Below are 144,179 nucleotides of genomic sequence, written 5' to 3' on the forward strand. Positions count from 1 at the left end.
GGCTTCCTGAGAACTACACCTTCGCCCGCCCCCAGGCGTCCTGCTCCCAAAACACGACATGCGCATGCGTCGCGCAACCGAACCTGCTGATTGGGCACAGGGGCGGGACCGCCCCGCCCCATCGCGCCGTCCGCCTGAGCGCGCAATTGGCCGTTTCGCCGTGTCAATCAACCGGTCAAGCTGGGCTGAACGGGGGAGGCGCCGCCCCTTTTCCCTTCCCTAACGGTCATGGCGACGCTGGCGGCGGCGAGGAGCGTTTGCCGGCTCTGGAGCGGGGCGCTGCGCTCGGCCAAACACCTGCCGCCTTTACCTGAGGTGAGCAGAGCCGCCGCCGCCGAGCGCAGACAGTGGTATTCAGTCAGCAATCTGTCCGTCCACGAGAGGATCGAGAGGAAGCGTCAAAGGGCGATACTCGGAGGAGGTCAACATCGAATAGATGCTCAACACAAGAGGGTAAGTTTGAGGTGTTGTGCGATTTTTTTTTTGGGGGGGGTTGTGGGGTGTGTGGGGGGGGGGGTGGGGGGGGGGGTGTGAGGGGGTGTGGGTGGGGTGTGTGTGTGTGTGGGGGGGGGGTGTGGGGGGGGGTGGGGGTGGTGTGGGTTGTGGGGGGTGTGTGTGGGGGGGGGGGGGGGGTGGGGGGGGGTGTGTGGGGGGGTGTGTGTGTGGGTGTGTGTGGGGGGGGGGGGGGTGTGGGGTTGTGGGGGGTGTGTGTGGGGTTGTGGGGGGTGTGTGTGGGGGTGGGGGGGGTGTGTGGGGGTGTGTGTGTGTGGGTGGGGTTGTGGGGGGTGTGTGTGGGGTTGTGGGGGGTGTGTGTGGGGGTTGTGGGGGGTGTGTGTGGGTTGTGGGGGTGTGTGTGTGGGGTTGTGGGGGTGGTGGTGTGTGTGGGGTTGTGGGGGGTGTGTGTGGGGTGGGGGGTGTGTGGGGTTGTGGGGGTGTGTGGGGTTGTGGGGGGGTGTGTGGGGGGGGGGGGGTGTGTGGGGGTTGGGGGGGGGTCAGGTACTAACTGAGGTCACATCATTTGATCTTAAGACTCTCCTGTCCTCCCTCCTCCCTCCTCCCTGGTCAGTGGAGCTGTGGTGGTTGGCCAAGGTCTGTCTTGTCTTCTCCTCTGGTGTGTGTGGGGGGGGGAATGGGGGGAGTGGGGGATGGGGGCAGTGGGTGGTGGGGGGGATGGGGGGGGGTTCACACGGTGGCCAAGATTCCCAGATACAAACTGATCGCAGGCTTCAAGCATTGCGACCCTGATCTCCCTCCCACCTCGGGCTCATCAGTGGGTCGTCAATGTCACCCAAACCCCCCCATTCCCCATCCGTTTGTCACACACACATCACAACACATCACACACAACACATCACACACACACAATACACAACACCACACACACACAATACACACCACACAATACACAACACCACACAATACACAACACCACACACACACACAACACCACACACAACACCACACACAATACACAACACCACACACACACAATACACACCACACAATACACAACACCACACACACACAACACCACACACACACACCACACACACACAACACCACACACACACACACACAACACACAACACCACACACACACAACACACCACACACACACAACACACCACACCACACAATACACAACACCACACAATACACAACACCACACACACACAACACCACACACACACACAACACCACACACACACACAACACCACACACACACACAACACACACACACACACAACACCACACACACACACACAACACCACACACACACACAACACCACACACACACAACACCACACACACACAACACACAACACCACACAATACACAACACCACACACACACGACACCACACACACACAATACACACACCATACACACACACCACAACACACCATACACCACACACAATACACACCACACACACAACGCAACACACAACACCACACACAACAACAAAAAAGGTAACCAGGAGCATCTGATCAACAATGGCTACTGTGGGTGTCCACTGAAACTGCACCATATGGTGGTATTGAAAGTTATTTGTCATCTGTTCTTTTTTTTTTGGGGGGTGGGGGGGGAGGGGACAGTGAGTTCTCACGGCACAGATGGGCTTTGCCCTTCATGCCTCTGCTATGAAGGACATATTTGACATTCAGTGTGTGTGGGGGGGGGTGGGGGTGGAGAGAGAATTCGCAAATCCCCATCAGGTATTTTGTTGGCTCGTCCGAGATCTTTGCAATGATTTCCCCAGTGGACTTAAGCTACCCATTAATTATAGAAACTTCTTTGTGAATGTTCAAGGCTCACAGTCTTCTAGACCGATAAATTAATATGTCCATAACATTTTCGCAAGGCGTTGACTGGCTGCTGCTCTGCAGGGTCACTGGTGAAGCAGTTCAGTCATTTTAATTACATCTCTACAGGACGTTAAACCCAAAGTGTATCTATTATGACTCTGTGTGTACGAATTGGGTTGAGTTCTAACGTTTGCATTTATTTAAGAGTTTCGATCATTAAATTAAAAAGGAAAAATGTAATATTTGGTCGTGATGCTGCAGTCATTCTTGAAGTACTGTGCAGGCAGTTGTTCGGTATGGGGCTGTTTGCTTCTACTTGTTTAGTTTGAAGGATAAAGCAATTGGAAGCAAATGGTATGTATTATACATTTAAGACTGTTACTGCAGAAATAACAATGCTATTCTTCAATTGTAAAAGAATGGGTTGGATTGCATCCATGTTGGTATTGCTTTAACAAGTACATTTTGTTTACTAACACGTGAAAGGCACTATGGCACTATACTATCAACATTGTTACCCTTCCATAAGTGCTACCTCAGTCTGCTTGGATCCACAACAATAATAGGGAGAACATGTTCAGTTCAATAGGTTGTCTTTTTGTAATTCATTTTATTTTAAGTTCTTTTCCTACTGCATATCTACGCCACGTTAATCTCTCAAGCAGGAGGTCCCAGAACTGAATCAACGGTCCTGTATAACTGGCAACCAATTTAAAAAAAAAGAGCCTTTATGAATTCCAATGCACCAAATGGTTTCATCATTTCTGTGTGAAACAATTTTAAAAAATATTTTTAATGGTTATAGTAAAAGAAGCACTTTCAGATTGTTATTGTATTAGATTGAGTAATTCACCAAAATGGACCAGGTTCCTCCATTTCTAGGAAGAATCCTGATTATAGCGAGTGGCTTACAGTATGTATAGCAATGGCCAGCTAGTAATTTATGTTTGTGTTTACCCAGGGAAAGCTGACTGCCAGGGAACGTATCCAACTGCTTCTGGACACCGATTCTTTTGTGGAATATGACATGTTTGTGGAACACAGATGTTCAGATTTTGGAATGGCCACAGATGAAAATAAGGTAACAACATCTGGGGGGGGGGGGGGGGTTCTGATTCATCATCGAGCTTTTATTTACAAAACGTAGAGGACATTTGCTGTTGCAGGATTGTGAGTATCTGAATTCTGCTTGTTACTATTTGGAATGCAGGAGATTCGGCTTTGCATTTTGTAATAATAGATAAATCTCCTTCAGTTATCTGATGTGTTTGTGGAACGGTTTGACAAATTACTGTAGTAGGACCAATCCCTTCTGCACACTGCAGCAGCCACTTGCAGTACATGATGCAACTACGTTGAACGTATTTTTTGTTTACATTCTGCATTTGTGAGCATTCACATTCTCAGAAGCTATACACTCCAGGATACTTTCAAGTTTTTGATATTGTGTCTGTAATAACACTGAATAAAACGCACGTGGCAAGAATTAATTTGTAATCATTGCATTTAACTGAAAGCAGCCATTATCATGTTAATCTCCCAAGCAAAGGCTCCTCCCTGGATTCTGGTAAATAGAAAAATAGAAACATCCCTTGTAATTTTTTAAAATCATTTAGATTACAAATAAATTAATTCTATATTAAAGTGAGATTATTTTAGTGGATCATTTGACTTATTTGTTTTTAAGTAACTTAACATAAGAATGACAGTGGAGTTCACCACTCCTATTCAGTGTAGCTATGAATAAAGGACATTTTAAGTGTTATTCTCTCATTCTTAATCAAGTATGTCATCATCGATTAAATAGTACAACAACAACAACAACAAGATTCCATTTATAAAGCGCCTTTCACGTCAGGAGGACGTCCCAAGGCGCTGCACAGTTGGGTCATGACCCGAGCAGGGGGGAAATGGTCAGGGTGAGGGGAGGGAAGGGAGGGAGCGAGGAGGGGGGAAATGGTCAGGGTGAGGGGAGGGAAGGGAGGGAGCGAGGAGGGGGAAGAGAGTCGAGAGGGGAGCTGAAGGCTCGGTCAAAGAGTAAGGTTTTGAGACCGGCCTTGAAGGAGGAAAGGGAGGAAGCGGCGAAGGCACTGGGGGATGGAGTTCCAGAGCCTCGGGGCTGAGAGGCTGAAGGCCCGACCACCGATGGTAGGGCGGTTGGGGCGGGGGACGTGGAGCAGACCGGAGCCAGAGGAACGGAGGGTACGGGCAGGTAGGTAGGGGGATAGTAGGTCGGAGAGGTAGGAGGGAGCAAGGCCGTGAATGGCCTTGTAGGTGAGTATTTATCATTCTCATAGTAATTTATCATTTATCATAGTATTTATCATTCTAGAAGTTTATAAGAGTTGCCAAAATCCACATTTCTACTTATCATACTCTACGAATAACCATGAATGAAGCTTTGCACTTAGTTTGTACATTTAAAGGGGGGGAGCATTGTAACATAGCATGTTGTCCGGAGCTCAAATGTAACTGACACTGATTGGTGAAGCTTACTTAGCTGTCTCTGAATTATTACTGAATCAACAGTTTCACATAGCGGTGAGGATTGGGAGGAGGCAGAATTGATGGGGAAGAGTAAAGAAATCATTGTTTTGCATCTGGGAGTACATCTGCCCCGAGAGTACTTGATGGACACTTAAAATAACAGTTCCTCAGCACTCTACGTTTTTAATAGTTCTCCACTTTTTTTATGTTTTTGTCAATAATTTTATATTTTTCCTTCCCTTTGAGGAAATTGGTGTGATTGAATAGCCTTGTGTCATTCCTATGTAATGTTATTTTATATTATGAGAAATTACTTGGTTCTGTATTTGAATTCGCTTGGTTAACCCAATCTAACCTTGTTTTAGTTTACTGTTTACATTTTTCCATAGTTTCCCGGTGACAGTGTGGTGACTGGTCAGGGACGGATTAATGGCCGTCTAGTCTACATCTTCAGCCAGGTAATCAAATTTATTTTTCTTTGAAGCTCTTGTTAATAATTTTCTTTGAAAACCTGTTTAATTATTTGTGTTCTGGGTTGTGTAACGTTCATAAAAAATGCCCTTTTTTTCCTAAGCTATGACTTCCCTACTTTTCTAGTTCAAGTATAAATTCAAATCACAGCAGTGCACTTTCAAATGTACAATATTTTGCAAAGAAATAACTTATTTTTCCACCCCATTAGGGGAGATGCAAATATATATATATAGGAATTTTTTCTCGCGGTAGGTGAAGGAAAATAATCTGCAACAACCCCACGGGAGCTTTAGTGCATCTCCAAACCGCAGGCTGTAGAGTTACATTAGAAGAGGCAATGGAGCAGCTCTCGAGTTTAACAGTATGTAATTGAAAGTCATTTTTAGCTTAGAAAATACTGTACTACCCATTATTTAGATCTAATTTCTTATGAATTTGAGGTCTTCAAACTTTTTTTGTGGGCGGGGGGAGCTGTACTGTATTATTCATTAGGGGAGTTTAATTGAGTGTGTCAGTATCTATAATTGAATACCCAACCTGACTCTCTTTGTCTTTGTTTTATTTGTGTGGGAGTAATTGGAGTAGGTGAACGAGACAGCGTTTTGAGCGACACAACGAGTAGACTATATCTGGCCTCCTTCCCATGAGCTCAGTTGATAAAGGCATTGCTTGGTGTAGAACTAAGCCACAATGGCATGAGCAGTGCAAACAAATTTGAAGAATGACAATAATAATGGTAATTTCCAGTTTTTCCATTGTACCATTGGATTAGAGCAGTAAATGAAAATGTCTGGAGCAGTAAACCAAGGTTGGAACTGTAGGTTACTACTCAAATAGTGATATCTCCCTCAGTACTTTAGTTTGTTTTCCTTACAGCTCTGATTTATTCATAATGATATGATCTTTCTGACATCTTAGACCTTGGAGATTTAAAGAAGAAAAAAAATTGCTCTCTGAGGATTCATTAAATTTCCAAGCATTTTTTGGCAGCAAATCTTCATAGAGAAATAGGAGAGATCATACGAAAAACTTTGTGTGGGTTAAACATGTGAACATTTTTTTGAACTACAGGAAATATTTTGCAGACTGATTTGGTTAACTGATAATTTGGATAACATTAGATGGGAATTCTGCTGCTAGCTTCAAATTCCAGGTTCTATTTTAATTTGGAGAAATAAATGGGTGTATAAGGTGTGCAAATATTAAGTATTTGTAGTTAAACTACAAGAAATTAAGGTCCTTATATTATGTAGTAATTAATATGGTTAAAATTCACGTACCTTGTTTCTTGAGTGTACGTACATTGTGTGTGAAATGTTCCAGAAATCAGAACTTATTCTTGTCTGGTTCACACAGTGAAAGACAAAAAAACTCTACATTATCATTTCTTCTTCGGCAGGATTTTACAGTATTTGGGGGAAGTTTGTCAGGCGCTCATGCTCAGAAGATCTGCAAGGTAAGAGATAAGAAGATCAATGTGCCAAATGAAGAACAAACAACTGGACATTCAATGATGTCTATTACATTATTGAACCTTCATTGTCATCGTGATAATAAAATTATTCCCAGCATTTGATGTAGTGGCTGCTGTGTTTGCAATCTGTGAAGTGTTTTGAGACATTCTCCTAACATGAAAAGCGGTATACCAAATGTAAGGATTATTATTATTATACAGCCTTATCTTGCCCTCAAAATCTCAAAACACTTCACATGGTTTTGAGATTTTGAGGGCAAGATAAGGCTGTAAAGCGTAGTGACTGTACATTTGTAGGAAGATGATATGCCATGCTAAATCCAGTCACAGATTGGATAGTTCACAGAAATGGTGGGTAGTTTTTTTAAAGTAGGAAGTTGACTATTAGAAGAACCTAAAAATCTTTGTGATGTAGCAGAATAGCAGTCTTGCCAAGTTGCATGTAGTCGATTACATTACAGTGATAAACTTGGGCCTTTTTGGTCGACTAGTTTATAATTTTGTATGGTTTCAGTTTTCCAAGATACTGAACAAACTCAAGTAAATCTCTTTCTCATTTTTGTGCTCAAAGTGACTTTTCCCAAACTTTGGCCTAGTTCCCAGGCTGCTGTAAGATGCCAACTCTCATTACAGTGAATGTAGACACTTCACAACACATACATACTGCCTTTTTTTTGGTATCATAAGGTACCAATCAGTGGGCAAGGAGGGAAGGTAACTCATGTTAGATGACTTTTTGTAACAGGCAAGATATATAGTTATGACAGACATGGGTTGGGGAGTACTTTGAACAGAAAATCTTCCTACTCTTGACTTTTTTTCCTTTAATGATTATTTTCTGTGATCTGTTGCGTCCTGTGAAGTTTCTCTTTGTACTCCCAAGTTAATTGCTTTCTGCATGAGCACAATTTCGGAGTAGAAGAGGAAGGGAATATTTTAAGTGTAAATTTTAAATGCATTATTAATTGGTTTGGTGCTTTTCCAGATTATGGACCAGGCTCTGTTGGTTGGAGCTCCTGTTATTGGACTGAATGACTCTGGAGGAGCACGTATTCAGGAAGGAGTGGAATCTCTTGCTGGCTATGCTGACATTTTCTTGGTAAGATTGTAGTGCCTAAGAGAATTTAATAGATGCATTTATTTTAAATAACACATTCACATACACTGCAGCATTTCCACTGAACCCAATAATGATGAGGGTTTTGTTTTTATGTGTTGCAGAGAAATGTACTGGCTTCAGGAGTCATCCCACAGATCTCTCTTATAATGGGCCCGTGTGCTGGTGGTGCTGTCTATTCACCTGCCTTAACTGACTTTACATTCATGGTGAAGGTAATGGACAGAAATTTGTCGCTCAGGTAAACGGGAATTTGACCATTAGTGGTTTCCAGTGAAAAGTGAATAGTGAGTTGACCTCATTACTGAGGTGTCTAAGGCGAGAATCTATTGTATTCTGTATGTGAGCATTGTTTAGAATTTTCCTGAGTCGTGATGGAAAGCCTCAAAATGTCACTTGATGGAGATTAGAATAGATGATGTGGGGGTTGTAAGGCACTATACTGTTTCTCAGTAATTGATCACATTCACTTGCTTGATTTTATTACCAGCTGCTGTCATATTTGTATTGCCTTTTCACTATATATTTACAATGTTTTTTTAACTGCAGGACACTTCTTACCTGTTCATCACTGGCCCTGATGTGGTGAAATCTGTTACAAATGAAAACGTGACCCAAGAAGACCTTGGCGGTGCTAAGACCCACACTGCAGTCTCAGGTTAGCAGACAGTGTCCATTTACATTTAGAAAAGATTCTTTATTAAGTGCAGATTTGTACCCTGTATCACAGTAACATGATCGTGGGTAACCTGTATTTCTGATCAATTAGATTCTGGTTTACACTTTGAGGTTAGTGAAAATGGAAAGAGCCTTAGCAAATCTAACCAAATGTATAATTATTTGCAATGATACTATTTTAACAGAAACAGGTAATTGCTAAAATGTATGTAATAATAGATGCTCCTTCTTGCCCCTCCCCCATTGCGACGAGTAAAGAATGAACCGGCTGCTTATTTTCTTCATAAGGGATCGATTTTCTGATGATTGCAACCCGTGTTGTTTTTTTTTCCCCAGGTGTTGCACACCGAGCTTTTGAAAATGATGTTGATGCTTTATTGAACCTGAGAGAGTTCTTTAACTATATACCTCTTAATAACCGGGATCCAGCTCCGATCAGAGAATGTCATGACCCATTGTGAGTGAAAGCACTTCACATCTTCCAAGATCTCAGTGTCTTACTGAACCGTCCACAGTTTTGTGAGGTTGCTTTAACATGCTGATGTAAAGTTTTATATGTTACATTGATTTATCAAAGTATGTCACCCAGAAAACAAAATATAAACACCCCTCACTAAGTCTGCTGTAAGTTTGATCTATTACTATGTAAATACTCAGCAATGGTGAGCTAGATGTGAGATGCAGACTTTGAAAAAAAATCTACTTGTCCCAGTTTGCACAATATTATCTCTTAACAGACACAAAAGACAAGTTTATTAAGTCTGCTCTGAAATGTTCAGAGATGATAATAATCCCTCCAAAACAAAACAATAATAAATTGGTCATTTTCAATCCACGACTGTTTGTGGGACGCTGCTGTGCGCAATTGGCTGCCGCGTTTCGCCCACAAATATACAGTCAATTCACTTCACAGTGTATTCTGTGAAGCGCTTCGAGACGTCGAGAAGACGTGAAAAACTCTACATCAAATGCGAGGATTATTATTATGGTACTTCATGGTTCTTTGCAACAAGTAAGAATTGCGTGTAAACCTTTTTTTTTTACCATAGGTTGGTGTCTATACTCTGAGGTAAAAAAAAAACCTATCCGGATCATATCGGCCTTAACATTTTCCTTCCAATATAAAACGTTTTATGCGTTAAGTTTACCGGTAGAGGTTTTCAGCAAATGGATAGGTGCAGAGAAAGTCTGCCCTCCAGTGGCTGTTTAGAGAATCCCACCCCTGTTTGTGTCCTCTCGCTTCATTGCTGCAATGGACACGAGGCCCTCCAGTGGCCACATGGAGTTGTACATTCTGAAAAAAACATCAGTGATTGCGGTAGTCATTTTTTATAGAAGGGGAACTCACATTTAACTCGCATTCAAAAACAATATTTATCGTAAAAATGTAAAATATCAAATATTGTGTTGCAAATTGCCACCTTATTTTCAAATATCCATTTTATAGTATGGTTCCAGCCCTGATATATTTACACAAAACAGTTGACAAACTGTAAGAAAACTAACATTCAGCTTTGCCTTTATATCTGTAAAGCGACCGTTTGGTGCCTGGATTGGATACCATAGTTCCCTTAGAATCTACAAAGGCGTATGATATGTTGGATATTATTCGTGAAGTAAGTACGATTTTTTAATTGCTTTGTAAACATTGCTCTGAGACCAGCGTTAAAATTGCTTTAGAAAGAATGGTGTGAAATATCAGCACAGTTCTTCTTTCTGAAGTGCTGGCGTGAAGTATTCAAATATAAATACGATTGTTTGTTTCAATACAGTTCAATTTTCTAAAACCACCACCCAACTTGCCTGTGCTTTAGATTGTGGACGAAAGGGACTTTTTTGAAATCATGCCCAACTATGCAAAGAACATCATCGTGGGTTTTGCCAGGATGAATGGACGAACCGTGGGAATCATCGGTAACCAACCTAAAGTGGCTTCGGGTGAGTTGCTGAATTTTTTTGGTGTTACTGAAGCTTAAAAATCTGATTTGTAAAAAAAAAGCTGATTTGTGTTTGGATTTTTCAGGTTGTCTGGACATCAATTCTTCAGTAAAAGGAGCTCGATTTGTGCGATTCTGTGATGCCTTCAATATACCGATCATGACATTTGTGGACGTCCCTGGTTTTCTACCAGGTAACAATATTTACAGTTTGAATTCAACGACCACTTTTCTCTATTTCAATTGTTAAATTTAATCGGTGTAATCTCTGTGTCTATGTGTATGTCTGTACCTGTTCTGCTGCTCTTGATAGTGCACTATTGGCCAATTGAACACTTTTGACTTGATAACCACTTAGTTCAAATTACCCTGAATAAAAGCTAAAGACCATGTAATGGACAATTTGGAAGTAAGTTAGTGAGTATTATATTGCTTTTAATCACAGTGAAAGATATCGTTGTATTTAATGCACTGATTCCAGTCCTTAGCCCTGATTTTTATTATTTCAGTTACAAATTAAACACAAGTTTAAGTATGAATATTTTCATGTACTTACATGTTTTCTCTAATGGAGAGAGATTGTTCAAAAGCCTTTTTATTTGATGGCAATTTGTCTGCCTCAGAATTGCTGTCTCTGCTTACTCAGTCACACAATGGAGAACAGAAACCAATCATGGAGCCTGTGAACTAACTCACCAGTGGAATTCTATCACCTGAAAGTTTTTCATTAATCATTGAAAGATTGCTGTTTTGCAGGCACCAGCTGTTGCCAGTATACCTGAAAAGTGAGCCAGAGACCTCCAGTAAATAGTAACCCACTATTGTTCCGTTTTAGGAGATACCTGTGTACAGCCAATGTAACTTTGTATGTTACTGTTCTTTGTAATTTCTCAAAGTATTTTCTTGCACTTTCCTCTGCCCTACTCTTCAATCAATTTGTGTTTTCCTTCCAATTGATATATTCCACAATGTGTTTTAATTAATCAGGAACGAGCCAGGAGTATGGTGGAATCATCAGACATGGTGCGAAGTTATTGTATGCGTTTGCTGAGGCTACTGTGCCTAAGATTACAGTGATTACACGGAAGGTAGGAGCAGGCAGTGTAGTCTGATAGTCTTGAAATAAGATGATGCATTTGATAGTCTGTGGTGTTATCTGTAATACGTTTAAAAATTGTGATATGTCAGCCGCTGATCCCTAATAATGCATAATCTATTAATCAGATTCATTGCTTTGCTATCTGTTCCTACATTAGTGTGTTTTAGGTATGTATAAGGCAATAATGGAGTCCTGTAGCTCAGTGGTTAGAGCACTCGCTTTACAAGCGAAAGACCTGAGTTCAATTCCAGGCAGGTCAGGGCGAAACCTTGGGCAAGTTTCCTTACTCCACACAGAGCCTAATAATAATCCCTCCAAAACCAAAAACAATAATAAATTGGTCATTTTCAATCTACGACTGTTTGTGGGACATTGCTGTGCGCAATTGGCTGCCGCGTTCGCCCTCAAATATACAGTCAATTCACTTTACAGTATATTCTGTAAAGCGCTTTGGGATGTCCTCCCAACGTGAAAAGCGCTATATCAAATGCAAGGATTATTATTATTATTATAATAATAATCCAGTGGTGTATTGGTAACTGATGCAAGGGACTTCTGAATGGTGAAATCCAGTAAATTTTACACCTTGTTATTTTTCTAAAACAAATTGTTTCAATTCATAAACTGTGCTTGGCAGGCATACGGTGGTGCATACGACGTAATGAGCTCCAAGCACTTACGAGGTGATTTGAACTACGCTTGGCCTACAGCTGAAGTTGCGGTTATGGGAGCTAAAGTAAGTTATCGCTAAAGTAAGTTATCGCTGTAATTGTTACATTCTGATTGTGGGGTTTATTAGTTTGTTGGATTTAAGTTTCATTATACGAAGGCAAGATTGGTGTTGCTGAAAATGTGTGATGGGTTGTTTCAGGGCTTTAATGTCAAGAAAAAATAAACAGTGACTGCAATTGACAGTGCTTTATGTATGTGTACGGTTTGATTGATAGATGAGGTAGATGCAGTATAAATTGATGATTTACTCCGAGCCACGTGCATTCTTTCTGTGTTGCGGTTTGATGATTGAGTCTGATCCTGTGGGTTAAGGTTTTATTATGGATACATTTTTGACTTCATTTGTTTGGTTTATTTTGAACTTTTTCCCATTATGTTAGGGTGCTGTACAGATCATCTTTAAAGGAAACCACAGCAAAGAGGCGGCAGAGGCAGAATATGTGGAGACTTTTGCAAATCCATTCCCAGCAGCAATACGAGGCAAGTGGTTTACATGAACATCTTTTTCTCTTTACGTGGTTCAAAACTAGGTGGAAACCGTGTCACATAGTGCTCTTCAAACTTTAGGAACGCCCAGTCAGTCCACTATAGTCTCTGCTGATCTTGTGCAATATTGTTTCAGGGAAGATGTGTTGTGTTCTGTACGCTCTTAAAAAAGCTTTTTATACATTTCGTTAATAGTTTACCATTGAATATACTCGAGATGGATTACATTCCAGTAGGCTACATGAATCACTTTAAATCCCCCCCCCCCCCTGCTTCGGTGTGATCAATACGTCAAGGAATGTTATTCTTGGATTAGCTTGTGCATCCAGATGGATCGAAGTAACTGTCTGAGGCTTGTTCTAACTGATCACTTTTGTTCATTGACCCCACAGGTTTTGTCGATGACATAATTCAACCATCATCCACTCGAATGCGTATTTGCAGAGACCTGGAAATGTTGGCTAACAAGAAATTGAACAACCCCTGGAAAAAACATGGCAATATCCCCTTGTAATAAGTTTGAAAATAGGACTCCTAAAACAATGCAATTTTATTAGATTTCTTAACCTAAAAATGCCTGAATGCACCCATCATTCAAGAAAAAAACAGCTTTTTTTAAAACTATTTAGAATTGACTCAAATGCATCCTATGTTAATGAATGTCACTGAGCAATAAAAGGTGGGTAGCTGCCAGAAACACTTTGTTGAGAATGTTTGTCTATAGTGGTGTCCTCTGTACTACTTAAGGAGTTGATCCGAGTCAAAGTAAAACGTATGTTTAGGACCGAGAGTGCAAACAACATTATGGTTACATAAAAGAGATTGCGAAATGGATTTAAATATTAAATTTAATGGAGTCCAAGACTTAAAAACCATTTTTAACTCAATTGTATAGTAAAAATGTTAAGAGGATTTTTTTTCAACTAGTTTTTCACAGCCACATGTGACAGCTCAGCAACTCCCAAGAGGGTACGACAGCTAAGATCCAGTGTTTTATAAATTCCTTGTTATAGAGGGTCTGGGAAGATTTATTGTGTTGCACAAGGAGTTGGACACCTCATTCAAGGTGCTCTAAGTAAATGCGTTCAAAATTTAATACCAAAAGGACTCGACAGATTTTTTGAAACAGTTTATTAAAGGAAAGGTGAAGCATCAGCTTTAAAATGTACAAAAAGAAATTTTATACTGAAAATGTACAATTTACAGTATTACTAGTAAAACCAATCAAGGTAACACTCAAAATATAAAACGTATTAACTTCAAACTCAATTTCGAGCCCAGCATGGAGGTACCCAACATGAAACCACCGTTTCACATTCTGCTACAATACTGCCAAGACTTTAGGTTTAAATAGTTTACCGCACAGTGTAAGTTTCAATGCAGAGATGGTTCTAACCATGCAGTACCTAGCGATGCACCACTCAGTCCACAGAACTAGATCAGATCATTGACAGTTTAGTCTGAGAAGTACTGTACAAAACTAACCAATATCGCATATTTTCACGACTGCTTACTAACACTACCAAAAAGTCGACCTTTAAAATCAGATTTTCTGTTCATCTAAATTACTTAATGGTAGATTAGTAAATGACTCATATGACCTTAGAATTTAAAACCTAAAGTTACAACTACTTTTCAAAACGTGAGCAAAAGTTAAAATTTATTATGTAATATTCTTTCCATTTACTACAGTAGCTTTCAAATATTTTCAGCAAACAATTTCACTTGAGATTCTTTGATTAGTTTTTGTATTGTGAAATTTTGTGTCAAATAGTCAATTTCTATATAGGAGACTGCCCTTCCAGTTGAAATTGAGTGTTAAAAATGTAAAACCATAGTTCTCAAAATTAATTTCATTTCTGACACTAGCTGTAAGTATACAATTAGGTGGAAAAAAGTCATTAAAAGAAGAATTAAAATCTGAAGGTAAGCAATTTGACCAGAAGCAAGACAGATGGAACACACATTCTAGCACAGAAGGGTCAATCCTCCATTTAGTCGATTACTGAAATCTGTTTTGTATAAAATTAACATATCTGCAAAAGTACATTTAAACAATTTTGAAAGTCAAAAAGTGGGTATTGATCATGACTGTACACAAAGTCTGGAATCAAGGGCAACTGCTCATCAGAATTTAATTATGAAATGTGGTTTTGACCCAAATTTTACACCTTTAGGAGGGATACACTGATTTTTTTGGAACTGCTTTTTAAAAACAAGACATTGTGCCTTGATATGTTATCTGTTCATAAACACTTTGCAGCCAATTGTATTTCAGAAGACGATTTCCTAGCTCCCGAATTCCTGTCAAGTTCTGAGCATTAAAAGTAAAAGCAAAATGCACAGAGCTATTAAACATCTCAACTCTGCTGAAGTCGAACTTAAATCAGCTAATGAGTAGTCTTCACAGTAAATAAGGCAGCTTTTATTATGATAGGAAATAGCTTGCAGGAGCCATACAGATTTTAATAAGAAAAAACCTCTGGATTACTCGGTGTTACCAGTGATACGTGGCAGCAATGTCACATTTCTAACCCCGCCCCTCATTTATACATGTACTGTATAGAAGCTTTTCAATTGCTTTCCGTTTATCCTATCCCACCTTCTCAATAAAATTAATGCATACCACAAAGAAACCAAACTCCAGTGTGAGAAAATTGCCTTGCTCCTGACCTAATTTTTCAGCATTTTTTTTTGCCTTCTGAAAAATTTAAGCTTGAATTAAAAAACATAACATAAACTGCTGATCTCAAAACTTATCTTTTTATATTAAACTGTACAGCAGAAAAAAATTACAAAAACTCATAGGGAATTATTCTGTACGTTTGGTGTCAACTGCTGTATGTGCCACCCTATTTTTTTTTAAATATGCCTTCATGATTTCAATACAATTTATTCCTGGTTGATATATATAACTTTTTTTAAAATCCTACTGTTAGCACTCCCCAGCAGTGGTACAGTCTGTTTGTCAGATCATTTTGGGACGTAAGCCTTCCCAGGAAGATGCATTTTTTCGGTCCATAGGAACAGTCTGCATCAGCAACAGACCATTTATACTGCTTCCTCCTTCAGGTGTCCCCATTTATCATAATCAAATCTTCATCAAGTTTATCCTTTGATAAAAAATAAATCAGATCTTGAATATGTAAAATTTAGTTTAAAAGTTGCTGTCACAGTATTTTAGACCTTGGATTCTCTTTAGACGATGGAGTTCTTAAAAATATAAAACTTCCAGCAGCCTCTCAGAACATAGGCATTCCAAAACCCTGAGGGAAAGAAAATAAAAAGCACATGAGAAAATAATGTTCCCTTAGATTCACATGAAATATTCTGCATGACAAAAACTAAATTTACAAACCCACGTTACAAATGTACATTTCATTTAGAATTTCTTACATATATCAAAGCAGAGTAAGTACATTAGCTTCTGCAGCCAATAATTATTTTAAAAGAATAACAGAATTAACAGGTTTGCATTTACAAATAAGAGCTTTACATTTAGAAATTGTCACAATACAAAACGGGTAGCCTTGGTTTTTTTTTAAATTGGAGTGGGGAGTGGAAGATGAATTATCTCTCACTTCATCTCCTAACATCAGTATTAAAAACAGAATTTAAGAGTAGGTTTTTTAAGTGTCTAAAAAGGAAAATATGAAGACTGAAAGTACTTTTCAGCTCTACCAAAATAATTACACACTTTGACCTAAAACAATCCCATTAGACAATTAACAACAGGTGCTGATCAACTTTGGGGGAAGTGAGAAGAGGGAGAATTTTGACTTAATATGTTTGGATGGAATAAACAAATTACACTGAAGTACATTAACAATGCAACAGCAACTTGAATAATAATCCTTGCATTTGATATAGCGCTTTTTACGTCTTCTCGACGTCTCAAAGCGCTTCACAGAATAGACTGTAAAGTGAATTGACCGTATACTTTGTGGGCAAAATATTATGTTAACATTAAACGAGGGAGATAAGTAAAGGGATAAAGCTCAACTAAATATTAGACAACTGAGACTATAAGTATTTAATCCTTTGAGGACATGGATAGCAATTCTGAACCTAATTATTCTTTTAAAAATAAATCATCCGTTTATTTGGAAAACACTTAGAATATAAATTTTCTGAGTTATTTATAATATATCCAATTCTATACGGTATTTGAGTCAAATTTACTTGCATGTCAAAATATTGTAAAGGGCATACTCAAAACGGTTAATTATTTATGATTATTTGACAATGAATCATAGATGAAGTATTCCTTGATACACACCGAATCATCTTCCATTATGGCAGTGGAGTCAAAGAAATCTGGTCTGAGTTCAGCTCGTTCACGTCTGTTCCGAGATGGAGGCTGCAAGAATAATTTTCTTGGTTATTAGAGTAGACTGGTCATTATTATTATTATACTGGTCAATCAAAACACAAGCAAGCATGGCACGAGGCAGCCTAGCAACTTCTTGCCTTCCATAGACCAAGCGCTGTGCAGTCTATTCAATGCAGCATTCAATTTAAATCCCAAGCAATATTTTGAAATAAGGAGTCGACTGTTTTAACTGAGATGTTGTTATATGAGATGTTATTAGATATGCACTACTCTATTGCAAAAAAAATCTTTTAATTTCAAGTCTCACTTCTGACCACATTTTGAAAAATTTGGTTCTGCGCTGACATTCTGGATCAAATAAAAAGGGGGCCAGCAAAAAGATAACAGTTAAGGCCGTCTGGTATAATAGCTTTTCGACCATTCAGACAAGAAGGTTATTATTTTTAAACAAATGGGTTATATATTGTTAGCATTTTACATCACAAGCAATTTAGACTATGAAATAAGACAAGCCAATCTTCCATCACTTGGTATGACAATGCACATTTCCTAATAGCTAAACTGACAAAGTAGGTGTAAAGTCACATCAAATTCAATACTGTGAACTCGGTTAATCTCATCATGGACTAAACAAACCTCTCACATTTCCATTTTAATGATCCTTAAATTTGAACTGGCAGCTGGTGCAAGTAGAAATTGATAGTCATAAAAAATGTATGCAAAGAAAATCCTAAGCCAGTGATGATTATTGCTTGCGGCACTCCATACTTTTAAACTGACACTACACTAGTTTGATGTTTACAATTTAGTGCATCATGTTTCTAACAATTCTAATTTATTTGATAAACACAGATCAGCACTGACCAGATCAATAACCATTGTATCTTCAAATTCCTCATTCATATCCTCCAGCTGACCCCTTGATGACATCATCACATCTTCAAAAATTGGTTCAGCATCATCTTCCATCAAACTGTGGCTACGGCTGCAACCAGAAAAATAGAATGATTACATAACAGCCAGGAAGCCAGCAATACAGACCATCCAAGTTTCTGTCTGTTATAGTTACTGCCACTACGTTTTAAAAGCTAAACAATCAACAGTGTGAAGCAATAATGCTTTTAAAAGCATTATTCTGATGTAAACAAAATTAGATTGATTAAAAATAGGCATTCCCATACAGGCTTGTAATTATTTATTCTAAAAAAAAGGACTAGTGAGGAACTAAGTACAGGGCAATCCTGTTATAACTGTGGGCTAGGTCCATAAGGTCAAATCCCCAAGCACAAAAATGTCCAATGTCCAGGTTGACAGATCACCGCTGACACGATTCCTCACGCCTTTCAGACAGCAAGCGCTGCTGATGTTATTTCCTGCCGTTATCCATGTGTAGAAACATCTACACGTCCCAATGTGGTATTTAAAGTCTCTGAAAAAGTAGGTTTTTAAACTTACACTGACTGCCTTACACCACCTCTGGCTTTTATATAGTTCATGGCCACCCTGTCCTTTCGGTGAGCCTCCTCCAGCTTGTGCTGGCCCAACCAAGACATCTGCATCTGAGGGCTAAAACACAGCAATAAACCTGATTAAATCAAATTCTGTATGAAAAGCACACATTGCCCAAGAATTTACAGATGGAATACAAGTCTCTCAAGAGGATGTTAAATTCATGCACCAATCCATACAATAACTCATTTTCACTACTTTAACTACTGAACTACAGGGAAGATTTGTCACCAGTAAAGTCTTTGCTTACTTCTGTACAAAATCAGATTCAGATCCTCGTTCGGATTCCTGATCCTCCATGTGTTCTGCTGCTTGTCGGGGATTTTCCCGCATGATTGTGGAGGTTAGCTGTGGTGCCTGCAAGACTCCTGGAGTCTGTATGCTATCATTCCTAGTCAACCATGAGCCATCCACACTCTCTTCTACAAAACCAAGAGAAATATCTTAAGCCTCATACAATTTACCTCCTGATTAAAGTTGAAGCTTCTTCTGAATTCAGATCGAACTTTTGAGAGGTTCAATTCTGAACTTGGGTTGTAAAATGGAAAATCAGTATTTCATGAATTCATTGTATAGGGAATAAAGAATAATTGCTTTTTATTAAAATATTCACATTTTACATATATAAAAAGCTAGTGATGAAGGAAAGAAAATATGCTAAATGACTGAAAATGTCAACTAAATCGGCAGCATCCTTTGAAAACGTTACTTACCATCTGTCCTCCTCTTGTTAAGTGGCGGACGCCCTTTCTTGCTGCGTACTGTGGAGGCTTTGCTACTGCTGCCTCCACTGATCACTGACATCCTGTCATCATCACCACCAGTAAGCAGCGAGTTGCGATAAGATATAAGAGGCAGCCAAATATCCTCTCTTCGTTCCATCATCTGCTCAGACATGAACTTCTCCAGGTATGCATGACTACACATCAAACATGTTAAGAGTTACACATTGCAAAACCATGTGCCACCGATTCAGATATATCGACAATGTATGGTGAAACGGTAACTCCAAAAGTAGATTTCTTTGCATAACAGGTTATGCATTTGTCAATGCATTCTCTCTCCCCAACACAGACTTATTTATCTTAAAATAAAAAATAAACATGGTTGAGTTACAAAAGTAAATTAAAGTATTGCCGGGTTCACCATATAATAATCTGCATTTTTATACCCACTATATTATTGATGAATGCAGTGGACAGTATAAGTCGAAGTAATAAAGCCCAATAAGGCTGAGTTACCTAATCTTAGTGACACTGACGATGGAAGTTCTGTAGTTATCTGCAGTCAGCCCAAGCTAAAAGGAAGCAGAAAGCCTAATTCCTGATTGCAATTTTCTTCACCAATATCTTTTACTTACACAGTCTTCTTGTCCTGGCGGAGAAGCTTGGAAGAGAATTCACCGAGAATCTCCAGGAAGGCAAGGTTTGGCGGAGGGAAGTCTGCTCCATTAGGATTCGGATATTTAAAAGCAAATTCTATGCCATCCCTGTTTGTTAGAAAACATAAATGTCTTTTATAGATTCTGTACTGTGCTAAGCTTTACAATGTATTCAATTCAATGACCACCTTATACAAAATAGTCCTTTTGATTCCAAGCTTATTCCAGTTTTAATTAAAATGCAATTTGAGGAATGTAAAGAGCATTAGACTTACAAGTTAAGAACCTGCATTCAAATGTCACCCTTCAGCAGTGCTTTAAGTGAAGAATAACTTGCCAACACATAAGGCACTTTAGATATTACAGCACTACTCACTTGTGTAAGGTAGCAACAGCTTCTCTCGTCTTAATTTGATCCAGACCAAATGTAAGAGCAAATCGGCGAGCGAGTTCTTTAATACCACTGACATGACCAGACGACCTGTCCAGATTAGGACCTTGTTCCTGGATGAGCTCATTAAAGAGCTAAAATATAATTACAGAATTTTAATCATCAATTAGTGTTTCACTTCGCACACATTTTCAAGTAAAGTGAATACAAGTATTTGTTGTTGAGCCAATCAAAGTCCTCACCTGTTGTAAACTGAGAATAAGTGTCTTGGCACATTGGATCTTGTCAATTTGTCTCGTTTTACTCAATGTCTCCTTAATGATATCTCCATAGTCATTGTAATACTAACAAAAAAAGAACACAAACAGAAGTATCACAGCCTGTTTCCTGAGTAAAATCCTCCTGTTGTCAATCATCCTCTATCAAAACGATACCACATTTAAGATACCTAGCATTCATCTTCCACTGACAGCAACATAAACAAAGGTTGTATCACAAAATGGAACTACTAGTTAATTCAATAGGCTTTTCACAAACTGTACAGATTAGCATTGACAACAAAAGTACCACCACATGCATTCAAGTTAATTACGTGGTTACTTTCCAACTAACTACGTTCTGCTTTTTTTCTGAAAACACACCTTCATGTAGTGCTTGAAAATGTCTGCAGCAGCATTCATATCCACCACATCATAAATGATAAGTTTGCAGAAACCTGCCAGGAGGTTCCTTCTTTTGTGCAATGCCTCAATCTTGTTTGCTTCATCTTCCTCGTCTCCTTCTGCAAAATACAAATAAACCATGTTTAAATATCTGCACTGATGATTACAGCAAAACTGTACTGAAGCAAGTGAAAAGTATTTAATATAGTGCATTGATAGGATGGACTCTCTCCTCCCCAACTCATATTTCAATTTAAATGATGTTAAATTTCTATTTTACCGTAAATGTATTGGTCCTTACCCATGCTCTGGTTCTCCTCATCTTGATCAATAAAAACATGATCCATTACAAAGCTGAGTAACTCAGCCTGTAACCCAGTATCTGGGTTGTAAACAAGAGGCTTGAGTCCATCCCTGCCACCAGTTGTCAGCTGGTGACTAAATATCATCAGGAGATCACAAAGCAGCATGAAGGCCTAGGATGCAACAAAATAACATTACTGGAAACACCAAGAGCACCTCTAAACAGTACTGAAAATTGAATGACTGTTAAGGATCAATATTTTAGAATTTATTCTAAGAATAATACATCTTAAAACTTTTATTTCTGCAGGTACCACAAATTTAAATGTTTGAACAAAAATATGTTCAGGATTCAAATGTAGCTTTTTCAGCAGCTTATTTGCTTGCTAGGAAACTAAAAAAAAATATTTATTTGAACAGTTGAACATTCTACTCATTAAATAACATTATGAGTACTTACTGGTAAAATAAAATGTTACAAGCATAATAGTTTTAAGAAACTCTCTACCTGTTCTTTGACAGAGGGGTTGACATTTGTCAAGCAGTGCTGACAGATGATGCAAAATGCTTTCAGTGTTTTTCTCAAACCAATTAGCTCCTCCTGAAAGACAGAACAGCATATTCAATGGATTGCAACTAAACTTAAGAGGCATCTATAGCAGAACTCCACACGCCTAATAATAATCCCTCCAAAAACCAAAAACAATAATAAATTGGTCATTTTCAATCTACGACTGTTTGTGGGACATTGCTGTGCACAATTGGCTGCCGCGTTCGCCCACAAATATACAGTCAATTCACTTTACAGTATATTCTGTGAAGCGCTTTGGGACGTCCTCCCGACGTGAAAAGCGCTATATCAAATGCAAGGATTATTATTATTATTATAACCACAATTCAATGATATGGAGAATTAAGGAAGATTCGCACTTCACTTTTACAAGGATTACATTGAATTTACATATTCCAGAGTTTCCACATCCATGCCATGACATGGTCTGCCTTCCCCCACTTCACAACATTGCCCACCTCCACCACTACCTCTCCCCTCGGGCTGCCGAGACCCTCATCCATGCTTTCCTTATATCCAGGCTTGACAATGCTAACTCCCTGCTCATCCAACTCTTCCCTCCACAAGCTGCAGATTATTCAGATCTCTGTAGTTCATGCCCACTCCCGCTTATGTCCTCACCTTAGTCGGGGAGCCTTCTGCTATCTTGACCAACTGCCAGAGAATTGAGTAGTGACAGCACTGTAGGGCTTGTACCACTATCTGCAGGAGTAAGATGAACAGAAAAGCCACTGTTTAAACACATAAAATACTACACATCACCTGATCGCAAAACCACTTCTAAAAACATTTGAAGTATTTCCTTCATTTATTCATCCACAAAAGCAAAATGCAAATGATATTATGGACCAAAAGTAGGTTGTTTTATAATGGCTTCTTACCTGTTCAGGCATGGATCCAAGCTCAATTCCACTCTTGAGAAGCCTATAGCAGTTTCCAAATAGTTCCCATTTTGTAAGATCATGAGCACTAGAATAAAAATAATGCTAATTATTGTGGAACTCTACTTTTTAAGCGTTTTTCCTCTTTAAATACACCAGCATTTTTCAAAGATACTCATTCAGTATTGTTAACGTTATTCAGAAGACCACACATTTATTGTTAGTTTTCACACTGAATAGTCTTCCCCATAACATGCACCTTCTCTGACATGGGGGAAGGAGGTAGAGACTTACTCTCACACCTCTACAGATGCAAGGTGGTGTTAAAGAGCAACAAATAGTATGAGTTTGGTGGCTCTCAGCTTTCCAGTACATCTCTCCAATGCGGCACAAATTGTCACAATTTCAGTTTGCAGAAGGTGCAACCTCCCTTCCCCACCCCTGAATCTCTTCCCTTCATAATTGAGGGGGAATACCTCAATTATTGATATTCCTCAATTAAATTAATGTGTGAATAAAGCATAGATTTGCACTTACTTGTGGAAGGCTGTTAATCTCTTCAAAGTAGAGAGTACATTATATATATCATCATCATCTGCTTCTTCTCCCTGTGATTTTACAGATGAAATTGTTGTAACAAGCTCATATAATACAGCCAAATAAAATTTGTATTAAAATTCATATTTATACATTAAACAATATATTCTTTTCCTCCAATTTTATCCCTTTATCCTGTGGAACTGCACGGAACTGTACTAAGTAATATTCAATGCCTTTGTGTTAGGCAGATAAGAAGAAATTCAACACAATTTTCAAACCACCATTGGTAAAAGTGCAAGGATTTATAGCAGACCTATTCACTGGGATTAAAAAAAACAAAGTCTTTACATTTCTACCACGGTGATCAAATTTAATTATTTTAAAGACTTTGAACTAACCTCCTGCAACAAGTCTTCAACTGACTGACTGAATCGATCTACCAGCTCATCAATCATCTGACTGCGAGCAATGTCCACTCGATTCTGGATTGTGTATTCTTCACTGCACAGGATGTTATATGTTTTACTGCACGATTCCAAGACATCCGACTCAATGTGCTTCTCAACAACAAACTTGATTTGTTTCAGCAATGAATCGAGATGCTGTAAGAAAGAAAACATATTGAGGCAAAATGGTATTTACATATATACAATAATTTAATAGTCAAGACTCAGTGCATTTTGATGCCGAAGCAATTTTATCTTTCTCCAATTATAACTGACAAAATACTGGAAATGTGTCACGGTTTATGCTATCCTATCTGAATCTGGAAATAAAATGACTGCTTTATAATTTAATCACATGCAACTATTCGGCATTACACATTCGAAGGTAGAATATTGGATAATTGTGGGCAATAAATACCTTTTCCATTCTGCCTGTACTGTAGAGTTCCAAGTCAAAATATTGAGGAATTTGCAACAGGTTTGCCACCTTTTCAGAATCAACTGAATACTACAACAGAGAAATATCAGAATTCAATGTCACTTTCACTGTAAAGCAAAGTGAGGCAATTGCCATCTGAACAATTACAGTTCATTACAGAACAATTAGAACATACTGCTCCGATACAAAGCAAAAGAGTTACCTTTCCCAATAACATAGGAAGTACCACGATAAACTGTTCTGTCAATTTAGTCCTGTCGTCAATCTGCGTTTTTCTCTCCTTTGCAGTTAAGACCTATAAAAAGTGTAGATGTCAAACACTGAAAGTACATTTAATTTAGCATCTACAGCTAATACATTTAGGTCTACAGGTGTGAAGTCAAATATGTAAGCCCATTCATATAAATAATAAGACCATAATCATTCCATTTGATATAACTCTTCTAACATCAAACCATCTCAAGCTACTTCACAGATACCCGATGTCATGCATGGACTTTTATGAGATGTACAGTCTCTGCTAGAGAAATATAACAAATGGAATAAGATCAGAAACGAAAATCTAGCAGACAGTATGGCTTTCTCAATATGAGTGGGCCAGAGAGTGTCACCATAAAAGTAAATTCACTCTATAAAAAATTGATAGAAGTTATAAAAAACATGAAATTCTAAATATTTCTATATACCTAAAATTCAGATCTTGTTTGAGGTAAACCAAAGATCCTTCTACTGTTTATTTAAGGTGAAGTACAACACTTACCCTTTTACCAGTTCCTCTTCCAACTGGAGGATGTGCCTCTGCAGCCTGACGAATTGTACAGACCATAAGCTCTATAAGTGCACTCTCCTGTCTTTCAGACATCCCTAATAAAAATCAAACCAGTTATACAATGCTTCTCTTGACCACCTGCATGAGTACCAGATAAAACTAAAGCACGTTGCTGAAACCAAAACAAATTACTTTTGTTTTGCAAATACAGAATTGTATCAATACACCTCGAGTATATGCCACAAACATGGTAAAAGGTTGCAATTTGTGCACAACTCCAGGTATTGATACGTTCCATTTCTTTTGTGGGTGAGCGGATACCTTGTAAAAGTTAGGTTAATTCTAAATTGCAAATTGGACAGGCGTCAATGTATCTTCCACTTTGCTTATTCAAGTTGCAAGTGCAGTGGTTATTTGCGACTGCCACGACAAAATCTGGAGAAATGCCCACCCTTCAATTTAGTCTCACTGATCCATATCGACTGGATGGAGCTCCTCCTTCTTCTGTGCCAGTATGAAGCACTACCGAGCATGTTGTGAGGAGTTTTATATTTTGTTCAGTTCACTGCAGTTTTGCACATATTTCATAAATCACTGGCATACTGCTTAACTCAAGTGAAAGTAAACATTACTTTGAAATGTGACCACAAAAACAGTTAACTGACCTATATTCGGGGAAGTTTTAACATGTACACTATTAAACAATGATTTGAATTATGACCAATCTACACCATCAGTGCAAGACTTTGCATTTTTGGTATTTCCTAAAGTTACCTTCCTCTCCTTGTATCGGTTCTTCCATCAGCAGTTCAGCCATACATTCCCAATCCTTCAGAAGTTCCTGGGAACTTTCCCACAGGCTGTCCACCAGGTAGGCTGCATGTTCATGCAACTGAAAGGTTACAATTTTAAGAACACAATGCATTACCCTCGTGCTAATTTAGAAATCATACCTTCAAAGGTTTATTTGTATTTCATTTATAAATCTAAACAGTTTATAATCAACATTACGCTTAATTGAAGGGAGATGCAGTAAAATATCGAGTGGGGCAAGGGAAGGAACAGAGGAATCTTAAAAAACACTGGCACCTCTTGCTAAAGTTCTTTGATCTTTGGACCACACAGCATTTTTCTATGCATCTCTCTGACGTCAGTTATCATGGTGATTGTTGGATAATAATGAACTATGCTCCAGGTATAACAGGTCTTATGATAACAAGCGACTTAACGGGTTGCAAAAACTAGACAGTTTTGCTGTAATACATCAAGTTTTCCTTTATATTGGTTACATTCCTTTCCATCAATAGACTTTTTCCCCTCTGGGATTTCCGAACCTTACCTCACTTTCCAGGAAGAAAAGAACCAACATTTTAATAAGATTTCCATTTGGACTGTGCCTTCCTCTGCTCTTTGCATAGGCTTCCTCAGCTTGGGGATCATGTCTGCTGAACAATCTAAAAATTAAGTAAGAGGTGTAAGACACTATCTCCTAATTGCTTGAAATCAGACAAATCATGCTGTCCAATTTGAATAACAAAAATTATTTCAAATTATAGCAGCTCAGGAAGCACTTTGGGTTATTCCTTTCTCTCACATAGATACAAGTTAATACCAACATAATAGAGATGGCATAACAGTGAAAGTTTGTTTTGTTTTTGTGGGAGGAAAGAAAACTGAGTTACAAATCCTCCCTGAAAGCTTTCACAATTCTTGGTCTGCAGCATACATTTCTGCTGATTGTGAAAGGTACAAATATATTTTCTTAAATTATGAGAGGAAAAAACAAAATTAAGATGACTATTTATGCTCAAAGTATTAAGTGCAATGTATGCTCCCGGTCAAAATAATGGCACAAAATAAAGCTTAGTTTTCCAAAGCTTAATGGTATATTTGATTGAACTAATCATATGTATTGCTGTTGTCAACAACAACAAAATGACATTTATAGAGCGCCTTTCACGTCGGGAGGACGTCCCAAAGCGCTGAACAGTCAGGTGTCGAGGCCCGACCATGGGGGAGGGATGATGTAGGGGAGAGGGAAGGCAGAGAGGTGGGAGGGAGACCAAAGGCACGGTCGAAGAGATGGGTCTTGATAACGGCCTTGAAGGAGGCGAGGGAGGAAGCGAGGAGAGGGGACCGTGGGATGGAGTTCCAGTGTGTGGGGGCAGAGAGGCTGAATGCCCGGCCACCGATGGTAGGGCGGGTCAGGCGGGAGACATGGAGCAGACCAGAGCCTGCTGAACAGAGGGAGTGGGCAAGTTGGTAGGGAAATCTAGAAGGCTGAAAACAAGGTTTTTCCTCTTGTTTTTCCAACCAATTTAACATTTTCCCTCAATGTTGCCATCCAGTGGAGACTGCCAGGTGATGTTTTGGACCGTGCTGCCACCTGCTGTATCGATTTCATACTGTCATTGAATTCATGACTGATGGGGACCAAGAAGTTACTTTTATAACAACACAAATTGAAAATATTGAACTTTTACAGCATAGAGGGTTAACAACAACAACAAAACTACATTTGTAAAGCGCCTTTCACGTCGGGAGGATGTTCCAAGGCACTGGACTATCGTCTCAGGCCCAAACTGGGGTGGATTTGGGAGAGCGGTGAGTGGGGGAAAGTGATGGGGAAGGAAGGTGATCGAAGGCACGGTTGAAGATCAGGTTCTTGAAAGAGGCAAGGAAGGGGGCGAGGCAGAGGGACTGCGGGATGGAGCTCCAGAGGCTGGGAGCAGAGTGCCTGAAGGCCTGCCTGCTAATGGTGGGGTGGGCGAGGTGGGGGACGTGAAGCAGGTTGGACGGAGCACGCCGAGCAGAGGGAGCTGACAGGTTGCTAGGAGGTTAGGAGGTCGCAGAGGCAGTGGGGAGCAAGGCCATGAACAAGACAACAAAACTAGTTAAAGCAAGATTTTAAAACCAGTCTAATTGTAACACGTCGGTCGGTGGTCACTGTTCCAGATTAGATCAGTAAAGGCTGCACAAAGTGAGATTCAAACCTAAATTGAAGTGCAGTGTCCAGTGAAGTGCCCCCATTGACACCTTTGTCTCATATAACAAAGTTGCCTTTGTGATACTCACTTTTTGTTCAAGAATTCTCCTGCTGCCACAGCGACAGGCCGGTGTGCCGAGTAGACCAGATGATAAACATTCTCGCAATCTTCATTGGACAATGCCTCTTCACTCCCCCTAAAGCAAGTGCAAAATCATCGAAATCAAAACGAATAATCCCAAATTGCATCATCGTAACTCTGCTGTATTAGACTTCAGTTTTTCACAAGGATCAACACAACCAATTCTTACGACACATTAATCGATCCTTTCCTTCCGCGAAGAGCATTGGTAGAGATTGCTAAGGTAGGACAGTTGGTCCAGCGGATGGCATGGTGGGTAATTACATCACCAGAAGTGAGCCATGTGGCCAGGATTGTCCCGAGTTCAATCCTAAGAATGTGCTCATCCGAATATGTGAACGAGATGTTCTAGTTTGGCTGTAATTCCCCAGAGCTCACTGGTTCTCACTATCCGGACTCGCAGGCGAGTTGTATGCTACATACATACGTTGTATGCTACACCTGAGGCCTCCCAATAATGATCATAAGTCACCTGATTATAAACCCCACCCCTTGTCTCAAGCACTGCCAAGCCAGTCAGGAATTAAACTCAGTTGTGATCCCCACTCTCCCTTTATTTATTACTGTTTTATTATTTTTGTTATGGATGAACAGCTTTGCTCAACATTTATTCTCAGTACTTCATGTCAAATAAAGCTACTGTTACTGTGAATAGCTATCTTGTAACCTTGCAACATTAACAATTAGATGAATTGTCAAACCATGGAAGCATGACAACTTTGATAAGATAGCAGAAAGCCATTGGTAACCATTGGGACAACATCTCAACGCAAAGTACAGTCCTTAGTACAGATAAAGTTTTTTTGGGGAAAAAAAATAGAGAAATCATGTCAAATCTATTTAAAAAAAACTCAACTTTATCTGGCAGAGCGAAACCTTAGGCAAGTTTCATTACTCCACATGCCTTGGTTTACCTAGCAGTAAATAGGAACCCAGTTGTTAGTTCATTGGAGGATTGCTTTCCGGGGATAATAATCCTTCCACCAATGCACAATTGTTTGTGGGATACTCCTGTGCGCGATTGGCATCCGCGTTTCCCCCATAAAATACTCAGTCAATCCATTTTACAATATATTCTGTGAAGCACTTTGAGACGTCTCAACAACGTGATAATGTATGATATCAAAGACAAGGATTATTATCTGAAATATAATTTAACCTTTTTCAATTTATTATAATACTTCATTTTTGAATAAATAAGAGATATAAAGGGGTCAAGGGAGGAATCTTGAATTTTAACATAAACACTTCATGTACAGGTTCAAGTTTATTTTTAAAAGTTGTTAATACTTAACATTTAACAAGGCTACAGTTACTGGAATAGATTTACTTTGTAACCCGCTTTGTTATCAGGACTATTAAAACAAGTAGATTAATTCAGCTGATGTATCAATGCAACCAATCCAAAAATATGAAGCACATGAAATTGCATTAATTAATTAGACTTTAAATGCATAAATCTTTACAACAGCAACAACAACAAAATTACATTTATAGAGTGCCTTTCACGTCAGGAGGACGTCCCAAAGCGCATTAGTAGTTCAATGGGAAATCAAAAGACTTCACTCACTGCAATATCAAAGTAACCAATCGGATTGCTTCCACAGCAACATCGTATTCTTTGTCTAATGTCATAGACACAATACGATCCTACGGAGAGAGTTCAAACAACAACACTTAATCATTTATAATCATCGGTTAACAGTCTGTAATGGACAAATAAAACAGTCATTTACTTGGTACATAAAACAACACCTAAACCAAGAGCCAAAAGCTATTAGAGTGTGCCAATCTCTGAGGGCTGCCAGAACTTTGCTAAGCTGAGAAGATGAATATAACAGCATCTCCAGCCATATTCTCATCTCTTCTTGCAGAAAGGTTACTTTAGGTCATTCTTCTCCATTGTAGTTAAAGGCAACAAGTCAATAACAGGACAAACACAAAACTCCATTCAGCGGCTGAATCTGCATGTCAGTCATGTTCAAGATTTAAGCTTGTGACCCTCTGCATTGCGAGTCAAGTACTCTGCAACGACAGTTACTGAGAAACCTAATGTGATTGAAATTTAAAAAAAAATTGAATACTTAAATCAATTCAAAATACACTTTGCATTCATATAGCGCCTTTCCCATCAGGAGCACATCGAGATAAACATAAACAAACCTCTACTTCCGGAAGGATTTGATACAAGAAATCTTAAATCTATATAAATTAGAAATACGATCACTGTGTGTTCCTCACAAAACAGGAAGACGTTTATACAGAATCTATGCATCATAATCTCACTCAGTAAAAATAAGCTTCCTCCTGGGAAATACTGACTACTTCGCCAGATAAACTGCTGATGAAGTCACTTCCTCTGCAAAGTGAGGTCAGTGACATTTCCTTCGTCGACGGCGCAGGAAACACCATCAGTGACAATTCCTGCACATGAGCAGGAAGTGATCTCAGCTGCAACTTGAAAATCTGCAAGTCGGCCATTTTTTGTCACGGGAGCTGGCAAATGAATGTCGGAAGTCGGGTGTAATGCACTTTCTGCGTAGTTCAGATACGCAGTTGATCTAGGTTCTAAGCAAGCCCACACTCAACAAGGTCATGCTCAAACAGGGCTGCCTTGTCTTTCAACTGTTTAATGCCATTTTATTTTCCTGTGGTGGTTTGCCATCACTGTTAGCAGTAAACAGGAACAAGAAACAATATTTATAGTTTACGCTCTAAATCACTCTTGCTGAGGAGACCTCTACACACTTGCAACAAAGAACGTGTACAGTTCTGCAAAGATTTCTGGTGTGTAAAAAACATTATACATTAAAAAGGCGTGAACTTTTTGAAATATATTCATTAAAATCAAACATTACAATCAGAATTCTAGTGCAGACAGAATAGCATTGATTCAATTCAATTCTTGAGAAGCACTCTATATTGTTTTAGGGAGTGGGGCTATCAATCAAAACCCTTTGAAGCAGTATTTATACTGGACTTTTAGATTTCATTTAATTGATTTAGTATAACTATCACATAAAAAATGTACACGGAAGTTAATATGTAAACTTCCTTCATGTGCCCATTAGGATACAAACTATAAGAATAAGGACATTCTTACCTTGAATCTGTTGGTGAACAGTTCTAGTTTGGGGAAAAGCTCCTTATTAGTGTAGAGTGATTGCAGAGCTTTCAGACATTTCAACCTGACTTCGCCTTGCTGAATACAAATGGGACATTAAGCAGGTTAATTAAATTGCATTGAATTTCGAAAAACACTTACTGCCCTCTATCTTCTACAGTGACATATCATTATAATCATTTTTCCCACTAGATGTCTCTAATGAGCTTTGCAAACAATTTCAGCCGGCAGAGCAGAAATTAAAAAGGCATTCCCATCCAGGGATTATATACCATATGTCTCAATTCCTAAGAAAACAAAAACATCCAACTTAGTCAAAATCAAGAGGAGAAATAAAAATTGGTCATTGCAATATTAACCATTCTAGTATTTTTTTAAAATCCTTTATATTGATATTTGCTATTGGAAATATTGTGAAGTAAGATTTTGCTCATTCTAATTAAACAAAACTTTGTTATGCTGCAAAAATTTGAAAATGTAAATAGATGTGTTTATTAATAAAAGTTGAGGTCAGAATGGCAGTTCATCATACCCGGTCATGAAGTGTCCACCCCACATACTTAAGATAACTGTCATTAAGAAAGGCATCACTGTAGCTTTTCATCCACACACCAATTTCTTCAATACAAATTGCTCTGATCTCCGAAATGGCATCACTGGAAAAGATAGTTTAATCTTTGTTTATCTGTTCCAAACTTCCCACTATCATAGCACCTTTTATTTAAAAAGAAATCCAAATTTTGTACAAAAATACAGGATGCTATCTCAGGACCACTGTTATAAGCACAAACAATTGGCAACCATACGATCATTAGACCATCACCTACATCACTCTACACAACTAGAGACCAGTGCACATTATATAACAGTGCACCTTATAAACAGGATTGCCCTGTATATTAAAATGGCAAAAAAAGTTCACTTAAAACAGGAAACAGTTGATAATACTCAAACGTAAAATAAAGAGTTAAACTTTCTTCCAAGTCCATTTATTTTTACAAAATAACAATTTACAATGATGCAAAAATAACTGACGCATATTCAGTCAATACAGTCATGTTAGAATTAATGATTAGATCAAAAAAATCCAAATGTACTAAATTTTGTAGCCCATATTTATAGAAGTTATCACTTACCGATATCGGTGTACAAATATACCCTTAAAAACAGAGTTCATCATGTTTTCAATCTCGTCCTGGTTCTCTTGAAGCTATTAAAAGTAGAAAGAATACAAAATGCATGATATACAAGTAGGTGAATCCAAATTGATTCTTCTGCTCTCAGTACATAAAAATCGGAACACAGGTTGAACAATTACAGCTAAACAAAATATTAGATGAGACTAAATGGTAGAGACATTCACATGAACTTTTAACTGTAATAGAGTTCACCCAGATGACTGAACCTGTCCTCATCAGCTCTCCATTTAAGCAGAGAGTGAAGAGAGCAAGAACGCAGAGTGATTTTTCCCTCCGTAAGCAAGGAATGCGTTAAATCTATTATAGCATTCAACTGCTGGCACAGCTTGCTCAGGATAAACCAGGATTGAATCCAGACTTCTGCACTCCTTGGGTCAGCGCAGCTCTTAATCCTGTATGTCAGATCGAAGTGGCTGTACTTTTATTAACTGGAACATCAGTGAAGTTATTGATGAAATATACCTGCTGTTTTATTAGAAATCAACCATTTTATTACAAATCACCATCAAACCACTGAGGAAAAGGGAAAGTAACTTTTACATTCAGCATGCTGACTTCTGAAAGATACACACAGTATCAAAATATTAGTTGTGGAAAGGTTCCACTCAGATTTTCCAGCTGAACACTTTTTGTCAACATTAATTGAGTCATAAGATATGATAGTAAAGAGTATTGACTTCACTTTTATAAGAAAATATTCTGCTTTGCTGCAATGTTTGGATCGCAAGCTTGTTTTTGAAAAATAAGCTTTTTGCAATTTATTGATATTACACCTGTCAATCACAACCAAAGAAATATACATTGTGATTGCAAAAAACATCTCCTAACAACTTTGATTCAAACTGACAGAAAGGTTTCAGAAAACGGGCTAAAGAAGAACAATTGATCAAGACTGCGACAGTTAGCAGAAACCTTTTTATTAAAATGAATCACTTTATTGGAGTGGAGTATCATTAGTGGATCACTTTTCCAGGGATAATAATCCTTCAAAAAAAAAGTAATAATTTGGTCACTCAATCCATGACTGTTTGTGGGACACTGCTGTCCGCAATTGGCTGCCGAGTTTTGCCTACAAATATACAGTCAATTAACTTTTCAGTATATTCTGTGAAACGCTTTGAGACATTTAGAAGACTTGAAAAGTGCTATACCAAAAATGCAAGGATTATTATTATTAGAGCCCAACTCGACTGCATTTGATACTGAAAACATTTTGATTGTTCAGTCTTTGGCAACAATGCTGTTGTCTTTACCCCCAATTTTTTTTCTTTCATATAACATAACTGAGACATTCTTTAAACATTTGCACCAATTCCAGCATTGTCAATCAGGCCCAAGAGTTTAATGAAACACTTGAAGCTGTGTAGTCAATTTCCTTACCTCCTTTCTCTTCTGTAAAAGCAGCTCCAATCTATCATTTGCTCGTTTGCCAATCATTTTGTTCCTCTCTGCCTCATACTGCCTTTGAGTATTATCCTGATGTATACTTAAGTTTAAGGCCACATTCACCAATGCCGTCATCAGCTTCATAGCTGTGGATCAAACGCAAATACGTTGAAGTGTAAAATAAAGAGATGCTGAATTGACAATTTGGTTAAAGTCAATATTCCAAAACCTTCAGATGTAATATTCGTAAAAACAATATCCTTAATTTGTATTTCTCAGTAAACTGCACTCACAGAAAATCAGACATCTTGGTCAAGTTAGGTTTCTCATTACAGATTGTTCCAACACAAACACATTATATACTTTCTCAATACAAACATATTGCACACATAGTGTATATATCAATGCACAGTTTAGTCTTCAGCTGGCTGACCATAAATATTCTGTCCCAAAAGGTTAAAATACAAAAAAACGAAAAGGTTACTGGTGTTCCTTAGATCTTTACTTACCAGCCAATGTACTTGTGTGCCTAAAGGCTCGAACCTGGGAATCCGAAAGCCCAGTTAGGAGAGAAATCACTGTATCCATCATGTACTCGTCATAAATAATACTGTACTGGCACTGTCGGATCAGCACTCCAATAAATTCACAGAAATTTGTTCGGAATTTCTTCCACTGAGGACCGGGCATGGTAAGAGGATAATCTCCACTGTCCTGTTAAAAAAAACTTCAAACTGTAATCTTATTAAACACCATTAAATGCTCTATTAATTTACTGTTGAAGTGCTGCAATTTTATTTGCTACACAAGGCAATCATTTTCCTGCCAAGTGGTGCTTGGCCCATCTTCTTGGCAAGAGGCCAACTTACAAATTTATCTATGAAAAGGTCCAACATAGCACTATTCCATTAATCAAACTGCCAAGGGAGCTCATAGAAATTCACAGAAAACAGAAGGAGACTTGCTCTCATTAAAATATCTATTCTGCATGAATTAATTGCACTTCAGAATACTGTAGAACATGAAATCAGAAGTTTAAAAATTGCTTGAACGGTTTTCTATTCAACAGGGCTCACTTGCATGAAGCTTTTCCCAATTTCATTCATTTAAAAGGCAGTAAGGTATTCTTGTTGGTAATGCTATCCAAAACAAAAGGATCCAAACAATTTCACTGTAATGTTTACAAGGCTAATTATTTTGTTCAGGCTTGAATATTACATCTTTAAAACTGGGCAGGGGGGAAAAGAAATTTAAAGGACAATATTACAAATATATTTATCAAAACAAACCCAACAATGACGTTGAATCCTGGTGGATTATATCAAAACATGAAAACGTGCTTGCAACTTCAACTTCTTGACATGGTATTTATTCCAATGAGCTACCAGATCTAAACTGCCTTTTCTAAGAGACTCACCTCATCAAACTCTTCAGTCATTTTCCTAATAATTTCTGTATTCTGCATATTTCGAAACATCTCAATTCTTACAGTGCCTGCACAGAAAATAGAAATCCAAGATTCCACATCAATACCTACTTAATGCATCAACTTTACACATCGACTGCCTGATATTCAAGAAAATCAATGACTCGAAGAAACATCAGGATTTGTGTATGAGCCATGGATTTCTCAAATTATTACATTCTGTTCTTCAAAAGTGTCATTTTTTTGCAGAGCTCTTTAGTTTGCATTACATAGGTGGAGCTAGTGAGTTGGACTGAACGGACTGCACATAAAAGCAAAAATCAAAGCTGTTTGCTAATACAGTTAGGTGTATGACATATTTATCAATGTCATGTCTGAATAAATTCATTCGGCAAATAAGGATTAAGTGCCATAAATTAAGGAATGCTCTGAGTCCTCAAATGACAATTACGACACACAGGTCTATTTGCAAATAAAGGTTGAATGAAAAGATCAATTTATATTTGGTTTGAGAAAGCTGGTGTATGTCAACTACTTAAACAATACATCAACTGTCATGCAGGAACTACACATTTCTATTGCATTTTTTTTAAACTCCAGATAAAGTCGATGTTAAAACCTTGACTTTTTTTGTTTACCTTTACATCCTGAACACTGAATGAAGAAGTTGATAAGGTCCAGAAGTGCTATATCCCTGTCCTGTTTGTACGATTCTATCCAGTCATCAACCACAGACTGTTGAGAGAAATGTTACCATGAATAATTATATATAATTAGTTTTGGTGGAAATAGATTAAAATTGGAAAACATTGATATTTGTCTCTTGCAATGTTATACAATTAATAAAAATCAATTTCCATTGATACAATTTATAATTTTTTTACGAAAATGGCCAACTTCCAGATAGCCACAGACGTCAATTCCTGTGTAACTAGCATTATTTTTGCACGGCATGTATAAGAAGTTCCGCTGCGCATCAGCTTTTCAACTTTTACTTGTAAGATTTTCGTAAGCAGAACATTACACGTTCTATATATAGATGTTTATACTCTGACATGCATTTGATACTGAGAATATGAATGGCAGTTTTACGGACGTTGCAATTTGGCTCAATGTCTGTTTGTTATCCAAATGGAGAAGTGTATTCCGAATTGCCCATAATTCCTTAGGATAATAACAAGTTACATTTGTATAGCGCCTTCCACGTCCTAAGGCGCCGGACAATCAGGGATAATAAAGGGATATATCCGTAAATTCACTGGCATCTTTTAGTCATGCCTTATCATGGGATACATCAGGAACGGGAGGGGAAAAGAGAGAGCTGACCCGACCCACCACCTCCATTCAAGATTTTATTTACTGGACCAGGTCATCTGGATATGGGGTGGAGGGGGGGGATGGGGGAGGAGAGAAGACATTAAATTTACATCTACCTTTATAATCCTCAATGTGGGGCAATTCAGGATGAATATATTTCAACATAGTAGGATCATGTAGACAATTTCTAAATTCAGTTAGGGGCTGTCTTAAAAAAGCAACGCTAATGTAGATTTGTCAGTGAAAACGGCTCTCAGAAGCAGTACTTCAACCAAAGAATGAGACTTGACAAAATGCATGCAGGTAGCATTCCTTCAATATACCGTATTTAATACATATTTTCTCATTGCTAAGCATTAAGGTTGAGAAGCTGTTTGAATGACTTGAAACAAAATTAGTCTAAATAATCTGAACTAATCTCTTTTTGCCAATGTTTTTGTTGTAAAGTGTAAATGCTGATAACATCAGCTAAACAACGAAGCAGTAACCGAGTCCAACTGTGTGAGGGAGCTGAAGCACTGCTGGGTGAATGCCTGCATCTCAAAATATGTTAATCAGCTTACATTGTTGGACTCAGCCATCCCTTCAAGCTATATCAATAGACAACTTTTTTTTTCTCCAAACAAGACTGAAAATGGGTAATTTTACAATTGTTTGCATCTTTTTGTAAAATGAACCAAGTCAGCAAAAATAGCTCTCGAACAGAGGCAATATTGAAAATTTTTCACATTTAATTTTCAACTGAAAATAAATTATGGTAGACTGAAAACTATACAAGGGTTGAGAGCGGTTTCTCCACTTGTGTTCTCACCATATAAAAATCACAATGCCAAGAATAACTGAGTTCACACATAACATTGTTTTTTTAAGGAAAGCAACTAAATTATTGACTAAGTATTAATCCACAACAATTATGTTATTCTTATTGTACCTGCATGGCACTCTTGCCCATTTTCACCACCTCAAACAATGTGACTGGTTCAACCTCTCCATTTTGCTGGTGATGGCCATTCGCTTTTCCCAGATTGGCTCTGCCACCTGACCCTGCACGACTTCTCTCTCCTGGAGCACGTCTGGCCTTCTTGGCAGTCTTTAGATCAAAAGAAATATCAAAAACTAAATCGATGCTTAAAAGAAGCCAAATGAGGAAGCAACTGAACTGGTGGATGAGAACATTTGAGTGGATACGATTTACCATCAATAAAGACATTTGATTCAAGGTTAAAGCTCATAAAATTGATGGAAAATTAGCTTGTTGCATTGAAAACTAGGTTAGAAAAAAGGTTGCTGATAAATGAAAAAAGTTACAGCTGGTGGTGTAAGGGCAGTGATTTGTAAGATTTTGCAAGTATGTTATAAAATAATAATAATCCTTGCATTTGATACAGCACTTTTCACATCTTCTAAATGTCTCAAAGCACTTCACAGAATATACTGTAAAGCCAATTGACTGTATATTTGTGGGCAAATCACAGCAGCCAATTGCGTACAATATATTCAATAAGTTCTGGGTCTCCTACAATTCATAATATTCAACAACAAACCACCTACATTTATATAGCGCCTTTCACGTGGGTAGCTCCCTCAGAGCACTTTATATATTCATAAATTATTTGGAGAAGCACCCCCTTTTATTATAAAAAATATTGACATGTGACTAGGTAAACAAGGATAAATTGCATTCAAGACATCTGGACCAAATAAAAAGATTTTATTTCACATGGTACATAATCAATATTTTGTGATTTTTAGATTTTCATAGTAACTATCCTGGATGGTTGTTTAGATGGTCTCATTCCTTAATGAGCTTTAGCACTTTACATCATGTAGTCTCTTGCATTCAACATGCTCCAGTTGCATACAAATAAAATATCAATGTTGTTAGTCAGAACTATACATTTTGTTTTTAAGATTAAAATTGCATACCGGAGGCCTTCCAGGACCTCGAGCTCTTCGTTTCCGACCCTTCACTTCTCGGTCATCATATTCACTGGCAACATCAGAATGAATAGTTGTTTCATTAGTTGACTCCCTGAAAGACAAGCATTGCAAAATACAATTTTAAATGAAAACATATTTCATTCCACAACTCTCATACATCAGATAACTAGAGAGCTTGACTCGTATGTATTTATATAATCATTCAGTCAAGTACGTAATATGAACCTAACTTAGAATTTAATATAAACCTAGATATGAAATAGCTACACAAAAAATGTAACATCTACAGCATGTATTTTAACTTGGTTGGGCTATAATAGGTTAATTCTATGAAAAATGTGAGGCTTTAAATACAAATTGACCTGAAAATTACATTTATGAACCCTCTCTGCACAGGTCAATAAAAGCAATTAATGTATAAAATGCTACGATGAAGCACAACTGCATGCTTCAATATCAGTAATCAATAAGATCAATTTTGTGCTTCCAGGCTCCATCAGTATGTTCTCCGGACTACTAACTTCATACTTGATCCCATCCTTGTGAGTTTGGCAGGGAATTTAAAACTTCACTGGTATAAAAGCAACTTAAACAAATTGACACCAAAACTGGGAAGCAGATGCACAAAAATATGTAGATTTCACAAAATTTGAGAGGGGGAATACTTTAATACTATTGTACTTTTATGACTAGAGTATGCTATTTGCTTTCATAAACGTGATTTGATTAACACGTTGAGAATGGCTAATTTTGACAATTTGGTGAAAATAGCAGAGGGCTGCCACAGACAGTGAAACCAAATGGCAACAATGCATTCAAAAGAGGGGAGAAAATACCAACCATTACTGCCCTCTGCAGAGCATTAGTTATTAACTAGGGAACAGACACTCTGGAAACAAACTTCAGATGGAAAATCACCAGATGTCCTAAAATTAGCAGAACTTACTGCAACACTGGGATCTCTGGAGTGATCATCGCTTCAGCAGCTTTGCCGTGCTGAAAACTGGATTGGAATTCTGGAACTTCCTCTTGGAAGTTCTGAAACTAAGCAATCTTTCAATGAACTTGATTGTATGAAAATCAACCGCTTCTCCTTCTTCTTGCCAAGTCTTTATGAAAGACATATTTGGGCACATTCTAAATTCAAAAAGAATTGTAATGTTAAGATAAAACACAATACTGCAAAACAAACAAGCCTCACGCAAGCAATACTTTCTCAAACATTTTTTTTAAAAACCACTGCTGTTATTCAAACAGTGAATTTGTCCTACACAACATTTACTTCAGTTCAAAGTAACACTTTGTCAAGTGCCTTAAGATATTTTAATGTGATAAGAAATTATACTAAAAGGCAACATTTTTATTTTTTCCTCGAGATAATGAAAAGGACATAGATCACTGCAGAAATTTAGAATATTCTACAGATGGTATTGAAATACTAATAAACCAGCAATCTCCTAAATGTAAACCAGTTAAAAAATGTACAAAATGTATAAAATCAAGATGGATTGCAAAGCTCACAGTCAAAATTTTTCATATTTTTGTCTATTTGTTGTATTTCTTTGAAAAACCGCATTAAATCCAAAAACATTTGACATAGCATTTATCAAGCATTTCACAGGATTTACTGTAGAATGCAGTGAATATTTTGTGGCAAACGTGACAGCCAATTTGCGTACAGCATTGTCCCAGAAACAGCCATGACGTGAATGAACAATTTTATCTGGAGCACTGCTCTGGTCGGGATACCAGGAGAAACTGATTGATCTACATTTCATTATGATGAGCTTGGAGCCATGAGCAGTCGCCAGGAGGGGAAGAACGCAGCATCGAACAATTTAACGAAGAACTATCCATAATAGTATAAACATTTCATTTTGAGCAGCAATTAAATTCAAGTTCCAAAATAATCCAATGTGGAACACTGGAAGGATCCAATGTGATCCCAAGTAATTTAGCAGATTCTGTTTAAACTAAGAATGGACTGAGCTTTCAAAGTGCAGGCTTGAAATGAATGCACAACAGAACAAAAAAAATCTGTTATTCTTTGTCCACTCTTGTTTGCAACCCACTGTTGCTCAAAGGTTTTATGAAATCACTAGGGAAAAGAGACACCCACAGGAATACCTCTGTATTGCACACTGTAGTATGACCATCGATTTTGAATTTTTACACCTATGGTAACATTTATAAACAAATTCAGAATTTGATCACAAATCTGTGGAAGCAAGAATATTTGCAAGATTTCACAATTGGCAAAACAAAAACTTCAGATTATTTGAAATCAGTTACACTGTTAATTTACAGAAAATAATGAAGTTGTGTAATTTTTTTTGACAACTTTTAAATTAAAAGTCATAACAAGAGGAGCCCTTTTAAGTATGCTTGAAAAGACAAGTAGAGTGTCAAGTCTTTTTTCATTATAAAGAAGCTGTGGAGTGTGACCTCCCAACCACCCAACCACCATTTAGTGAACACTTCTATATGGCCACCAGAGGCAGCATTATCCACAAGCTCAAAACGATGAAAGTAATATCATCAAAGTTACTCATTCATGAAATTAAAATTTAAAAGTCTTGCAACTCCTTTTCCATACACAACGGAAACACAGAAAGATGCTTTATTACATTGAATCTCTTAAAGTTGCAAGATCATCAAAATTGCCTAGAATATACTTGTAATGTTCAAATTTTAACTGGCTGGGCAACAGTAGGGGGCACTCTGAAAAAGATATAGTACAACAAACAAATGACCCTGCCGTCTTCAAATTATATTGCTCACTTCCACACACCAGAGCAGCTGTAGTAAACCCACTTACTCACTTTTTTAATTATTTCTGATTTTATGCAAACAACTTGATCCTTAACCTTAAATATATACTTGATTTCATAAAAATCTTCAGATTGTTGTCAAAAAAAACTTATAATATAACTTATTAGCCTGCCACTAGATGGCTGCATTGTAGGTAGGCTGGTATAAGGTTAGCTTAGATTGAACAGCTGTGGTGAACTCCGCATTTCTCCAGTCTGCAGCCTTTAATTTCTGCAAGTTAGAGCTGTATGCATATTGTTTCTAAGATACACTGTGTGCAGCATGTTACCAGCAGAGGGTTCTGCTGGATAATATGAACCATCTCACTCACAGATCATCAACATTCAAGTCAGAACTACAATAGGCATCACAACCCAAAGAAAAGTTCTTAATTCAGAACCGTACAAGCCAGGACTACTTAACCTACAGCATTAGACATGCTACCTTATGAGACTGGCTTTAATTCTGACTTGGGAGACTTGACAGCTGCTATTATGTAGTAGTGTGCTTGGCTCACTATTTTTGGGTTTCCAAATGGTTTTGCCATTCTTACACACTCCCTAGGCAACAGCAGCCTCAGCTCATTGTTTCCTATCAGGGAGATGCAGTAGTAAATTGCAGCCAATCATGCTATACTCCAGAAAAGAATAGAAACCACCCGCCCATCCCCCTCCTGCAACCAATATGTTCAGAGAAAAATAGGCTCGGCAGGAGTAAAGTGGCTCATTTGTAATGCAGCCCAAATCCACTGAATATCTTTGTACAATATTTCAAAATAAACCAACATTTTTTGAATTCCTGCAGGGTTATAAAATCTACCCCTGGTCATCTCAATTACTTAATTAAATTACGAGTTATGAGTCAATTAAAAAATCTAAAGAGGCAAAATCTTGGGAGTCAATCAATTACTATATTTCATGCAATATTTTTTAAAAATCTTAAGATATTCCCCAATGGCAACATTTGTACTAGCCTTACACAATGCCATTTGTCAGTTTCAACATTGTTTATGCCAAAGGTTGCATCCCATTAATTGATGAAAAAAGTAAGTGATGAAAAAATTGAATGAAAATGAAAGCAAGTATTGTTTACCATAAGTGATCATCATGAATGCAATCTTACAATTATGTTATTAGAAAGATTGTGACTGCTTAAATCAAATCCTCAATGTCACTTTTTTTCCAGCTGAATGACAAGAAGACTGAAACTAACTTCTTTGCTTCTTGCCAGCACTAACTTGCCACTGACTCCAATTTCAAGCTAGATATTCTGCTTAACCATTCTCTGAGTTCAACTCCCACATTGCCAAGACTACTTTCTTTCATCTCCAGAAGATAGTCTGCTTACACCTTTAACCTTACCTCACTGATTCTGAAACCTTTATTAGTGCCTTCATCGCCTCAATGATCTAATTTTTCAATCCTCTCCTTAACAGCCTCCATAACTCCATCTGGAAGAGTTACAGCTGATCCAGACTCTGAAGTCAGAGTTTTCCTCTACACCAACCTCCACTTAGCTATTACCCTTATACTTTCTAAGCTCCATCAATTCCAAGGGCCAATGTACGCATCCTGGTGTTCAATTCCCTCCAGTCCTCCCCATTTTGTTGGTCAGATAGGTGTCTGACACAAACGGAAACCTGCCAACATCTCTCCAGAGGGACACACCCTTCATATCCAATTCCAAAAGAATATTTAGACATAGTCAAGCAAAAGCCAAGACTTATGGAGCCCAGAGTAAGCATTGGGGTACAGCTGGAGTTAATCTAGCTAAAACCACATAGCTTGCCTTTGAAAGCACCAACTAGCAAGATTCCTGCTGTTAATCCAGCTAACACCACATAGGAGTTTTATCTTGCAGAACTAACAGAAGCTGAATGGAAAGATCCTTGCAGTGATGGGTCTGCCTCTCCAAGACCTGCCAATGAGCCAAAACGACTGGTCTGTCATCAGCAGTGTCCTGAAGTACTACAGACCGACTTAGTTTAGGAAGCAGATTACCGATACTGCCCAGGGTTGGCTCGATTACCACATTCGATTGTCAAGCACGTCACCTTGGAGCCACCTTATATCCCCTCTGGGGACAACTTTCTCCCACCGACCCAATCAATACCATCTCCAGCTTTGCATTCCTGTAAGTCCCCTCCATTCTTCTTGCTAGTCTATTGCTCGCTCCCCACTGAGCAATCGTTCCCCAATCGAGCAATATCAGTGGCCATTCCTTCAACCACCATACCTCTCTGCTGTCTTCCAAAACTACTTTTTATTCTCCGATCTCTTCAAAAACCTCCTACAATTTTTTCTCCCTGACATCACTTTGGTTAGCATCTTTAAATGATTAATTTCTCTGCTCAGAGCAGGAAGGCATTATTTTACGTAAAATATATTATATATATATACATGCAGTTGTTAGGCACTAACATATTCCTACAGTTGAAATCCAGTAATACAGGATGCAGCATGAGAACACTTTTTTTTAAAAACGGTTTGAATGGGAACGCTCCTATTTCACCCATATCCTTCACCAATATAGAAAACACAATTATAAAAGGCATTTTCCTCAATGTACTTACAGAAGACACGATTGCAGCAACTTGAAATCATACTGTACTAGTTTACTGAAAGGCTACAAAACTTAAAAGATTACAATCCTAATTCAAAAAGGAATCATTTTTGAGCATCTCCATCATAAAGCACTGCTCCAACTGCCTCTGTGTTAATGTTAGATTACATCACAAAAACATAAATAATGTTTTGAGACAGCTTCAATACAAGTATCTGTGCACAATTAGCTGTCGCATTTCGCCCATAATATACATAGTCAACCCACTTTATTGTATTCTGTTAAGTGGTTTGAGACATCTCAATGACATGATAAGGCACTATAATAATAATCCTTGCATTTGATATAGCGCTTTTCACATCTTCTGGACGTTTCAAAGCGCTTCACAGAACAGACTGTAAAGTGAATTGACTGTATCAAATGCATGAATTATTACTATTACTATCATATCAAATGAGGAGGATAATTCTTCATATTAACCAGAGTGCATTGGATTATATCTTAAAAGGGCTCCATTGTATTTGTATAACTTGGAGGACGTTAAGATTGTATTATTTTGAACCATGTAGTTGATCAAGACACAGCACTTTGCATTAATCCCTTGCCCATTTACTGAACTTATTTTGCGTAGAAAATACTGCCTTACTATGTATGGAAAGGGATCAAATGTTGGCTACGATTCTAATCTTTCTGTGCACAATTTATTTCATTGAAGTGGAAGATGATCTAAGTACCACAATAAAACAATTATGATAAATTGAAGATAATTTGGACAAAGCTCTCAATGACATCAGAAATAACTACAATAGAACTCACATAAATCCAATCAGTCGGGACCATAACATTTAATATGACTTACCTGAAGTCCAAGTTGCAGGCAAACGTGATTTGTTTTTTTTTAAAAAAATCTTGACACGAGTCAGTGCATCTCTACAAAACAATGCTCTGTTTAAATTCCTTTTCCAATAAGTATTATTCATGCTGTAGCCCATGTCTGTACTTCGCAACTTATTTACAGAAGTGTGAACTAAACAAATCCATTACACTCTTTGAAAAGACATGGGAGTTTCTCCCAATGTCCGAGTCAACAATCCTCCAGTTAATCAATCTCCTCCTGGCTGTTTGTGGCACATTGTTGTGTGCAATTTTTCACTTCCTGAAAGGCCAGTTTTGTAGGTAATGAAATAGGTGTAGTATCAAAGACTGACAGGGTGGCATTAAAGATTCTGCTTCCTGGGTGTGAATATTTGGAAATGAGATCTCCAAATGCATATCTGCCAGTGAAAAGGGAAAGGTCTGCTCGGATTTATGTTGCACAGCACAAAAGTCTATTGCAAATACAAAAGTTGAACCAATTTAGAATGACCCAATTAAAATATTAGGGGAGTTTCGGGAAAGAACCTTCACATGACTGGGGAATGCTTCACTCAGCCCACATAATTATTCATGATTGAACGTAACATAAAGGAAAAGCTAGCCACGACGTCTGTTCCCAGGATGCTTCTCAATACCCCAAATATTGAATGGCAAAATCCAGACTAAATGAAGCATATGCAATTGAATATTTAATGCTTTATGTATCCAAATGACAGATAAAACGTATTGTGAATAAAGGCTACTGTTCAGGCTAAACCACATATAATAGTTATTGGGTCATTTAAGACTGACAGCTGCGGCATTTTTTGGATAATAGTAACAAATATCAGCCCAATGCACTAACGTATGATTCAACTTGCAGAAAACTGCTTTAAGCATTAATGCAGCTGCTACATATTGCAAGTGCTACAGATCATAGATTAATTCTACAACAAATTATACAGGATGCAGTTTGTTTCGTCAGTTTTGAATAAATCCATGAGAACACCAATTTCTACACAGAGGCCACTCATTACATCTACAAATTGGCAAATTACCTTGTTAAGATTCAAATGCGCTTATGTTGTGCTAAAATATCAGAATTTAACTTGCACTCCTTTGGATGTGATCCAAATATCAAACCTCAAGATATAATCACATTCACATCTCCCCAACCAATATCTCTGTACGCTGGAGACAAAACATTATGGACTAATTATGTTGACAGCTTCCTTACACACCTGTAGGCACCGCCGAAGGAATTTCACCCATCATTACAACTTATTTCATTACTAAGTTATGAAATAAGTAGCACAAGAGTTGCCAATGACGATGCAAAACCTGTAAAAGGCTATTTATCAAAACTAAAATATTTAACAATCACTCTATTACTGTGCATCAGTTTACGAGGCTCTTCAAACAACCATACAGATTTTATGGCCCAGATTGAATGAAAATTGCTACTAAATCAAAACCTAGATTTCATAATTTGAGCATGAAACATTGAGGTATTCCACAAAAACAAATACAGCCAATGGCATTGGCTATCATTAGTAGAAATATTGTTTCTCCTGCGATAGCGCAGAAAATGCATGCAATCAGGTGCACTTTGACACATTCCAAAAAATACCAGCATTCTGGCACACAGCCATGTATAACACAGCTGGGTTACAAAAGGTGTGGGAAAATAAGAGAACACTTATCAAAATTAAATGCGCTGCACATGCAGTAAGACTGAGCATTATATTACTGAAACAGTCACTTAAGTGTTAACAGTTACACTTAAAAAATAAGGACATTTACAAAAGTACCCACCTGAAAAAGTTAGCTACACCAAACTAGCAAATCTTCTTCCATCACATCAACTCACTGCTCCCCCTTCAAATATCACCACCCCTCCCCCCAAAACCTATATAATGCCCTGCATTTATTACACTACACAAATAGGTGATCCAAGGAGAATGTGAGAAGTATATTCTCTAACAAATTAGATATTCTAACGGTCTAAAGTTCATTCCCCACAATAATGCAAACAAGGCAGTGAAGATAAACATATTATTGCAAAAGTCTTCCACATTCTAGCTAAAGTATTTTCAATGAGAAGGAATTAACAGCTATGCATGAACAATGTTGATGATAAAGGGTTAAATAACCATAGTTCAAATCTGGCGACCTCTGCAGCTTGAGATGCAGGTCAACAAGCACTGAAGACAACGAATTTAAAAGAGAGTATTTTTGATCGAATACGGGGGAGGGTAATGGGCTATGAAATTTTCACTTATGGACGTAAACACACAAGTGCACTGAACTAGATACCAACTCTGAATCAGAGAATAAACAAGGCAACAAAACACATTTCATTTCATCCTGCATGTAGGCAATCTCTATAAGATTCTGTCGAATCATTTTGGATCTTTAACTCATGACATCCCTGTATCATTAGTTTTCTACTTTTTTCTAAAAAAATGAAGGTTAGAAGAGACAGAAATGGAACATGTAAACAAACATGTAAGAACTATGCCCAATGCAGTTTAAAATTGAAAATAATGAAACTTTGGACAGAAGAATAGTGTTTGGAAGCATGTACTATGTGATAAACACTTGGCGAGGCAGACGACTAGAAAAATCTGAGGTTCAATCAATAAAATCTGGTTTGAAGTTAAAGATCCCCTGGCACAACATGAAAAAAGAGTTTCTTCCAGTGTCCTTGCCTCAGATAAAATCTGTCATTCACCTCATGGCTGTATGGAGGGGAGAAATTGCTGTGCACAAACTGGTTGCCACATTTACCGATAAATTCAGTCAATTCTCAGTAAAATCCTGTGAGGCTTTTTGAGACATTTTGCTGTGATAAGGCTCCATTCCATATGTCAGCTTGGCTCAGTGGTAGCATTCTCGCCTCTGAGTCAGAAGATTGTGGGTTTAAGCCCCACGTTGGGACTTGGAATCAGATAGTCCAAACTGATACTCCAGTAGGTGCTGAGATGTGCTACATTGTTGGTGGTGCCATCCTTCAGTTGAGATGTTAAAAGAAGCCATAGCACTTTTCAAAAAAGACTAGGAAGTTTCTCGTGGTATCCTAGCCAACAAATCCATAAAATTACTTACTGCCTCCATGGCAGTTTGTGGGATATTGCTGTGCGTAGCTGGCTGACGCAATTCACCCACAAAACACATGATCAAAATCACTTTACAGTATATCCTGTGAAGCGCTTTGAGACACTGATTTTCTTCTTGAAATTTCAGATATCGGCTCATACCTACTCTGCTGATGAAGTAAAAAACTTAAGTATGTATTGGACAAGGTCTCCAATTCATCACACTGTCTTAGTTGACGGTTATTCCCTGAGCATCCCACAGAGCAGGGATTTGAGGTTTCCTTGGTGCTTCCTCGGTTTCACAACTGTATTACATTTGTCCTCCATTCCCCGGATGGACCAAATTTACAAATTAACCACCCTCATCTCGCACTTGCTATTTGTGGCAAGCTCCACCATCTTGATATCTGCAAGATCTAATTCTGTCAAGGGGTTGGCCCTCCTACAATCATGACATACTGTCTTGAATCATTTAGACATCTGTAGAGCCTTCTCTTCTAGCTTTCTGATAACGACTACTGAAATTTCTTCCCTAGTGGCAACTTAGTATCTGCTATAAGGCAAGTTTCACAACTCTCCTGTCTATCTGAAAGGGAAATGGTTCAATCTTTCACAGCATCAGCTTTCGCTTAAAGGTTGTAATCTTTTTTCATTATCTAAAGCTGTTAATGCTCAATTATGCCAGAAGCCGCCAAAAGGATTTACAAGAAGATGCTGACTCTGACAACTCTGACAATATTTGTAGCAAGTTTGCTAAAACCTAAAAATGTGATTTTTACATAATAATAATCTTTGCATTTAATATAACATCCCAAACCACTTCAAAGACATCTATGAAGGACAGGGAACCTGTATTCAAGACCATTCCTAGAATAATCATGTATAAACACTTAACAGCAACTAAACATCTTGTGCACATCCTATCACACACCAGCTCATCTGTACAACTGGTGACCTGACCTGCTTACTTTGACTGATTGGCTTTTTGCCATCTGTTTTCGTTAATGTTTTACAGGCATATGCTCAAACTCAACCCACTTTACCATGTGCTGGGGCTCCCACTAGATTCCAATTTGGACCAAAGGTGCTTTTATACTGCATATCAATATATCCTAGTCTCAGTGTCAAGAGGTTATAGAATACAGCTCTATGAATTATATGCTCTCCTCACTTGAACAAAATTCACACTTCTTTACCTTATCCTTCACTTTGCTGTTTTAGTGTAATTGAAGCTTTGACTATTCACAGCTTCTCAATCCACTGCTTCCCTTCCCAACCCCAAAAGGAGCATCATAAAACATTTGTTCATTTATCTACAGTGCTAGTTCATTGACACATGCATTGTAAATTAATAATCCATTTGCTCCTCCTTTTACAAGTCCACCTCGCAGCTACTGTGTACCAAACTGCTCAAATGCTTCTGCAATCTGGATGATTATGATAGATTTCCCCATGGACCTGAACATGACTTGTTCAATCCTTATATCATTCAGCTTGGCATTCAGCTGCTGATTCTGATGAAAAGGGTAAAAAAAACTTTCAAGTCATATTTATCGACTTTTTTAACTATCCATAAAAAGGTACAAGTCATTTGCAAATCTCAGGAGTATTTAAAACAGACAGCACGCATGTGACCATTACTCGATCCACAAGAATCTCAGCATCCAACATTTGAAAAAAATGTTCCTTAATCCTTTAGAGGTCTTCAAACATCACTTTGTCAAGTTCCCTCTTTTCGCACTAGCCCCCGACCCCTCACCTGCCCAGTCATAATTTAACAGTCACATTCAGGTAAGTATTCAAAAGGAACATTATGAATGAATTTTGCACAGGGAACATCAGTCTCATGTAAGAATCATGTAACTAGCCCGTTCTGCCATTCTACTAGATCATGGCTGACTATAATAATCCTTGCATTTGATACAGCGGCTTATCACGTTAGAGGTATCTCATAATACTTCACAGAATATATTGTAAAGTGGATTGACTGTATATTTTGTGGGCGAAATGCAGCAGCCAATTGCACACAGCAATGTCCCACAAACAATCGTGGAATGAATGACCAATTTTTTTTGGTGGGGGAAGGGGGAGTTATTACACTCGAAATGCAATCTGCCAATCGACAAACAATTGGGTTCCTACTTACTTCAAGGTAAACCAAAGCATGTGGAATAAGAAAATTTCCCAAGGTTTCGCCCCACCTGGGAATCCACCCCGAATCCCCTAGTTTGTGAGGTGAGCGCACTAACAGCCACTCTACCAGACTCCATAGTTCTAGTAGAATGCAGAAGTTACTCCAAGTTTTACTTTTTATTGATACCATGGACCACTCCATCCTCCTCTACAGTCTCGCCTCTCACGTCAACCTTCTGGATTCTGTCCATCCTTGAATGGTTCAGGTCCTATCTCTTACACCATCTCCCATTTGTTCCGCCAACGTTTTCTCTTCCAGCCCTCGCAAAGTCTTGTGCGGTGTTCCTCAGGGATCTCGGTCCCCTACTCTTCAACCTCCACATGCTCCCTCTTGGTGACATCATCTGCAGACATAGTCAACTTCCACATATACGCAGATGACACCCAACTCTATTTCTCTGCCTCCACCCTCGATTCCAGGACAACTGATGATCAAGACCTGGATGAGAGCCAGCTTTGGATGACGGTGTCTTGTTCGACCCTCAACTGTACTTTCTCCCCCATATCCATGCCATGACCCGCTCTGCCTTCCCCTGCCTCCACCACTGCCTCAACCCTCATGCTACCGAAACCCTCATACACACATTTGTCACCTCAAGATTTGACTGCAGAAACTCCCTCCTCATCGGCCTCCCCAACTCTTCCCTCCACAAGCTGCAGATCATCCAGAACTCTGCAGTTTGTTTCCTCTCCCGCACCAGCTTCTGTGACCCCATCACCCCCACCCTCGCCCGGCTTCCCATCCCTCAGGGGATAGAATTCAAAATTGTCGCCCTCCACAGCCTTGCCCCATCCTACCTCTCTGACCTGCTAACCCCCTATAAACCTGTCCGCTCCCTCCATTCAGCAGGCTCCGGCCTGCTCCATGTTTCTTGCCCGACCTTCGACAGCCGGGCTTTCAGCCTCTCTTCCCCCACCCTTTGGAACTCCATCCCACAATTCCTTCGCTTTGCTTCCTCCCTTGCTACCTTCAAGGCACGACTTAAGACCCTTCATTTCGACTGTGCCTTCAGCTGCTCTCCTACCTCTCTACCCTCCCTCATCCCAACCCTGACGCCACCACGCTTGGGTCCTGATCCCTAACTGTTCAGCGCCTTGGGATGTCTTAGCGATGTGCAAGGCACTTTACAATGTAATTTTGCTGCTGTTGTGCCAAGTCAGTCTGTAAAAATAAAATCTGCTGCCCAAGTTGCATCATGGAAACATAAGAAACAGTCAACTCAAGTTAAGGAGCTAAGGGATTTGGTAGTTCAGGTACGTAAGTCATTGAAAGTGGCATTGCAACTGCTAAAGGCTGTAAAGAAAGTTAATAGCATGCTGAGTTTTATACACAGGGACAGATACAAAAGTAAAGCAATAATTGTACAGATCATTGGTTAGGCTGCAACTGGAGAACTGCATCTAGTTTTCACCCCATATTTCAGAAAAGATGTTAAGCCCTTTGAGAGGGCACATAGGAAGTTTCAAGAATGATTCTGGTGATGAAGGGCTACAGTTATAAGGAGAGATTAAAGAGGCTGGGTTTGTTTTCATTGAAGCAAATAAAGTTGAGGGGGGACCTGACAAGAGATGTACAAAATTTTGAGGGGTTTTATTTGGATAAATAGTGAGAAATTATTTCCATTAATAGGGGAGTCAGGAACATTGCATAGCTACAAGAACAGTGAAAGAAGTTAAGAGGATTTTTTTCACCCAGAGAGATGATGGGATATGGAACACCCTGCTGAGTAGGATGGGGGAGACAGAGTCCACTGCAGCTTTCAAGAAGGAAATAGGTAGGCATATAAAGGACAGCCTTGAAGGGGAATGGGGCAATATAAGGTGGAGCAAAAGGACTGAAGTGATCTCCTTGCTCTGTGAACTGGTGCAGAATCAATGGGTTGAATGGTTACCTTAGGTGCTGTAGATTTCTACGTTTCTAAGCTGGAAATATTTCTTTTATCCAGCAATGAAGGGAATGGGGAAGAGAAATAAATTATTTTTGAATCAACATTCACACCAAGGTATAAAACCTTTAGCAGCAAATTAGAATCAATAACCTGCTGGTGGGACAATATTTTATTCTGGAGGGGACAATTCTATTCTTTTTAGACCGGTTATATTGATAACTAATGCTACAAATGGAGTGCCAGTATTTATTCTTCATGTGTACGTTTGCTGTGTTTTCCTAAAAATTACAGTCAATGGTTGTGACGTTGTACACTTAACAACATTGGCAAGATGGAATTTTTTTTGGCACCTACAGTGTAAGAAGCCTATTGCTAATTGGAAATTCAATATCAGAGTAAACTTTGTTTGGCAGTCCACCCCAAAATGAAGGATGCTCAGTAACATATTTGGTAGACCAGATTTGGAAAATCAGGTCAGTTTTGATGATAATAATAATCCTTGCACTTGGTATAGTGCTTTATGTCATTGCGATGTCTCAAAGGGCTTCACAGGATACCCGGAATGTTACCCCATGTGAATGGTGCTATATAAATGCAAGTTGTTGTTATTATACTATATAGTGGATTGACTGTATTTTGTGGGTGAAACCAGCAGGGATAGTATTAAACACTGAATGAATCCCAGGTGGTCAGATCACAATTTTTGTATTATAGGTAATTGACAATGCATTTCAGTGTTTGCTTTACTGTGACAAGGTCATTGGTCTGCATACAGCAAGATCTTAAATGTGTACACAACACCTTATCCACTCAGACAAGGTTAATGATTTTACCCACAAAATACAGTCAATTCACTTCTTTGAAATGTTCCAAAAACATGGTAAGGCGTTATTTCAAATGGAAGGATTATTATTATTATAATCAAACTGAAATTATTCAATTTAAATTTTGATCATTTAACGTGGCCAATCAAATGTACAGTCTCAGTATTATTTGTATTCTAACAATAGAAAGAAGAATGTTTATAAAGGAAATCAATAACACTTATCTAGAAACATTCTGAATTCCCAAATTATTAAACATAGAAGCAACATTTTCCCGTTTCTTCTATGTAAAGATGTCCCTCCTTACCCTTCACATTTTTCCCATTGAGATCATATATAAATGTTTTATTATGTCTTATTATAAAGTACCCTTACATTTCAGTAGACTTCCCTTATGCTACACGTAGTAGTGAAAAAAAAGCCATCAACAAAGTTGCCTGATTGGATGGCACAACTGCTTGAGGTAGATGTTCTGAACCAACAATATCCTTTAAATTGAGAACGTGTTCTGTTTACCAATGTCATTAATTCTCTTCTTGATCTCTCAAGGTTAACAATCCTGATACTGAACACATTTCAAGAACACTTCATTCAGTTAGTTGAATTATCTAAGCAGTCAATATCGGGCGCAAAGCCAATGATTTACTAGGATTTATTTTTCATCATTCAATATTTACATATTTTTCTCCATTGCACATTAACTCCTTTTTCATCAGTTTGCTACTATAATAATAGGAGGCATCCATGTAAAAATAACTAGTAAATGAGATTGTTACACACAGGCAGCTGCACCTGAAAAGTAGCAACAATGTCTGTACATCATAGAAGGATTTTATTAATTATTTACTCTTATCCTTTTCGAGTCTGTAATTTGTGTTACATTTAGGATGTGTAACATGGATTGGTACAATTTAGCAGCCATTTGCAATGGATCTCGTCTCAAATAATTGAAACAAATTTGTCTAAAAATCTTTTAAACCAATTCTAATTTTAGGTTACAAACTTCACCTATTTACACTCTTAAACTAAACTTATGAAGATTTGAATCCTACTGCAATATCTTTTAGCACGTTTAATTTGTATTGTATTTATGGAGTGGGATTACTGCACAGTCTTCACCCTGTGGAACTCCATCTTGCAGTCCCTCTGCCTCCTTCAAGACCCTCCTCTTCGACCGTGCCTTTGGTCACTCTCCTTCCCCCCTGCTCTCCACCTCCCCGATCCCAACCCCCAGCTCGGATCCGAAACACTGATTGTCCAGCACCTTAGGACGTCCTCCCGACATGAAAGGCGCTATACAAATGTAATTTTTTTATTGTATCAGATACAGCTGCCGGGCATACAACCAATAGTTGACTTGTCAAGAAGCCATCTCTTTTCCCATTGCTTGACAGAGAAATATTGTTTAATCTGAATTTCACGATTTCTCAGGTAGTACCAAAAGCACCACATTTTAAAATCCAGGGACTAAGCCAAATTATTCCACAGACTGTTCAATTATTTGATTAATTATATACCTGAAACAGAGATATGCTACAGATCATTATAACTCTGAAAACTGCAGAGTGTATGGTTGCACATGTAAATGTATAAACAGGAAACGCTCTGATATGCATCGTAATTCTAACACCATCAACAAAAGAAAATACTATTACCTGAAACGAGCTCTTCAAAATGATGTAAACCAGCTTTGTAAAACTGCATACATCACAACTTGTACTACACTGCAGTAGACTTGGCTTATAAAGTGTTTCCTTAAGACAATCATCTGTCCATCAGATAAAACATTAAACTCAGGACTGCCTGTTCAGGTGGACATTAAAGGATCCTGTGACACTATTTGAAAAGAGATGGGAGATTTTTGCCCTGGGTATCTTAGCCAACATTCCCTCAGATAATTATTCGTCATTCATTTCATGACCATCTGTGGAACATTGCTGTGTTCAAATTGGCAGCTGCATTCACCTACAAATACCGTCAATACACTGCACAGTAAAATTCTGCAAAACACGTTGATGGCGTTTGAAGAGGTGATTAACCTATTTCAAATGCAAGGATCACGACAAAAACTTGCATTTATATAGCGCCCTTCACATGAGGTGGCATGTCAGAGCATTTAACATTGGCGGAGTTTGATGCAGAGCCTGGGGGAGGGGAATGTGACCGTAAACACGGTCTTCAGACACAATTTGAAGATTGGCAAGGCAGAGGAACTGAGGCAGAGAATTCCATAGTATGGGGACGTAGTGGCTGAAAGCATGGTCACTGATGCTGGAGCTGAGGGAATGAAATAAATGCAAGAGGCCAGAGTTTGTTGAGCAAAGGGGCGGGCAGAGGAGCACGGTATAAGCAAGTCAGATATGTGTGTGCATGCGCATGGGGATGGGGGTGGGGGGTTAACAGAGTATTAAGTGATTTGTACCATGATTATGAGGATCTTGAAATCGAACCAATCTGCAACAGGGAGCCAGGCAAGTACTGGGATGATGATTGGTGCAGGTGAGGTTCTGGACAGCAGACTTCAGAATTAATTGGATTTTTATGAATCATGTTGCTGGGGAGATCGACGAGGAGGGCATTGGGAAAAAAATGAGGCAGGAGGTGACAAATACATGGAAAGGGCTTCGGCTGCATTTGATGTGAGGGACGGTTGGAGGTGGACAATGCGGCAAAGGTGGATACTTAGGTTGTACCAGGTTCAATGAGTTAGCGATCGGCTGGGGAGGTTCAGGAGGTTGGAGTCACAGGTGAGGAGACATTAACGGGAGCCAAGAAGGATGGCTTCCAGTCTTGTTAACATTTAGCTGCAGAAAGTTGGCGCTCATCCAGGCTTTGATATCTACCAAGCAAGAGGGTGGAATATCGGTGAACCTGGGTTGTAGTTGGAGGAGAAGTAGATTTGGGTGTCGTCCGCATACTTTGGATATTGACCCCATGTGAGCCTTGGGATTGCCATAGGTGACCCGGTGGGGGCAGGAGGAAAAATGATTATTATCTCAAATGTGTTGTTAGATTATCAGAATAATGGGAAAGGGCCTCTTTATATTCAAAGCATTACTAATGCATTTTCTCATGCCCGACAGTCATCCGCTCCCTAGGTAAATGAGCCAACAGTAGCTGCAAGACTGGATTTCAAAATTACATAACTGACTTTTTTTTGAGGAGTGAAGAGAAAAACTAATAATAATTCTTGCATTTGATATAGCACCTTATCACGTTTTCGAGACGTCTCAACACTTCGTAGAACCTACTGTAAAGTGAATTCACTATATTTTAGTTCAATTTCCACGTGAAAAGTTGCTTTTTGAGAAATTACTTCAACAATAAAGTTCCAATCTTTGCTTACTTGTTACTTTAACTGAAAATGAGTCCTGTTGAACACTGACCAACTTTAAATGTATTTTTCCAGTATTGAATCGAACACCCATTCACCAAAATACAACATACAGCCCCAAAGAAACCTTATTGATGTACTGTGAAACTGAGAATGACAAGAAACAAGACAGACACATCAATCCACTCAATTCCACAGCTTTAAGTTTGGGTAACCTGACTGTGACTAACCATTAATGAAGACCATATATCCACAAACCCTTAATCCCTTTCATAGTTGCAAACCTGTATAAATCCTTAAACACACAGAATTTGGGGAGCTGGGACACTTTCTACTGCAAGTGTCCACTCTTATTCCACTGACAAATTGTATAGGAAAAACGCTCAGTGATATGGATGGCAATGGATGAGTAGCCAGACACCTCCGTTTAAAAAAAAGGCTAAGATTGAGATATTGATTGAGCACATGACCAGGAATTACAGGTACAGTGATCTCAGTCTTATCAAACATGTCCTGCTTTCACAACTTGACTGCTACCTTCTCCACATTATCTTAAATAAAAACAGATCCATCTGTACTTGATTCAGAATTTAAAACTTGAAACAATATACCTAGCTAGAGCCAGACTATATACTTGATAAATAAGGCTACTGCACAAACAGTTTCTAAAGTCTAAATTACCTTGCATTTTCCAGTTAGTTAAGCAGGCTGACAGAAATGGACACCTCCGTTAAATATTCTACATATGAACATACACCAATCAATAATATGAATGCATACCAGATCTAAGAACAATGCTCTAAATATCTTATCCTAAGAATTTATGAATTTCAAAGTTAAGTAAAGTATATCCTGGATAACTCGTCACTCCAAGGCAAAAGGGCCCAGTAACGAGTTATCTGGAGTGGCAAATTAGGCATAGGTCAGCTATGTGATTTGCGATCATATGAGGCAAATGAGCCAGCTGTATGATCTGTGATAATGCACCCAAGTCTTTTCCTCTCCTCCGCGACCTCAATTAAATGGCTGACAATTCCAACAAAATAAATAGCCACTTTGCTGATGTACGGAATCCCACCATGGAATGTACCTCACCATTTGTCATTACTTCAAGAGGTTGGGAAGCAGAAGGAAAGATAAGACTGTAATTGACCATGGAAGAAACTGAGAACAAAGCGCACACAGATCAGAATGAGCTCTGCTTTGTAATAAATGTTGGGGTGGCGGGGAAGCAAAAGGATCACCTAACCAAATGGCAGCACAGGAATTGTATTCCTTCAAGGCATTAGTGTCCCTAATGTGATAAGTGATTGACTTATCTTGCTGCTTTCCCTTTTCAGAAAATTGTACAACATGATGCAACACATGATATATTTTAACATTTCCAATTAATTCTACTGTTCTTATTAGATGAAGTGGTTGGATTAAGTTTGAGAGAATGGAAATGTTTACTGTATTATATAATCATAGCTCCGTAGTTCTCAGTTATGATGGAATAATGGACCTTATTTACAATAACAACAACTAACAAATGTTTAGAATCAAACCAAAGGCTGTAGAGCAAGTCATGAAATGATGAAAGCTGGATGATAGGCAAGGCCCTTGGGACCAATGTTTTTGTGTTTCAACACACAAGTTCCAGGCACTATTCGTTTTGGAGGAGGCTGAAGAGAACAATGAGTTACAAATATCCAGATATTTTCATCAGCTGGAGATCACCCCTCCTTTACAATTGTGGCTTCCCAAGGTTAATATAAATTTTCTAATCTGTAACTCTTTAATTGACATGTAAACATCATGTACAGTGCTACAGTGAAATTCCAATCAATCTTAAGCACTAAATCTGACATGTAACCTGCAAGGAACACTGCCACACCCTTCACACACAGCCTCAAAGTGAAAGGAAGGAAAACAAATTGATGCTCTTGGATAAATATCAAGAACCTAAATAAGAGATTATGGTTAACCTTCAATAAAATACTTGTTACCTATGCAGATTTAATGAAACACACTATGAACAGACAAAGTCTGAAGTTGATGTGGATTGTTATCCAGTCCAGGGACATCAGTAAATCTTTTCTGGTAGTAGAATGCAACTGTACATAACCTTTGTCTGATAATGGAAAATACAAATGCCAATGTTTATCCAATGGCTAAATTCTTCTTGTATCCTTTTGCTTTCCAGTTCAAATTGAATTTTGCTTTTAATAGTTTTGTTATTTCAATAATTAAACAAATCCATCGTATTCTACATTTTTCATAACTACAAAAGACAGTGACTTCAGATCAACCCCCACATTCAGTTACTCAAAGCACAGGAAGATACAACTAGTACTTTCTTTTAATAATGGTCAATAAAAAAAGTTTTGTTAATTAAGAAGTATACATTCTTATTTTATATGTTAAATATGTAGGCCAAGGAAAAACAATCAAGGTAAATAACTGCTGTAACAATTCTAGAAAATGATGAAGAAGAGCCATTTCTACACTTTACATCAACAAGCATCAGAAGATAAAACCATGACAAACAAATTTTACTTAAACAGTTTGAAAATGTGTGGCTGCATTTCTTGTATTTAAAGAAAGAAACAATCTGTGCCTTCTTGGAAGAACATTTGATGATTTCACATTTCAAATAAAATGTTGAAGAACTTGTACTTTTCACTTGTGTTGTCTATTGTTCTTTCATGGATGTCAACTGTTTTGTTTTTTATATAACCATATCTAGTCTGAGATTTGTTTAAAATAAGCAGATTAACTAAATAGCCCACCTCCTGCATCGAGCTGAGGTAGCGATGACTGTGCTATGGAAACAAAAATCAGCTCAAGTTTGATAAACGTTCCAAAGCAATTTTCTCAGCCCATCACAACACAATGCTGACATTGGAGGAAAAGCACCACTCCACAAATTTTCCACTTTCACCCCTATTCTAAAGAAAATAACTCATGCCAGGGGACAATACTTAGGCTGGTAGCAGCTTCCCAGTACTTATCTTAATCAACAATGAGAGCTTTAGCAAATGAGAGCAATGATGTCAGCAGATGCATTTCTGGACCTCAATAGTGTGGGTGGGGGAAGGGCTCAGTGCCATGTCACCATCATTTTATTGAAAATGTTTTTTTATACTAAAGCTTACTTGATTTTCTGTCAGTAGTACAGTAAAATGACAATTTAATGCCAGTGCTAAATTTGGTCTTTTGATGGCTCAGTGGGTAAAAGTACCTTTTACCTATGATAGTTTGAGGTTAATTTACAAATTTTTGCTGAATTTGTTGATCACAGTTGAGGTGATGTTAGAAGCAGTACAATTGGTCTCAGCTTATTCTTATGGGCTAAACTGTTGAAGAGGAAGAAAAAAAATCAGCTAGGTATGGCTTCAGAGATAATGCAAACGTAAAAGAAAATTTTGCTGTGAGTATGATGTAACACAATTATAATACACTAACAAAGTGCTCCGAGATGCCGTCCGGCACGAAGGGCGCTATATAAGTGCAACGTGTTGTAATGACTGTAGCTTTTCAAATAAAGTTTTAAATAAGGTAAATCCTAACCTGTTTTTAAAAAAATTTACAACCATAACAATGGTTTAACTTGCAAGTGAAGCTGAATTTGAAAATGCTGTATTTCACTCAGTCACCCACTTTGTATTATATATATATCTCCCTCCCCTGCCACCAGCTATGTCAGACTGCACATATGAACTACTCTATACTCCTTAAGGCTATTTTCAGTCTCTGTATCAATTGGTTGAGCAGTCTGCATGAATAACTTCCACAGAAAGTACACAAGTCATTAATCCTCATCCAACTGAAATTTCAAAATAAACTTTAGTCACTCCAGAGCAATTGTAAAATACATTTGAAATCATCCACACCTTTCACTGCATGGCAACTACATAATTTACAAGACTAAATTCATTTTTCTCAACTGAAACTATCAGCAAAATAAATTGCCAAAGTAAATGTTGCTGAACTAAACCTGTGTATCGGAATCTTTGCATAGTTTGAAATTTTATGAAAGACCAATTTATTTTTTTTAAGATCTTGGGAACCTATCTCTCAGATTCGTTCTTGTGAAGATGTACTTGGCTTTCTCTCACTGCATCTCAATTTACAGCAGGGTTAAGACTGGAAGCAGCAGGATTCAGATTGGAAGTTCACCACATGGGAACTCAGGGTAAAAATCAACTGAACATCAGAAATAGTTAAATTCTGGAAACAGCCCAATACCTCTAGTGGTTAAAGTATTGCACTTCAACAGGAAATCCAAGCTAGAACTGATCCCTTTCACTGTGGTACTTCCAACAGTTCTTCACCTGGGTGCTCACTGTTCAAGACTGAAGAATAGCAAAAAAAAAGGCGTGTTCCACTCCATCTTATGGCGTAGTCTGGATCAACAATGAAGATCAGTCACAAAAAGTATTAACTAAGCTAACCCGCTCTCTAAATTGAAGGTGGAAGTAGCATGTGCAGGGCATCAAAGACAAATAAATTTATATATTATATATAGGCTTGTTGGCACTTGAGAATAAGCGTTAATGTTGGGAAGCTAGATTTTTGCTGATTTCTGATGTGTTGTAAAGAGATGATTAATTAGATTAGGATGGAGAGGTCAAAATAAAAAGGTCAATGGGCCCCAGAACCATGTGAAACATACTTATCAGGGAGCCTGGAAAGCGTTTTGTAAACCAGTACTGGAGGATTTTATGACTGCCGAAATGAAGTGTTGAGGTAGTCTGAAAGATCAGAGGAATACTTTTGAGCATAGTATTTATAAAATACAAGTTCATTTATTCTTTCTCGCCATCCACCAACTTTAAATCAGGATTTTTTCATTTAATAATATTGTTCCATAACTAATGCAACTCGCTTTATTTTTCTAAGTTTAACTTCATTTAAATTACAAAGAGAAATTGCAGAAGGAAAACATTCAGTATGTAGTTCTTAAAAGCATTTCTGGCACCAATATGGTTTTGTAGCCTACATAGAAAATAATGCAAGCAAGCTTCTCCTCCAGCACCATTTTCAAGTCTCTTTTTTTATTTCTGTGCCCAAACATATGAATATCAAGAGGATATTTAACTCCAGCAGCTATCAGTCAAACGTGATCCTGTCCTCACGCCCTGGTCATTTCAAAGGGATCACTGCACTGGGATTGCTCTGCATGATTACCACACGTTTAGAAGTCATACATGACGAGATCAAGGCTTGAACCAATGTCATCAAGTCCAGATTGTTACACAGCATTGTAAAAGTTAATATTTAAAAACAAGAAGCAATTGTTTAGAACATTGTCACTAAACCACTGTTTTAACACTGAATGGAAGAGAGAGATGTACTCTAAATATAGTTATATTGCTGTGTATATTATAATGGAATTTAAGAGCACAGAGCTGAAATACTTTCCAACATATTTTTAATATATCGTCATCTAATTAATTACACATTTGAGGGCAAGTTACAACATGTCTGTAGTTTTACATACAGACAGACATAATGGGCACCCAAGAGTGATTATTATGCAATAATTTCAGTGGGGTTCAAATGAGGACAGCAAAGTTTACAACTGCTCTCTGAACAATGAAAATATTATTGCCTGGGTCTGTTTCAAAACAAATTTTGACAAAATACAAGAGACAATTTGCTGTAAAGTATTTATTGAGATGTTACGCAGCATTTATCAAGTTTTTATAAAAAAAGTAATGATTATTTCTCCCCTCTTGCTTTTACAATCCAATAGTATTCCCAAAAAATTAATGAATGAAAACAAGGAATACAAAGAAAAAAAAGCTAGATTGCAGTATTGTGTCATACCGAAACTAGTACACTGCATTTTGTGTTGATATTTTGGATTACATTCTCTAAAAGCAAACACCAGTAAAATAAGCACTCTCCTTAAGTGAAAGGTGCCATATAAATTCAACTAGTAGTTGCTGTTTGATTACCCAATACAATCAATATACTGTTGTGGATCCAGTTACAAGTTTGGTGTACCGTGGACCAGCAATATACTGAAATGCAATGCAATTCCAGCTTCCAGAGCTGACTGCTTGGCATTTTGCATAGATGCAGTAGGCCTCCTGGCAGCAATGGGATGGATCCCAGGAACCATTGGAAATGCTTGCAAAATAGTCACCAGCTTTCTGCGTACATGTGCAGTGCTATTAAGTGATTTCAGCAGTGATCTGATGACCCAGCAGCACTGCCATATTTTATAATGTGACCCAATAAAACAAGGTCTGGGGTCTATGAACCCATACCACCAGAGTATAATGAGACCAGACTGTATTTTGCATAGCATACCCAGTTCATTTTTAAATTATAAAACAATAATATTTTCTTTTAACATTGAACTAAAATTTCAAGGACTATTGTATGATATCTTGGCTACCTTCATCGCATTTGCACTGAAAAAGCCTCTCCGCCCACACCAGGCCCCCCCCCCCCCCCCCCCACCACACCCCGGCACCGCCCAACCCTGATAAAGTCCAAATATTTTTCCTTTTTCTGCTTAGCAGAAAAAATACGACATTTGCTGTGCGTAATCTTGTTTGTGGCCACACACTGTTGTTACAGATCAACATTCGCTCTAAAAACCTACAAAATAGACATTCTATAATTTTTTTAAAAAAAAACATCGCCTCGTCTATCAAACTCCCACCCCAAACCCACTCGCTCTCCTTTACAGAATACCATTTTCTGCTGTCAGCCAATCGAACACGCCACGCCGGCTATGACCTACCGGGGGGTTACCATGGTAACATCTGCCTTCTGGAATACATGTCATGCATGCTAAGTGCTTTCCGGACACACAAAACAGTGTAAGGCTGCACCAGTACGTTGAGAGTAAACCGATCAAACGAGCAGCACCATCTACGAACAAAGGGCATATTTGGAAATATTTCTGTGTAAACACTGAGCAACGTGCGAGTTTGCAAACTAACTGCTCTTGTAAGCAAGAGACCCTTGCACCCGTTTTATTGCAGTTGATTAGATGGTACAGTCCGGTATGCAGTCCAGAATTAAGCTCCTGATTGACGATAAAAATAGCTTGCAGTAACGTGTATGCTTTACCTAAGACGGGAAAGAACTCTGCTCATGACAAAAGTCTCACATGCTCAACACCATTTTAAGTAAATGTACTACTGCATTTTGTATTTGTAATAAAATTTACCCATTGACACCATCAATAGCTATCCAACATTTGCACATTTCCTCCATTTTAAGCCAAATATCTACCAGGACTTATTTTTCCCTTCCAAGTTTAATGTAACATGAGCTCCAAACGAAGAACTAGCCCTTAGGCCTTTCAACAGTTTTGTTTCAACAATGTGACAATTTATGACCACAAGCGCACGTGCACCGGTAAAAACCTGCCAAGAAAAATAAGCTGAAGCTGTTAGCATCCTCTGCATAATTCCCTTCCCCCATTTAATCATTTTAAAAATCAACCAAATAGCTTTATCACTCTTAAAACTCCAGCAAGTGCCAAATTTTGGGCGTGGACAACCAAGATTTTTAGTTTCGTTAACTTCCACTATACAGACAGACACCAATTAAACAAAACTAAAACCCTGATTGAGCATTTACATTTTTGACAACATAATGATATGTCCATCAGAAAACCCTTCAATTGTTAAAAGTATTAGGTATCAGCTTGGCTTAGTTAATAACACTCTCGCCTCTCAAATAGAAGGTTGTGGGTTCAAGCCCCCCGTCACATGTCAGGACTTTGAGCTCATAGTCTCGTCTGACGCTCAAATTGCAGCGATGGGGGAAGTGCTGTATTGTTGGAAGTGGAATCATTTAGATGAGATGTTAAACCGAGGCCAAGTCTGCCTGTTCCGGTGGATTTTAAAGATCCCATGACACTATTCGAAAACAGAAGGGAGGTTCTCCCAATATATTGGCACACATTTCTCCAGATATAATTTGTCATTCACTTCATGGCAGTGCGCAAACTGAATGCCAGGTTTGCCAGCAAATATAGCACTAGCACTATACTGCACAGTAAATCTGTGAAACGCTTTGAGGCGTTTCAACAATGTGATACAACCTAATCTACATTTGTAAGCACTTTCACTTTGGGAGAATGTCACAAAGCGCTTGACAATTCTGGCTGGGCACCAGAGCTGAGGTGGGGGAAGGAGGGGCGCAAGGAGGGGAAAGACGACAGAAAGCATAAAGAGGAACATTTTAAGATATACCTTGAAGAGGGGAGGGACGGAGCAAAAGATCAGGAGCTATATCAAATGCAAGGATTATTACAATAAGTATGTTACTTTAGATTTGTTAGTACATGCAAACAATAGCTATATTTTTGCTTTCTAATTCGTAAATGTGTAAATATATCTGTCACGTTACAAAGTAATACACCACCAAAAATCAATTTCCATAGTTTGCTGCCTCTCCTCCTGAAGACTGAAGTGCAGCTGAGACCTGATGAGGAGCCTGCATGCCTCAGTACCAAACCACAGTGCACTTGCCCACTGAATGCAGTACTTAACACTCTAAAATCAGATCTGCTCAAGTTCTATCAAATAAATACTCCACTTCGCATACACATAGTTAGCTGAAATATTTTTTCCCCCACAACAATTGTTGCAGAATTTTCAGCCGAGTTACAAAAGTAAAAGATGCAGCAAGGAACAAAATATTTAGTACAATCTTTTAAAAACTAAAATCCATGACTGAAAGTGGGAACGATGTAATTAAAAAGCTTCATCCATCCAAGGTTATGTTTGGCATTGATTACAATTCCTGCTGCTTCACGCTCCACCGGCCAAAAACAACCCCTGCAACTATAACCACATCTTCACAACCTACAAATGGGATTCAATGCTTCATGGCTTTGGTATTATATAGGCCGAAAGCCTATGAGCTATAGAATCAACTTCATCACAGCTATAATTAAAAAAATCGCTTTGGCAATATAGCATTCAAGTAAGTTGGACGAGTGTCACAGCGTAATGAAGTCCGTTGCTAAGCCAACATTATAATAGGCCATTCCCTCACTAAGATAATGAGGTCATAAAGGCTCCCGGGAGAATTTGTAATGGCTATTACATCTATGATGAATAGGGCTGTATATCAGTGTATACATTATTAAACGGTTGAAGTTTTATGGCAACTTCCTAAACCCCCCACAGAATTCTAGCTCTTTTTTTAGTCACTGAATTTCAAAATTATAGGAAAATAACTATCAGTCTCATTTACATGCAAACTCTTGTACACAAATGTCATTGGGGCTGTAAATATTGCAAACATTTTTAAAAAGTAATTTCTGAAGATATGAATTTTACCAGCCTTTAATACAATAAGATCACCTTGTGGAGTGTGCATCATCACTACAATTGACGACATTCCGGTCAGTATTTTATACTACAATGATTTAACAAAAAGGTTATTTACTTAGATAATGTACCCCCACAAGGCAGGGGGAGGAGAGGCAGGGCGGGTAGGCGAAACAGGGTTACGTTTCAAGTACGTACGCTTAAAGCCACAGGAAACAAAAACAGGGCTGGAGATAATGATTAAGCTAGTGGTAAAACTTCAAACAATCCTATAACACTAAAATATCACTAAAGTCTGAGTTATAATAATGGTTGGAATCGCAAATTTAGAATCACACATGACCATGTGTCTGGGCACAGGAATATTTACACATTTAATTTAATCTGAAATAGTGGTGTTAAATCAGCATTTCTCAAATGAGGCCACCCGCATGATATTTTGCAGCCACAATAATAATCCGGTGGAATTGTCAACCTTTCCCAATAAAAGTCTGATCAAATCTGGCTTATGATATCCACTTTGAGAAATAATGGGGTGGGATGTGGGGGAAAGAATGGGAATAACCAACACCCATTTTGTGTTTTAGGATCTTGCAAAGCAATTCACTCTGCAGCACTCACAAAGCGGGGGATGGGGAAAGGTACACAGTTATGAAAGTGAATTACATAATCTAAAATACATTTAAATTATAAATTTTACTTCAGTGTACTTATCTCCATTAAGTACATTTTCTACACTTGACTTAATTGAGAACAACTGATGATACCGCAAAAATGTTTATCATTCTTATTAATAAAACACACACCCCCCTCACAAAACAAATTGACCCAGAAGGTGAGAGTGCTGTTAACTCGGAAATACTGACACCTGCTAAATTATTATCAGACACATGAAACAATTTTGGACTAGTCACGATCTAGTATTGCATACAGATTCACAGGTGTAGCTAGTATTAATGACAGATGCTTTTCCTTTATTTACAGATTGATTCATGAGGGTTTTGTAGCAATTTAATTATTTAGAAATGCCAAACATTTAAAATGCTCTGGTTTGCTTCCCCAACAGTCGCTAATTACCCATTTACATTCTATGTGGCACTACTACCCATCACCTTCCGGACAGTAAAATTGAGTTTGAAATGCATAGCTGGCTAGGCAACATCGAAAACTAGAGATGGCCAAATAATAATAATCCCTGCATTTGATATAGCGCCTTGTGAGCACCAACACAGGAACACCCACTCTGAAAGATCACAAGATCTATGTGCATGGGCAACATTTCATCAAACAGCAATAAACAGCAGTTTTATTTTATTGAGACCAAATACTGTATTCAGATTTTTAATTTGCATCTTAAACAGTAAATAGTTGAACATCAGTGAAACCTGAATATATTTTTCATGGATTAAATGATAATATCTTGAAACTAATTGGCCAAAGGACTTCTCATGGATATCAACATAATCAGTGCACACTCAGACCACCACACAAAAATTAAGTTCCACAATTCAGTGCTAGCTTGTAGTATTGTGTCTTTGAATGAATCCGGCAGATTTTGGCAGATTAACATCACAGCAACACAGAACATCCAATTTTGTGTTTGTAGGTCCAGCTAACAGGTTGGACTCTCCTTGGGTCACACAAAGCCAAGCACTAGTTTGACCAGCAGTAGGAAAGCTTGCCAGACAGTACTGTCAAACAGCAAGCTATGCGGTTTTAGCTGGTTAGACTCCAGCAGTATCCTAACACAAAACCTGGGATCTCCAAGCCTTGGCTCTTGCCAACCTCCGCCTAATACGGTCTGGAATTAGGTAAGCAGTACATGTCCCTCCAGAGAGAAAGTGCGCAATCCATTGCAACAATTCATCGCTGGAATTTCCATGTACAGGTGGGATGCATGGAATTCTCAGTTTGGTTTGGATACTCTTAGTTGCACTTGTGTTAAGACATCTGGCTGACCNAAAAAATGCGATCCGGTTATCAAACATGCAAATTTTACATTGACATTACCTCAGAATTAACCACTTTCAAAAGATGACGACATGAGCTGAAATTTAAAGACGTAATGATGTGAACACTTCAAACACAAAATGCAAGAAATAAACAGCAGGTCAATCAGCATTTGAAAAAAGAAGGTTCTGAAAGAGAATGGTGAACCCATCTTCAAAATTGACAGAACCAGTAAGGTACCAGATAAGTTTCTAATATTGCAATTTAAAATGAATTTTTCCCTCCATTCTCCTCTCCTGAGTTTTTTAGGCTATTCAAATACAGGCATATCACAGCCAAGCTCAATCATGACCACCCCCGATGTAGATTCACTAGCAGGGAACACTCAAACGGCAGTAAGAATCTTGCCTTTTCTCATGCCTTGCGAAAGGATATTGAAATCAACCAATGAGCTTCCACAAATAATGACATCAGTTAACCCAGCATAAACTTAGTAGCTTTGTTATCATTGTTTATTGTGTGCCAAGCGCCCCCTTTACCCACTAATCCAGGGAGCTAAATTATGTTAATATAACCCACCAGCATAGCATAATCAAGATTTTTTTATATGGAGTTTACACCTTTGGAATTTCATTTTTACCATTACATGTTCAAAAAGTGTAAAGAACATTTTAAGATGTAATTTAATGACAGTGTGACTTTTACTTACACAATTTATTAAAATATATACAATTCATGTCAGAAGACTTCTCAAAGCACTTGACACTGCTGGTTGCACACCCAAGCTAGGGGTTTAGAATAGAATACTACATAATAATACATTTACAATTAAATAATTAATCAAAGTCAAAATCCTGTAACTCTAGTATTCTTTATAAACTATGAACATTTTACCTACTCTCCCACTCACCACCCAAGCACTGGCAAATTGTATCCTTGATACTCGCATTAAGTTTTATTCTTCGCAATATGAAGAATCAATTTTCTTGACAGAGTCCTTAATGTATGCCCAGCTTCCTCTTGCCAGCTTGCCTTCTTCTTTATCCATTCACAAGTGTTTAGGTAATTCTTGAGCAATAATGTCTACAGTTTTACTTTGGGTTACCTAAATTTAGAAGCACTCTTTCCGTCCTGCCAAGTTAAATATCTGATTGTTCGGAATGTGTTTCATCCAGTTAATGTAACGCAGATTCTGCAGTGTCTGTTTCTCATTTCCAGTTGTCTACAAACGTGGTATGCACCATGCGCGGTTCACACCTATATAAAATCACTGACCATGCACAGCATTTTATCATTCTGATGCATTTTGTCAGATAAGGCTATCAGTTGGTCAAGCAGTTTTGAATGTTGATGAGCATTTGTGTCCCAATTTCCATCCTTATCGATTTTGTTGTTGAGACATATGAAACCAGCCAACTTTTTCCAATCTGAATGTCAACAGATATCTAATGGCTTTCTGTCTTCACTACAGTTTTGTGGATGAACAAAATTTTTGATTTTCTTGGCATTAATTTTTAATCCATATTCCAAGCTCTTATCGATTATTGACTGTACCATCTGTTATGAGCCTTCTGCTGACTACAATCACCATCATGCCATCATAATAGCAGACATCATTTATCTGCATATTTTGAACTCCATTCTTGGACAAAAGGCAAACTTAGGCAACAAGGCTCTACGAAGTGAACCAATCACTACTATGCTATGTTAACACTCTGCCTGTTTTGGTTTTAAATCTGTTAATAGAGTTGAAAACAATCTGATTTTTTTCAAAGTGACTGCAACCACTTGAAACTATGCCAGCGTTACTGGCTATAAATAAAAAGGTTTGTTTAGTTGATGCACATTATAACTGTATAAAGTATGCAGTATACTCGATTCAGTTTTTTTAAATCAAAGTCTAAAGATCAAATATCAATTTACAATATATTGACAGTTACAGTAATACAAAACAAATCAAAAACAACAAATCAACAATTACAGACGAGTTATAATTTACACAAAATAATTCAAATAGGAAATTAAGCATTTAATAGTTTTGATGTTATTAGTTTTGATTAAGTTAGTTGCTGCTTACAGTAGGCTCACAAACAGGACATTCACTGTCTGTTACAAACACACGTTTAAACCTCTTGTTAGGTGTGGGGGAGGGGAAGAACAGGACTTGAATCTTTCACAGAACCATTATATATTTTTTTGAAAAACAAGAGAACAAAGATCAGTGTATTTTTGGAAGGGGGCAAAAACTCATCCTAACTGTTGAAAACATAGTTGAAATATTTAACAAAGTCCAGTACCTGAACAGCAGCACGGTTGTGGCTTCAGAATTTTACAGTAACACCAAATATTTCCACTTAACATGTAAACGGAGCTGAACCATCTGGCATATTTTCGGCCTGTCTGGCTTTGTCAGAACCTATCAAATAACCAGTTTGGTCCAGTCCACTATACAGAGTTAAACAGCCATGACACTGGTAACATGCTGAACAAAAACACTACTGTGTCTATATGAATCAACTTCGACTAGTACCTAAAAATAGTGAGACCTGCATGACTACAGGAGAAACTTAAGCATACAGACAATGATTGCACTGTCTACATTTACAATCAGCATGTTTAACTTAGCCTCACCCACAGGATAATAATTTTAACGACTATAATTTTTTTTAAACAGTTGACCAAATTTTAAGCAAATGACCCATTGCAGCCACAGTCAAGTTCTTTTTTGCATCAAGTGGAATGCCGCAGTTAACATTTCCTGGCCTCATAGATAAGTCAGTGTGTTAAAGTAAACAATTTATACCAGCAACTGCTTTCAAATCAAGAAAATGAAGAAGGAATTTCACAGACAAAAGTTCAAATAGAAAAAAAACGTTAAAACAGCACTTATATATCCCTCAAAAAAAATAATAAATTGGTCATTTTCAATCCACGACTGTTTGTGGGATACTGCTGTACGTAATTGGCTGCCGCATTTCGCTCACAAATATACAGTCAATTCACTTCAGAGCCTATTCTGTGAAGTGCTTTGAGACATCTAGAAAACATGAAAAGCGCTGTATCAAATACAAGGATTATTATTATTATTTTTAGTTTTCAATACCAGCAAATAGTGGGTATATTCTATGCACAATCAAACCTCATTACTTATACGGCAACCAAGAAAAGTTGTTCTTATGGTTTCATTTTATCAAATCTTAAGGATTTTTAAAAACAGATTAAAATGAAGCTTTCACAGAATTTTTAAGTCAAGTAATTGCTAACATACATATATCAACTAAGTTGATATATTTAATTTATTATATGTAAAAAAACTAACATACATAACTTTCACTAACCTTTTAAATTAAAGCTTCCATTTTTATCAAATTTACATCAGAGCTAAACCCAATTTATACAACTAACAGTTTTAGTTACAGAGCTAGAAATTAATCTTTCAAAAAGAACAGTTGACTGTCACTTGGTCAGTGTAAAACTGCTGATTTGTCAACATAAAATAAAAAGATAAAATAAAAAGCACTTCCTGTAGTTTATAAATAGTCGTGATGTTTACTGGAGGTGATTTGTACAAAGCATATACTTGCCAAATATGGTAAACCATATGCCAGTGTTGGAACACATGTACTACTCCCATCAGGCCAGCTAAACTTCATTTGTTAGTCACCCATTGCAAAAAGCAAATGTCTCAATTAAGAGAACTATTGTTAATTTCAACCCTATTATACTGAAGTTTGTTTTCTAGTTAACTTGGTAAAAAAAAACGCTGTAGCTTTGATATTTGTTAAGGTCAATCCTAACAATGTTTCTTTTCCAGTTGTCAGATCAATTACTGATGATTGGAAGGATGAACTTACAGTATTGAAGGTCATTATTTTTGAAAAACAACAACTTTTCAGATTTTTTAAATAGAGGGCACAGTCCATTTCGAATAACCTTGTACCTCTTGAATAAAATTGTGTAATCTGTGCCCTCAATGCATAAGTGCATTTATCAAACAAAGTTCCTTCCACCATTCACGTTTCAGTGATCATACCGAAATGTTACTACCGAGGTGGCCATAGGTGGCACAGAGCAAACAGGAAGTTCTGTGATGAACAATCATCAATGAACTCTGCATGTAATACTTTAGAATAAACAATAATACCAAAAAATAAGAACAGCTTTATCATTTGTTTCAGTGGAAATGTACAACATCTAATAATGAATTGACTTCCATTTCCCTTATTTACAAACGTACTCTTTCTATGCCAAAACCATCAGGAGTCAGAAGGGTTTGAGGTCCAAAAATAACCATCAACCTGGCCAATGCAAGATTCACAAGCTTCAAGTAAACTGACAATGATCATGCATGTGTTCAACTTCATGGCAAAGGATACTGAATTACCAAGCATTCACCACAATCTATGTATTTGTTCGGGAAATAGGTATGAATTAATCAGAATCAATAACTCTCTCCGCAAGAAAATAATTTCCATGACCAGTGCTGAGATGGGTAGACCAAAGGCAAAAAGTCAATTTCATTTTGAACTTAACCTGCTTTGTTCAGAAGACATGCCAATTGATCCAATGCACATTTAAACACAATTTCCTGGAATAGGTATCTAGTTAATTTATGGTTGATGTCAAATACTGTGTCCAATCATCATATTCACTAATCCTTACAGGTCACAATAATAATAGATAGCTCCATTGCTTATTTAGAGTGTAACTAACTCCAAACAGCGATGACAATACTATTCAAGGAAAACAAATTAAAAGATCTGTCATGACCAAATAAACAGGTGGTACAGGCGTGGCAGGATGCATGGCCTTCTCCTGGTGAAGTAATATTTTTAGCTCCAGTCAATTCTGCAAAGGCCACGATCACTGGAGAAACAAGTGACTAATACCTCCAATATAATGGAATACTGTATTTTCAAAGTGAAGTTGGTTGGTATTGGACATTATTTCCTAGGGGTCCAGCAGTTTTAGACAACAAATCTTGCCTCTGCCTCCGGTTGTTTTTAAATGGGCCACAATAAATAGCATACCTGTGGTTACATGGGGTTTTGATACATTGGAAAGCACAAAACTAACCATTAAAAGTAACCAGAACAAGGACAAGTGTATTAATATTAACAGTGGGTTCCTGAGAACACAACAAGTTTGGGGATAAGTTAAATGTTGGTACAAACAGAACTTGCTTTCCTACTGCATTACCCAATGTTTTGGATAAATAGGTTACTCAAGTTAAACCTCCAAATATAAAACATTCTGGTTTTCCAAATAATATTTCTACTCCACAATTGCAGTTTTTATTCTCCCCACAAACAAAATTTAGGGAAGCCCAATTTTTAAGCAGTTAGACCCAAAGTCTACTGAAGTCCTGCAAAATTAATTCACACATCTCAAGAGGGCTTTCACAAATCAGCTGATGACTTCTACCAATTTACCCATCATCGCAATACCTTCTTCCCATTCATAACATGACACTCAAAAGCTTGATCTCCAGTTATTGGAATAAACAATAAAACATCCAAATCTGATTCCAGTTTTGTCCAATTATAGATATTCTTTCAGCAATACATCCCAATTTAATTCACTCATGGATACTTTTAGTACCCTAATTAGTAGTTTGTTTCTGGAGAAAGGGAAGAGAAATCTGTGCCAATGTTCACATAGGCAGTGATTGACAGCAAGGAAGGGTGTTCATAAAGGGCATCCGAGGTTGAACATCTCAAAGTATTTAACAAATTTTAATTTACAATTTATGACCAAGATTATTGTATTCAGAAACACTCAACAAGTTGCAAGAGAATAATCAGACATGAGTCCTTTCCCTTCTCCATAACAGATTTCCTTAAGTGTTTTCTTTGACTTCTTGCTGATTAGCATTTGTAAAACTGTACATTCATATATATCCTTTATGAAATTCATAGGCTCTCATTTTACATTTGTTTTTTTTACACAATTATAACCTTTTGCACTAAAAATAAATAGAAATGGACTAGACACAGGTGAAGTAGCAACTTGTGCATATTTTGAATACTTTCCTGCATCTGGTAATTCAAAATAATCGTTGCAATTAACATGGCCCACTCATTCGAAAAAAAATCTGAATTCTTCATTGGCTGACAATTTGTTGTACTTTGCCCAGACATGTTCAGGGAACACAGATCTCAATTGAACACCAACCATCGAGCGAGTAGTACCTTTTGTAAACAATCTGTATCTCCTGCATTTTTTGTTCACTACGTCGCTTGTTTTTTTGGAAAAAGAAGTGGAGACTTGCAGTGAAGATTTTTTTGCACAGGAAAAAGACCAGGCCCTGGCGAAAACATTCCTCCCTCTCCCCCCCCCCCCTTAAAAATAACAGGAATTTTATAAAGGATTTTCCTTTCTCCCCCCCCCTTGTATGCACTTAGAAAAACTGGCTGCTTCTGGGGCGGATGGATTGCGTGAGAAAAACCAAGGACACAGTCATCATCAGCGTGTCCGTCACCTGACTCCTCTCAGAACAGTGTAATAACAAAAAAAAACATGAGATCATACACTGAAAGCTTGGAACCATTTACACCCCATCCTTCCCCCCCCTTTTCAAAAATTAAACTTTTCTTTTACTTTTCTTGGTTCGGCAAATACATCCAACATCGGTGAGTGTTCCTCCATGACTTCCAAAAAGCACTGGGCTTAAAAACAACACCCACCACTCCCCCCCCCCCTCCCACACACACAACACCCACCACTCCCCCCCCCTCCCACACACAGAGAGAGACACACACAACACCCACCACTCCCCCCCCCACCACACACACACAACACCCCCCCCCCTCCCACACACACAGAGAGAGACACACAACACACACCACTCCCCCCCTCCTCCTCCTCCCACACACAGAGAGAGACACACACACACAACACCCACCACTCCCCCCTCCCACACAGAGAGAGACACACACAACACCCACCACTCCCCCCCCCACCACACACACACACAACACCCACCACTCCCCCCCCCACCACACACACACAACACCCCCCCTCCCACACACACAGAGACGCACACACACCCACCACTCCCCCCCCACACACACAGAGACACACACACACCACCACTCCCCCCCCACACACACAGAGACACACACACACACCCCCCCTCACACACACAGAGACACACACACACCACCCCCCCCCCCACCACCACACACACAGACACACACACACCACCACCCCCCCCCCCCCACCACACACACAGACACACACACAACACCCACCACTCCCCCCGCCCCACCCCCACACACAGACACACACACAACACCCTAACTCCCCCCCCCACCACACACACAGACACACACACAACACCCACCACTCCCCCCCCACCACACACACAGAGACACACACACAACACCCACCACTCCCCCCCCACACAAGACAGCATGAAACTAAAAAAGAGAGGGTGGGGAGAGGAAGATGCACTCTCCCTACCCCCGGGCCGGGCTGAGCGGGGCCGAGCCTCCTGCCCGGGCTAACTGAGCCTTTGTACGTGTGTGTGTGTGTGTGTGTGTGTGGGGGGGGAGAGCCCTCCCTTCCCCGCGCACCAGACGGGGGGAGACGTCCGCCCCGGTGGTGCCGGTACCGCCGCCGCCGCCGCCGCTCCGTCCGCTCGGCGATGATTTGATTATTTTTTTTGAACCGCACACTCTCGCACGTCCTCCTTCCCCCCCCTTTTTTTTAATGATAACAACGACGACGACGACGACCAATAAATAAATAAATAAATAAATATATTTTTGTTAAAAAAAAATAGACCCTTTTTTTTCCCCCCCCAACGAAAGGGGCCAAACGGTCGCCCGCGCGCCCGCGCTCGCTCGGCTCGAAGCGGATCGAAGCGAACCGACGCCGAAGGAAGATTTCGCGCGACCGAAATTGTACGGGAAATAGTTTTTTTTTCCTTTTTTTTTAAAAAATAGCATAATAAACAAACACGAGGGGGGGAGGAGGGGGGGGGGGGTTGGTGCTGGTGTGGGGGGGAATTATTTTTGAAGATGCGAACTCGAACCGAAGCCACATTTCCCGCTCCACTCCCCTCCCCCCCCCCATCACCACCACCACCACCCCTCAACCTCCCCTCCCCCCCACTCCTCCTCCTCCTCCTTCCCTCCCTCCCTCCCCCCCCCCCGCCCCCCCCCCAACAACACACACGATCCGAGTCCCGTCCTCCATCTTAGATCCACACTTCGGTCGCCTTTTTTTTTCCACTTTAAAAAAGAAGAGGTAAAAGTTCGAAAATACCGACCGTTGCCGCCCATGTCGGAGCCGTCCGCCGCTCGCCGCTCGAGCGCGCGAGGAAATATCGAGTTTTAAAATTGATTAAATTAAAAAAAAATGGGAATAGTTATAACGCCGCCGTCTTCTCACAGGACGAACAATCCTCAGCCGCCATCTGGTGGTATTTTCCACAATCGAATGGCGCAATGCAAATCCAGACAAACATCGCCCTCTGGCGGCCGCCGCCCGCCTCGCCGGCGCGGGCGCGCGCGGGTTGCGCGCGCGGGGGGGGGGCGCTCGCGCGCTCGCCGGCCCGGCCTAGGGCGCGTGCCTGCTCCCCGGCCGCCGCCGCCGCCGCGGCGTGCGCGCTCTCGCCCCCGCCATCACGCCGCCGCCGCCGCCGGTTTTTCCTCTCCTCTTTCTTCCCTCAGGTCTGCGCTACGTTGCGTGATTTCCCCCCTCCCACACCCCAACCACTTCCGCGCACGTGCGCTCGCTCGCTCGCGCGATCCCCCCCCCTCCCCCCTCACTCACACACACACACACGCACACGTGCGTGCGAGCGAGCGAGCGCGCCGATCGACTGTGCGCGTGTGCGTCATCACGCCGACTACGCACACAAGCGCGTCTGATTGAAAGAGAGAGCGAAAAAAAACAGCCGTTAGTGAGAGGGAGGGAGCGGGGGGGGCGGGGCCCCCGCGCGCTGACCGACGATAATAATTCAAAGAAAGGGCAGGAGAGGGGGGGCGGAGAGGGGGGGAAGAAGATTGGAAGGGGAAAAAAAACCGTCGAACGTTTTAATATCCAGAGATTTAACAAAAAAAAACACCCTTTTTTTTTGAAGCTGGAACGGGGGGGGATTGAGATGTCGTGTCGAGTGTTTTTCTCTCTCTCTCTCCCTCTCCCTCTCTCTCTCTCTGTCTGTCCGCCCTGTCGTGTTTTGTCCCGATGCTGCGTCAAAGATCCGTCGTCATCTTCTTCTTCCCCCACTCCCATCTCACCCTCACCCCCCTCCCTCCCCCCCACCATCACCCTCCCCCCCCACCATCACCCTCACCCCACTCCCCAACGACGCCACGAACAGGAAGAACCCAGTGAGAGGCATCATGGCCGCCGAGTCAGCGAGTGAGTGAGTGAGGGGGAGGGAGAGGGAGGGAGACACACACACACACACACACAGGCAACGCAGCACAGGCAGGGAGCGCTATGGCTCCTTCCTGACCCAAATGAGAAGCTCTCTCTTTCTCTTTCTCTCTCTCTCTCTCTCGAAGCTTTGGGATCATTTGTTTACGCATAAAAAAAATCTCCAGTTGTTTCAGCTTTGTCTCTCTCTCTCACTCACTCACTCACTCCCCCAAACACACACACACACGCACACACACACGCACAAAAATGTTCAAATCACTCATTGCAGATACATAAATAATCCTTAACATTGGATTTAGCGCCTTTCAGAACAGTTTGATTTGCAGGGTTCAACTGGAATGACTTTGGGGGGCGGGGGTGGGGGGGAGGGGGTATTTTGGAGGTAATCGACCCCACTTAAGCAAATAATAACCCACAAACGCGCCAGGAAGTGAGTGGACATTTTTTATTCGTGGGATTGTCAAGACAATCTTTTTGAACAGTGCTGTGGGGGGGGGAGATCTTTTAACATTTATCTGAACGAGCAGAAAACGACGACGACGTGATTACATCCGTACAGCGCCTTTCAGGTCGGGAGAACGCCCCGAGGCGCTGGACAGTGTACAGCATTTCAGACCCGAGCTGGGGTTCGGGGTGGGGTGGGGGGGGGGGAGAGGGAGGAGAAGGGGGGGCGACCGATGGCGTGGTCGAAGAGGAGGGTTTTGAAAAGACCTTGTGTGCGTGTTTTTTTTTAAACGTCTCCAACCAAGCGACGCACCGCCCAGAATTGTTATTGGAGGGGCAGCCTAGATTTTGACGACAAAGACACAATAATAATAATCCTTGCATTTGATATAGCGCTTTTCACGTCGGGAGGACGTCCCAAAGCGCTTCACAGAACACACTGTAAAGTGAGTTGACCGTATATTTGTGGGCGAAACGCGGCAGCCAATGGCGCACAGCAATGCCCCACAAACAGTCGAAGATTGAAAATGACCAATTTATTATTGTTTTGTTTTTTTTTGTGTGGGGGAATGGGTTATTTCAGTGTTGAAAGTGAAAACTCATGGGGGAAACGTAGCTGTTTTATCAAGTTTTGCTGGTTTTGCCCCTTCCTGAAGATACAGGGCCAGACTTCCATCTATGCCAGTTACCACTCACAGTCTCACCTTGGAGGGCATTCTTCAGATGAGAAGTGGGAGAGAGATCAAAGCAGAGATCAATCCTGTTGCCACCTGATTTCAACATGTGAACTTTCCATTAGGGGTCATTGGTTTGTGATTAGGTGGAAAACCCTGGCAGATTTATCTATACTTCCCACATGTAGAGACACCAAGGCCATCTGTATAACATCATCATCCACTTAAAATAACTTTACAAAATATAGAGGAGAATTAAAACTGAATGACATACTGAGTCATGTAACAAAACCAACAAGATGGATTGGCAAGTTTGTGCAGATTTAGTCAATTTCACCCTAAATACACTTTGGGCGAAATTGACCATCTTGTGTGTTTCAAAGGCTGGAAGGCAGAGAGGATGGAGTTCCAAAGAATAAGGGCAAAATATCTGGAAGTTTAACACCAAATAGGGGCATGAAATTCAGAGAGGTTGCAATTCTTCATTTGTCAATTTAAACTAAATTTTGGCTGAGTATTTGATGATTGGGGCCAGGGAGCATTACAGCCAAAGCCGACAGTTTCCTTGCCTGAGGTCTATGCATCTGCACTTTAAAGCGGTCACGAATATTCTTTTGCCAATCTTCCATTCTGTTCTAAATCTCAGCATTTAGTTCGCCAGCCTGCTCACATTGTTACAATTGAAATTTTTTTTTAGATCAAGAGGTAGAAGTTCAAAAAGATTTCCATTAAAAAAATATTTTTACCTTTTTTTTAGCTGAAATCAGTGGAAACTGCTTATGGGAAGAGAGAAAGGGACAGAGCTGTGAATTTAACACCAATTTAGGCAAATTACTAGAATTCATCATCCAGGACGGAGCAACTGAGTATCTGGATAATTAGGAAAATATCAGAGAGTCACAATTCCGGGGTTATGTGAAAGGAATATCATGCCTGACTAATCTGAATTCTTTAACAAAACCACTGAGGTGATAGATAAAAGAGGATTGATGAAAGTAATTCATATGGCTTTTTCAAGATTGCTAGCTAAAATTAAGAAGCATTGAATTGGAAGGGATATTGTGACATGGATGGGAAATTGATTCAGATTTGGGATAAAAGGAATATTCTCTGATTCGTGGGCAGTGACAAGTGGTATCTCAGCTTTTCACAATATATATTAAATCAGATTGGAAAGGAGTATCTCCAGCTCTGCTCATAAAACCAACCTAGGGGGTTTCATAAATTGTGAAAAAGGGAGCAGAAAATTGCAAAGGGACTTGAAAAGATTAGATAAGTAGGCAGAACTATGATAGCTGGAATTCAACCTAGATAAGTATGAAGTTGTACATTTTGAACAAGAATAGTGAATAGGAATACATTTTAAATGGAGAAGCAGCAGGAGACAGAAATTAGGAGGTCTAAGATCGTTTGCAGGAGACAGTGATCTCTGGTAGAGAGGAGGGAAAACATGAGGAAATTATTAAAAGAGCAGAACTGGAATTGGTAATTCAATTTGTAATACCTCACTTTTTTGTCGTAAGATTTTTAATTTGAATTTGCGCTCAGCTCCGGGAAGCTACCAGTGTGAAGGGCGCTATATAATGCAAGTTTTTTTTTGGATAAAGCATTTCATTTAACAGTAAAAATAACACATACAAAGAAATTTGATTCATTGAATGTATTGTTTTTTAATCCACAAAGAAACAGGAGATGAGTCACTAATGGAATGTAAAATGCTGGAAAGAAATATTATGTTCTGTACATTATATAAAGATATGGCCTACTCAGATGTTAGAAAAATAAAAGCCAAAGGTGGCACAGGATTGAGTGAGACAGCAGAAGGAGAATGACACGGCTATGAAATCTGATAGTAGAGGAGACAGATTGTTGTTTGAATTGTTCAAGCAAATGTTGAGACCAGTGAACAAAGAGAGTGCCCAGGAGGAATATGCTATACTGCTCCAGAAGTTTGTATTGAAATTAGTGGATTTTTCAAAACGCAAATCATAAAGGCATGTAATGCTTTGATTCGTCAGTATTAAGCAAAGTGCCAGAGATGTAGTGAAACTATTGTCATCGACAAATACAGACAATCTGTTGGTATGCACTAATCTGGACTCAAGCAGAGGGCACAGTGGGAGGCATGAGCTGATTGCTTGACCAAATGTGAGCCTTTTATTCAGTGCTTCCTCAAATGTTCTTACCTTCTGCTGTGTCATCTAGAAAATCTAACTGCTTTAATTTAATCCTTTGTAAGGTATAAAACTAATGGGATCAGAAGATATGCTGGGTACAATTCCTGTAAATTGGAACCTATATCCCATTCTCCTGACTGCTGTTTCGGTTCCATTGTATGAGTTTCCTCCGTAGTAATAAAAACAAATTCTCGTGTCTGTCCAATTTATTTTCATTTTACCAGAGGTTTGGAAATATATTATGGTTCTTACTGAATTTGTATTTTGTTGTCTAGTTCATCTAAGCATCCATAAGAAAATGTGCTTGGGTAACTTGCTTGATTGTGATGAAGAGAATTATCCTAGAAAATTGATAATCAAAATATAGTAACTGTCATTTTCAACTTAAAAGTAATACGGTGTATTGTGGGATAAGACAATTAGCGCTATTTGCCAGCTCTTCAGTACACTCGGGTAAATAATAATCCTTAACAATCCCTAAATTTGATATAGTGCCTTTCATTCAGGGAGGATGTCTCAAAGCACTTCACCGAATATACTGTAAAGTCTAGTGACTATATTTTGTAAGTTAATGTAACTGCTAATTTGCGCACAGCATTGTTCCACAACAGCAATGAAGTGAATGACAGGTTTTATTTGGGGATGTTTGGCCAATTTGTTCTTGAATCCTCTTTTTGTTTGTCTCTTCAGGGCATTAATTGAGGATCAGATTTATGGGTAAGGGCTTGCATCGGAGATCTTCCATTCGCCAAGGTCTGAATTGAATTGAAAGTTCTATTCTGTTTGAAAAAAGAAACGGGAAAATGGTAAAAGATAACACTTCTATATAAATGGATTATCTTCATATTTCACCTGTGGATTAACAGGCTGCTTCATATAAAATCTCATTCCCTTTCGTATTTCTAAAATGCCAATTCCTCTTGCTGGCTCAGTGACAAGCTCAGGGACTGGTTCTTTCTACTATCTATCTTTCTGCACTGTTCTTTTGGCCATCTGGTCTCTTTAACTCTTTTGTTACCATCTTTGTCTTCTGTTTTCATTTACATTTGGTTAAATAGATATTGCAAGGAGGAATGTATTAATTCTTTGTCCATTCTTCCGTCCATCCGCGTGAGCTCTGATATTGTCTTCTTTATTTGCGGCAAAATTAAAAGCATATCATCATACTAGCAGATACTGCCTAATAATAGAAATTAATTTGAAGCCTGCTGGTTCCTCTTGGCAAAGTTTGGCTGCTAAGGGCAGCTTGAGCAGAAGGGGAAAGGCATCACTCACAATCAGCTGTCTCAATCAATATTTAATATTCCCTTACCAAAATATTAATTTATATTATTTTAGTTCAACTTATAGCTTCAGAAGCTTTGCAGACTTTCACAAAGCGCAAATTTTAATGGAGCATCATTAGAAGAAAACAACTTGATATGATCACGAGGTCTGGGCTTGGCCTCATTTTGCAGTTTGTCCAAGTCTCCCACAGTCCTATCCTTATGAAAATTACAGAAGGGTAGTTGAGTCAGCTGCAGTGAGAACTGCATTTTACTTTGAAAAGAACTGTTATGTCTTTGATTTCCAAGATGAGTCTAACAGATTGTCTCATCTGCAATCCAAAATGCTGTTTCATAGTTGCATTCTGACCTTCAGACATCTCAGGATCCAGACAACCATAAACTTTTGAGAGCTTGTTTTCTTGGGGAACAAATCTCCTAAAGGTAAATTGTTCAACACAGACCAGCAGATTATACACACTGATTTTCTTTTTGAAAGCATAGAAGCCTTCAGCAGCGCGCAGAAAGCATTTATTAGTTCTCTTATCACAGCTCATCACACTTCTGTCTTTTGAATTAAAAAAACAAAAAATTCTCAAACCGAACAGGGCAAATTCTTGATCTTGAGTGCACCATTTGGAAGTAGGTGCTGTTATTGATTGTTTGTAATGTCACACAATGATTGTACTAGGGAATGATTTGATTTGGTGGAATAATTTATAAGCATTTTTAAAGGATACAGAAACAATTGCATTTTCATAGGGCCTTATCGTGTCAAACGTGTATAAAAGGATTCAGATAATCGCAGTTAAGTCCAGTGCCTGCTTTACAGGCAAATTTAGAACATATGATGGAACCCCTCAAGAAATTTTGGTTTCTAGAAACGTAAAAATCTAAATTCCTTCAAAATTATTAATAATATACAATATGTTCAACCTATTTTTATGCATTTGCAGGATTTTCTGTTTTATTTGGGCTCCAACATTTGCAATTCTTTTTATCTTCAGCATTTTCCTGATCCTCAACCAGTGGTCAAGCATTATGACAAGCCAGAAATCTATAAAAAAAATCTGCAAAATGTCAACCTACAGGTAGCAAACATGTATTCTCAAAATTCCTGGAAAGCTTTTCAATTACCTTAGTCCACTGCTTTTCTCTGAATCAGTTATGTGAAATATGAATCCCAACATAATACAAATGTTGTGATGTGACATTCTTGTTATGTCAAGCTCATTGGTACTGATAATGCTGAATACACAATTGGGAATTCAGTTGGTTATTTCCAGTTTTGATGCAATAACAAATTTGCTGGTTATTGTGAAAATCATTTTGTTACAGGATTGCCATCTGGTGGTCATGAATCATATTTTACAAAACAAGACCATAATTCCTTTGTAAATAAAGAGAATTAACCTTAATTATTTTCAAATGTCTGTCACCATCTATATTTTTATGAAACATTTATAAATAGAGAGAGATCGAAGGAATTTAGAAGGCAGTTTGCTTTATGAACACAAATTACATTCAACACATTTAAATAGCTTTTTGAGGGTGAGGAGTGATGGCATTGCATGAATCCAAATTCCCTATGATACTAACATTCCATATAGCACCATTCCATATAGCTTTCTTTATGCAGCAAGAAACAGCTTTCTTTAAAATGTCATTTCTTTAAAATGTTGCGATATTTAGGTATAATATTGAATGGAGTAAGCCATTTCTTGATTCTCCTCCAGTTACAGCAGCATTTAGCCTGAGCCAGATGCATTTAATCTGTTTATTCTGAACATCTGCTTCCTGTGTTCGTCAGAGTTCAGGAAGGTCAATCAAGTTAGAAAAAAATGACTGCAAAGTTCAAATTCAATGTGACTGTTGCTATTTGTATTTAACCTCACTCAAATAGAAGATTTGGGGCGTTCATTCAAAAAGAAATGATCTCAGCATGTGACCAGGATTGTTTGAAACAGAAGATAATATCTAAATGAAGATTTCTCAAACAGAATGTTCTTTTATGTGCGATTATTCTTATCAGATCCTTGTATTTTTCCGTGTTAGTTTTTTCAAAATATATTTTGAAAATAGTGACATCAGAAACGTTAATGTAGGATTTTGCTTTTGAAAGCTGTGAAGATGACTCGTTGCTAAAAGGTCTTTTTTAAAAAAAACTTCAATTGAACATGAGTAAGAAGCAGTGGTACATAGTCACTTCTTCACTAGGGGGGAGGAGGGAAAAACAGCTGCAAATTAAGAGCCTGGATACATCTGTTGCTGTGTGATTTTTCATGGGTCTCAACATTGGGTCCATGATATTACAAGTGGCTGTCAACCATTCATACCAAAAACAGCTGAATTTTGCTTAGACCAGACTGCAGCATTTTCTGTCTCTTACAGTGCAGCGTTGTCCAAGTAGCACCAGCAGAGGGCAATGATATTGCATTTGCTGATGCAGCATCTTTATCTTGATTTGCTAATATGTTTACAGAACAGTTCCAGCATCAGCTAAGAACTTTTTAAATAATCGACTTGTTTTATAATGTTTAAAATTAAAAAAAATTTTTGAAACATATGGCCAAGGTGCAGAGCAACAGGCAGCAAAACTAAACATTATCTGTCCAAAGCCAACAGAGGATTGATTGTCTGTCGAAAGCCAACTGATGATACTCATTGGTGAATCCTATGACTAAGTGCATTTGAGCCTCATCATTGAAGGGTCCACTGTGACAATCACATTGAAATTTTTTAAAAGTTATTTTATTCTTTTTTCTTTCCCCTTTAGGTTCTAATACATCCTGCATCAATCCCTATCTGAGAAGAATGTAAGAGGCAACTTGCTCAAAAACCCCTGGCAGTGCCACTCTAGCATTAAAAAGGTATGTAGCAGAGTGATTTGTTACGTAATTCTCCTCACCTTCCTGGAGCCAAGCATCTGGCATCTTCTCATTTGATCTCTTGGTTAGATTGTTCAAAATAAAAAGTGATATCGGCATGATATCTTGGCTGCAATCCATATTCCACCATTCAACTCGGCTTCACAACATGTTAAAGCACGAATGTGCTTCACCACTGCAGTGTTCTGGTACATATTTTTGAACAGCTCTCAATGTGGCTCACCACTGATCCTACAAGCGACTGTCTGGCGAGCATTTCCTCTGAAGACTGCAATGCATGTGTGGGTGGTCCTTGATGTGGGAAGAATGTTTTTGGAAATGTTAACCGTTTAAAATGAATGCATACCAATCTTCAGGAGAAATCTTTAAAACAAAGTGTGCAACTTGGAACATTCCCCCAAAAACTGGCATCATATCACTCCAGCCCACTCAGAACAAATCATCTTTTGAGATTGACAAATCCTCAGTATACCACAAAAGCAATTTAAAAGAACCATTTGTAGAAATTCATGCCAATCTGGAGGAGTAAAATTAATACCTACTCACTCATGATCTGGCTTTTCCTATGTACCATTTCCCTGTATTTCTTAAGCAGTAACATAATACACATATTACATGAACATCACATAAAAATATATTATTAAACTACTTTGATCTGTGGTTATTACATCAAGGCATACATAATTTACTGCTTTGCCATTGCTCTCTTGTCTGTTTCTCTTTGTTTCATTTCGTTCCCACCTATATTCAGTTTTCTCTTCTTTAACATGTTTCTCAATGGAGGGAGCGGGCAGGTTGATAGGGGGTTAGGAGTTCGAAGAGTTAGTGGGGAGCAAGACCATGGAGGGCTTTGAAGGTGAAGACCAGGATCTTGAACTGTATCCTCTGTGTGATGGGAAACCAGTGAGTCGGGCGAGGATGGGGGTATTAAGATCACGGAGCCTGGTGCAGGAGAGGACACGTAGACGTAAATGTCATACACATGCTTATTAAGACTAAAATCTGAACAACAAAAGCAATATAGATATTTACACTTGTTAAATTGATCCATATATTTAAGGAGCTAAATGTTACTTGATCTCTGGTTTTTGTGTCCATTGAATTTCAACGCCTTAAAATGTAACATTGAAGTGAACAATATATGCATTAAATATGAATGCAACTATTTTTCATCTTTGAACAGGAGCAAGAATTAGACAAATGTGATTCCCATAAAGACTCTAAGAATAAATCAGACATCATATATTATGGTTCCTGAGGGAGAAAGTCTGTTCGTCAGAGCAGAAAGCAGTGATGTCTTTATTCAGTACAGCCTATCACTGACTCCCACTCACCAGCACATACAACATTTCTGAGTCATTTGTAGTGGAACTTGTAGGATCTTTACTAGATTTTGTTCAAAATCAGATTTGTGCAGGATTGTCTCTTTAGCTTTTCTAATCCCCACTAAAATAATTATTAAGGTATCATCCTGCCTCAGTTGGTACCAATCGTGTCTCTGATTTAGAAGGTTGTGGGTTCAAGCCCAACCTCGGGTCATTGAGCTCATGGTTTCTAGGCCAACACTGCCCCTGCAGGTCCCATCTGCTTATTCAGATGGGTGTTAAAGATTCCATGGCACCACTTGCTCTCCACTGACCCGGTTAATAATCACCCAGATAAATGTGGTCATTAATATGGTGGGACTTTGCTGTGCACAAATTAGCCTTCCGTATGTCTAATTTTCTTGTGCATGGTGGATAAAAGATGGATTTTGGTGAAAAAAGTGTAAAATTACCACTGAGTCCCTATTTACAACCGTGGGAACATCCTGCATTTGATTTGAGTAAGATGTGGATCTTTCTGTAAGTAACAGAAAGTTAATCATTTGTGTTTGAAGGATATTTATTGTGCTACCTTGTGTCATATAAATCTAGAATGTGAAATAGTGAATGTGCTACAGATGCAGATAGTATACGTTTCTTAATAGATAAATAGTGATCTTTCTCCAGCTGCTTCATTAATCAATAGTACATGGAGCAACAGATCAAAATAGGATAATACTCAGAATATTTGCAGGCTTCAAGTTATCAACATAATTGAATTTGTATATTTATTCACTCATCCCCTCCAAAATCAACCTCAAAATCATATATATATTGTTTTGTATAAACATTTATTTTTGTTTCATCTTTCGAAAGTTACCATTTTAAGATGTTGCTTTTAAAGATCAAAAAATCATGTGGTCGAAGTAGTATAACACTTATTCCCTTTTCCCAATAATAATAATAATAATAATAATCCTTGCATTTGATATAGCGCTTTTCACGTCGGGAGGACGTCGCAAAGCGCTTCACAGAACACACTGTAAAGTGAATTGACTGTATATTTGTGGGCGAACGCGGCAGCCAATTGCGCATAGCAATGTCCCACAAACAGTCGTAGATTGAAAATGACCAATTTAATTATTGTTTTTTTTTTTGGAGGGATTATTATTAGGCTCTGTGTGGAGTAAGGAAACTTGCCCAAGGTTTCGCCCTCTGTCTGGAATTGAACTCAGGTCTCTCACTTGCAAAGCGAGTGCTCTAACCACTGAGCTACAGGACTCCAATGATGAATGATTTGTCCTCAACCAATCCAGCAGTTCACGTTTTCCCATTGTGTGCCTCATTTACTGCAAGCATCTTTCTTCCATGTGACCAAGCCACCCAACCTTAAAATCAGTATCAAAATGTCAGAAACTATTAGCTATTTCTGTAGAGTAACTAGTGATCTCTTGACCTGAAACAGCAATCTTAGTAAAAAGCCCTCTGATTTGAAATCAGTATTTTTGAATCATGAATGTAAAAAAAAATGAACAAGAAAAAACCATTGGCCCTTCACTTCTTTGTTGCCAATGCCAACACCTTTTGAGAATGTTGCTGTAGATTGGGATGTGGATGACTCACATATACACATTTGAATGCACAGCTGAACTCTGTATCATCTCAGGAATTTCTATTTTAAATGGTGCGTGATACAATGTGCATTGTTTTGTGTTACAAAACATTGTGTTTATCTCCTGTCTAATCTGATGCTGATCCTTCAATCAGTCCAGTTTTGAATTACAACAGCAATTTGCCGTTATATAGCGCCCTGCATGCAGGGTAGCATCTCAGAGCACTTAAATGTGTTCAATATTTCACTGAATTAAATGGGAATCTTTGTAGTTTTTTTTAAAAATCCAGAAAATCAATGGTCTTGGTGAAAACGCTTGCTGAAATATTTAAGCATTTTGTTTCTGTACAGCTAATGTTATTTTTCCATTGGCACTGCTCTGCCTTTCCTTCGTGGAATTTTATGAAAGGGTCCTTTACGATTACTTACTTTTTCTTGGCATTGTTGCTTGATATTATGTTAACTTTTGGGGGGAAATTTATTTGCGATATTTGGAGCCTTATTTGCTCTAGCTGAATTTTCGAGTGTATGGTTTTGCTTTTGATGGATTTTCCACTCAAATATGAAACCACTGAAACATGTTTTGTATGTTTGCCAACCTTATTAAATGTATTCAGGTACTGACAGTAAAAATAAGCATCATGCATTTCTATCGATTGGCTTAGCTTGGAGTCAACATCAGTTAACATCCATCTCTCCCAACCCCCAGAAAATTGTACATTAATGACTGACAGTAATTGAGTTAATCAAAACCACAAAGTGTTTTGGTGGAAGGAGACATGAACATCTGCAGTACCACAAGTTGTACAAAGCAGAAGTTCATTTTCCAAGTCACCGCCAATGCTGCTCTGCTTCTGAACTGAATGAAAATGGTTCAGGATTGGCTGATCTTCTGACAGGGAAAGGTTCTGTCATTCTTGATAACTCTTCACAGAGATACTATATGAAGTCCTACTGTCATGGTGTCCTTAACTATAATGTGCGCAATTGGCTGCCACGTTTCCCCCACAAGATATTCAGTCAATTCACTTAATATTCTGTGAAGCGCTTTGAAATATCTCGGAAGATGTGATAAGGCGCTATATCAAATGCGACAAATCTGAAATCATTCTTTGAAGCATTACAATAGGAATGAAATTGGAATTGTTTAGAAAGGTAGAAACAACAGCAAATTATATTTGTATAGCGCCATTCACATGGGAAGGACGTCCCAAGGCGCTGGACAGTCAGGGATTTGGATCTGAGCGGGTGGGGGTAGGGGTGTGGGTGGAGGACAGGGAGCTTAGGGTAGGAGGGTGGTCGATGAGGAGGGGTTTGAGGTGTGCCTTGAAGACATCGATCAAAAGTTTAAAATAATGATGCTCTTAAATCAGTTGGCATTGGGGTTGGTCCTCCTGTGATTATTGCTGTTTTCAAATTTCCCTGAAAGCCATAGGGTTCCTGGACATAATTTGAAACCAACATAAAAACATACCCAACCACACTTTTTCCCCCCTTTTCATCCCGATTCTTATAAGATGAAAATCCTTCATTTTTTTAATTTCAAGTTGTGCATTAGCTTTTTTCCCTTTTCTTAATAGTGTTTTTGTTTCTTTCTGCTGCTTTACCTCCACTGATCTCACTGCAACAAGGATAAATTCTATATTGAAATGTGCAGGTACATTTTATAATAACAATATGTAGATACATTTTTCATTCTAATGTCGCATTCCCTGGCACTTCATTGTATTTTGTATTGTCTCCAAATTTACCACTTTATTGCATGACATGCCCCATTAATTTACATTATAATCTTATTTCTACTCCATTTAACATAACATATGACTGGTGGATGCACATATGTACAGGTGTAAATGTGTGCCAGCCTAAGCAGTAAAATATAAACATTGCTTGTACACCAACAAATCCGACAAAGCAAGTAAAACAAATACAATTTAGCTATCGCTCACCAAGAATGTTTGATTAGGCTAGAGTATGAAATTATTCCTCAATCTTGACAGTGTTGTCATAATTGTTTGCCAATCTGGTCCCATATGTAAATATGGCTTTAAAATCAAGAACGAAACACTTAAAAGACATTTTATGAACAAGGATTCATGTATCAGAACATTTACTACACCCTGCAGTAGTTTTAGCAGAAGGTGATGTTGACACATTTTGGAGATCATTTTGCTATTGGTTCACATAGCTTTTATTTGGATAGACATAAAGTAAGAAATTGAAGATACAGAATGAGAGAATGACTAACAGTTCCTGATTACCATCTAGGAATGAAAACACTATCAATCTCCATTACGCTGAATTAGATGCTCACTGTCAGAGTCCATAACTCATGCCAGTTGAATGCATTTTCCTTTATCTTTATGTTCTTTTAAGCTTGGGTTACAGTGCTACAAGGGTTGCAATATTGTTTCCAACAACAAGCAAATTGGAACACAAAGCATGATTTTAGCTCCTGCTTCAAATTACATTCATCCAAGTGCAAAGCTGTTAAGGGGTTAAATTGAATCTGAATTGATTTGCACTGACCACATTTTTACTGTAGCAGTACAGATCAATGTATGTCTGATCACATAGTTCACACCAAATTTATGCCAGGATTTTCATGGTTATAATAATAATCCTTGTATTTGATGTAGCTCTTTTCACGACTTCTAGACATCTCAAAGCGCTTCACAGATTCTACTGTAAAGTGAATAGACTGTATATTTGTGGGTGTTCCCCTAACAATGGCTGAATTTGCTTTACAAATTTGTTTTACAAATTCTGGTATTTTATAATTACAGCAGGATTTTCATGAGCAATCATAGATATGAATTAGATATAAGAAAGCTACAACTACCAATTCATTTGTGCAACTTGTAGGATTTAATGAAGCAAAATCTTTGAAAGAATCCTAGAATATAAGAAAATGTGATAATTTCTTATTCATCTGATGCATAACATCTCCCATGTTACTATCAGGCACTAATTTCCTTATGCTAGGTTTCTTAGATATCAGCTTCCTTTCACAAATCAGCTCTAGCTATGTATTATTGCCATTACTTTTGTTAAATTAACTTCTATTTTCTATTTCTATTGTGGAGTCCTGTAGCTCAGTGGTTAGAGCACTCGCTTTGCAAGTGAGAGACCTGAGTTCAATTCCAGGCAGAGGGCGAAACCTTGGGCAAGTTTCCTTACTCCACACAGAGCCTAATAATAATCCCTCCAAAACCAAAAACAATAATAAATTGGTCATTTTCAATCTACGACTGTTTGTGGGACATTGCTGAGCGCAATTGGCTGCCGCGTTCGCCCACAAATATACAGTCAATTCAGTTTGCAGTATGTTCTGTGAAGCGCTTTGGGACGTCCTCCCGACGTGAAAAGCGCTATATCAAATGCAAGGATTATTATTATTATTATTATTATTTTTATGATGGGTCGAAATGTGTGGTGTGCATGTATTACATATTACCTGGGATACATGTATAACGGGTATACAGTTCTAGGTTCACATCTCTGAACGTTTCTTTGGTATTAACTTTTCTGGTATTAATTTTATAATTAATGCTCTGTGAAAACACATTCAGCCATTGTTCCCCTCCCCCCACACCCTCCGCACATACACTCCCCCTGCAATGTTTGCCTTAATTTCTTCAAGTATTCCTGGCTATATTTATCCGATGACTCATAAATATTTAGCAGGAGCTCTTAATAATGGAATCTTAAGGAGCAGCCAGATCGCAAGAGCTGCATTGCATGCCCTACTTATAATGATGGGTAGAAGCAGGACTGACTGCAAAATTTAACCCACCCAATTCAAGGTTGCAAATCTAGTGCTGCAACAAACCAGGACACACATGAGCTGTTTACTCATAAGCACAGATTTGGGCACATACCAATTGCTACACGTAGAATCATTGCATTTCTATGTTGCCTTGCTACACTGCATACTGATTTCCTGCTACTGTACTATTTAAGCTAAACAAACATGTTCCTCTATTCTATTCCTCAGTGTTGCAGGTGTCCCATGTGAAAGAAGTTTAGGCAGTACAAAAAGATGTTTCCTAGCAGGCGAGAGTCCATACACAAAGCTGCTCGGGTTTGACACATGTTGACACAAAAATTTTCAGTCTCACACAGAAGTAGCTGGTGTAGAAAGTGGATATGCATTGCTGATGTGGCAATGCTGAAGCTGTTGAAAGAACAATATTCTTGTCGCTGGTCTATGGTCTACCTGCGTTTACACGTGGGGCAAGGAGAGAAAACAGGTTATTCTGAACCATTTAGCAAGGTTGAGCTAATTTCTTGCTGGGTGCTTTAGAATAACTAATTCAATTAAAAATTATGCTACATTGTAGACGTAAAATAAAATTATAGATATAAAATAACATTACAGTTCTTTATAAATATACAGTGACAAATTTGCTAAATTTAATAAATGGCACAGAATAGATCTTAACCCAGAACAAAACATTGACTACACTGAGCAAACAGAGCATACCTGAAATGTTTAATCTCATTTTTTGATCAGGTGTTAATATATTTATGCCAGATTTCCAACATTCATGATTGTTTTTTTAATCTCAAGATTATTGTTTCAATGAAGCAGAGAATTTTGCCAGAGGCCATACCATACCATATTAATATGTATTAAAACATGGTGATGGGTTTCTGCATTTGTCAAACACCTGGGATCTGTATGGTAATGCTGTTCCCCAAATCCTGGGTTTGCAATCCCACATCTACTACTGAGCTCAAACATATGCTTTAATGATTTTATTTTTTATCTTTTTATGTCTATAGTAATATAGTAGTTTTTTATGTCTTTTTATGTCTCGTTCAATAGGAATAAAACTTAATGTCTGTAAATCTACTGGACATATTCTGGTATTCCGGATTCCCTTTGATGTAGTTGTGACATTATAATGGCCATGCAATTGCAGATATCAGTGTGCCTTAACCTTTTCATATCTATTATGGTAATATTATGTGCGGCGTTGCATTATGCATTGGAAAGAAAAGAAGCTCCAATTAAAATGCCAGGCCTTCTCAGTAATGATACAGGAATTAATCTGTAATGTTCAAATGTTAAACAATTAACCCAGAATAGTAAGAGAGAGATAAAGAGCTAGTTTATCACGTCTGTCTTAACATTACTCTGACAAGAATTTGTTTTGCCATTAGAGTATGGTGGAACTACAGTACTTTCATTTTGGCTTTAGAATAATCAACTGTATCAATTATTTTTAATTAGACTATCAATTATTTTGGCTAAATGTTCTTGCTACCAGTAACTTTTATCTGTTGCGGCTCCCGTCAACTTTCCTGATTTTTTTCTCTTGTCTCTTTAGCACTAATGACAGTAAATGGTCCACAGATCTAATGAACTTCACCTGATTCTGGAGAGGACTGTATTCAGTGCTGACTGATCAGCCATCAACAGTGCCTTTGGACTACTGTGAACCTCCCTGCTTCAGTAACTGGACTACCACAGAGGATTGACTCAATGTTGTCATTCCATAGGCAAGCATATCATCTCAAAGCCAGAATAAATGCATTGCTTTTATTAATACAGAATCAGTAACAATTAGTCCATTTGGAGTACTTGTAGGTTTTATTCTGTAAACTAAAAAATTAGCATTTTTTCCTGCATTCAGTTTTTAACAAAAATAAAATAAATTGTGGTTACTCAATCCACAACTGTTGTGGGACACTACTGTGTGCAATTGGCAGCCGTGTTTCACCCACAAAATATACAGACAATTCACTTTACAGTATATTCTATGAAGTTCTTTGAGATGTCTGGAAGACTTAATAAGGCGCTATATTAAATAATAATCATTCTTGCATTTTGATATGAGGAACATTATGATGAATCATGGAGAGTACGGAATCATGGAACCCTTCTATGTTTGGAGTCAAGTTTTAACAGTTTGCCAAAAGACAAGGCTGTGATTGCTTTCACCAGGGCTTTTCATAAAGAGGTAACTGGATTGCATCAATTTTGGCAAAATGTTTTTGCTTCCAGTAACCACAGTTACCTTAGTAGTTTGTATGAATTTCAATAATGTTTGAATTTATACTTAAATCAACGAAGTAGAAAAAGCCTTTATAAATACTACATTATAGAAACAATTGTTTTTTCAATGTACTATGTTTACAATCCAAAAACACTTGAAAGCATTATGACTACACCAGTAGAAAAAAGCTAGATTTTTATAAGTATAATATTAGAAAATGATATGATTAAACAAACATTAAAGTAACCACCTGTTGTATTTTGGAACTTCAGTAGCTTGTTTGCATTTTGCATTGAATGTTCACAGTGCTTTGCCTGTTTTGTGCTATCGTAATGTCTAGATTTATTGCTGTCCAAACATCCGTATCCAGGAAATTCTGAGTCATTCGTTGTCATGGACACAGACACTCTGAGAAAAAACAGCATAGGATGGATTAGTAGAAGGGAGGGCTCAGTGAAAGAAACAGAGAAAATTAGACTGGCAGTGTACAAATAATGCTTGACTACAATAATTATGCATTAAACCATTTGGGAAATACTGAATCTTTCAAAAATTGAATAGCTTCTATTTATATATTTTTTAAAATCACTCAATATGATTTGTTAGAATGCCCAGAACATCTAATCTGGGATATCAAGTGGCGTTCTCCACAGTCATGGCCTTTCACTTACTACATGTTTTGAGATCTTTAGATGAAGATTGTATTAATATCCTATAATGGCCATGAAAAATGCTATACCAATAAGCATCAGATGCAAACAAAAACCTTGATGTCCTAACCAATACCAATGGTGGGCAGTCTTTCAATTTCTTCTTAAACCATGATCCATCCTTTGACAAATTGTGGGCAATTCTCATTCAAATTAGAAGGTTACTGCATCCTTGGAGCTTTAGTAAAAGAAAGTATTAAAAGATAAACGACCTGTTAAAAAAATGGAAAATATATTCCACATTGTAAGTAAACTCATGAAGTTCCACATGGCAGATTACAAACAGAGCGTTTATATTTTTACAGTGCACATAATAACTGCATTATGCTCTACGTGGCTAAATCAAAGATGAGATTGAGAAAAAGAATGGTTTGAACAATGTAGTATTACATCAACTCAGGATGAGTGATTATAAGCACTTGAGAGAAAATGGTGAGCTGTGGCATTTCAAAATGATCTTTTGATGGAGTCTTTCACCTTTGTAAGGGAGCCTTGATCATGAATGGAATAATAATAATCCTTGCATTTGATATAGCACGTCGTTGAGACATCTCAAAGCGGTTCACAAAATACATTTTAAAGTAAATTGACTACATTTTGTGGGCAAAATGCGGCAGCAGCCAAATGCACACAACAGTGTCCTATAAACAATTGTGGATTGAGTAACCAAATTTTTTTAAAAGAAAAGTTTATAACCTCTAGCAAGCAATCCGGCAATCGAGTAACAACCAGGTTCCGACTTACTGCTAGGTAAACAGAGGCGTGTGGAGTAAGGAAACTTACTCTAAGGTTTTGCCCTTCCCGGGAATCGAACCCAGGTCCTCTCGCATGCCAGAGGAATGTTGACTTATTTTCATTAATAGCACTTAAATAGAAAGTTTATTTGTGGTCAGTGTTATATTTACTTATGTTTGCACAAATGTGGCAATAGTTTCCACATGAAACATAAAATATTTTTTAGAGGCTTTTTGAAAAAAAAGTGTGGCATTGTTGTTCCATAACATTTTGGCCTAAACCGCTTGTTTTATCAACTTTCAAAAGAAATATTCTCTTGCGTTCTCATTGCATGTACACTAATAGTTTGCCATAGTGTTTGATAATTATATCATTATTTCTAACTACCTCCTAGGGTACCAGTGCCCTTTTAGCTTTGATAAGGACCTGGCACAGAGAATTATGGATTGAAGCAGAACCAAATTAAAGTGTAGCTGCTGCAGAAAATATAGATTTCTTAATCTAATTGCGATATTTAATTAAACAGTAATGAGAAGGGGAAAGCAAAAGGCACGACTAGGTTTTTGAAAACTTAATTTACATTAATTTTCAATTGCGTAATGGGATATTTAGATGTAGATGTAATTCAATAGGAGCTGCACTTGCATTTATCAAACTATTATCATGAGTCTTTTCATAGCTAATTTATCAGATAATACAGACAAATGACTGTTTCTGGAATGGCATAACAAGGTGATTCACTATTACAAGAATCCATTTTGTTTCTTATCCGCTGCTAATTATTCTAGCATGGCACAAAAGTCATATCTGAGATTACCTTAGCTGCAATGTGCAAATGTTGCAGTGATTAGAAGAAATGTATCTTGATAGCTCATATGTGTTTTAATATTGATAACAACATGCTTTTGCTAGCCTGGGCACTTGTTTTGTCCCATTTTCCCCTCCAGTGGGCTGTTTCTTAGTTCAGAGGCTGGTGAAATATCCCATCCCTACTGGTGACATCTTCTTTAAATTCCTGACCACGTAGCCAATCTAGAAGCTCATTATGTGGAGAATTGTGACCACAAGTATATATGCTTGAGAGTTTGCTTGACATTCAGTTACAGACAAGGAGGTGTACTTCAGTTTTTGGCTGTTGGTATCAGAGGAAGGCAAGGGAATGAGATAAATAAGGTAGTAAAACAAAGTGGTGATTTGACTGATCAAAGCCACATGATAGACAAATAACAATGCAAAGGAGTCATAACCTGATTAACTGGAACTGCATCTTATTGAGCATAGTTAGATTTAATCTACTTCAGGCATTACAAAATGACCAAACTATTCAGTGGTTTGTTCCATGTTGGGCTGCAGTATATTCTAATAAAATAATAGAACTTTTCAACACAGAAGAAGACTTTTTGGCTCCTCATGCCTGTTGGCTCTCTGTAAGAGCAGTCTATTTAGCCCCATCCAAATGCCTATTCAATGTATATTTTTATATTTTTCTTGTTTTCAGATGCTCGTTTAATTCCCTTTTAGAAGATGTTAGGTAATCTGCTTTGACATTCTCAGTGTTTTTGTTAGAGCATTAGACACCCTAATAATCTCTGTTTTTGTTTGGTAATGATCTTATATTTATGGATTCTGATTACTGACACACTGACTGGTGGAAATAATTTTCCCTATTTTCCATGTCAAAAGCCCCTCATAAATTTGAACACTTCTATCAGATCTCCCCTCAACCTTCTCCATTCCAGTGAAAAGAGTCTCGTTTCTCCTCATAATGCTTTTTAATTGGGACGTCCTCCCGTCGTGAAAAGCGCTGTACAAATGTAATTTTGTTGTTGTGTTAATACAAGTTCCACTGGGCAGTATTTGACTACAAATGTTTTTTGCCATATTATGATCACCATGCAGCTCATATTTAGCTGAGCTAATAAAGTTTCATACTTTACACTATTTTATCAACTAGCAGGAAGGCAATCTTGCTTTGTACAATATGAAATGTCATTTCGATGAACATGAAGGCTGCTGACAACTCTATTTTTGTAATGCTTTCCCTCAGCTCTATTTTTCACGTAATCTTGTACCAAAGATGCTGAAGTGTTTCTGACAGAATGTTCAAGGCAACTGTTTTGATGTGATGCAACATGACTTGGTTTCAAAGTCTGGCGGGTTCCTGTGCCATTTTATCGATTGCTGTATATGACTAATTTCATTTCTACAGCACTTGTCAGCTATTTTTCTGGTGCTAAATTGAATTTTGTTAAATAATCGAAAAACCTGCATGTTAATTTTCAAGTTTGACAAAATATGTTCACGGTGTTTATTTGTTTGTTTGTTTGTTTGTTTGTGGGCAATGGAGCAATGCTCTATTGCACACTGGGTTGTCTTTTCGCCTCTGGGTTTAAAAAGGGTCCAGATTGATGGGCAAAGAGTCTTTTCTATCCGCTACATTCAGCTATCCAATTTGAAATTAATTTGTAGAAATCAACCAAGTTCCTCGTGGATGTTGCTCAAAGCACAAACTGCTCCATATTTAGCACTGCATTGAATAGTTTCATGAAGAAAATGGCTAATGTGGGAAATAAAATAAATACGGTTGGGATTGATCGAGAAAAAACAAGTTGTGCCACAATTACCTATTTTTCGAAGGCTTGCAAATCATAATTGTTTTCAATTTTCCTGTTATTATGACAGTAATGGTTGAATTCTAATAATCTTAAAATAATCCTTGCATTTGACATTGTGCCTTATCATATCATCGAGATGTTTCAAAGCACTTCACAGGATATACTGTAAAGTGGTGTCACTGTTTATTTTGTGTGGCAGTGATCCAATATCAGTGTAGTGGATGGACTTAAGCAAATCATGTCTATTTAAGGAAATAGTCACTTCTACCTTGCTGTGATCTTTGCCTAAATTATGAGATATAAAGTACAAGTCAGGCACTTTTCACACACTCCTTTTTATTTTCAATACTTCTTAAAAGTGACCCTCACTCAATGGATGTAGTGTACACAGGGGTGACTTCCGACTGTTTTAAAGGGAACATCCCAAAAAACGTGTGCACAACCTATGTATGATGAAGCAATGTACCGTAAACAACAAAATATTTTTTGTATCGGGAGAAAGGAAAAAATTGTAACAGAAGATGTTGTATGTTATGTTTGTTTGGGATTTCTGTTGTACCAAATATATTTATAAATAAATATATATTTTCAAACCAAAGTGAATCTCACTTAATATAATCTGCAATCAAAATTACCCCAAAATATTTAACGGCTTTTTCTCATTTGCTTTCTTATTTATTATTTCCTCAGATAGAATCCATATGGATTTAACAGTAGCTGCAGATGTGTAACGCAATGCAAAAATAATTTGCATTAGTGGCTTTACAGTACAGTCAAATTCATCTCCATGGTGACTTATCCATTTAGTCACAAGCAAGCCTGCAGAAACAGATTTAACTTTGACTTCAGTGGCTTTGATGTGAACGAATTCTACACTTTCATTTGGCTGAGTCTGAAAATCAGTTAATGAGGCAATTTGTATTCAGCAGTTAGCAGTAAGTACCATTTTCCCTGTTTATATTCCACCGTACTGCACCAGTTACCTGCTGTGCAATAGTAATGAATAAAGGTTCCTCCGACTTTCTGATCTCTAATCAGGAGCGTTGTTCGACTGAAGTGATCGTTTTATTAAATGCAAATCTGATAATTTTTGTAATTGATTCTTAGTGAGACGGTTAGTGTAACTTGTACAATTTCCTGTCATTTATGGGAGAAATGTGGTAGCGATGTAAGTGGCAAAAGCACAATTACCACTGTACACCACTAGCCTGTGTTTTGCTGCAGCTGTTTGGTCCTCTGGTGCTGCCTTACCTTTTCCACATTGTATATGAGCAGTTCTCATTGGTAAGTAATACAGTGGTTCTTGCTTCATTAAGTAGTCCCTACACTGGAAAATATTCTTATTTGCATAGCAAATGAAAAAAGATCAAGTGGCAGATGAATCATTTATATTTCCTCAGGATTCAATGTAGTGCCAAGAGAGGCCAATGTTTGAAGGGGTGGTGGGAGTTGGGGGGGCGAGCGGTCTCACTTGGAATATATGCAAATCAATTGGAGATGATAGCAAATGTTCGAAGAAAGATTTTATAATAGCCCAAAACATCATGCACATAAATAGGCTTTGCAGGAAATGATTATGCATTTGAAAATCTTAAAGAGGAAAAATAATAATAATAATCATTGTATTTGTTGTAGCGCCTTTCACGTCGTTGACTGTGACTGTACATTTTGTGAGTGAACACGGCAGCCAGTTGCTTACAGCAATACACAAATAGCCTTGCAGTGAGTGACCAATTTTATTTGGGGAATTGTTGGCCAGGACAACGGGAGAAATTCCCTTCTCTTTTCGAATAGTACCATGGGATATTTAACGGCCACCTGAACAGGCAGACTGGTTCTCCATTTAAAGGCTCTTCCGAAGGATGGTACCTCCGACAATACAACATCCCCGCAGTACTACATTGGAGTGTCAGCTTAGAGTATGTGATTCTAAGTCCTGACATAGTGCTTGAGCCTACAATTTTCTGACTCACAGGCGAAGAGTGCTACCACATGTGCCAGGTTATTCAATAAATAGCGTTGAATGGATTGCAGAATTGCATACACGTAAATGAAACATGATACAACTCTCTATCTGCTGCTAAGAGGAACTCTGGTTAGCTTTTCTTTTGAAAGATAGAGCAAAGACCGATCAAGGTTTGTACTATTTTATGAGATAAATTTGTCAGATACTGTGTTACTAAGTGCTTAAGCTACATGTATTGTTTTTAGCATATTAGCAAATCTTTGATTGATGCAGTCTGTTCTCAAGATCTGGTTTAACATCTCCTCATGTGGATTACATTGTCAGGCTGTCACCTGACACAACGTTGATGGTTCCATTAGACTGATATCCTCAGTGCATTTGAAGGTTAAGGCAGCATCCTCAAATTGTCTTTCTTTTCGTAGGTACAGCAAATCTGTACATTGTTTAGCGTGTAAAACAGGTGCAGTTTTGCTGTGTATCTTTATTGACTAACCCCCAGTTGATGTCAAAGGCCACTGAACCTAACGATAAAAAATAAACTACAAAATAAGATTCACATGGAGCACGAAAAACAAATTTAATGTAACACTGCAGTTTAGTTTGCTCAGATCTGTTACCAGTGCAGTAATATCTTTGTAGCATATTTCCAATTGATCAGAAACATGTTGCTTTGTGCATATAATAGAACATACAGAATTACACATATGTTAGCCAACCTGAGCATTACAGTCCTGGGAAGTCAGAGATGAAGTATAAAATGAATGGAACATCTAATAAGTAAGACGCAATCATTCTTGAAAGAAAGAAATAACTGGCATTCCATCTTGCAGCACTATATTCTATTTTGACCATATATTGGAGAAGCATCAAACATTTAAGTATCACCTTCACAGCTCACCAATGCTATGAGTCATAAATCAGCGTCACCACTGAAATATTAATCAATTTCATACCTCCCCAGCTCATATCTTCAGTTTTTTAAAAGATTAATGTGTTTTCCATTTTTCATTTCTGTGAAAAGATTCCTTAGTTAAAATTATAATAGAGCTAATTATCTGTTCTAAGTACACATTTCAACAATCTATGCATACAACAGCCACTTAAGCAGAAGATTAATGCCTCCATTATCACGTTTTACAAGATCCAATCAATTTATTTACTGTAAATCAAAGTCCATCAATTGTTCATTTACTGTTAATGCATGGTTTCAACACCACGTTTATTATACTCTAGGCTGCTATTCGCTTACCAGTTTAAAGAGAGTAAATGTGTTCCCTTTTTCAAGTTCAGGTGTTTTTGTTTAAATTCCTGGTGTTGGAGCTTACTTTTCTGATGTATAACTCTATAAAATCATCGAAAATGACAGTTAATAGATGTGTAAAGAGTTTTGATTTTATAGTAAGTTTTTAAAAAGGCAGTTACATTTTTACATGAAAAGGTTTTAGTAGCAGAAACTCTCAAACCATATTATTTTATTGATTTCAACTTTCTCCCTGGCACTGTAAATAGAGTAAATTGTTTCTCACACATATTTTCTTTTGGTCTCAGTCACTGCTCTCACCTGTCTGAGGATAGCAGAAGATTGATCAACTTCATCAATTACATTAAAATACTTGAATGGAAGGGGAGATAGAGTGAGAGATGCAAATTAATGATCAAATGCAAGGCTTATTTTTAATGGTAATAGGTTTTTCGATAACAGTCTCATCAGTAATCTAGTCCATATTTCAATCAACATCTTTATGAATTAGCGCTCTTTCTCTTTTCAACAATGTATGTTTGTTGAGAACAGCATAGAATTATTACAACCACTGAGAATTAATTATACATATCCAGCTAAAGCTAAATAGGAAAGTAAATTGAATTTAAAGTTGCCATGTGTTTCCAGTAGACATTTATAGAAAAACTAATGACATTTAACAATAAATAAATGAGTAGAAAATCATTCAAAAGAAGAAAAATAACCATGTATCACTGTTCTTCATGCCCAAATGATTGTCTACATCGCACACAACTCCCTGAAATACACACATCAGAAAGATCAATCTATTGCCAACAAGAGATTCCTGTTAGTGAAGAATGAATATATCCTTTGAAAAACAAAGCATGACAAGCGTGACTTTATTATCTTATAGAGAGTTGTTTGTTAACATCCATCTTATAAGAAAGAATCAGTAACCCTGAATTGGAAATCTCCAGATTACAGGTAAATGGTCACTGCAATAGATTGCTCACTGTGTTCTAAAATCTTCCATAGAATTCTTAATTTTTCATGTATTTGCACAGAATTTTTTTTTAATTCTCAGTCTTGCCGCAGTGTGAGCAGAGTGAGAATTATTCAAACAAAAATAAGCTTCTGTTGGAATACTAATTCCTTTACACTCAAGCCCACTCTTCGTCTCTGAATGTTAAGACAGCAGTTTCATTTATTTGAACAGTATTGTGTCGTGCGTTATGCTCGCACACCTGCGAGATGAGAAGACTGTGGTCAATAAAGTTGGTTTTAAGTAAACAGATGATAGAATCATTTAACCACAACTGTGGATAATATTTCAATGCACCGAAGTAATAGTTACAAGGAGGGAAAGGAGCTGGAAAATGATTTTCACCATGCTCCTGAGGTGACAGTAAACAGTTATAGTGTCTGGTTTTGATCCTGGAGCTAGTGTTAAAATATGGATATTAACAGTGATGGTTTAAGTTGGAAGAGAAGGAGAAGTTGCAAAGTTCAGTTTTTACAGAGATCATTTTAATTTGAGCCAGATCACGCTACTGAACCTTTTACAGATTTACTTGACCTTAAACAACCGATCAAGTTAGTCTGAGAAATTCTTTGATATCACATAGAGTGCTCAGACTGTGACATGTTAGTCACTAACATGGAAGATACGTTATCTGATCCAGTACTGAAGACAGTATAATTACTGCCTGTTGGAGCATGACATAGAAAGAAACCAGATGTGCAAGCAGTAATGTACTAAAGTAATACAGTAGATGCCTCCTGTTACTGTACCTTGGAAATTGATTAGTATTACCTTCCTATGGTCTTTCTATCCTTTATATTTCTTTTATGAATCTGCAATGTTTTTATTCACTTTGTTTAAGGAGTTGGCATTTGAGAGCCAGATTGCTTGTGATGCACCTCTGACCATTTTTGTCAATTTTTAGTGTGGCTGAAGTTAGCAATTCAACCAAGAAGGTTCTCAATCCAATTCCCAGTTTGTAGTGAATTTGCACTAACAATTGATCTCATTATCTTTTAAAAGGGAGATTTTTCAACATTTTGATGAAAGAACAATGCTAGATTTTAATCAACTGATGGGAAGATACCTTTACAGAGAAATTTACAGAGGTGCAACAGTGCACGTGTTCGATAGAATACTCAATTTCACTGGGTATTGGCCTCCATCCAGTTATAAACTATATCAAATACTCCTCTGAGTACTTGAGGCACATAAATGAATATGACAAGTGGTGTTTGGGCCATGTAAATTTATTTTATTATCTGAGAAATTACATGGATTACAAAGGGGAAAGAATAACTTTGCAAGCTCAGGTAAGCTTTTAAATTAATCTTTGCCTCATTGTTTGAGACTTACAGTATTTTAAATCTAGACTACTGATAAACCATTATCTTCACAATTCTTCCATTTCAGCAGACATTAATGAGAAAGTCTTCTAGGAAAGACTATAGTCAACGAGAGTGTAAAGCAGTCATTCCCAAATCAATGCTATTTGTTTGAATTGTGCTTTTCGGTACAGTGCTGATAGCATTTCAGGAGGTACTGTTGTGTGAATCCAAGTGCTGAACTGACATTGAAAGCCTAGATAGGAACAATGAAATCAATCCTTTGTTAGCATCTGATTCTCTGTTTCTTTATCTCCAACCCTCATCTGCTGTTTCGGAAATACTATAGATTTCCAAAGCAGAAAGTGTGAAAGGTTGGTGGAAGCCGATTCACCAACAGCTTTTAAGAGAGAAGTAGATAATTATTTGGAGAGGACAAATTTGCAGGGCTGTGGGGAGAGAGCAGGGGAGTGGGATTGAATTGGATAGCTCTTTTCAAAGAGCCGGCACAGACACAATGAGCCAAATGGTCTCCTTCTGTGCTGTGTAATTCTATGATTTTATGATTTTTACAAGTTGAGGCTGAGATGTGTTTTTGTCCCCCTTTGACAATCAGTCTAGTATTATCTGAATATCATTTTGAATAACATCCAAGCGCTGAACTGGTGTTGAAAGACTAGGATAAATTGAATACTGTACAACGTATTGGACAAATTGGAATAATAATAATAATAATCCTTGCACTTTTCACGTCTTCTACACATCACAAAGCGTTTCACAGAATATACTGTCAAGTGAATTGACTGTATATTTTGTGGGCGAAACGCAGCAGCCAATTGCACACAGCAGTGTTCCATAAACTGTCGTGGATTGACTGACTAAATTATTATTGGGTTTTTTTCTTGAGAAATTATCAGGCTTGTGGAGGACACTTGTCCAAGGTTTTGCCCTGCCGGGAATCAAACCCAGGTCTCTTGAGTGCTCTAACCACTGAGCTACAGGACTCCAGAAATAAGACTAAGTAAGAAATAATCCACAGACAGTTGTGGATTGAGTGACCAAGTCATTATTATTATTTTTAAATGGATTATTACCCCCGGACAAGCAATCCACCAATTGACTAACAACTGAGTTTCTACTTACTGCTGGGTAATCATAGGCACAAGTTGAGAAAACATAAAACCTACTATAAAATATAAAGTACTTAAAATACCAACCAACGAAAGGGAATTTGTTGTCAACAAGGCGAGTTGAGCGCTATAGATTTTCAATTATTATTCAAACAAAACAGGCAGGGTGAAATCTTGGGCAAGTTTCCTTATTTCACACACCTGATAATAACTCCTCAAGAAAAAAAAACAATAATAAATTGGTCACTTCAATCCACGACTGTTTGTGGGACACTGCTGTGCGTAATTGGCTGCCGCAATTCGCCCACAAAATATGCAGTCAATTCACTTTACAGTATATACTTTGAGATGTCTAGAAGATGTGAAAAGCGCTATATCAAATGCAAGGATTATTATTATTATTAAACAGCAAAATTATCAAGAACGGTGCTTTGCTTTGAAAGGAACCATCTGTTAACATTCAAGTCTCCTTTATGTGTTCATGTGAGAATGCAGTAAAATGCTCCGTGGAATAAGAAGATTCTGCAATTCCATTAAGGGAAAATTAATGCAGCCTTTTCTGGCTGTGTCATGCTGCAGATCTCTGCTACGAAACAGTGAGCTTCCAGAGCTTTCATTTTCATTTTTATTGTTTCATGAGACTGACATCCAAAAACTGCTCAGTATCTGAAAAGCTTTGATCAATGAGATTTATGAATCAGCAGCTTCTGTTTGTTAAATTGCTTCTGTAGTTGGAATTGACTGTTTCTACCAATGGATTATTGTATTACTGATTTTATGGTTGTGAGGATGGGGGAGGGGGGAAGGATCTGATCTGAAGAAAGTATAAGATGTAGGTTTGAATATCACAGTAAATTTGACCCCATTTGGCAGAATTTTACTTTGAAAACATTCTGTTGGGATGACCAACTTGTTTCACTGACAACAGCTTTAGCAATCATTGTGTTCGTGTTGCTGCCTCTTGCATTTGCTAATTTATTTTGTGTGTCAGATAACTTCATGAAGATCAAGCAGCTTACTGTAGGAAGGAAGATTTAACCTCATTAAAACACACTTACATGTAAGTTTTTTTTAATATATTCAAAACAGAAAACTTTACCAATAAAGGTTTCGACAGGCTATAAACGGTTTCGACAGGCTAGATAGGGAAAAGCTGTTTCCGCTGGTAGGTGTGTCTGTGACTCGTGGTCACAGTTTTAAGATATCTACCAAAAGAAGCAGAGGGGAGGTTAGAAGAAATTTTTTCACTCAGCGAGTTGTTAGAATTTGGAATGATCTGCCCGAAAGGGCAGTGAAGTCCAATTCGATAACAGCTTTTAAGAGAGAACTGGATAGGTATCTGGAGAAGACAGGTTTGCAGGGTTATGGGGAGAAAGCTGGTGAGTGGGGTTAATAAAAGTCAGTTGCTCTGTCAAAGAGCCGACACAGACTCGATGGGCCGAATGGCCTCCTTCTGTGCCGTAACATTCTATGATTCTATGATTCTATGAATACGTTTTCTTTCCTGATTCTAGGTTGCCAATTCAGAGTTCGGTTAAGTTGCAAGTAACATTTTGTTCCATTTTGACATGTTGTAGTTCATAGAATTACGCATTAGCGTTAATAAATGAACCTGCATCACTTCAGGATTATCAGGTCACTTAAATAAGGTTAAATGACATCTGCAAAGGGCATTGAAAGTATTAGATTTTCTCAAATGTAATTATAGGACAGCTGATTCAAAATTCTCATTTGCACTGTGAAGTTGATCCTCATTAGTTCAATTGGTATTGATAGCCTAATAATTCTACACTTGTTCTTAGAGACAATTCAAGAAAAATCTAATTATCTGAAGTACATTATCATTTGACCAGGAGAGAATCAAGTTTTCTTGTTGACGGAAACTACCAAAGCCCATCCCATTCATGGTGTGTTTAAAATGAGTGGAACAGAGCAAGGTGGATCTGGATTCCTGATTTCACTTCTTGTCTCCGTGCTACATCACATCAGAAAGGTTAAAAAAAACTCCTCAATAAAATGTTCCTGAGCAGGTCATCCAATAATTTTGGAGTTTAGATCCATCTTATGAAAATTAGCCTCTGATTGAAAACGTGGCTTGAAAGGACAGACTTTCAACCAATTTAGACCCATGAGTGGAATGATTCACCTAACCCTGTCTGAAGCTATGTCATTTTAACATGTTTTATAGTGTTTTCATACTGCTGGGAGCAAATACAGGCTGCTTCAGTCAGAGGAAGTGAAGCAAAAGGGTTTGGGAAGAGAATTCCAGTGGCTGAAGGCTTGACCACAAATTTAGTTTGAAATAAGCAACAGATCATATAAACAGGTAATTCATTAAACACAGGATTTGGTAGACAAATTATGAGAGTGTGCAGTGCAGGAGCCCAGTGGATGCTAATCTTGTATATTGTTGTAGGTTGTAAGAACATGTACTTCAATGAGCAGCCGCACCATCCCAGCGGCAGTTGCAATGCTCATCACTTATTTATAGCTCCATAATTCTCAAACGGCCTCATATCTATATTGAGGCTGGAGGCTGTAGAAATGTAATTACTCTTTGCATTTACAGTTTTATTGAGAGGAAGTAAGGGCAGCGACACTGAAGTAAGGGCAGCTGCATTTAAAAAACATTATTAAGGCATTTTATCAGTGAGTCTGCAACTGTTAAATAAAATATGGCATTAATTTCCAATAAAGAGTTATTAAAATTGTTTATCTCATAGGAAGACGGTAATGGTTTTCATGTTAACAAAATACTTAGTGAGCAAGCATTAGTTTTTATTGATCACATATTTGTGTTCTCCCCAGTGTAATCCATGTGTTAGTAAATGCAATGTAAATGGCCACCAACAATGTTTACTCCTCAGTAACGTTTAACAGTCACTGGGGGCATTGACCAGGAGCTTTGTCCTACGCATGTGATGCTTCAGTCCCACTCTATGTGTCAATGTTAATACAGTCTCATTCTGTCTTGTTCTTCAACATTAAAACATACAATGCAGATCAATAATAATAATAATAATGCTTGCATTTGATATAGCGCTTTTCACATCTTCTTGACGTCTCAAAGCGCTTCACAGAATAGATTGTAAAGTGAATTGACCGTATATTTGTGGGCGAAGATTAAGCTCCAACAGTGAGCTGTGAAGACAGAAATAGAGTGTTTTGTGTTTTGTGCAGAACATGATGAGGAACAATGACTCAAGGAACTCATTCTGCTTCACTGTCAAGATTTGAAACCTTGTTCAGAAGTCGGTTCGGAATAGCCTTGCTGGTGAAGGTGACAGCTACCATATCAGATTCTCTGCATCCACACTGTAGGTCATATAACAATATACAAGCACAGCCATACTTTTGTATTTTACAATTGGCTTAATTGGTATTTATACCATGCCTTTAAACCAAAAGTCCTGAAGATCTTTAATGGGACTAACAGAAAGTCTCCCATGATGAAGAACAGTCCTCCCAAAGTGGAGGAGAGTTTTGGGGGGAATTTATTGTACCATTTCTGTGCCACTGAACAGAAAAAGGCGCATTTCTCCTTTTAGTCAAACAAGCCTAAGAAAGCTTGCTGCCACGATCATGCTCACATCTATAATTACATCTGATCATAAGAAAATTGAGACTAATGATCGTACTTAGACCTTATCAAACACTGTGTACTGCCAAATGAATATGTATAAAAAGCTAAGAATACTGACTTGAGGAATATTAGGCTTAATAGTTTCACAATACGAATAATGGAATCCTGCTTGTTCATTATGAATGCTGTACACTTGTTACAAAAGCCTAGAAGAACCAGAACAACATAATTAATGTAGACAGAGAAATAACATGCACGGTATTGGAATATTATTAGCATGGTCTACTTATTGACATACTTATTCATTTTAAAATAATATGAGAATGGTAACATGCCTTTCCATAATTTGACATTCGTTCAGCTTCTTGAAAAAAACATTTGGTATATTGTCCTTTCTGTGAGTGCTTCAGTACCTGCATGGCTATTATGTACAGTTAGTGGCTCACTGTTAACATACCATTTGATTTTTTGTATCGTATTAATTTAGCACCAACAGTAAGAGGTGCTAAGGTAACCAATACAATGCAAGATATAATAATGCAAATTAAATGTGTACAAAACTGGGAAAGAGTGAATTAACACATATTAATGAGTCTGATTTTAATCCCACAATTAAGAAGCATGATTTATTTACCACCCCAAGTTAGAGCTGCATTTAATGAATGTGTAAGTGGCATTTCAGAGAGCATGAATCCTCAAATTTTAGTTTAAAAAATATCAATTCACCGACATAGTAAAGTTATTGACAAAAAACTGGAGTGAATGGATATTGTAATGATTGGATAAAATCCCACCCGAATAAAACTAGAATGATGTAAGGATGACCTCTCCACATGAAAGGTGCAATACAAATCTAATTTGATAATTTGCTGTTGTAGAATTCAGCAGAAAATAGCAAAATTATCGCAAAAGATACTATGGTCGCCTCATGCTCTAAATAAAGACCTGAATATACTTGATGTCAAGATTGTGAATCTCCTTGCTTTCCGATTTCCTTTCTTCTTCAACCTGTCGGCGACTAAAACATTAGCATGACCTACTTAATTACATATTTGTTACTGGAATGATAAATGTTGCACTAAAAATCTTAACTGTATCAGTAGGATCATTTTGTGAGCATTATGATTAAAACCACCCTGTTTCCATGTTCATTGGTGCGAATCATATTGCTCCCGAAATTGTTTCCTCCAGATGTCAGAAGTAGGAATCTAATTTGGTTCATGCTGGCTCAACTCCCAAATAAATTGCTGCCAAAGTCCAGGACAAATGCAGCATATGAATGAGTCTAAATTGTTTCTGCAGAAGCAGCAATAGATAATGGTTGCCTTTTGGCCAGTGTGTTTGTTATTCATTGTTTTACTAATGTTTTTCAAACAAAGTGCAGCTGTTATGATCTTTTTTCACACAATGATTTAATGTAGTAACTGTAGTAAATGGATACAGCTCGTTTGTGAAAGGCGTTCGCCCACAAATATACAGTCAATTCACTTTACAGTGTGTTCTGTGAAGCGCTTTGGGACGTCCTCCCGACGTGAAAAGCGCTATATCAAATGCAAGGATTATTATTATTATTACTCTGCAAATACTCCTTGGAGGATTTACAACTGAAGCGCTCTATTGACATCGGTGACTCTGTATATAGTCTTTACATTTTCTCATTGTATCTTCACATCTATGGTGCCAGACGATGAATGTGTAATGAAAAGACGAGCAGATGGAATGTAATGGAACATGTCGTAAGCAAAATTCATTACACTATATTAACATTTCCCAGGACTTCAAGATTGTGAAACTCTTTCCTTACTCCTCACTTCAATCTGTAGGCGACTAAACATTTACCATGACCTAACCATCTTCATGACCTAACTGTCTTCTACCCTGCAACTGTGGTACTTCAGCCTGGTGCTTGACATGAAAAAAGAAACAGCACAGAATTTTGTGGAGCTCCCAAGGCTCTTGAACATCAAAGCCACACTTCAGTAACCCACTGATCAAGAGCTGGGAGCCATGTACATTTGATAATTCTAAATGCTGCATAATCACCTGTCTGATGTTATACAATGTTCCAACATCTGCAACTGTTTTCTCCAGCTTTATAATGTTGTGAACACTTACATTCAAGGCGTACATATTTTATGAAGCTATAGTCATTGTACTTTATTTCCAAAGGGTTTCACACAGTATTATTTTCACTGTGCATAAAAGGCTTTGCCTCAGAATCCCTGCCATAAAGCATATGGATATTTAAGCATAGAAGCTCATAACTGAGGAAGAACTCTGCACTGAGTCCAACACATGATGGAAGTCATGATTGAGAGACAAGTCCAATTTGGTCGCGGATGGAGGGAGGGAGGTATTAAAAGAAAGCCCAAATACTATTGGAGTTCAATATGTTGAGTGCAAATTCCATTCACTATGAATAGTGATTATCCTAGGTTGGTTTTTTTATCCTAATTACAACTGTTAAAATGAAGAAATGTACAGTAGTATACATTCATTTATTGCCACTATTTGTCTATGGTTCTACAATAAATCCCCATTTGTGTGTTTTTAGTATCACCATTTAATGTTGAATCCCATTTTCAATTGGATTTTTTTTTGAATAACGTACAACAGTTTTCCCTTTGTGAACCATTGATTAAATAGGCAATACTCCCCTGTAACAACCAGCTGTTTGAGATGTTTCCGAAATATTTTCTTAAGAAGGATTTCAAACCCTACTTTTCAGAGAAGAAATGATCAGAGTGATGCATGTGCATTTAATTTGTCCTCAGCACAGTAATGAATGCCAAAAATTTAGCAGCATCCATCCTGGTTTATTGCGCTTGGCCTCCCACCAATTAAACATGCTGCCCCTTTTGAGAGCAGAATAAATTCACATTGAATAAGGATGGTCCACTGCAGTTATGATTTAATGGCTATTAATACCAAACGATGCTCTATCATTTCTCATGCTTAACTATCAACCCTAATGAATTCCATTTTAAATTATATTCTGCAGTAATACTCAGTGTTATGATTGCTATGTACAGTGCACAACAGAACAAACTCCTTCCCTTAACAGTATAAAATTAAATAAAAGCAATCATAGATGCACGTCTCCGAATGCACTAAGATATAATTTCTAATTTCTAACAGGCTCACATCAGAGCGAGCTGGTGCCTGGTGACTTGCATTGCAATCAACTTCAAACATTTGTTGTGTCCCTGAGCAATGGGAATTGAATCAATTTATTGTCACTGGCAACTTTTATTGTTATTAACACTATTCAGTTGACTAGTAGCTTGACTGAAATATTAAATTCTCAGGCATCTAGTTATGAGAGTCTGTTAAGGCAGTTTGTTTATAGAAATACTTAGCACAAAGAATTCTATTCATATTTAATGGCTTTACATTTTAAAATACAGAATATTTTTTTTAGGGACAGGAAAAGGCCATTAAGGCCCATAATCCCATTTCTATTTGGTATTAACTCCACACTTGCCTTTTCAACCATTACCTCTCAATCCCTAGATGGAATTGTTTCAGGACTCATTGATAATATTTACTCCTTTCTGTTTTTTTCAATCTTGCAACCCCTGGTACATAAGCCGTTCAAATTAGTGAACATTGTGCCTTTATTTCATCTACTTATTTAAAACACTGATGAACACACAAAATTAATCAGGGAGCTATTCTCCTCATATTCTAAAACAATGAGTATAACCCATCTAACCCTATGCTCATAAACCTCACATTATGAGCTGTTTGGATCTGGTGAAGCAGCTCTAGTGCATATTTATGATGGGGTCCTGCAACCTCAAAACGTTATGTTATGAGCAAGCAAAAACTAGCATTTACCAATCAGCGATTACTAGGCAGAAATCTAATTAAGACGTTCAGATGATATAAATTGAGTACAGCTGGAATGGTTCACAACTGTCATTTGTATTTGAAGATCGGGATTCATTCCAGCCTTGAAATCACCCAGGTTATCTCTTATATTTTTCGAATGTGTAATATTAATTTTGTGGAGTGGTTTTATTCTGCTTCACGCAGTAACACACAGCCTTAAGTATAGACTGCGTGCGATTTGTGGTTGATACCTAATGAAGTACACATTAAAGCATTCCTTTCTGTAATGTTTGGGTAAGTTTATTGAGACATAATTTGTCATTTTGTTTCAGGGTAATGTGGCAGTCACTATTTATCACTTTACATTTGCTGATGTTTATTCATGTAATGCTGTGCCTGAGGTATATCTGAAAAACATCCCATGGATATACATGAGACATTAAATTATTTGGAAAGCCTCTTACTGAACAAAAACTGATTCCACAACTATATTCAGTCTCGTTAATATTTATGCGCGAAACATTATTGTTTTTTTACAGCTTAAAATATACAATTCAGTTAATGCTTTTATAGTTTTTTTGCATTAAATACCATAAACTGACTAAAGTAATAAAGGTACAGCAGGTAAGTATACTAAATTGTGTATGTACATACAGTACATATAGACTGTTAATGCAACATAAACATTTTTTTTAAAAATTGTTAAGCTCTACATTGGTTCGTTTATTCCTCCCAGATTAAATACTTCCATGTACAGAATATGTTTCTCAGGTTTCTCCGTTACAATAATGAAGAGACTTCATCTTCAACAACAACCTGCATTTATATAACACCCTTTATACAGGGTAGAGTCCCAAAGCACTGTAAATATTGCCACCACACTTTAAAGTAAAATATAGATTGGCTTAAAAAGTACAGTATGTTCCAAACGTGCAGTGATGATAATTTCCCTTATCAAAGTTGCTGCTAGTGAAAATTAAATTTTTTTACATTATATTTCTTGATCCATCTTTTAAAACGATACACAAACAGGAACAGGAGGAGGCCATTCAACACATCTAACTTGTTCTACCAGTTTATTAGATCTCAGGAGATATTTGAATTGCAATGCCCTGTCATCTGTTAAAGCAGTACATTTTTAATGTCGTAAAGTATTGTACAAACTGTTTTTGTGTTAATTTATAAAAACACCAAGCTGAAGGATGTTGAAATGAATTAACATGTCACTAGTAAGTGACATAATCATAATGAAAATGTGAAAGCGATTTTTTTCCCTCTCAAAAATAAAATTCTAAATGTGGTTCATAACCGCAAGACTCTTTGATGTTGAAGTTTCCAAACTTCAGGTCTTTCCTGACCTGTGCTTGGCGTAACTCATTTGATTGATAGATACTATTAGCTCATTATGTCCTTCCATCTGTTGTTCATCATGAAATCCTGTATCGTAGTAGAACAAAAATTTAACAAGAACTGATCCAGCTTAGGTGGCACTCTATCTCCCTAGATTGCAAGTGCATCTAATTGTCTTCAGTTGCACAGCAAAAGCAATGGGTTAATTGTCCTGAGACCACAAGATTGTATCATTCATGTCTTCACTTAACTTATGTAAAATGCAAAGCTAGTGCAATTGAGCTAATGGAACCACGGTTTTAATGAACAACCTGGTTGATATTTAATATGCAGGTGGGATCTCCTCTTTGTCTTTGTTGCCAGCTCAGTTTGCTCCTAATGTACCAGAGGTATTAATTGTTGCTTTCTAACAGCTCTGCAATGGCAAAGTAATTATTCGAGAGATCAAGGGAGGAATAACACACTGGCTTAATAATCAAAGATGCAGGTCCATTCAAATGATCCAGATTGGATATGCAATAATTGGTTGTTATTTCTATCCAGTAGCAGGTTCCTAGTGAACCCTTACAGTCTATGTAATATTTCTGGGCCATTGATGGCCAGATAATGAGCATAACTTCTACGTCAATTGAATGTGCAGGCAAAATGCATCCCATAATCTGGTCTTTTTGAAATGAAGTTAATGCACTTAGACGGTGGACAGATGTTTGTGAAACAGCAGGCGATGTCACTAAATGCAATTAATGTACCTTTTTGCTAAAAGGAAGATCTATAAATAGCTGTATTCTTGCAGTAAATAACGTGAATCAGAAAGGGATTCAGTGTAATATTGACCTTTTTTTGTAAACATCTCCACAGTATGAAACAGTAAATATAAAGAAGTATGTTCTGGTTAATTAACCCATATATTATAGCTAGTGATTAGGAATAATTTTACTTCTGTTGTGTTGAATAGATAAGACATACTGCTATTACATTTCACCAACAAAATAGTCAATTCACTTTACAATATATTCTGTGAAGTGCTTTGAGACGTCTCAAAGTCATGATAAGGCGCCATATCAAAAATGCAAGGATTATTTATTATTACAGTTGCATCCTCCTATGTATATACCCAGTGTCTTTGCTTAGAAAACACTTATTAAGGCAACATTTCTTATCAGGTAAATCAGATTCATACTGTTGTCCTTCAGCATGATTTTTATTTTTGACTCATTCCCAAGGCCAGTCTATAAATTACTCTACTGGACTCTGGTGGATTGGATTCAGATGCTTGAAATATAGCAAATTTTAATATATTACTCTGTTCTGATATCATGGAAAAATTCAATTTGTAACATTGGATCTGGAAGATGCTATTACTTATTCAATTCATTTTTGAATGCTGCCTACAACCATATCATTAGTGCATTTGTGGATTGCTTCAGCAAATAAGGAATACACTTTATCAATAAATCAAGTATAACAAGAAGAAAATATACTATGGACGGATCAGTTTCTTTGCAGTCATGAAGATTGGCTTCTAAATTTGACTTAACTCAATCCAGGAAAGAAGTCGCAGATTTGCTTTCACACAGATTCTAAAAAAACAATCAGAGTATTAAAGACAGGTTACCTCTTTCCTATGTAGCTTTGTTTTTAACATTGGTGTCTCTAACCATAGCTGGATGGATAAATTGCATGTATCTGGTAGTTGCTACATTGAGTTGAATGTTTCTCTCTCCAGATATTAGATTTCTTGAATTGAGTAAAACAAATCACCCTTCCACTTGAATTATACCATGAAGCTCTCCGAAACAGCAACATAATCCGAGCCTTGGCATCAAAAATCCAATTAAATGTAACTGATTGACTTCACTGTTTTATCGAGTCGATTTTGAGCGACACAGAAGACCGATTTTTCTGCTTCTTTTATTATCTCATTTTGAAAGGCTGTTGATTTTTTTTCTAATCCAGACATTTCATAATAATAATAATAATAATCGTTGCATTAGATTGAGAGCTTTATCACGTCGTTGAGACATTTCAAAGTGCTTCACAGAACATATTGTTAAGTGGATTGATTGTGTATTCATGATCAGGAATATTAAATTAAAAGAGAAATAAAAGTTTTTCCTGTTCTTATTCTCAGCAAAAGGTACGGTTTGTGTGATTGTAATCTATATTTGGAAACATAGGAATTGCTCGCCAAAAAAAACCAAGATCCATCTAGTTTGCCTTCTATCATCATGGTAGTCACATGGCTACAATAATAATGGAGATGTTATAATAATAATAATAATCCTTGCATTTGATATAGCGCTTTTCACGTCGGGAGGACGTCCCAAAGCGCTTCACAGAACACACTGTAAAGTGAATTGACTGTATATTTGTGGGCGAACGCGGCAGCCAATTGCGCACAGCAATGTCCCACAAACAGTCGTAGATTGAAAATGACCAATTTTTTTTTATTTTCTTGGGGGGGTTTTGGAGGGATTATTATTAGGCTCTGTGTGGAGTAAGGAAACTTGCCCAAGGTTTCGCCCTCTGCCTGGAATTGAACTCAGGTGAGGTGAGGAAAGCCAGTGATGGAAAGCTTTGGGCACCATAGGTCCAAAGTTATCTGTTTCTCCCAAACATACCACATTCGCCATACCCCGTGACTCAAATTATTCATACTCTGTATCCCAAAATATTATTATTTTCCGACTGTAATCTGTATAGTGTTTGGTTTGAAGTAAAGTCAAATTAATTCAGCCCAATTTAGGCTTCCATTCATAAAGACGACATCCAAGATTTTGCCATCTGCTGTCTGTGGGTGTCACAGAGATGGATATCATTTTAGAAGATAATTTTAGTTCAGGCAATTTTGGATCATACTCAGAAAAAAAAAAACAATTTACGTGAATACAAAGCTGTCAGCTTCCATTCATTATACTGTACCTGGTGCAAAGTACCATATTTGGAGATGCATTGAATTAATCTCTGGTAAATCCCAATTTTGTCTTATGTAATGTCATGATCTTTCCTCTTTCACGATGTCCCTTTTTCAGGTTTAGGCTGAAGGGTCACCTTTGGTTCACTGCCTGAGTCACAGCTAACCTATTGCAGGGAAGGCTTTGTGGGACTATCTTCCCTGCACAGGAGACCACCAATATTTATTCCAAAACAAGAATACTAATAAGAAGATGCTTTGTAAATTGGTATTTACGTGAGACTGTCTACATCGTTATGGGGTGTGAAGTGGACATTGCAGGGAATTGAACCATAAGTCATGTGAGACCAGACAGACTCACAGTCTCGTAACAATTTCAGAGGTTATATTGGTGCGTAAATATGAGTTTACTGCGTGTAAACAACATCAATAAAGTGGGAGGGAAAAAAAAAAACAGTACACAGACTCGCAGAATCGTGTGAATTTGATCGTACGCGTGTGGGATCCACTCCAGGTGAGAGTCAGGATCTCGATGCACCTTTTTTTTTGTGGGGGGGGGGTGTGGGGGGGGGTGTGTGTGTGTGTGGCGGGGGGGGGGGGGGAGATCACCTGCGTTTTATGAATGGATGCAGCATCCTGTGCGCATGCACTGTTCATTTTGTCTCTCCTCCTCACTCATCTTCTGGGAGGTCGGAGCTCAGTCGAGATGAAGGGGAGAGAGTGGTGACACATCATCAGCGATCTCTTATCCGTCTCCAGCACCCACCACCCCCCCACCCACACCCCCCACCCCATCCCACCCCCACACCCCATCCCACCCCCACACCCCCTGTTTGCCTTGTTCCCCTTCTCCAGGGATCCAGAATAAAACGTCTCTGATCCACCCCCAGTGTCTCGCCACCAGTCTGGACAGGAGGAATGGATGTAACCTGTGCCTCACCATCACTGGGCAGTGGGCACCGACCTGGGACTGTGTGAGCAGCGCATCCCGAGCCCCACCATCAGGACCTCAGGCAGCGCAGGTAAAACGGCACTGCACTGTCGTCGTTTCAGTGCACCTCCTGTTTGCTTCGGGGGGAGGGACGTGGGTCAATGTTTTGCTCTCACAGCAAAGGGAAAGGGTTTGATTTGGACTTCCACTTCGGAGAATGGGGGATTTATAGTAACCCACTCGCACCCTTTCCTTTATTGTAGGATCGTTTGTGTCGTTGTTTTTTTGCATTGGATCGTTTTTATTCACTCATTTATGTATTGGCGTATTTTTATTCATTCATTCGTTTATTTATTCAGTGGGTCGCCTCGTTTCAGGTGGTTACATGTACCAGATCCAAGCGAGGTTTTGCTTTCACTACCACAGACTTTATTACTACGTGTCATCAGCACCAAAAAGCACATCAGGTAAAACCCAATTCTGTAGCATTTGGACCGGTTGAATTGCCAAAGTGGGTGTTAAGTGCACGTTTTCACATTCAGTTCTGACCACAATCCTGGCTTGAAGGAGACCCGGATCCCTGTGTCTTTTATGCTTCCACCAAAATACATCAAACATGTTGGTCACGGCCATCGACTGAGAGAAAGGGGGGAAAAAAAATAGCTGATTGGTGATGAAGTTACAGGACATCAGCTGATGGAGAGACGTGCTTCAGCACACATTTAACTCCTCGTTTGCTCCTGAGGACAGTGGAGAGAGTGTCCCTGCTCACCAGCTGCCTCTGACTGGGATAGCATTGCACTGCAGCCTCTGTGCCACTGGCAGTCACCAGGTGCAATGTTGCAGGAAGGTGATTTCTTTTGTGCAGTGCACAAAAATAACGGGGAATGGGGAATCGGAATCAACTGCTCGCCATCCCACCCCTCACAGAAGCTTCTGCGCATATTTAACACAAGTTGGCTTCTTTATTCCCACGTCTTACTTTAATTTGAGGCTTACGTTTAATGCACAGCCATAGTTTCGTCGTGTGCCTTACAAAACTGGGAGCATTTCTCCTGAATATCCGCGTTGCTCTTTTCTGCAGAATGTGTTAACCCCCTGCGGGTCTCTCTCTCACCTGTTCTGACATTAGAGTTTCCATTAAGAATCCTGAAGCAAATTTACACACACACACACACACACACACACACACAAAAGCGTTTTTATCACTATTTGCCTCTAACGTTTTAGGAACGAGAAAACCAATGCTTATTACCAGGCGGTTGTCATACCTATATCCTGCAAAAAAAAACAAAAAACAAAAAAAAAAGTCAGGAAGAATAATGCAGTTTGCAAAGTAGACGACGAGGTTCCAGGTCATTTATTTTGAAACCCAGTGTCCATTCTTCGGATTGACCACCAGACTCCTCTGCCCTACACTAGTCCTTGTGGGCTGAGAGCTTCACTGTTATGTCGCCACTTTGCGGTAAAGCACAGATAACGCAGCACATCAATTGTGTGTATATATATTTTTTTTTTGGGGGGGGGGTTAAATGGCTCCTCGTGTCGTTGTGTGCGAGGTTGAGGAGCAAAAGAAACAGGGAGAGCAGTGCAGGTGTGGATCCATCCTGTCCTCGAAATTGCCCCCAAACCATTCAATTGCCCAGATTTTTGCAAACCAATTAAGATTTTGCAAATCAATTAATAAATAGTTGATGTGGCTGCAATGTGTGTGTGGGGGTGGGGGGAGGCTGGGGGGTGGTTGTAAGTCTGCTTCTTTTTCATCAGAGAACGATAGGGGTGGGGGGAAAAAAGCATTTCCCTGCTCCTGTGTGCAGCATCGACATCACTGTGTCCCTGTCTTCATCTCCTCGCCAGTCAGTCCTTCCCGAGCAAACCCAGCACCGATGGTGAGAGGTGTGGGCGTGTGCTCCTTCGCTGCACTGCATATGCAAACTGGAGATCAGTGCAAAGCTCAGTACCAGTGCTCGGAACAGATGCATCTAAAAATATGGAAATATCCCAAATTTAAATAGGTTGCAGTGTGGAGCTCAGTCTGCAGGGAGCTCACAGTTACAGCGGTTGAACCCAACAGTGCTGTCATAACGTATGTATACATATATATATATATATTATATACACACACAAAGGGATCAGCAACACTGGAAATGTCCAGTTGACACCATCCCAGCATTGCCCATCTCCGGAGAACACATCAGTTGCTGAAAGTACATTTCTGTTGCCTGGAACAGGAACAATTCATATGGAATATGGATTTGCTGATAGATTCCACTCTTTTAGGTGTGATTTCTCTCTCTCTCTCTCTCTCTCGCTCCCTTTCTTGCAATGGGAACCGAGTAGAGCAGAGAACCCGACTGGTGCAGTGCTGGTTACATTGATTTATTTGCAGACCTGAGGTCCCAACCCTCGTGCAATCTGGAGGAACATTGGAAGGCAACAAAGTTTTGGGGAGTGGAACCTGAGCCACGAACCTGTTGCGAGCGATTGAATAACACGTTAGGAACTAAAGCGGTTTTAGAAGAGGTTTTGGTCTTTGCTCTGTTCGCCTTCACTGCATTTATAAGTCGTGCACATCGGAGCATTTAACGTAAGACCCACAATCAATCAATGCATTGATCCACAATTGACGCCCCCAATGCATTTCTTTCCACGAAAAATGAGCAGTCCCAGTAAATTATCTCCTTTGCAACGCATGATTATTTTATGGGTTGTTTAAATTGTTCAATTTTACGGCAGGGAAGGGGGTTTCTAAACCTATCACGTTTGGAAAAATAACCATCACTGTCACTTAACACGCCGTTGATTAAACGGAATACAGAATTCAGTGAAATAGCTAAGCATGAGATATTTAATTATATTTTACAGAGGAAACTGTTTTATTTACACGAAGAAGCTCACAATTTAAGGATAGGCTCGTTTTTTCTACAAAGCATATGGGAAAAAAAGCAAAAGTGCAGTATTATATAGGCGAGGGGATGGATGGATGCATTCAGCTCGAATTGAGGCAGAGGGTGTAATTTACCTTTTAGATAATGCACACAATGATGCAGTAGAAATGAAAGGAAAATGGAACATTGCGAATGGTCCTTTTAAATGCACATAATTCCACACGTCCATCAGTTCAGAAGCTGCCCATGTGAAGTCCTGCAAAACTGCTCTGTACAATCTCTTTCCATGTTTTGGGTTTGATTGGCTGCACCAATCTCAACAAGTGCAGGAGCAATGGACATTTGCACTTATCAATGGCCTCTGGCTCTAAATGAAGCACTCCCTGGCATTCACACTGAAAAACACAGCTCGAATTGCTAATTCTGCACTGAACTTGAGCATTTTATTGATGCCATTTGTAATGATAGTAAACGTGAGCTCATACTTACGATGTAACCGAATGCTCACACTGTCTTAACATTAATGAGGGAAGTAACAAGAAGTTGACAGAAAATTAACTGTTTATTATAGACACCAGGCGAGCGTTTTCTGAATGGTTTGTTTATCCTGAATGCATTTTCTAACTTTCTATTTATGTTATACGGCGTATTTGCTTATGGTTTGGAGTTTTAGATAAATTGTGCGAATTCTGAAACATGTTTTGCTCTTATAGCTGAATTCATTACCCTTTTTTACAATAACAACAGCTTCAGTTAAATAGCTTTCACAAAAGGACCTGCCCATATATGTACCTCAGTGGGTGTAACACGCACAAATAAATGTGCAAACAAACTATATATGTCAGAGGTAAAAAAAAACTTAAAACACTATAAAGTTTTTTTTTGTGTGTGAAATTTGCTACAGGCCAATTCTTCTGAGAGTGAAAAAAAAATGGCATCTTCTACAAAGCCCACATCCTCCTCTAAAAAGAGAGTAAAAATCCACCCAAACACAGTGACTGTGAAATACACATCTCACTACCCACAGCCTGGGGAAGAGGGTTACGAGGACATGTACGAAGACGGTGGGAATTATGTTGAAGATAACCCAAAGAAAAAACTGTTGGGTGCCACTAAGAACCGAGGGAGGACATTCTTTGGGACGATCGCGACTTCATCAGAAGGACAAAAAGACACTGAGATGGGACAACAACCACAACCACCACAACAACAACAACCAGAAACCCCTGGGCAAAGTGCAACCCCTGCGTCCAAAGTAACTTGGGCGGCTTTGTTTGGTGCGGCTTTAGCTCATGGTTGCGTGGCGTTAATAACACGACTTGCTGCTGATCGCTCTAAAGTGCCATCGCTGGAGCTCCTCTTCATCCGGTCTGTGCTCCAGATCTTCTCTGTTCTGGTTGTCTGCTACAGTGGTGAGCAGCCTCTCGGACCGAAGGGCTACAGAATGCGCCTGTTCCTCTATGGGGTGACAAACGTTATCTCCATCACCTGCGCCTACACGTCCTTTGCTATCGTTCCCCCGAGCAACGGGACCATCATGTGGAGAGCCACCACCACTGTCTTCAGCGCCGTGTTGGCTTTTCTGTTGGTTGACGAGCGATTGGGCTACTCTGACATTGTCACCGTGGTCTGCAGCGTCTTTGGACTTTGCCTGGTGATGATCCCCAACATCGTCGATGAAGACAATTCCTACGTGGGCATTTGGAAGGAAGCCTTTGGTTACACCATGACAGTCATGGCAGGGTTGACCACAGCGCTGTCCATGATCATTTACAGAGCTATCAAAGAAAAAGTTAGCATGTGGACTGCGCTCTTTACCTTTGGTTGGACAGGTACAATTTGGGGAGCGTCCACTATGTTTATTCTTCAAGAGCCCATCATACCATTGGATGGAGAAACCTGGGGCTATCTATTTGGGATCTGTCTCTGTTCTACTGTGGCTTTCCTAGGTGTGTATTATGCATTAAACCGGTTTCACCCAGCGTTAGTTAGCACGGTTCAACATTTAGAAATTGTAGTGGCTATGATTCTCCAGCTGTTGGTACTCCGCATGTTTCCATCAGTTTATGACCTTATTGGTGGGGCGATAATCATATTCAGTGTCTTTGCTCTGACAGGCTACAAGCTTTACCGCGTCAGACAAAATAGCAGGAGAGATTACCTGGAGATAACCGATTCCCCTATCAAATGAGTGCCAATAATGCCGTAAAATTGTCAGAAAATGTTAAATGTAAGCAAGCGCAGAGCTCAACTCTATGAATGTCAAGCAATGTGCAATGTTTTTGTATCGTGGTGTTGAAAGATGGTTATTTGTGTTACCTTCTCTTGGAATATCGTGTGGAATAAAATGTGCGGCAGACAATTTTAGAGAGTATGTACTTATTAATGACTGATACCCAGTGTTACATTTACATACAGTACTCCATTTCCCTCCCATGTAGGAGAATGAGTAAGTTTGCATGTATATTTTGTCCAGAAGTCTGAAAGGTTTTGTCCAGCTACGATATTAATCCTTCGGTATAGAAACTAATGAAATTAGTGATTTTAATAAAAGCATTGTCGTGAATATTGCACAAATTATAATTTTATAGTCAGTTGAAGTGCATAACTTACTTACATGATTGGATTCCTTACCATGGGACACTGGCCCAGTGAAATTGTTTGCTTTCAAATCTTAAAATATAAAATTTATGAAGATTTGGCTTTCTTTCTGTTTTGTTTAGTTGAAAAATTGTCTGAATGACAAGTGTATGCAACAAGGAGAGCAGCCTGAGCCAGAAATTTATATAAAAGCAAAACCATAATTTCATTTGTGTTCATGTAACTCTTGACCTAATCTGTTTCCAGATTAGTCTCATTTCACTTCAAGCAAGCGGTGTTATTGTTGCATTTCTTTTGCAGATGTCAAGCAGAGCAGAATGTATCATTGACAATGATTTCTGAATGCCCTTCCAATTTGTTTCATTAGCTCATAATGTGTTAATTGTCAGGTGAAGCCTCTATGCCCCTGAGTTAGGGGGAGTAAATCAGCAGGATTCCTTGTTACTATCCAACAGCCTCTGGTGGAGGTGCACAAATATGAGCGAAAATAGAATTTGGGCTCAACTACAATGTGCTCTATGGTTGAACAGCCCGGTCATGAATAGCGGTTACTTGGGTACATTGTATAGCATCCATGGACCTGTAGAGAGAAAGGAGGAAAGGAAGAAAATTGATGAGGGCAACAAGCTACAAGACAACTATTGTGGTGTACACGTGGATTTTTCGAGATTATCTACTGAGCAAGTGAAAATAACATTGGACTTCTTAAATCAGTGATGTTGCATACATTGTATTAACTGAATGGATTTTGTTTGTAATAAGTAAAATTATAACATTATGTAAAATCTATTGGTTGTAGCCAGTTCGTCCAGTAAACCTATTATTACGCATAATTTACGATCTGGCACTGACTCCCATTTCAGTTTTAATTGGGACTACTATATTTGTATTGTTTACAAATTTAATGGATATAATCCTTGTTTCTTGATAAAGAGGAAAATGATGATGACTATTCTGAGTAAATCATGTTCATGTTCTTCTGTTACTCATTCTGCTGTTGTTATTGTACAGGTAATCCCAAAGAACTTCTATGCGTGTTTGTGTGTCTGTTTTGAGGTATGTAAATGTCTTGAACAGCTTCTAACTATTTCTATATTGCTTTTGATTTCTTGTTGATGATTATACTATATATTGTATTTTTATTAATGGTAATTAAAAAAAAGTAGTGCCAAAAATGGTTCTGTAGCTACTTCAAAGATTTTTCTCTGTAATCTGAAACTGCTGTTGCCAGCCTTGTTTGTTTTTTGGCTAGCTCTATGTTATGGACACCCAGTATGTTTGTGTTGTGGTACTCCTACAGTTTATTCATCTAAAACCACATAGCTTGCTATTGAAAGGACTATCTGGCAAGCTTGCCACTTGCTTGTCTAGCTAACACTACCCTAAACATCAAAACTTTGGGTTACATGATTAACAGGCGCCAAGTGGGATGAATGCTTGCCCCCAGTTTACAACCTCCAAGTCCTGCCTATAACCCTGGGTAGTTGGTCTGTCATCAGCAATGCCTTGGAGTACGTTGGAGCCGCCAGGCTCATCATCTTAGTTATGTGGCAAATAGAAGTAAACCATTCCATCAAAGGGTTCATTAAACTTTGGGCACTTGATATTGGATTGTATAGTTGGCTGCACATCACTCAGCACTGGAGCACAACAGAGCTCCACACATATTCCATGCTCAAACTGCAATCTGAACGCCAGTTGCACAAGGATCATGCGTCACAAATGTGATGCATTTCCTGATGATCATTTCAAGTGGCAGCTGCAGAGACTTGAGAGCAGGTGAGCTGCCGGTCTGCCCTTTTTGACAAGGAATAGTAAGTACATCAACCGCAGGACTGAAACGAGCAGCAGGTAACGATTCTCAAAATAGGGATGAGAAAAATTAAATCATGGATGGTTAAGGTAACGATCCTTAACAACAGATGCCATTTGTAAATCATCCCAGTATCTACCTTTTCGTTTTATTCATTTGGCTGACATGACTAGTAAGGAAATTGACTATGTCATTAAAATATTACGAGCAAGATCTGTGTTGTGTTCTGCAGCTTTCTAAGAGTCACATGGGTAGGACAGAGCTGGTGGTACTTGTGACAAATCATCTTCCAGGTAATTGACCAACTGTTCCATATTTTCCACCATATTTCCCCAATTGTGCTATCTGAATGCTGAGCCCAATATGACCTCTTGCCAGAGATATTTGAGCTTTGGGCAAGTTTTGTCAACGGCAGCCCCTGGCCATTATAGCATTTCCATTAACTGTCTGCTCAATACCGTGTATGGTTGCACAATATTCTAATTACATTTTTCCATTTTCCTTTGATAGAATAGTTAACAGATTTCTTAAGAAATGTACAACTATTGAATTTCTAAAACATCAAATATGCTGATCTTAACACGGTTGATATTTTAAATATTCAGTAATTACAATAATTATTCTTATTAAGAAATGAATACGTTGAATACTGCATTTAAGACCTCCACTGTTTCTTTAGATTGATGGGCAATCTGATAAACATTAGCAGAAAACACCAGCGGATCATTTAAATGTGATCAAACTGGTTAAGTAATAAATATTCAGCCATATTAAAGCACTTCATGCAATTCATGCAATGCTCGTTGTTGTTGTTTCAAATGAACTAATCCTGTGTCTATACTGCTTGCAGCAGAGTGACTCAATGCCGAATGAAGGAAATAGAGAGTCACTGATTTACACTCCCTGCTCTGTATTGCCACCCGCGCCCCCCCCCCCACACCCCCCCCAAAACACACACACTTAATTTCATGCACCATCGAATATTCTGGTATAGCCAAGAAACTGTATTGCTAGCAGTTTATATATGGCTTAATTTCACAGATGCACACTTCTTCTTGGTGTAAGCTATGATTGCTCATGTAAAACATACACACTGTGAGCTGTCTTTGAGCGCCACTTAGAAAGAAGGCAATGCTGATGACAAAATATACTTTCCATTAAGATGTTGCAGTTGAGCATTGTCACAAGGTCACCGAAATGATTTCTGTCAAATGATGAATTGTTTTCATGTAACAAGCAATATCCATCGTGATGGATTACAAAAAAGGCATTAGCAAAACAAAATAAATTGTACTTGTATTAATTATTGTAGAAATATTACTTCATTACTTCCATATTGTTTGTCAGTACAGAGCTGTGCTTGGCAATAATAGTTCTTTGCCTTTAATGATTCGATCCTGTAACAGAATTACATCAATTCAGAATGTTTTCACATATTGCATTTATTGCTGCAGTATCTATTGATATTGTTCAGATACAGCTCGACTGGCAAAATTGATTGTACAGTTCAGTTACTAATTCTAGAATTATGCTTATTGCAGGTCATTGATAGAGCTATACTAATAACTCACTGGTTTATGATGTGCAAACATACGGCATGAACATAATTTTTTGTGACAAATCTATTCTTACAGACTCATTATAATGAAGATCTTATGTAACAATTTTCATTTTTAAGCCTTGGGATATGAGAACAGCTGGATTGCAGAAAAAAACAAGCACGTCTCCTGTTGTACTAATTAGGATCCAAATTCTCCGGGTGAATTGGTAGCTATGGTGGTTGTTAGAATAATGAGCTGCACCAGACAGAAATAGATTTGTGCCTGTGGGTCTTTCTAGTATTGTAGTGTGTTCACCTCAGTTGGATGACATCAAGTGACAGAAGAAAGTTGAAAAGGATTCCCATCCCCTTTTCCTAATGTACATGAATTAACTTGTTGTAGTTACATTTGCAGACACTCACCAAGCTGGGAGGAGAGGGGCAGTGGTGAAGGAAGGAATGTAAACAGAGAAGACACAGCCGAGCTCTTCCCAAGAGAACTTGATGGTATATGAACTCAGGCTGATCAGTGGTAAATGCCAAATGTTGACATATTGGAAATAAAACTAGGAGGCATATGCACTCCTGGATACGATACAACTTGTTAATGGTGAAGTTGAAAGAGATCTGTTGATTAACTTTCCTCACGAAGTTCAAAAAAATATTGTGTTCATCTAAAAAAAAATTATAGATTTACTGTGTTCCCTTTAAGTCATAATTCTTTCCTTGCCCGTAAGATTGATAGATCACCTGCTCCCAGGTTTCTGCACTGGCCAGCATTCTGCTCCACACCCGCAAGGTGGAACACGCACTCACTGATGTTCAAAACAAGGTATATCAGAGCCACAAAAGGAGCTATTTTGCCGATGACGAGTCACCAGTGGACTGGCTCATTGAAAAGGCTCAGGATTGCATTGTGAAATGGGGCTCTGATTCATGGAGGCGCCAAAAAAAATAAGAAATGGACAAGTACTGTATTTCTTTCCATCCTCACCCACCCACTTGCTGAGAACTGAGAGGATGATTCACGGCTCCCACTTCGTGACTGCACACGACGACTGGAACCGACTCCACCACGACTCCCAGGCACCCAGTGCACTCCTGTCTAGCAGTTTGGTGGCACGGTTGCATTTTGGGGAGGTCGAGAATTCCGTCGAGGAGGCACTCAGGAAATTTTCCGTACAGCCAGTCTGCCCCTGATACCAGTCATCCCCCGTCCTATTACTTCTAATATCATTACCCCTACCAGCATTTTTTCTTTTCAGCTTTCATTATGGAATGCAAAATCAGTGAAATAACTTAATTAAATGCTCTCCAGTGCATGTGAAGAATGATAGGAATACTGTGTGGGTATTTTCGGTAGCTTTTTATTCATTAAGTTCATTGTGATGAATGAAGTCAGGGCACTGAGTCTGTGGTTGGGTGCTCCAAATTAGTGAGATTTATGCTGTACTGTGAAGCTGTCAAATGCCACAAAATTATTCATTTTCTGGAATGCTTTCCATTCTATAAAGTCATGTTTTTTTTCCACCTCAATCTCCAGGCCTGAAAAAGACCTGGAAAATTCCACTCGTTCAGAGTGAAATTGTTATCCAGACTTCAGAAAGGGAAGACCATGGCAAATTGTCAGCTTATAAATAAAATTATCACTGTCGGCTCAGTCTCTAACTGTTGTTACCGTTTTTCTGTCTGCTTTCTTCTCCCTGAACTTTCTTATCCTGAATTAGATCACTGAATATTATTTTAGTTAAGATAAAATGAAGGAATATCTCAGAATGTGCTTCACTATGTACTATCTGATCTGACGTGAGGTGTTTTTATTTCCAGTTTGTAACTATTATCTTGAAACTCCTTAAGAAAGGGAATTGAAAATTCACAGTTAGTTCTGAACTGTGGGAGCCTTTCTACTGTATGAAAAATCTGAGATTGTGGGCTCACAGGCTAATGCACAACATGAATTTGAGTCAGAAAAATCATGGGTTTGATCTCCGGTTTATACTGACTTAGTTGAACTACATTGGTATGGCTTTCTGGAGGCTGCAATTAATCTCAGCAAATCTGACTTTAGGAAACATCACTCTTGGTCTCTAGCCTTCTGCTCAGAAGGACGAGTTGGGCATTTGGTGAGGCTAAGATTGGATTTAGCTGTGGGATCATATCCTCCCTCGCACCACGACCACCACTAGTCGAATAACTTGCTAACGCTAGGCATCCATTTAGGCCTGGTATCGAAGTGCAGCCATGGAACAAAAAGACAGGGAAAAGAGGGGAGGAAAGCAATTGTTGGAGGAAGTTTTGCAGAGGAAAAAAAAGCCTGCTCTGATACTATACTAAATACTGCTGTACCTCTGTACTTCACTCAGGGTTTCACCCACAGTATATACAGTCAATTCACCTTACAGTATATTCTGTGAAGCACTTTGCGACATCTGGAAGACGTGATAAGGCCCTAAATCAAATGCAAGAATTATTATTATTATCAGAAACCTGTGTTCATAAATTGTACAATCCAATTTGAGTTATGTGCTACACCAAATCCCAACCATAGATGGCAACAGAGTTCACTGTCAAAGCTGTTACTTCTGCCACAAATAATGAAGGTTGAGAGAAAATGAAATACAAAGAATTGTGAGAACATATTTGCACAAAGTAAATATTGAATACATGTTAACTGTAGACACACAGACACGTTTATATTTGCCAAACATCTATCACGACAGACAATTAATTTTAAACTGGCTAAATAAGTTGTATATTTTTATACAGATTTTCACTGAACAGCTGTAAATTATGTGTTGATAATAATAATAATAAAAATAATCCTTGCATTTGATATAGCCTTGATGAAGTTGACTTGCAGATATTAACGGCAGAGAATTCACTGTGCATTGGTGCACTTGCTGCCAGTGCTGCCATTAGCTTAGCCAAGACCCTGTCTGAATAAAATCATCCCATGTAGTTGACAGTAACCAAAGAGAAGCAGTCTTAAGACATTTAAATCCCTCATCTCATTTTGGATCAAATGACAGCTACCAAACTTGGGCTTTCATCTCACATTTTGTGACGTCAACTCTGAATTCCTCGATCAGATTACTGCCTTGTAATCACTGCCAGGTGTCTGTTACATTTGGCATAAAATACACGTCAGTGAACAAACAGTACAGACACCAATGAAACTTGTGGTTTTTGAGAATTTGCCATCTGCTGCTACTTCGAAGACTTCTACCACAATAATACACTTAGTTCTGTTACACTGCATCTATTTCTCAATTCCTCATCCAACGCATAACAAGGAGAAACAAATTGCAAATCCCAGTATCTAATTGCCACGATAATTGACAACTGCATGTTAGATTGCACACTTTTCCCTGGCTTCCTCGCATTCCTCGTCTCTGCAACGTTGACTTGGAATGTGATGTCCTGTCAAATGTGGTTTCATAAGACAATGCCTGAAGTTCTTAGGAATCCTGTATTACCCCAGAGATAGGTGCATTATGCAAGAACTTATAAAAGTCATCACTCATTGTATAGCTAAGAGGAACCAGTTTCAGTCCTCATAAATGTTCCAAACTGGATTTTTAGCATGAGTTGTCATCCAATTATCTTTTTTGTTCTACTTCCTAGCTCCAGGTCTGCTGAATCAAATGATCGTACCTTGTGTCTACTTATGTAATCTACATTTTATAAATATAATTGAATCGCCCGGTAATTTTGTGCAGTTTTCTCAAGACATTATTTCATTCTGTATACAGTCCCTTCGGCCAAGAGCCTCACCCACGTGACAATTATTCAGGAGTAAATCTTGATACTGAGTGTTGGCAAACTATATGATTATGGAAGAACACAGCTGAACTGGATACTGCCTCTCCAAGTATCCATATAAGTTCATCCAACAGATATTACTGCATAACATTTCTTATCTTTGACTGTAAACACTACTGGTATAATCCTTGCATTTCATGTAGTGCCTTATCACATTGAAACGTCTGAAAGCACTTCACAGAGCCTTTCCTTAAAGTGCCGTGACTGCATTTATGCACAGCTATGTTGTACAGTCAGTCATCAAGTGAATGGCCATTTTTTTTTCATTTGGGGATGTAATGAACCTCATCAAAAGCTTCAAGAAAGTCCAAGTACTGCATGTAATATTTCTTACCTTTCTCCCAATGTCTTCTTGTAAGCAATTTTCTATGAAAATCTCTAGCAGGTTTGTCAATATAACTTTTCTGAATCAATACTGACCATCCTTTTATAAATTGCACTTCTTCCATGTCTAAACCCACTCTCTGATTCCCTTCAAAACCTTTCCCCACAGCTGATATGAAGCTGTTGTGGGTCTTCGGGTTAATTGTACCATGCTGACTGAATTCAGTTAAGTATTCAAGCCTGTAACCTTTCTGTTTGCCCTCGTTCTTGATAGGGAGAGGCAAATTCTGCACAGGCTACAAGATGGGAGCTTCATAAAATACTGTACTGATAACGAGCTGTGCTTGATGATTCAAGAAGGAACAAATATCAGGTTAATTTCTCGTATGTACAAAAATGCAGCCAATGCAGAATGTTTAGCACACTAGCTAATGGAAAACAGCTTCAGTCTAAATAGTCAATAAACTTCAGCAGTGCATGACTGTTGCAATTGATCCTTTCTGTGATAATCATAATCCTTTGTTTCGTTCAGTATGAGTCTGGAACTGCTGCTTCCAGTTCCGATTTTATCTCACAGGCAGAGGAACTCATTTCTACTTCCTTTGTCTTTGTACAGTGAAAATGCTTCTCTGACTTCTGTTGCTCTTAGTTTCTCTTGAATGTGAGCATGATTTCCACATCAAACTCATTAACATCACAGGTGCTCAGTGCATTTGACTCTCCTGTCACATAACATGCAGATTCATCACATGCAGAGAAAGGAGTTGTATTGGTTCCTCGATTGATTCTCGTTGCTTGCCGCAACTTTGAATTTCTTTTTTCGTGTCGCCTTTGACTTGTAAAATGTGACTGGGTGGCTTTCTTTTGCACATGGAATCCAAGCGCAAATCTTTCAATTTGCTTTCAAGTTCCTTTTTGTGGGTCATGTTCACAATGTCATGGCAGTAACTGTAAGACAATTTAGCATATGGGGGGGGGGGGTCAACATCTAATAACCACATCAATATCCCTCAAATGTTATGAAATGGTACATTATTATCATTCCATTGTTATCAAAAGATTGTAACATCCAATGTATAGCTTGCATGGAGGTAAAGGTTGCACATTCCGGAGGATAGAAACAGAGTTATTGTGTAAATTGTACCTCAGACAGAGGATACAACAGCAATTTATATTTATTTACTGCCTTTCACTTCAGGGGAATGTCCCAAAGTGCTTCACACAGCTTACTGAGAGCTTGAATTGGGCAGTGGGGAGCCCTGGGGTGGGGGGGTAGGTGGCTGAAAGAAAGGTAGAAAAAATAAGACAGGTTTGAAGATAGGGAGGGAAGGGGCAACTCAGAGGCACTCACTCCAGGATGGAATTGCAGAGAGTGGACCAGAATGGCTGAAATGCCTGTAATGTCTAATGTCCAACATTTGCACCAGAATTTACAATCATCAGCGCTTCAAGGTTGAGTCATAGCCTTTAGCTCTTTCCAATTCAATTTATCTTTGGAAAGTAAAATGCTGAACATTCCAGCCTGTTTTCTATGACTTCATCTACAATTACCATCAAATCTTTTTCAAAGTTTGGAGCTTTTTTCGCCTTGCAATATTCTGCAGCTGACAGCTTTATACTGTTCTGCACAACTTTTATTTTGCAAGATTCCTGCAGTCTGATAAGCGACATATATCATGCTGTATTGACCAACCAGATGTGGATCCTTCGCACTAAGTAAATGATATGTGTTGTCCATAAGATGATTGCAATAAAAGAATTAACAGAAAGAGATCACATTGAATATGAGATTTAATTCTCTCTCGGCCCAAAAAAGGTTGTGTTCAAAACAATCTCACTAAACAGATATTCCTTTCACCAGTAATCTGACTCAACATTAGTACAGAACAGAGATTGAAATGGACCACTTGTGGAGTCCTGTAGCTCAGTAGTTAGAGCACTCGCCTTGCAAGCGAGACACCCGGGTTAAATTCCAGGCAGGGCGAAACCTTGAGCAAGTTTCCTTACTCCACACGCCTAATAATAATCCCTCCAAAAACAAAAAAAATAATAAATTGGTCATTTTCAATCCACGACTGTTTGTGGGACACTGCTGTGTGCAATTGGTTGCCGCGTTTCGCCCACAAATATACGGTCAATTCACTTTACAGTGAGGGATTATTATTAGGCGTGTGGAGTGAAGTGCTTTGAGACGTCGAGAAGACGTGAAAAGCGCTATATCAAATGCAAGGATTATTATTATTATTATTTGTAATACTGTTACATGAAGAGTAAAAAATATACAAGCTCCACACTTCATGGTAAATCCTGTGAAGCGCTTTGAGATGTCTCAACGACATGATAAGGCACTATATCAAATGCAAGGATCATTCATTATTATAAAGGTTTCTGATGATAAACTGTGAGAGGAAAGTCTGTAATTCATGTGGTTTTCCAACTGTAAAATTTAATTGCGGCCTCCAACTCTATCCAACGCAAATGATTATAATAACATACACAGCATTTATTATTTAAGAGTGCTTGGCAGGACTGCAGTCTGCCATTATCCTTCAGGATTATGGAGCATGCCATTGTCTGCTAGGATATACAGTCCACCGTTTTATATTGTGCGTATATTGCAAGAAGCTACATTGCAATCTAGTTGCAATCTTCCTGGGGTTGACTAACAAAGGCCTAAATGTTGTGTTACGCATTTAATGATAGTATTTGACTTGTTTTTTGTTCGCTGTTCGGATATCCCGCATTCCAGCGCTCCCATATAATGATTAGCTTTTTCCTGTGTCACATTTTTCTCTGGGGATATTGAGTTGTTTTGTTTCTTCACATTGATCCTTTCCGGCATAAAGATAAGTGCAAACACATTACAAAATACAATAGCAATATGCTTTTTTTTGGTGTGTTCTTATATGTATTTTTGTTTGTATATCAAGATTAGACCATTACATATTCATAACTTCTTGAATGTGTAGAGGGTAAGAGCACTGCCCAGTGTTGTACACTGCCATGCGGAGTAAGAGGTTATCATTATCTAGCTCTTAAAACTGTGGTTGTACTGCAGAATATGGGTGAATTTGATAGTCATGTTAAACCAACGTAAGCTGCAGTATAGTGAGCCATCACTGTCAGACTTTTCTCTTTTGTGTCCTCCCTTTGCGTATCCATGTTATTTTTGTGTTTCGATCTACCACTTCATGCCTCAGGCTGCACCCTCACTCCTATACACACACACACACACACACATAGCTACTGTATTCCATTAATTTCTATGCTCTTCACCACTATCCTCCAGTCAATTAGGAGTTGGTGTATGCTGTCACCACTTACTTTCAATTACAGTCAGTACTTCCTGGGTCCTCTGTGACAAACCACAGCTCTCCAAAGAGGAAATCTGGAAAAAAAGCAAATCTCGTGATCGTAGACTCAAAATTCAAGCTTCTTATATAAATATTATAATAATAGAAAAGATCTCCCCAACACTAATTCTGTATGTTCAAGAGAATTAGATTGCATTGGCTTCTGAAAGTTGTGTTTTCTCTTGTATTTGTTTTTCTGATCCATTCCGCGTAAAGTCTATTCTCCCCATTTTCTAATCCAGTTAGTTTATTCCAGTCGGTTGGAGATTAAGAATAAAATGTTCGGTTAAATGATTTTTAAAAAATATTGATAACTAATACACATCAAAACCCATTAATCCACCATTCCACCTTTGTTAGGCCCTCCCACAGTATATAAACATCGCTGGATTGTTCATTAGGATTCAAAAATGTTTCAAAGCGGCTTATTGTTTCAGTTTCTTTGAGATCTCTGTAGATTTTGAAAAATCTTACAGAAATGGTATATCTTGTAGGAACTTCACAGTTCTATGCATGAAGTGATTGGATCCTGTTAAACAATACAAATATATTACTCTAATTACCATTAAAGATAAGGAAAAGGGGCTGATTACTAAAGGCTGGAATTTTGACTATGCAGATAGTTAGTTTCTCTCTCTCTCTCCGTCCTTCCCTCTCTCTCCAAGCTTCATCTCCTCTGGAATGAAATCTTGAAACGATTGAATAGGCACTTGACATTACAGCAAGCAAAGAATGAATGAGTTAATGAAGTGAATGTACACTAATTACCCATTTCCTTTTGTTCCCACTGTGGCCAGGGTTTTTAAGAAGTTTGTGAATACTGTGTATCCTAAAATACGCCAACGTCTTGGCGTGGGGGAAAGGAATTTGTGATTGTGTATGGTTAATGGATAGAGAAAGTCATATGTTAGTAAAATGGTGGTTTTTCCAATTTAATTTGAAAACTAGCCATCTTAATATTCATGTATTGAAAAGGGTACATAACAGTGGCCTTCTTCAAATAAACACTGCTTGTGAAGTCAGGAATCTTGTGCAAGAGTTGCTGTTCCAGTACTACGCAAATCCACTGGCCCAAATACTAAATAGGGTTCAGGGTGGTCAACTAAATCCCTTTAACAAATAAATAAAATTGCTTTACTTTAACACTGAGAAGTAGATTGAATCTGTGCAAGGTAAAATGCATCTTTTATATTTCATTCTACAGAACCATTAAGCCCCACAAGTAGAAATCTCCTTCAGATAACATTATGCAACATGTTGCTTTATAGCATTCATAACTGCAGGCTTGATTTGATTTTGCTGTTAGCATCAGCATACTGTGTTAGTGTTTGTGCTGAAGCACAGATGTGGCACTTTATGGCTTGGCGCCACATTACTCAGCGCTGCAGATTTCTTCTTTAAATGAAAATTGACTTGAGCTGCACCGAAATGCCAACATTGTATTTTTTGGAACTCAGTGACAGATAAGAATGGCTGTCAGCAACACAGGTACATCTGATCCTATTCTCCTCACACTGCAATACCATTTCATATATGAAACTAAGAATAACTTTCAAATTTAAATTGTGAATGTATGAAAAGACAATAACGATTTGGAAGCATGAGAATTGAAATATAATATATTGTTGGGCCATTTATATTCATTGCGTAAGGCAAATGTAGATTTAGTAAAGAATATTTCCTACAGAAGCACTTTTGGGCTATAATCGTCTGGCATCCAAGAGCGCTCCTACTTGAATTTTCCATGAAACTTGTCATCAAACCTCTTAGAGCGCAAAAAAACCTTCACAGTTCAATCTAACAGCTGCTGACTGTCTGAATTGCGTGTGGAAATTGAAGCTCTTTGACAGAAAGAATTATGTTCGTCATCAGGTTATAAAGTTCAAGATATTTCTCCTCTTACATTTACTTAACATTACTTTTCAACTACTCTTGCTTCCATTCATTTAACCACACCTTTTATAAAATATTTAATGATTTACAAATTAGTATTTTCTGTTTTACCTATGATTTATTGTACAAAGAAAATCTATCAGAATAGCAGGCATCTCTTATTGTTTTCCTTGTACAAAATCGGAGCAATAAATTTGGGTTTGGTGCAGTTTGAATTCCTGTGTCATGTTGTGCTTCAAGGACTGTAATGTGATGACTGATACTTCTAACCGTACAGTAGAAAAGAGATGGTGTACTCTTAACTACCTATTCATATAATGTAACGAGTACAAGGTGATATAGCCAGGCTACCCCAATGAATCAAACTTCCACATTCATGAAAACAAAATAGTGCTTTTTCTAAGTCCTTTTCAAAGTTAGCTCAACCATAGAATCACAGAGACGGCACGGAAACACGCCGTATTACAGGTATTTATATTTCACATGAGCTTCCCCCGCTCCTAATACCCTCTGCCATCCCTCTCTATTGCTATCTCCCTTTATGTATTGTTGTTAAAAAGTGTTTAATCTCACAAGAGGCTCTCCTCACATATCTGATCCCATTTATCCCACAACAATGCTATTCCCATGATTTAACATGCTTTAATGAAAGTCTCCAGTTCAAACTTGGATATGTCAAATTTTGCACTGACCCTGAAAGAAATCATCTGAAGATATTGGTTTCCTTGTGTTATATCATTAATTATAAGAAATTGAATTTCACTCCCCCATCATTTTCTTTGTAACATGCATCCATATGAAGCATTTAATCATCCTTGCATTTGATATTGTGCCTTTCACCTCAGTAGGACATATCAAAGTGCTTCACTCTTTTTTTGTGTGTGCTGTAAAGTGTAGTGACTGTACGTTTTGTAGGCGAATATTTAATATAAAGCATCAAGAATATTATATTATAAATTACATTATAATTTTATATTGCAGACAGTTTTATTAACCGGTACAGTTCATGGGAAAAAATAATGGTTAACCTCAAGCAACATAAAACAGCTAAACTCTGATGCACAAAACATGGGCACACACTTACATTTGGAACTTGATACAGTATTTGCCTTTGATGAAATGGTTATGAAGTCTAACATTTATAAAGCAGAGAAAATCCTTTTTCCGATAGAAATAAGTAAAGTTTGGGGCCCTGCTATGCTGTAAGTTGGTCTGAGATCTGAGGCCTTCAAACCTATTATTTGACTATTGTTCTTAGCACACATTAGACAACTGGAAATACTGTAGTAGACATGGAATAGCAGAGGGAACGACGGTTAAACTAAGTATTATATTTTTAAGAATAAGTGCTGATGTGATTTTTAAGATTGTAGACAGAAGAAGAAATAGTTGGGAGCAATTGAAAATGAGTAATTAAGGATTCAGAAGGTATCATAAGTAATAAATACTAAAACCTAAGTATTTTATGACTATTGCATGAATCAAACAAGTATTCCTTGGTTATATCATAGGAAGTACGATAAATAGAGTTTAAAGTTTATGTATTAAATTCAGTTTCTGTCAAATTATATGGTGTATACAGACGACAACAGTCAATGATAATGTTTTCACATAAAAGCATTAATGATTGCAATGCCGTTACTGCGGCTTCATTGAGAACTAGCCTGTAGTTATTCACCGGGAAATTCTGTGATCAGTATATATTGCAAGGTATTTAGAACCAATGGCTCATGAGGAAATCAGATTAACTACGGAATCAAGTTTCCTCTATTCATGAAAAACTATAAGTTCTTATCTTCATAAACTTTGCAGGATACATGTCTGAAATTCAGCTGAAGTTTGCGTGAAATTTGGTGATCCGCAGCCAAGGCTGAAAGTGAATTTTATTTTTTCTTAATTTAATCATTTCCACAAATTGAAGGTTTAGACTATGGAGCCTGTTGCTGGACTGCATGTCAAAAACTGTTCAAAAACGTAGCTGTTGAAAACTTTACGCAGACGCCAGAGTTGTGTGATATTAGATACTCTGAATTATCCCATGTCAGGAAGCAGTAGCTTCAGACTATCAATATTTACTGAAAGACAACATGCTCCTTTGAATGCCTTATTTTACAGCCATGAATTCCAAAGGCATAGCATTCATTAATAAGTTCATCTGCTATTAATACCGGCACCAGGAAATATGTCTAAAGTAATCCAAAATGTTCGACCTTAAATAGAACCGATGTTCAAGAATTAACACCAACTTGGTATTTTACATTGCGTTAAATGGAAATGCCATTATATCTGGGAGATTGTTCATTTGAATTTATTAACGTATAGTAAGTAGGTGCCGTGGTAACCTTTCCAACTAATCGAGTTATTGAATCAAATACAAAAATGCAGAATATATTCAGGCGGCTTTTTCACTTCAAGAATTCAATGAATTGAACTAAGCTTTGTATTTCCTGTGAAAGCTTATTCTACATATTTTACAGCTCAGTGCATTGCGCTTACACTGCACCACAATGCAAACCCAAAATACACAGCCCAGGAAAGTTCACTACAGTACAATTTAATCAGAAGTTCCATCATTCACATATTGTGGGACAATCAGGAAAAATGTAATATTACACGTTGCCACACAAATGTAAAATAGCTCTGATAACTACGGTAGTAGAAATCACTTTTCAATTTCTTCAATTTCTTTGAGCCCCAATTAAACCTAGATTTGTGCTTATGACATAAAAAAAACATTCACGAAGAGGATGAGGTACAGATTGCTTTTCTCTCTGAAATATGGAAGACTGAAATAATTGGTTGAGTTTATTTCTTTGGCAATTACTTCATTGGTACTGTATTAGAAAGGATTTTGAAGTAAACCTATTTAGGCATTGTCAGCATAAGCACTGAATAAACTCCATAAGATTATAGCAATAACGATTTACATTTATATAGTGTATTTCAAGCCAGGAAGACAAATCAAAGTGCTTTATGCAGCTGATTGGGTATCCAAGCTGTTTGGTGGAGGTGGGAGAAAAACTGATGGCAAGTGTGGTCGAAAAGATTTAAGAGTTAACGATAGGATTTGAGAGAGGCTCTAAAAGTGGGGAAAGAAAGGAACTTAATTATTCATTTATTTGAAGGACTATTGTTCAGAAACATATGGAATCCAGCAAAGGAGCACAGGAATCTTTCCATAATTGGATGGTGCAGCACGTTATCACATTATCGTTCACCTTTTGAACTTGTGCTTGAGTCTAGTGCAGACTGATGTGATTATAGTCTTTCTGCAGGCAAAAACCATCCTATGGTAAATGAGTATGAAAAAACCTTAAGGCTCAGCAGAATGAATACAGTATCTAACTGCCCACAATTCAATTCTTTCGGTACAGGGAGCTACACTTGTAACATAGCTGGTGATTTTCTAAACCGGACCATGCTGTCACTTATTAATGCCCAAAATTGAGATGACTCAACGAAGGGATCTTCAGCTCAATAAGTGAACGCCAGCCCTATATGCACACGCACACTCATTATGAAAAAAATGAATCTTGAGCATGGGACTTTGTTGAATATTAAGCACAGGTGGATTCATTTAAAAGCTTAATGCACAGAGTGAGGGGAAAGTGGAATGAAATTCCTGTAGAACTCCTTTAACAAAAAGGTAGAGTCACCTTTCACTGGTAATCAATGTCTCGTTCCTTTCTTGGGGATACCTTTAACCTTGCCTGCTCTCCAAGGGCTTTTGTATGCTTTGAATTTGTGAGAGATGCGATTATTTTGTCAGCTGTTGAGGTGGCAACGTCAACAGATTGTCATTATCTTCCAAGTCCACTCTCGAGCATATGGGAGTTTATGAGGATGTTTCTTGACTGGAAAGGGATGCTCGTCTGGGGCGCACGACAGACATTGTGAGATGCCATCACAAAGCGATGCTCTCTGAACTATCAGTGGCTTCAGAATGCTGGCGTTTTGCCCAGTTGTTCTCTCGAGCATTTTTTTTGTTTTATCAGAGCTGGAGGGGGAATTTGTCTGGAGCACAGGAACGTTCCTGTCTCATGTAAACAATTTCCTGTACAGCTGACCAATTCGACGGGGATAACTACACCAGAATTATAGTGCATTTTTAATGTTACACTTAAATATTCATCTTCAGAAGTAATGTATTCTATTTTATCGAAAACCTGCAGGCGCTGGCGATGCTGAAGCATAAATAAAGCTAAGTAATAGGCTTGGGAACTATTATTTTTTATTACGTTTCAAAATATTGTTTAGGGTGCTGTGTTGCATGATGCCCAGCGTAGATTTGTAGATTTCAAATATTAGGGCAGTGAAAGGGGGAATGTAAGTGCAATGACGATTGTCTTTGTTTTCATCGCAACCATATGGAAAAAGCATACAGAGCCGGACTGGTCAAGCATTCAGTTTAATCAGATCTTCCCCTCAACTTAACATTTAACATCTTGACATAAATCTTAAACATGGTCCAGTCAAATGCTTTAATATTTACTTTATCTCTCACCTCACAAGTCTGTTTTTGCCACTGTTCCCCCAACTGTAAGATTGATTCTTGACATTTCGCCCACAAGATACACAGTCGATTCACTCCACAGTATATTCTGTGAAGTGCTTTGAGACGTCTCAACAATGTGATAAGACGTTACATCAAATGCAAGGAATATTATTATTATTGCTTTTTTTTATTTTTTATTGATTGCATCAATGGGTTGATCATATTCCTTCTGTGATGCACTTGGAATATGTGCGCCAACGTAGGTTAAGAATCTTATGCTTTCAGCTGACCTACTTTTCATTTCAGGCGTTGTCTTGCAACTTAAATTAAAATCCTCCCAACTCTTCATAGCAGACCTAAGAAGCCAGCCTGTCTGAGCCTTTATAAACAGCATTCATAGGAATTAGAAACTAGCCAAAAAGCATGATTGTTGTGAGATTCGCAACTCACCAAACAGAACCTGCCAGTATTAACGGTACAATATTTATAAGCATGTCAACCAGAGATGCCATATAAACACTATACAGACTTGATTTATTAAAGTAAAAATTACAGGCCTTAATTTATGATGACAATTCCTGGCTTCTTTAACATCTGCTTTGATGCACTGCTTACATTACGTGCATGAGGGAAAAAGGAGCAGAGGCGTATGTGAGAGGGGATTAGGAGGGATGGAGGATCATGTGGAGTATAAGCATTGGCGCTGATGACTGTTTCTTGCTGTAACTTTCTGTGTAATCTGCTTTGATATCGTTGTGAAAAGAACCAAAATGAAAATAACCAGTTCTGATATATTGATATATTGATATATATATATATATAAAGGTTCAGCATAGTATATAAATGCCTGTTAATTAACAAGAAAAAAAACATTACACTTAAAAATCAACTTCAATGAAGTGCACTGATGTTGAATTGTAAAACACTGGCGGAAGACTCCATGATAAATAACCTTTCTTTTTGTCACCATCAGCTGAAGATATGAGTGCAAACAGAGCACAGAGATAACAGCACAACAATCAATCGGTCGACAGTCAGAAACTTTGATCAGAGAGATTTCCACGTGTAGGTGGCATTCATTGAACTACCAGTCTGGTTTTGATACTCATGTGTCAGACACTCAGTTGACCCAAAAATATCCAATTTGTTACAAACAAAGCCATGAAAATCCTGGGTCTGTGAGCGGTGGTGCTGGGGTGACATGTCCAATTCAAGTCGTTTGGGGTGTGGGAGATAACAGCAAATGTGTACCACAGTATTACAGCAGTTATAAGAGTTTATGAAGGCGATACCAACTGCAGACAAAACAGAGAACAGATGTTTTTGTTGCCTTCTCCCCCCAACACCAAAAAAAAAATATTCTGAAACCAAGAAGTTCTGTATCACATTTTAGTAAAAAAAATGATCCAGTCACTTTGGAGCCAATTACATTTGCTATTGGCTCTTAAGTAGTTTCCTATGGGTAGACTGTGTTTTTACTGCAGTGATTAGAGCTATAAATTTGATGGATGCCTCCAAGGTATAGGCACTTGATAGTGCTGAAATTAAAGGTCACTGATATTGCAGCTGAAACCTACACGTGAAGTTACCATTCACATTTCCTTTTCTTCATTGGGCAATCAGCATTGGAGTACGTGGCAATATTTTTTTGTGCCCTCCCCCCCCCCCCCTTCCCCCTCCACACAAAAAAATTGTAAACCAAGTTACTTTTCATGAGACAGAGATTTTCTCCAGATCCATTCAGAATTCAGAAGCACACCTGATGTCCTGCGAATTCAAGTTAGAATATTTTACAAAGTCAAAATATGCAATTAAATTTAATTAAATTAAATTAAACAAAATTAAGGCAATCTTGTTAGTGTATGCAACCTTTTTGTTGTACTGCACACGGGTCAATTCAAATAAACACATTTTCCACTGTGTATAAATTATTACATATATGGAGGTACATGTTGGTTCAATTAAAAATACAATTACAGCAAAATGTTACAGGCAATATCTGGTAGTGTACAGATTTGTCTTTACAATTACTGTACAGAATCAAACCAATTATAAATGTATAAAATCATACAGTATATAAAAGCATATTGTCATGGGTTAGAGGGTGTGCGCTGACAGTCACAGTTTAAGAATAATGTTGGTATACACTACTGTAATATTATGCAGGAACTCCCTTAATAAAATGTTGTTAGCAATTTCTAACTTGCAAGTCGCAAATGCACCAGGACGTGGTGATCTCTGAGACAACCCAACCAAGGTCGTTATGAACTGTCCCAGTCCGGCTCCACACACACATATATTGTCTTGTAAGCTCCAAAAAAGCGTGTATCCTCGGGCAAAACAATAACCATCTGCAAAGATCCCCTGGAGGAAAGTAGAAATTGTCATGCACATGTGGCTAACTGGACAGGAAACAGACACCTTCCTGCAACTCGTTCACTCAGTGAACAATATGACAGCTGATAGACTGGTTGTATCATGAAAACAATCTGCTTTGTGCCTGTGCCACCCTACACTGATGCACCTTTGCGAGGAAAAAAAAGAGCTATAATAATAATAATAATCCTTGCATTTGATATAGCGCTTTTCACGTCGGTCGGGAGGACGTCCCAAAGCGCTTCACAGAACACACTGTAAAGTGAATTGACTGTATATTTGTGGGCGAACGCGGCAGCCAATTGCGCACAATAACTTTAATGAATGTCAAAACTGACTTTGATTCCCCCCCAAAAAAACAAGAACAGAATTGTATTCCAGTTGCGCTGCCCAGATTTCCTGCAGGACCCAGACGCGACTTATGGTTTGAATCATGTGCAAATTAAACGTTTCGACTCGGGAATCTGTATTACCCTCGAATCAGTGCGTTTCCAGTTCAGCAGATGGTGTCGTGTTATGCGTTTCCTTTCGAGAGAGAGAAAAAAAATCCTAAACTGCACGCTGATGTGTTAAAATGTGGAGAGGCGACTATCCAATGAATATTTTATTGCATTTCACCTCCCCATCTGGTTTAGTGAGCACATGACAAACAATATATATATATGTATATGTATATATATATAGAGAGAGAGAGATTTATATGTATATATTCTGCTGGAGTAATTAATTGCCAGACAACCTGGTTAGTAACAGGGTCATTGAACAAATGGATGGTTTAGACCCATTCGAGATGAGACAACGTCCACATTCCCCCCCACGTTATGGCAGAAAAACTCTCTGCTTCCCAACCCCAGGACCCAGTCCATGGATCGGACTGAACCCGTTAACACTGGTACATGGCAGAACATCTCTGACCATTTGATGAAACGTCCCGTGTAAACGAATGCCCCCGAACGTCCCCTTTGCCATCTCCGGGTCAGGTATTTCCGTTCGCAACAAACACACCAAACGATCCCACTTTTTTTTGAAATGATTAAGGATTAAAATCCCAACTGGTCTTCTGTGCATTTTGAGGTTTTTTTTGGGGGGTGGGGGGGGTGTGGGGGGTGTGGGGGGTGTGTGTGTGTGGGGGGGTGTGGGTGTGGGGATAGAAATATCATCCAAATGATTGTTCTTTTCCCAAATTCCCCCATTAAGGTGAAGCGGTTCCAAGTGCCCAAAGTGTCTGGAATGCCATTGTATGAGAGGGAGAGAGAGAGGGAGAGAAAGAAAGAGAGAGAGAGAGAGTGAGTGAGAGAGTGGCTGCTGGTCATATCGTGTCGCTCTGTCTGTCTGTCTGTCTGTGTGTGTGTGTTTTGGGGGAGAAGAGGGGGATTGCTGTTTCCGCGGTGCGGATGTATTTTCCGATGATGTCACTGCAAAGTTACAACTTTGTGCAGTTTTACCTGAACCACAAGACAGACACACAGACAGACAGACAGACACCACACACAGACAGACACACAGACAGACAGACACACACCACACACAGACAGACAGACAGAGAGACAGACAGACACACAGAGACAGACAGAGACAGACAGACACACAGAGACAGACAGACACACAGACACACACCACACGCAGACAGACAGACAGACACACAGAGACAGACAGACACACAGACACACAGAGACAGACAGAGAGACAGACAGACACACACCACACACAGACAGACAGACACACACAGACACCACACACACACACAGACAGAGGCAGACAGACAGACAGACAGACAGACACACACCACACACAGACAGACAGACAGACACACACAGACACACACCACACGCAGACAGACAGACAGACACACAGAGACAGACAGACACACAGAGACAGACAGACAGACACACACACAGACACAAGAAAACCCCAAAGGTATTCTTCGAGAGAGAGAGAAAGAAAAGAAAAATTGGATCGGTTCAAGAAAAAAACCCAGTGTCCTCCCTCCCTCCCTTTTTTTTGAATGGGCTGCGGTTTAAAGGGCTTTTTTCCCCCCATATACACACACACACACACACACACACACACACAAAGAAAGATGCGGATAAAGGAGCCGCCGACGGCTACAATTGTATCGGCACTTTGTTACAATGTATCCGAACCCTCTCTCTCTCTCTCTCACACACACACACACACACCCCGGCGCAACCTAACCCGCTGGACGGCGGGCGTTCGGCCAATGGAGAGCCGCGATTGCCGCGCCTCAGCCAATCGGAGCGCAGCGGTGGGCGGGCATGTCCGCCAGCAGGTTAGGTTGCGCGGCGGAGTTTTTTTTTCTCCCCTTTTTCTCTCTCTCTCTCTCTCTCTGTCTTCTCTCTCTGTCTCCACCACCGCCACAACCGCCAGGAGTTTGTGCCACAGCAGCGAGAGAGCGGTTGAGAGGCGCTGGAGAGCCCTGAGACTGAGCCATCGGTCGCCGCTGTTTGTTCACACACACACACACACAGAGAGAGAGAGAGAGAGAGGGAGGAGGAGGAGGAGAGAATTTGAAGAGTTTTTTTTTGGTGCTGCAGGTAAGTGTGTCGCTTGAGAGACAGGAATTATTAATTAACCCCCACCCCACCCCCCCCATCCCACCGTGATC

General features: G+C 38.4%; 3 protein-coding genes and 1 long non-coding RNA gene across 7 annotated transcripts; 3 read left to right on the forward strand and 1 right to left on the reverse strand.

The window, feature by feature from the left end:
- Window positions 1-207: 207 nt before the first annotated feature.
- On the forward strand, window positions 208-13,487 carry pccb (propionyl-CoA carboxylase subunit beta; the record flags this gene model as incomplete). Its single annotated transcript, NM_001292679.1, is given in 15 exon segments — window positions 208-453; window positions 3,273-3,392; window positions 5,188-5,256; window positions 6,672-6,728; window positions 7,732-7,845; window positions 7,968-8,078; window positions 8,413-8,521; window positions 8,878-8,998; window positions 10,076-10,157; window positions 10,356-10,479; window positions 10,565-10,672; window positions 11,466-11,566; window positions 12,215-12,313; window positions 12,690-12,789; window positions 13,188-13,487. Coding segments are annotated over 15 exon segments (1,662 nt in total). The 3' UTR covers window positions 13,310-13,487.
- A 410-nt stretch (window positions 13,488-13,897) lies between these two features.
- Window positions 13,898-75,810, reverse strand: stag1a (stromal antigen 1a). 4 transcript variants are annotated; one of them, XM_042339100.1, is made up of 35 exons: window positions 73,951-74,055; window positions 73,542-73,588; window positions 39,488-39,678; window positions 38,527-38,632; window positions 37,532-37,690; window positions 35,922-36,018; window positions 35,275-35,351; window positions 34,367-34,571; window positions 33,852-34,003; window positions 32,409-32,482; window positions 31,805-31,928; window positions 31,252-31,350; window positions 29,719-29,798; window positions 28,096-28,203; window positions 26,360-26,474; window positions 25,795-25,912; window positions 25,012-25,115; window positions 24,454-24,546; window positions 24,231-24,320; window positions 23,765-23,968; window positions 23,364-23,434; window positions 22,827-22,914; window positions 22,567-22,647; window positions 21,883-21,975; window positions 21,373-21,547; window positions 21,051-21,190; window positions 20,652-20,753; window positions 20,395-20,543; window positions 19,998-20,126; window positions 19,351-19,556; window positions 18,888-19,059; window positions 18,584-18,694; window positions 17,993-18,113; window positions 17,075-17,155; window positions 13,898-16,061 (listed from the first exon to the last, which is right to left on the reverse strand). In XM_042339100.1, the coding sequence occupies exons 3-35, from the start codon at window positions 39,514-39,516 to the stop codon at window positions 16,038-16,040; spliced, it is 3,777 nt and encodes a 1,258-aa protein (XP_042195034.1). In that variant the 5' UTR covers window positions 39,517-39,678; window positions 73,542-73,588; window positions 73,951-74,055; the 3' UTR covers window positions 13,898-16,037. The 4 variants fall into 4 exon arrangements, with proteins under 4 accessions (XP_042195034.1, XP_042195033.1, XP_042195032.1 ...); XM_042339099.1 differs by lacking the exons at window positions 73,542-73,588; window positions 73,951-74,055 and adding an exon at window positions 75,626-75,810; XM_042339098.1 differs by lacking the exon at window positions 73,542-73,588.
- Window positions 75,811-76,640: 830 nt separating this feature from the next.
- Window positions 76,641-82,386, forward strand: LOC103174817. The gene is made up of 3 exons (XR_006085399.1): window positions 76,641-76,722; window positions 80,729-80,755; window positions 82,311-82,386. It is a non-coding gene; the product is annotated as an uncharacterized LOC103174817 (long non-coding RNA).
- Window positions 82,387-116,405: 34,019 nt separating this feature from the next.
- On the forward strand, window positions 116,406-121,942 carry LOC103174818 (solute carrier family 35 member G2). The gene is made up of 2 exons (XM_007887370.2): window positions 116,406-116,539; window positions 120,241-121,942. Exon 2 carries the CDS (start codon window positions 120,268-120,270, stop codon window positions 121,525-121,527), a length of 1,260 nt encoding a protein of 419 aa, XP_007885561.1. The 5' UTR covers window positions 116,406-116,539; window positions 120,241-120,267; the 3' UTR covers window positions 121,528-121,942.
- The last annotated feature ends 22,237 nt before the right edge of the window (window positions 121,943-144,179 follow it).

Source organism: Callorhinchus milii, unplaced genomic scaffold (genome assembly GCF_018977255.1).
Source record: "Callorhinchus milii isolate IMCB2004 unplaced genomic scaffold, IMCB_Cmil_1.0 Scaffold11, whole genome shotgun sequence".
In the NCBI taxonomy this organism is placed as follows: Eukaryota; Metazoa; Chordata; class Chondrichthyes; order Chimaeriformes; family Callorhinchidae; genus Callorhinchus; species Callorhinchus milii.

Bases quoted from the DNA above. Each gene is read 5' to 3' on its own strand.
- LOC103174818 (XM_007887370.2), top strand. From the start codon at position 120,268: ATGGCATCTTCTACAAAGCCCACATCCTCCTCTAAAAAGAGAGTAAAA.
- stag1a (XM_042339099.1), bottom strand. From the start codon at position 39,516: ATGATCACTCCAGAGATCCCAGTGTTGCA. The intron at 36,019-37,531 runs GTACAATAAGAA...TTCTCTCAACAG, and splicing joins TGGGCAAGAGTGCCATGCAG to TCTGTGGTTGATGACTGGAT. The intron at 18,114-18,583 runs GTAAGTTTAAAA...TTCTGGTTGCAG, and splicing joins GGTGGTGTAAGGCAGTCAGT to CCGTAGCCACAGTTTGATGG.